A 125,890-nucleotide genomic window follows, 5' to 3' on the forward strand; every position below is an offset into this window, starting at 1 on the left:
CCCCCAGCAGCCCAGCAAGGCCAGCTGCACAGCAGCCCAGCGAGGGCCCAACAAATGATTCACCAACACCAGCTTTCACACCGAGACGATCAACCAGGGCAAGGAAGGCCCAGATCGACTCACATTGTATATAGTTACACTATTGACTTTGGGGCAGGGGGCGGGGGGGGAAGTGTTGTTATGAATGTAAACCTGTAATTATCATGTCTGACCACCAGAGGGCTTATCTCCTGGAGTCCCAAGGGATCCCACAATCCCTTGGGAGCACCTGTACTTAAGGAAGCCTCACAGGCTGGAGAGGCACTCTGGAGACCTGTGATAAAGGACTAAGGTCACACCTCACTTTGAGCTTGCAGTATCTCGTCTGACTCTTGATTCAAGACAGAACACCTTCCACTCTCTCTTTTCCCTGTCCCTCTCTTTCCTGCTCCTGCCCCTGCCTTTACCAGAGCAGGTGGTTCCATAGCTCAGGGGTTCGAGCACTGGTCTAGTACACCAGGGGTCGTGAGTTCAAATCTCACTGGGGCCTACTCAAATTTAGCTCAGTATTTAAATACCTCTCTTTCCTACAGATTCTTCCCTTCCCCATCACAGCTCTTTTTCCCGCTATTTCGCTTTCCCCGTCTCACCCTCCTTTCCCTCACTCGTATCAACTGCTCTCCTTCCCCATTTCTCCCCTGCCACTCTCTCTCTCCCCTTCCCCTCTCTCTCTCTCCCCTTCCACTGTCACTTCTTCCCAGTCTCCTCTTCCCCCTCTCTCTCACTCCTTCCACTCTCTCTTTACCCTTCCCCTCTCTTTCCTGCTCCTTCCGCTGACTTTCCCAGAGCAGATGGTTCCATAGCTCAGGGGTTCGAGCACTGGTTTAGTAAATCAGAGGTCATGGGTTCAAATCTCGCTGAGGCCTACTCAAAATTAGTTTAGTGTTTAAATACCTGACTGATCACCCCCCGACCCTCCCCAACCGAATGAACCACATCCAACTCCCTCCTGAACATATCCAATGAACTGGCATCAATAACTCTCCGCGGCAGGGAACCCCACAGGCCAACAACTCCCCGAATAAAGACATCTCTCCCAAACAGCCCACCCCCATCCCAAGAGCGTGCCCTGCCCCTGGCTCCGGACCCATCCAACACTGGGAACGCTCCTCCCGCACCGAACACGGCCCGTCCTGTCAGAATCCTTCCCAAATGCTGAACACCCCTGGATGTCGAGCACCCAGCCCCCGCGAAGCCAACCACACCACATCCACCAATTGCCATCTGCGCAGTCAACCCGAACACTCCCTGCACCGAGGCACAGAGCCCTCAGGCCCGACCGTCCAACATACTTTGCACCCTGCCCCTCCCACACCTTTGCTGCATGTGGCCCCTCAATCCCATGCCCCATTCTCCATTCATTGCCCAGCACAGGCCCCAACCTTGGGGGTGGTAACCTTCTTGGGCTGGGAATTTTAGCCCACCCCAGCGTGGAAGTCCTGCTCCCGACGCAGAATTGGCCTAACCACCCCTCAATAGAAGCAGAGTGCAATTTCCCACACTCCACTTCCTTTGTGGGCACTACCGGATGTTCATGTGACAGTGGGAACTGGTGCTCTCCACTCTCTGTCCTGTGACAGTGGGAACTGGTGCTCTCCACTCTCCCGTCCTGTGACAGTGGGAACTGGTGTTCTCCACTCTCTGTCCTGTGACAGTGGGAACTGGTGCTCTCCACTCTCTGCCCTGTGACAGTGGGAACTGGTGCTCTCCAGTCTCTGTCCTGTGACAGTGGGAACTGGTGTTCTCCACTCTCTGTCCTGTGACAGTGGGAACTGGTGTTCTCCACTCTCGGTCCTGTGACAGTGGGAACTGGTGCTCTCCACTCTCTGTCCTGTGACAGTGGGAACTGGTGCTCTCCACTCTCTGTCCTGTGACAGTGGGAACTGGTGCTCTCCACTCTCTGTCCTGTGGCAGTGGGAACTGGTGCTCTCCACTCTCCCGTCCTGTGACAGTTGGAACTGGTGCTCTCCACTCTCTGTCCTGTCACAGTGTGAACTGGTGTTCTCCACTCTCCCGTCCTGTGACAGTGGGCACTGGTGCTCTCCACTCTCTGTCCTGTGACAGTGGGAACTGGTGCTCTCCACTCTCTGTCCTGTGACAGTGGGAACTGGTGCTCTCCAATCTCTGTCCTGTGACAGTGGGAACTGGTGCTCTCCACTCTCTGTCCTGTGACAGTGGGAACTGGTGTTCTCCAATCTCTGTCCTGTGACAGTGGGAACTGGTGTTCTCCACTCTCTGTCCTGTGACAGTGGGAACTGGTGTTCTCCAATCTCTGTCCTGTGACAGTGGGAACTGGTGCTCTCCACTCTCCCGTCCTGTGACAGTGGGAACTGGTGTTCTCCAATCTCTGTCCTGTGACAGTGGGAACTGGTGTTCTCCACTCTCTGTCCTGTGACAGTGGGAACTGGTGCTCTCCACTCTCCCGTCCTGTGACAGTGGGAACTGGTGCTCTCCACTCTCTGTCCTGTGACAGTGGGAACTGGTGCTCTCCACTCTCTGTCCTGTGACAGTGGGAACTGGTGTTCTCCACTCTCTGTCCTGTGACAGTGGGAACTGGTCCTCTCCACTCTCTGTCCTGTGACAGTGGGAACTGGTGCTCTCCACTCTCCCGTCCTGTGACAGTGGGAACTGGTCCTCTCCACTCTCTGTCCTGTGACAGTGGGAACTGGTGCTCTCCACTCTCTGTCCTGTGACAGTGGGAACTGGTGCTCTCCACTCTCCCGTCCTGAGACAGGGGGAACTGGTGCCCTGGAACAACAGGCTTATTTTCCTCTTTTCCCTTCCCCTATCTCTGTCACTCCTTCCCCTCTCGCTCCCCTCCCCCTCTATCTCTTCCCCCTCCCCCTCTATCTCTTTTCTTCTCCTTTTCTCTCTCCCTTTCCCCATCCAGAAGCAGAGAATAAGTGAGAGAGACACGGAGAGAGAGTGAGAGGCAGGGAATGAGACAGAGAGACAGAGAGATTGGGACAGAGTGTGACTGAGTTGCCTTGGGATGTTTTACTACGTGAAAGACACGATATATCGATGTTGAGAGGCGAATATTGAAGAGACGGAGGCAGGAGTCTGGGGGATGAGACACAATCTGAGCGTTTCACTGACCCCTCCTCATTCTTCAAACACACAGCACTAACTGGGGAATGACCCACAGCCCAGGGCTGGTGGTTCCATAGCTCAGGGGTTAGAGCACTGGTCTCGTAAACCAGGGGTTGTGGGTTCAAATCTCAAGGAGGCCTGCTCAAAATGAGCTCAGTATTTAAATTAACAAGGAGCTTTATTTGTAAATATGAAACTGACCCTGTCACCACAGGCTCTCCCCTTCCCCCCACTCTCTCACCCTGCCATTCTCTCTGTCCCCTTCCCCCGAGAGAGAGAGAGCTCAGAGCAGGGCCCGACTAAAACTGAGCTCAGTATTTAAATTCACCATCAATTGACAAGGGCGTTAATTATAAATATCAAAAAGCTCTGAGACCGACCCTTGAACTGCAGGCTCTCGATTTATCTCTTCCCTTCCTCCTCTCTCTATCATTTCCCTTTATTTTTCTCTCTCTCTCCCCTCCGCTCACTCTCCTTCCCCTTTCTCTCTCCAACTCCCTCTTCTCCCCTTCTCCTCTCTCTCTCCCTTCCCACCCCCCACTTCCTCTCTCTCACCTTCCCCTTCTCTATTTCCTTCCCTTTCTGGCCATCCTCTCCCTTTTCCCCCACTCCATTTCTTTCTTCCTCTGTCTCCCCTGTGTACCGCTCCCTCTCACCCCTCCACTCACTCTCCTTCACCCTTTCTCTCTCCCTTCCCCCCTTTCCCACTCTCTCTCCCCTTCCTCTCCCTTTCCTTCCCCCTCTATCTCTCTCCATCCCTCTCTCCTTCTCTCTCTCCTTCCCGCTCACTCTCTCCCTTTTCCCTTCTGACTGTAACTTTCTCGCTCCCCTTCCCATCTCTCGCTCCCCTTCCCATCTCTCTCACCCCTTTCCATCTCTCACTCCCCTTCCCATCTCTCTCACCCCTCCCCATCTCTCTCACCCCTCCCCATCTCTCGCTCCCCTTCCCATCCCTCGCTCCCCTCCCCATCTCTCGCTCCCCTTCCCATCTCTCGCTCCCCTCCCCATCTCTCGCTCCCCTTCCCATCTCTCTCACCCCTTCCCATCTCTCGCTCCCCTTCCCATCTCTCGCTCCCCTTCCCCTCTCTCTCTCTCCCCTTACCCTCTCTCTCTCCCCTTCCCATCTCTCGCTCCCCTCCCCATCTCTCTCTCCCTTTCCCCTCTCTCTCTCTCCCCTGCCCCGCTCTCTCTCCCCTTCCCATCTCTCGCTCTCCCCTTCCCCTCTCTCTCTCCCCTTCCCATCTCTCGCTCCCCTCCCCATCTCTCTCTCCCTTTCCCCTCTCTCTCTCTCCCTTTCCCTCTCTCTCCCCATTCCCCTCTCGCTCTCACTTTCCCTTTACCATTTTCACTCTCTCCCTCTGCCTTTCTTCCCCTCTATCTCCCCTCCCTCCTCTCTCTCCCTCTACCCTTCCCACTCACGAGACAGAAAGAAAGTGAAAAAGATACAGAGAGAGAGAGTGACACAGAGAAAGTGAGAATGAGAGAGAGACAGAGAGAGTGAGCGAGAGAGAGAGAGAGACAGAGAGAGTGAGCGAGAGAGAGAGAGAGATAGAGAGAGAGAGAGAGAGAGAGAGAGAGACAGAGAGAGATTGAGCCAGAGTGTGACTGAGTTGCCTTGGGCTATTTTATCTCCCTCCCTTCCCCTTCACTCTCTCTTCCCCCCTCTCCCTTTTCCCATCTCTCTCACTCCTTTCCCTCTCATGGCGCCTTCTCACTCTCCCCTTCCCTCTCTGTCTCCACTCCCATCTCTCTCTCACCTCCCCTCTCTCCACTTCACTCTCTCATTCCTCCTCCTCTCTCTCCCTTCCCTCCTCTCTCTGTCACTCTTATCCCTCTCTCCGCTTTCCCCTCTCTGCCACTCCCATCTCTCTCTCCCTCCCTTCTCTCCACTTCTCTCTCTCCACTCCGCCCTCTCTCTCCCTTCCCCTCCCCCTCTCTCTCTCGTCCCCCTTCACTCTCTCTTCCCCCTCTCTCCCTTTTCCCATCTCTCGCTCACTCCTTTCCATCTCACTACCCCCTCTCACTCTCCCCTTCCCCTCTGCCTTCTCACTCTCCACTTCCCTCTCTGCCTGCCTCCCCTTCCCCTCTCTTCCCTTCACTCTCCCTTTCCCCCACTCCCTTCCCCATCACGACCCGTTCTACATCTTTTTACCCCTCTCTCCCTTTCCCGCTATCTCGCTTTCCCCGTCTCTCACTCATTCCCCTCTCCCCCCTTCCCCCTCCCTCGCTTCTCCCTCTCACCTTCGCCCTCTCTCCCTTTCTCCCTCTCTCCCCTCCCTCTCTCCCCTTCCACCTCAGCCTTTTCACTCTTCCTCTCCCTCCTCTCTTTCCCATCCCCCCGCTCTCCCCTCTCTCTCTCTCTTTTCCCTTCCCCCTCTCTCTCATTTCTTCCCCACTCTCTCCCCTTCCCCCACTCTCTCCCCTTCCCCCTCTCTCTCACTCCTTCCACTCTCTCATTTCCCTTCCCCTCTCTTTCCTGCTCCTTCCCCTGACTTGTCTCGAGAAGCTGGCTCCATAACTCAGGGGTTAGAGCACTGGTCAAGTAAACCAGAGATCATGGGTTCAAATCACACTGGGGTCTCCTCACAATTAGCTCAGTATTTAAGTTCACCATCAATTAACAAGGACTTTAATCATAAATGTTAAACAGCTCTGAGACTGACCCTCAAACTACAGGCTCTCAATCTCTCTCACTGCCTTCTATTGTTCTTCTCTCCCTTTCCCCCACTTCATTTCTTTCCTCCTCTGTCTCTCCTGTGCCTTGCTCTCTCTCCTTCCCCATTTCTCTCTCCCTGTCCTTCCACCTCGATCTCTGTCCATTTGCCTCCTTCACTCCCCCCTCTGTCGTTCTCACTCTCCACTTTCCTCACTGTCTCTCTCCCCTTCCCTCTCCCTTTGCCCCACTCCCTCACCATACCATTATCTCTCGCCTTCTCCCTTTCCTGTTAAAGGTGGCTCCATAGCTCAGGGGTTCGAGCACTGGTCTTGTAAACCAGGGGTCGTGAGTTCAAATCTCACTGGGGCCTACTCAATTTTGGCTTCTGTTCCTGAACTCACTGTCAATCGGCGACAGGCCGACACCATCAACAGGAACCGACTCACTTCACAGTTTAAATACAGCCCACAGCACTTTCACTTTCTGTGACCAGTCTGTAACCGAGTCTTCTTCATATCCAGTCTGAGAGCCACCGATATTTGTTTTAGATTCGGTGCAGGATATGGCCGTCGATAGCAAGGCCGGCATTTATTGCCCATCCCTAATTGCCCCTGGAGAAGGTCGTGGTGAGCAGCCTTCTTGAACACAACTGAGGGCCTCACTTGACCGTTTCACAGGGGCAGTTAAGAGTCAAACCCACATTGCCGTGGGTCTCAATATTCCTCGCTGCCGTGCTCCACTTCACAGTCAACAAGCTCCCCGCTGGAGTGGAACTAAACTACAGAACCAGTGGAAACCTGTTCAACCTTCGTCGTCTCCAGGCCAGGTCCAAGACGACCCTGTTATCATCCCCTGGGAAAGTCGTCGCTAGAGTCCTCCTCAACCGTCTTCTCCCTGTGGCCGAGGAGCTCCTCCCAGAGTCACAGTGCGGGTTTGGTCCCCTACGGGGTACAACGGACATAGAATCAGAGAAACATAGAAACTAGGTGCAGGAGTAGGCCATTCGGCCCTTCGAGCCTGCACCACCATTCAATATGATCATGGCTGATCGTGTAACTTCAGTACCTCATTCCTGCTTTCTCGCTTTCCCCGTCTCTCACTCATTCCCCTCTCCCTCCTTCCCACTCCGTCCCCTCACCCTCTCTCCCCTTCCCCCTCTCTCCCTTTCTCCCTTTCTCCCCTCCCGACCCACTCTCTCCTCCCTCTCTCCCCTTCCACCTCTTCCTTTTCACTCTCCCTCTCCCCCCTCCCTTTCCCATTCCTCCTCTCTCCCCTCCCTCTCTCTCTCTTCGCTTTCCTTTCAGATTCTCCCCTTCTCCCTCTCTCTCCCCTCCATCCTTCTTCTCTGTCCTTCCACTTTCTCTCTCCCAGTCCCCCTTCCTCCCTTCCACACTCTCTCTCCCCTTCCCATTGGGGTGATCGACCAGACAAACGCACCCTTCCGTCAACGTTACCGAGATGGCGCGAGACGAGAAGGCGCGATGAAACAATCCCGCCCTTCCCCTCCCTCTCTCCCCTTGCCCTCTCTCCCACTCCTTCCACTCTCTCTCCCCTCTCTCTCCTTCCCCTCTCTCTCCCCTTCCCCTCTCTCGTTCCCCTCTCTCTCCCCTTCGCTCTCTCTCCCCTTCTCCTCTCTCTCCCCTTCCCCCTCTCTCTCGCCTTCCCCCTCTCTCTCCCCTTCCCCCTCTCTCTCTCCCCTTCCTCCTCTCTCTCCCCTTCGCCCTCTTTCTCCCCTTCCCCTCTCTCTCCCCTTCGCCCTCTCTCTCCACTTCTCCCCTTCTCCCCTCTCTCTCCCCTTCCCCCTCCCTCTCCCCTTCCCACACTCTCTCCCCTTCCCCCTCTCTCTCCCCCCTTCCCCCTGTCTCTCCCCTTCCCCCTCTCTCTCCCCTTCCCCTCTCTCTCTCCCCTTCCCCTCTCTCTCCCCTTCGCCCTCTCTCTCCCCTTCTCCTCTCTCTCTCCCCTTCCCCCTCTCTCTCCCCTTCCCACACTCTCTCCCCTTCCCCTCTCCCCTCTCTCTCTCTCCAATTCCCTCTCTCTCTCCCCCTCCCATTGCTCTCCCCTTCCCCACCCTCTCCCCTTCCCCTCTCTCTCTCCCCTTCCCCCTCTCTCTCCCCACTTCCCCTCTCTCTCCCCTTCCCCCTCTCTCTCCCCCCTTCCCCTCTCTCTCCCCTTCCCCTCTCTCTCCCCTTCCCCCTCTCTCTCCCCTTCCCACACTCTCTCCCGTCCCCCTCTCTCTCCCCTTCCCACACTCTCTCCCTTCCACCTCTCTCTCCCCCATTCCCCCTCTCTCTCCCTTCCCCCTCTCTCTCTTCCCTTCCCCCTCTCTCTCCCCTTCCCCTCTCTCTCTCTCTCTCTCTCTCTCCCCTTCCCCTCTCTCTCCCCTTCCCCCTCTCACTCCCATTCCTTCTTTCTCCCCTTCCCCACTTTCTCCCCTTCCCCTCTCTCTCCCCTTCCCCTCTCTCTCCCCTTCCCCTCCCTCTCTCCCCCCTTCCCCTCTCTCTATCCCCTCCCCCATCGCTCTCACCTTCCTCCCTCTCTCTCCCCTTCCCCTCCCTCTCTCCCTCCCTTCCCCTCTCTCTATCCCCTCCCCCATCGCTCTCACCTTCCTCCCTCTCTCTCCCCTTCCCCCTCGAGAGACAGAGAAAAAGTGAGAGAACGAGAGAAAGAGACACAGAGAGCAAACCCAGCGCAAGTGGCTCCATAGCTCATGGGTTAGAGCACTTGTCCAGTAAACCCGAGGCTGGGTCCTGCTCAAAATTAGCTTAATATTTAAATTCACCGTTAGTTAACAAGGGTTTAATTATAAATATTAACCAGCTCCAAGACCGACTCTGGAACAGCAGGCTTGTCTCTCTGACACACTCTCTCCCACTTCCCCATCACAAACTGTTCTCCATCTGCTTTCCCTGCCTATTGCCTCACCTTCTCCCTTTCTCTTTCCTTTCAGATTCTCACCTTCTCCCTCTCTCTCCCCTGCGTCCTTTCTCTCTCTCTCTCCCCTTCCCATTGGGTGATCAACCAGACAAACGCATCCTTCCGTCAACGTTACCGAGATAATGCAAGACGAGAAGTTGCGATGAAACAATCCCTCTCTCTCTCTCCCCTTCCCTGCTCCTTCCCCGGTCTTTCCCAGCGGAGCTGGCTCAATAGCTCAGGGGTTAGAACACTGCTCTCGTAAATCAGCAGTTATGAGTTCAAATTTGACTGGGGCCTACTCAAAGTTCACTCAGTATTTAAATTCACCATCAATTAACAAGGGGTTAAATTATAAATATTAAACAGCTCCAAGACCAACCCTCAAACTGCAGGCTCTTGATCTCTCTCTCTGCCTTCCCCATCACTGCCTTTTATTTTTCTTCTCTCGCTCTCCTTCCCCCCTCTCCCTGTCCCCCTTTCCCCCCTCTCCCTGTCTCCCTTTCCCCCCGTCCCCTATCTCTCGCCCTCCCTTCCCACTCTCCACTTCCTCTCTCTTCCCTTCCCCCTCTCTATTTCCGTCCCTCTGTACCCATCCTCTCCCGTTCCCCCGCTCCATTTCTTTCCTCCTCTGTCTCTCCTGTGTCCCGCTCTCTCTCTCTCACTCTCTCTCCTCCACTCACTCTCCTTCCCCCTTTCTCACTCCCCCTTTCTCTCCCCCTTCCTCCCCTCCCCTTCCTCTCCCTTTCCTTCCACCTCTATCTCTCTCCAACCCCCTCCTTCTCTCTCCCCTCTCCCTTCCTTACCCTTCACTCTCTCTTCACCCTCTCTCTCTGTCACTCCTTCCCCTCTCACGACCCCCTCTCGCTCTCCCCTTCACCCCTCCCTTCTCACTCTCCACTCCCCTCTCTGTCTATCTCCCCTTTCCGCTCTCAGCACACTACCCCAGTCCCATGTGCAAAGTTAAAGCACATGAGATTGGGGGTAGTGTGCTGACGTGGATTGAGAACTGGTTGTCAGACAGGAAGCAAAGAGTAGGAGTAAATGGGTACTTTTCAGAATGGCAGGCAGTGACTAGTGGGGTACCGCAAGGTTCTGTGCTGGGGCCCCAGCTGTTTACACTGTACATTAATGATTTAAACCAGGGGTTTAAATGTCGTATCTCCAAATTTGCGAATGACACTAAGTTGGGTGGCAGTGTGAGCTGCGAGGAGGATGCTATGAGGCTGCAGAGCGACTTGGATAGGTTAGGTGAGTGAGCAAATGCATGGCAGATGAAGTATAATGTGGATAAATGTGAGGTTATCCACTTTGGTGGTAAAAACAGAGAGACAGACTATTATCTGAATGGTGACAGATTAGGAAAAGGGCAGGTGCAACGAGAACTGGGTGTCATGGTACATCAGTCATTGAAGGTTGGCATGCAGGTACAGCAGGCGGTTAAGAAAGCAAATGGCATGTTGGCCTTCATAGCGAGGGGATTTGAGTACAGGGGCAGGGAGGTGTTACTGCAGTTGTACAGGGCCTTGGTGAGGCCACACCTGGAGTATTGTGTACAGTTTTGGTCTCCTAACCTGAGGAAGGACATTCTTGCTATTGAGGGAGTGCAGCGAAGATTCACCAGACTGATTCCCGGGATGGCGGGACTGACATATCAAGAAATATTGGATCAACTGGGCTTGTATTCACTGGAGTTCAGAAGAATGAGAGGGGACCTCATAGAAACGTTTAAAATTCTGACGGGTTTAGACAGGTTAGATGCAGGAAGAATGTTCCCAATGTTGGGGAAGTCCAGAACCAGGGGTCATAGTCTAAGGATAAGGGGTAAGCCATTTAGGACCGAGATGAGGAGAAACTTCTTCACCCAGAGAATGGTGAACCTGTGGAATTCTCTACCACAGAAAGTAGTTGAGGCCAATTCACTAAATATATTCAAAAAGGAGTTAGATGTAGTCCTTACTACGAGGGGGATCAAGGGGTATGGTGAGAAAGCAGGAATGGGGTACTGAAGTTGCATGATCAGCCATGAACTCATTGAATGGTGGTGCAGGCTCGAAGGGCCGAATGGCCCACTCCTGCTATGTTTCTATGTTTCTATGTTTCTATGTCTATGTTTCTATGTTTCCCTTCCCCCTCTCTTTCCCCCATTCCCTCACCGTACCATTCTCTCTCGCCTTCCCCCTCTATCTCTCCCCTCCCTCTCTCCCTTAACCCCTCTCTTTCTCCCTTTCCTCCTCTCTCCCCTTCCCTCTCGAGAGACAGAGAGAAAGTGAGAGACAGAGAGAACGAGAGAGAGAGACACAGAGAGGCAGGCCAAGGCAGGTGGCTCCATAACTCAGGGGAAAGAGCTATGGTCTTGTTAAACCAGCAGTTGTGGGTTCAAATCTCACTAGGGCCTACTCAAAATTAGCTCAGTATTTAAATTCATGGTCAATTAACAAGGGCTTTAATTATAAATATTAACCAGCTCCAAAACCGACCCTGGAACAACAGGTTCCATTTTTCTCTTTCCCCTTTCCCCTATCTCTCTCACTCCTTCCCCTCTCTCCCCCCTCCCCCTCTATCTCTTCCCCTCTCCTTTTCTCTCTCCCCTTCCCCATCCAGAAGCAGAGAAAAAGTGAGGGAGACACGGCGAGAGAGAGAGAGGCAGAGAATGAGAGAGAGACAGAGAGACACAGAGATTGGGACAGAGTGTGACTGAGTTGCCTTGGGATGTTTTACTACGTGAAAGACCCGATATATCGATGTTGAGAGGCGAATATTGAAGAGACGGAGGCAGGAGTCTGGGGGATGAGACACAATCTGAGCGTTTCACTGACCCCTCATCATTCTTCAAACACACAGCACTAACTGGGGAATGACCCACATCCCAGGGCAGGTGGTTCCATAGCTCAGGGGTTAGAGCACGGGTCTCGTAAACCAGGGGTCGTAGGTTCAAATCTCACTGGGGATGCTCAGTATTTAAATACACTGCCAATTAACAAGGACTTTAATTATAAATATTAAACAGCTCCAAGACAGACCCTGGAACTGCAGGCTCTTGATTCCTCTCTCTCTACCTTCCCCGTCACTACCCTTTATATTTCTCTCTTGTTCCATTCACTCTCCTTCCCCTTTCTCTCTCCCAGTCCCGGTTCATCCCTTGCACTGTCTTTCTCACCCTTCCCACTCTCCACTTCCTCTGTCTTTCCTTCCCCCTCTTTCTCTACCCACCCTCTCTGCCTTTCTCCCTTTCCTCCTCTTTCTCTCTTTCTTTCTCTCCCATTCCCCCTCCCTCTCCCCGTCCCCTCTCGTTCTCACTTTCCCTTTACCCTTTTCACCCTCGGCCTTTCTTCCTCTCTCTCCCCTCCCTCCTCTCTCTCTCTGCCCTTCCCCCTTGAGAGACAGAGAGAGAGTGTGTCGGGGTGTGTGTTGTTCACTGATTGTTAGACCTCGGAACTTCTAGTGGGGAGAGGACAACACATGGAACAAAATTTTAGGCTTAACCCAGGGTCCGTTTTATTACACAACAAAAAACCGACTAAAAACTACAGGACTAGACTGCTGAGAGAAATCGACTGAAGACATACAATCGCCATTCCTGGCTGTAGTTATTGTAGGTTTGTGGTTGTTGGTTCCGTGACCGGTCGGTTCTCCTTCTATCTGTTCTCTGCAGCACCTCTTCCTTCGTCTCCTTCTGTCTCTCTGTTTGTCATTTTGCTTCATCTTTCTACCTCCTGCTTGTGTACCTTCCTGCTCCTTCCTGCTTGACCAGCTCCGCTGGGCAGGGCCACATTGTCCGCATGGTCCCCAGACACGAGACTCCCCAAAGCAAGCGCTCGAATCGGAACTCCCACACGGCAAGCGAGACAAAGGTGGGCAGAGGAAACGTTACAAGGGACACCCCTCAAAGCCTCCCTTGATAAAATGCAACATCCCCACTGACACCTGGGAGTCCCTGGGCCAAAGACCAGTCCGCCCGAAGTGGAGGAAGTGCATCCGGGAGGCCGCTGAGCACCTCGAGTCTCATCGCCGAGAGCGTGCAGAAACCAAGCGCAGGCAGCGGAAGGAGCGTGCGGCAAACCAGTCCCACCCTCCCCTTCCCTCAACAACTATCTGTCCCACCTGTGACAGGGACGGTAATTCCAGTATTAGACTGTTCAACCACCTGAGAACTCACTTTTAGAGTTGAAGCAAGTCTTACTCGATTCCGAGGGACTGCCGATGATGGTGATATTTATATCCACAGTAAGAATAAGTTCCCTGCTGGGCTGGTGTCCGATGAATGCATCTGGATCGATGCAGTGATTTGTTTAACTGGCTGTGCTGAGGAGTTTGACTGGCTACTAATTTGCACACGGAGTCGACAGTGCAAAAGATAACTCCTTATCCTTAATGCCCTGTTATCCAAAAATGTGCCTTTCCTTGGGTCCTTTATAGTCCTGTTTTCTTGCAGACCTGTAGTCTCTGGGGGGAACTGTGTTACCCCCTGTGGCCAATCAACTGTGGGACTCCCCGGATAGACAGTATCAATCTCTTTGTCTGTATGTATAACCAAGTTCAGTCCTTGACCTCAACCATTGCTTTTAATGGGTGATGTGTCACCACTTGCCTTCCCCCTCCCAGGTAGTCCAAACGTTTTTACTTTAAAACAGTTTTACCGTGGTCTCTTCCTGTGCCTTGTTCCAAGAAAAACAGGTGTACCCTTACAGGTGAGAGAGACTCAGAGAGAGAGAGAGAGTGAGAGACAAAGAAACAGACAGAGAATGAGAGAGACAGGGAGATGGAGAGACAGAGAGATTGAGAGAGAAAGAGAGATAGAGAAAGTGAGACAGAGAGATTGAGCCAGAGTGTGACTGAGTTGCCTTGGGATGTTTTACTATGTGAAAGACCCGATATATCGATGTTGAGAGGCGAATATTAGAAGAGACGGAGGCAAGTGTCTGGGGGATGAGACACAATCTGAGCGTTTCATTGACCCCTCCTCATTCTTCAAACACACAGCACTAACTGGCGAATGACCCACAGCCCAGGGTAGGTGGCTCCATAGCTCAGGGGTTAGAGCACTGGTCTAGTAAACCAGGGGTCGTGGGTTCAAATCTCACTGGGGCCTACTCAAAATTAGCTCAGTATCTAAATATCTGTCTCTTTCTCTTTTCCCTTTCCTTTCAGATTCTCCCCCTCTCTCTCTCTTCCCTTCTCCTTGCTCTTACTTTCCGTCCCCTCTCTTTCTCACTCCTTCCCTCTCTCCCCTTAACTTCTCTTTCCCCTTCCTCCCTCTCTCTCCTCTGCCCATCTTTCCTCCTCGCAGTCTCCTCTCTCCTCTCACTCCTTCAGGAGCAGGCCATTGGGAAAAGCATAATTCGGTCAGGCAGAGTCAGCATGGATTTATGAAGGGGAAGTCATGTTTGACTAAGTTGCTGGAATTCTTTGAGGATGTAACCAACAGGGTGGATAAAGGGGAACTCATTTTAAGAGAGAAAGCAAGTCTTCCTCGATTCCGAGGGACTGCCTCTTGCAATGTCTGTCAGCTTGTAATGTTTGTAGCTCCACATTGAGGATGTGGACGTATTGTGTACTGCAAGTGCAGAGTTAATAATAAACAGAATTCGGCGGGTTTCCGGAGACTTCCGAGAGAGCTGCGCGCCATGTTAGGAAGCTGTGTGTGCTGTGCCCTGTGAATATATCACACCTACGCTGATGATGTTAGAGACAAAGAGTGAGAGAGACAGAGAAAGTCAGGTTGAGAGATTGAGTGAGAAGGAAAAAGAGTAAGGGAGAGGCAGAATCCCATTCGGCCCATCGTATCCACGCCGACCGGCCAAGAGCAACCCAGCCTCATCCCACTTTCCAGCTCGAGGTCTGTGGGTTACAGCACTTCAAGTACTTTTTAAATGTGGTCAAGAACAAGCCCATCATTCCACGGTCAGTCTGGGAGCTGTTCAATATTTATAATTAAAGCCTTTGTTAATTGACGGTGAATTTAAATACTGAGCTAATTTTGAGTAGGCCCCAGTGAGATCTGAACCCACAACCCCTGGTTTACTAAACCAGTGCTCTAACCCCTGAGCTATGGATCCACCTGCCCTGGGCTGTGGGTTATTCCCCAGTTAGTGCTGTGTGTTTGAAGAATGAGGAGGGAAATGGTCCACGTTGTCCAGGGCCACGCCGTGGACCTTGTTGACTGGGGGGCAGTGCTGTGCGGCGAGGACAGGTTGGTGGAGGACCTTTGTCTTACGGATGTTTAGTGTAAGGCCAGTGCTTTCGTACGCCTCCGTAAATACATTTACTATATCCTGGAGTTCAGCCTCTGAATGTGCACAGATTCAGGCGTCGTCCGCGTACTGTAGCTCGACGACAGAGGTTGTGGTGATCTTGGTGATCATCGATTCCATTCATACCGCTTCAAAGGGTACGTTTGCAAGGGCTGTGGAACAATGGGACACCTCTAATGTATGTGCAGGCGAGCTGCAAACCCTGCTAATCCTGCAAACCACCTTGTTGCAGAGCAGGACAGATCCACGGTGGAACACGATGAACCAGAGCCTCAGACTGAGGAGGCAGAGGTATATGGGGTGCACACATTTACCACAAAGTGTCCCCCGATAATGCTGAAGGTTGAATTAAATGGGCTCCCGGTGTCCATGGAGCTGGACATGGGCGCGAGCCAGTCCATAATGAGCAAAAAGACTTTCGATAAGTTGTGGTGCAACAAGGCTTCAAGGCCAGTCCTGACTCCCATTCGAACCAAACTTAGAACGTACACAAAGGAACTGATTCCCGTAATCGGCAGTGCTACCGGAAAGGTCTCCTACGATGGAGCGGTGCACGATTTACCACTGTGGGTGGTACCGGGCGATGGTCCCACGCTGTTCGGCAGGAGCTGGCTGGGAAAGATACATCCGTCGACGACACCTCATGTGCCCAGGTCCTAAGCAAGTTCCCCTCGCTGTTCGAACCAGGCGTCGGGAAGTTCCAAGGAGCAAAAGTGCAGATCCATTTAATTCCGGGGGCGCGACCCATCCATCACAATGCGAGAGCGGTACCTTACATGATGAGAGAGAGGGTGGACATTGAGCTGGACAGGCTGCAACGAGAGGACATCATTTCGCCGATCGAATTCAATGAGTGGGCCAGTCCGATCGTTCCAATCCTCAAGGGAGACGGCACCGTCAGAATCTGTGGTGATTACAAAGTAACTATCAATCGTTTCTCCCTGCAGGATCAATACCCGCTACCAAAGGCAGACGACCTATTTGTCACGCTGGTTGGGGGGGAAAACATTCACGAAGCCGGACTTGACCTCGGCCTACATGACGCAGGAGCTGGTGGAATCTTCGAAAGGCCTCACCTGCCTCAACACGCACAAAGGTCTTTTCGTTTACGACAGATGCCCGTTTGGGATTCGATCAGCCACGGCGATATTCCAGAGGAACATGGAAAGCTTGCTGAAGTGGGTCCCGTGCACCGTGGTCTTCCAGGACGACATCTTGGTTACAGGTCGGGACACCGTCGAGCATTTGCAGAACGTGGAGGAGCTCCTTAGTCGGCTTAATCGTGTGGGGCTCGGGCTGAAATGCTCGCAGTGCGTTTTCCCGGTGCCTGAAGTGGAGTTCCCGGGGAGAAGAATCGCGGCGGACGGCATCAGGCCCACCGATTCGAAGACGGGGGCAATCGAGAAGGCACCGAGACCACGGAATGTGACGGAGCTGCGGTCGTTTCTAGGACTCCTGAACTATGTTGGTAACTTCTTACCGGGTCTCGGCACATTGTTAGAACCCCTGCACCCTCCACTGCGTAAGGGAGATGAATGGGTCTGGGGTAAAAGCCAAGAAAATGCCTTTGAGAAAGCTAGGAAGCTGTCATGTTCAAACAAATTGCTTGTGTTGTACGATCCATGTAAACGTTTGGTACGAGCATGTGATGCGTCGTCGTACGGGGTCGGGTGTGTATTGTAACAAGCTAATCAATTTGGGAAATTGCAACCGGCTGCTTATGCAACCAGAAGTCTGTCTAAGGCCGAGAGGACCTACAGTATGATCGAGAGAGAAGCATTAGCGTGTGTTTACGGGGTAAAGAAAATGCATCAATATCTGTTCGGGCTCAAATTCGAAATGGAAATCGACCACAAGCCACTTATATCCCTCCTTTCTGAAAATTAGGGGATAAATACGACTGCATCGGCCCGCATCCAGAGATGGGCGCTCACGTTGTCCACATACAACTACGCCATCCGCCACAGGCCAGGCACAGAAAACTGTGCCGATGCTCTCAGTAGGCTGCCATTGCCCACCACCGGGGTGGAGATGACACAGCCCGCAGATTTAGTTATGGTAATGGAAACATTCGAGAGTGAGCAATCACCTGTCACCGCCCGACAGATTAGAACCTGGATGAGCCAGGGCCCCTTACTGTCCTCAGTAAAAAGCCGTGTGCTCCACGGGAGTTGGTCTAGTGTCCCGTTAGAGATGAACGAAGAAATAAAGCCATACCAGCGACACAAAGATGAAATGTTTAGACAGGCAGATTGCCTCCTGTGGGGCATTTGGGTAGGTATGCCAAAAAAGGGCAGGGGCACTTTCATTCGTGATCTCCACAGTACCCACCCAGGCATTGTAATGATGAAAGCGATAGCCAGATCCCACGGGTGGTGGCCCGGTATCGATGCAGACTTAGAGTCCTGCGTGCACAACTGTAATACATGTTCCCAGTTAAGCAACGCACCCAGGGAGGCGTCCCTAAGTTTATGGTCTTGGCCCTCCAAACCGTGGTCTGGGGTTCATGTCGACTATGCAGGCCCATTCTTGGGGAAAAATGTTTTTAGTGGTTGTAGATACGTACTCCAAATGGATCGAATGTGTGATAATGCCGGCAAGCACGTCCACTGCCACCATCGAAAGCCTACGGGCCGTGTTTGCCACGCACGGCCTGCCTGATGTCCTTGTAAGCGACAATGGGCCGTGCTTTACCGGTGCCGAGTTCAAGGAATTCATGACCCGCAATGGGGTCAAACATGTCACGCCTGCCCCGTTTAAGCCAGCGTCCGACGGTCAGGCAGAACGAGCAGTTCACACAATCAAGCAGAGCTTGAAAAGGGTAACTGAAGGCTCACTGCAGACTCGCTTGTCCCGAGTCCTGCTCAGTTACCGCACAAGACCCCACTCACTTACCGGGGTCCCTTCCACTGAACTGCTGATGAAAAGGGCACTTCAGACAAGGCTCTCGTTAGTCCACCCTGATCTACACGAACAGGTAGAGAGCAGGCGGCTTCAACAGAATACATAACGTGATCGCACAAATGTGTCACGTGAAATTGAAGTAAACGATCCTGTATTTGTGTTGAACTATGGACAAGGTCCCAAGTGGATTGCTGGCACTGTTTTGGTCAAAGAAGGGAGCAAGGTATTTGTGGTCAAACTCGCAAATGGACTCACCTGCAGAAAACACTTGGACCAAATCAAACTGAGATTTACAGACTATCCAGAACAACCCACAACAGACTCTACCGTCCGTCCAACACACAGACGTAGCAACCGACCCAGCGGTTGACCACGAAGCAGAACCCATCACCCAGCAGCCCAGCGAGGGCCCAACAAATGATTCACCAACACCAGCATTTGCACCGAGACGATCAACCAGGGCAAGGAAGGCCCCAGATCGACTCACATTGTATATAGTTACACTATTGACTTTGGGGCAGGGGGCGGGGGGGAAGTGTTGTTACGAATGTAAACCTGTAATTATCATGTCTGGCCACCAGAGGGCTTATCTCCTGGAGTCCCAAGGGATCCCACAATCCCTTGGGAGCACCTGTACTTGAGGAAGCCTCACAGGCTGGAGAGGCACTCTGGAGACCTGTGATAAAGGACTAAGGTCACACATTACTTTGAGCTTGCAGTATCTCGTCTGACTCTTGATTCAAGACAGAACACCCTGTCCCTCTCTTTCCTGCTCCTGCCCCTGCCTTTACCAGAACAGGTGGTTCCATAGCTCAGGGGTTAGAGCACTGATCTAGTAAACCGGGGATCGTGAGTTCAGATCTCACTGGGGCCTACTCAAATTTAGCTCAGTATTTAAATACCTTTCTCTCTCTTCTCCCTTTCCTGCAGATTTTTCCCTTCACCATCACAACTCTTTTTACCACTTTCCCTGTCTCGCCCTCCTTTCCCTCACTCGCATCAACCGCTCCCCTTCCCCTCTCTCTCTCTCCCCTTCAACTGTCTCTTCTTCCCAGTCTCCTCTTCCCCCTCTCTCTCTCTCCTTCCCCTCTCTCACTCCATCCCCTCCCTCTCTCGCCTCTTCCTCCTCTCTCTTTCCCCTTCCCCCTCTCTCTCACTTCCTTCCACTCTCTCTTTACCCTTCCCCTCTCTTTCCTGCTCCTTCCGCTGACTGCCCTAGCGCAGGTGGTTCCATAGCTCAGGGGTTCGAGCACTGGTCCAGTAAATCAGAGGTCATGGGTCCAAATCTTGCTGGGGCCTACTCAAAATTAGTTTAGTGTTTAAATACCTGGCTGATCACCCCCTGACCCTCCCCTGACCGCAAGGACCACATCCAACTCCCTCCTGAATATATCCAATGAACTGGCATCAACAACTCTCTGCGGCAGAGAACCCCACAGACCAACAACTCTCCGAGTGAAGATGTGTCTCCCAAACAGCCCACCCCCATCCCAATAGCGTGCCCCCCGACCCTGCCCCCGGCTCGGGACCCATCCAACTGTGGTACACTCCCCTCCCCCAACACGGCCCATCCCGTCAGAATCCTCCCCAAATGCCGAACACCCCTGGATGTCGAGCACCCAGCCCCCGCGAAGCCAACCACACCACATCCACCAATCGCTATCTGCGCAGTCAACCCGAAAACTCCCTGCACCGAGGCACAGAGCCCCCAGGCCCGACCGTCCAACACACATTGCCCCCCCCACCAGACCTTCGCTGCAATGTGGCCCCTCCTATCCCCTGCCCCTCAATCCCCCAACCCAGTCTCCATTCATCTTCCCTCTGCCTCCCCGCACAGGCCCCCACTTTGGGGGCGGTAACCTTCTGGGGCTGTGAATTTTAGCTCCCGCCGCAGAATTGGCCTGACCACCCCTCAATGGAAGCAGCGTGCAATTTCCCACACTCCACTTCCTTTGCGGGCACGACCGGATGTTCATGTGACAGTGGGAACTGGTGCTCTCCACTCTCTGTCCTGTGACAGTGGGAACTGGTTATCTCCACTCTCTGTCCTGTGACAGTGGGAACTGGTGCTCTCCACTCTCTGTCCTGTGACAGTGGGAGCTGGTGCTCTCCACTCTCTGTCCTGTGACAGTGGGAACTGATGCTCTCCACTCTCTGTCCTATGACAGTGGGAACTGGTGTTCTCCACTCTCTGTCCTGTGACAGTGGGAACTGGTGTTCTCCACTCTCTGTCCTGTGACAGTGGGAACTGGTGCTCTCCACTCTCTGTCCTGTGACAGTGGGAACTGGTGTTCTCCACTCTCTGTCCTGTGACAGTGGGAACTGGTGCTCTCCACTCTCCCGTCCTGTGACAGTGGGAACTGGTGTTCTCCACTCTCTGTCCTGTGAGAGTGGGAACTGGTGCTCTCCACTCTCCCGTCCTGTGACAGTGGGAACTGGTGCTCTCCAGTCTCTGTCCTGTGACAGTGGGAACTGGTGCTCTCCACTCTCCCGTCCTGTGACAGTGGGAACTGGTGTTCTCCACTCTCTGTCCTGTGACAGTGGGAACTGGTGCTCTCCACTCTCTGTCCTGTGACAGTGGGAACTGGTATTCTCCACTCTCTGTCTTGTGACAGTGGGAACTGGTGTTCTCCACTCTCTGTCCTGTGACAGTGGGAACTGGTGCTCTCCACTCTCTGTCCTGTGACAGTGGGAACTGGTGTTCTCCACTCTCTGTCCTGTGACAGTGGGAACTGGTGTTCTCCACTCTCTGTCCTGTGACAGTGGGAACTGGTGCTCTCCACTCTCTGTCCTGTGACAGTGGGAACTGGTGTTCTCCACTCTCTGTCCTGTGACAGTGGGAACTGGTGCTCTCCACTCTCTGTCCTGTGACAGTGGGAACTGGTGCTCTCCACTCTCTGTCCTGTGACAGTTGGAACTGGTGCTCTCCATTCTCTGTCCTGTGACAGTGGGAACTGGTGCTCTCCACTCTCCCGTTCTGTGACAGTGGGAACTGGTGCTCTCCACTCTCTGTCCTGTGACAGTGGGAACTGGTGCTCTCCATTCTCCCGTCCTGTGACAGTGGGAACTGGTGCTCTCCACTCTCTGTCCTGTGACAGTGGGAACTGGTGCTCTCCACTCTCTGTCCTGTGACAGTGGGAACTGGTGCTCTCCACTCTCCCGTCCTGTGACAGTGGGAACTGGTGCTCTCCACTCTCTGTCCTGTGACAGTTGGAACTGGTCGCTCTGGAACAACAAGCTTATTTTCCTCTTTTCCCTTCCCCCTATTCTGTCACTCCTTCCCCTCTCACTCCCCTCCCCCCCTATCTCTTCCCCCTCCCTCTCTATCTCTTTCCTTCTCCTTTTCTCTCTCCCTTATCCAGAAGCAGAGAATAAGTGAGAGAGACACGGAGAGAGCGCGAGAGGCAGGGAATGAGACAGAGAGACAGAAAGACAGAGATACAGAGAGATTGGGACAGAGTGTGACTGAGTTGCCTTGGGATGTTTTACTACGTGAAAGACCCGATATATCGATGTTGAGAGGCGAATATTGAAGAGACGGAGGCAGGAGTCTGGGGGATGAGACAAAATCTGAGTGTTTCACTGACCTCTCCTCATTCTTCAAACACACAGCACTAACTGTGGAATGACCCACATCCCAGGGCAGGTGGTTCCATAGCTCAGGGGTTAGAGCACGGGTCTAGTAAGCCAGGGGTAGTGGGTTCAAATCTCATTGGGTCCTACTCAGCTCAGTGTTTAAATTAACAAGGGCTTTAATTATAAATATGAAACCAACCCTGGCAAAACAGGCTCTCCCCTCTCCCCCAATCTTCCCTTCTCACTCTGACTCTCTGTCCCCTTATCCCTTCTCCCTTCCCTCCTCTTTCTCTCTCTCGTACCCCTTCACTTTTTCTTCTCCCTTTTCCCGTCTCTCTCTCTCTCCCCTTCCCATCTCTCGCTCCCCTTCCCCCCTCTCTCTCTCCCTTTCCCTCCCTCTCCCCATTCCCCTCTCGCTCTCACTTTCCCTTTACCCTTTTCACTCTCTGCCTCTGCCTTTCTTCCCCTCTCTCTCCCCTTCCCTCTCGAGAGACAGAGAAACAATCATGTTCCAATGATTGTACAGGGATGAATCACCAAGAATGATTATATTCGGGCCCCACCTCCTTGTTAACAATAGTAAGAAGCAAACATGAGCTGGTGTTACAGGTGGCTCCATAGCTCAGGGGTTAGAGCACTGGTCTTGTAAACCAGGGGTCGTGGGTTCAAATCTCACTGGGGCCTACTCAATTTTGGCTTCTGTTCCTGAACTCGCTGTCAATCGGCGACAGGCCGACACCATCAACAGGAACCGACTCACTTCGCAGTTTAAATACAGCCCAGAGCACTTTCACTTTCTGTGACCAGTCTGTAACCGAGTCTTCTTCATATCCAGTCTGAGAGCCACCGATATTTGTTTTAGATTCGTTGCGGGATATGGCCGTCGATAGCAAGGCCGGCATTTATTGCCCATCCCTAATTTCCCCTGGAGAAGGTCGTGGTGAGCAGCCTTCTTGAACACAACCGAGGGCCTCACTTGACCGTTTCACAGGGGCAGTTAAGAGTCAAACCCACATTGCCGTGGGTTTCAATATTCCTCGCTGCCGTGCTCCACCTCACAGTCAACAAGCTCCCCGCTGGAGTGGAACTAAACTACAGACCCAGTGGGAACCTGTTCAACCTTCGTCGTCTCCAGGCCAGGTCCAAGACCACCCTGTTATCATCCCCTGGGAAAGTCGTCGCTAGAGTCCTCCTCAACCGTCTTCTCCCTGTGGCCGAGGAGCTCCTCCCGGAGTCACAGTGCGGGTTTGGTCCCCTACGGGGTACAACGGACATAGAATCATAGAAACATAGAAACTAGGTGCAGGAGTAGGCCATTCGGCCCTTCGAGCCTGCACCACCATTCAATATGATCATGGCTGATCATGTAACTTCAGTACCTCATTCCTGCTTTCTCTCCATACCCCCTTGATCCCTTTAGCCGTAAGGGCCACATCTAACTCCCTTTTGAATATATCGAACAAACTGGCCTCAACAACTCTCTGTGGTAGAGAATTCCACAGGTTCACAACCCTCTGAGTGAAGAAATTTCTCCTCATCTCGGTCTTAAATGGCTTACCCCTTATCCTTAGACTGTGACCCCTGGTTCTGGCCTTCCCCAACATCAGCAACATTCTTCCTGCATCTAACCTGTCTAAACCCGTCAGAATTTTATATGTTTCTATGAGATCCCCTCTCATTCTTCTAAATTCCAGTATATATAAGCCTAGTCGATCCAATCTTTCTTCATATCTCGGTCCTGCCATCCTGGGAATCAGTCTGGTGAACCTTCGCTGCACTCCCTCAATAGCAAGAATGTCCTTCCTCAGATTAGGAGACCAAAACAATACACAGTATTCAAGGTGTGGTCTCACCAAGGCCCTGTACAACTGCAGTAAGACCTCCCTGCTCCTCTACTCAAATCCTATCGCTGTGAAGGCCAACATGCCATTTGCCTTCTTCACTGCCTGCTGTACCTGCATGCCAACTTTCAATAACTGATGAACCATGACACCCAGGTCTCGTTGCACCTCCCCTTTTCCTAATCCGTCACCATTCAGATAATATTCTGCCTTCCTGTTTTTGCCACCAAAGTGGATAACCTCACATTTATCCACATTATACTGCATCTGCCATGCCTTTGCCCACTCACCTAACATGTCCAAGTCACCCTGCAGCCTCTTAGCACCCTCCTCACAGCTCACACTGCCACCCAGCTTAGTGTCAGCTGAAAACTTTCCGATATTACATTCAATTCCTTTGTCTAAATCATTGATGTATATAGTACATAGCTGGGGTCCCAGCACTGAACTTTGTGGCACCCCACTAGTCACTGCCTGCCATTCTGAAAAGGACCTGTTTATCCCGACTCTCTGCTTCCTGTCTGCCAACCAGTTCTCTATCCACGTCAGTACATTACCCCCAATACCATGTGAGAAAGAGAGAGAGACGGAGAGACAGAGAGACTGAGGGAGAAAGAGAGATTGAGCCAGAGTGTGACTGAGTTGCCTTGGGATGTTTTACGACGTGAAAGACCCGATATATCGATGTTGAGAGGCGAATATTGAAGAGACGGAGGCAGGAGTTTGGGGGATGAGACACAATCTGAGCGTTTCACTGACCCCTCCTCATTCTTCAAACACACAGCACTAACTGGGGAATGACCCCCAGCCCAGAGCAGGTGGCTCCATAGCTCAGGCGTTAGAGCACTGCTCTAGCAAACCAGGGGTTGTGGGTTCAAATCTCACTGGGGCCGATTCAAAATTAGTTCAGTATTTAAATTCACTGTCAATTAACAAGGGCTTTAATTATAAATATTAAACAGCTCCGAGACAGACCCTGGGACGACAGTCTCCAAATCTTTCTCTGCCCTCCCCATCGACACAACCTGTTGTACATTTTTATCTCTCACTCATTCCCCTTTCTCATCCTCTACCTTCTCCTCTTTCTCCTCCCTCTCTCTCTCCCCTTCCCGCTCTTACACACTCGTTACCCTCTCTCTCGCTCCTTCCCCCCTCTCTCTCACTCCTTCACTTTTCTCTCTCCCTTTCCCCTCTCCTCTTCTCATCTCTCTTACACTCTCTCTGCCCTTCCAAATCTCTCTCTCCCGTTCTACATCATTTCACCCCTCTCTCCCTTTCCCACTATCTTGCTTTCCCCGTCTCTCACTCATTCCCCTCTCCCCACTTCCCCCTTCCTCGCCTCACCCTCTCTCCCCTTCCCTCACTCACACCTTCCCCTCTCGCTCCCCCTTCCACTCTCTCTCTCTCCATATCCCCTTCCTCTATTTCCCCTTTCCCTCTCTCTTCCTCCCCCTCTCCCCTTCTCCACTCTATCCCCTTCTCCTCCCTCTCTTTCCCCTCCCCTCTCTCGCTCCCCTTTCTCTCTCTCTTCCTCCCTCTCTCACTCCTTCCCCACTTTTTCCCCTTCCCCCTCTCTCTCACTCCTTCCCCACTCTCTCCTTTTCCCCACTATCTCCCCTTCCGTCTCTCTCTCACTCCTTCTGTTATGTATGTAAACCTGTAATTACCGTGTCTAACCACCAGAGGGCTTATCCCGTGGAGTCCAGAGGGAGCCCACAATCCCTTGGGAGCAGCTGTTTATAAGGAGGCCTCACAGGCTGGAGAGGCACTCTGAGATCTACAGTCACACTTACTTTGAGCTTGCAGCATCTAGTCTGACTCTTTGTTCAAGACATAACAACAGGCGACGAGGTACAGATGACGAACCCCAATGCACAATGCGGAGAACTGTGGGCATCCTGGAGAAATTTTCGGAGGGAGATGATTGGGAAACCTTCATGGAACGACTTGAGCAATACTTCGTGTCCAACGAGCTGGAAGAAGAAACGAACACTGCCAAACCAAGGGCGATCCTCCTCACCGTTTGTGGGCCATCAACATATGGCCTCATGACAATCCTGCTCGCTACAACAAAACCCACAGACAAGTCGTACAATGAGTTGTGCACACTGGTCCGGGAGCATCTAAATACAAAGGAAAGCGTTCTGATGGCGAGGTACCGGTTCTACACGTACAAGAGGTCTGAAGGCCAGGAAGTGGCAAGTTATGTCACCGATCCAAGGGGCCCGACTCTCTGCTTCCTGTCTGCCAACCAGTTCTCTGTCCACGTCAGTAATTACCCCCAATACCATGTGCTTTGATTTTGCACACCAATCTCTTGTGTGGGACCTTGTTAAAAGCCTTTTGAAAGTCCAAATACACCACATCCACTGGTTCTCCCTTGTCCACTCTACCAGTTACATCCTCAAAAAATTCCAGAAGATTTGTCGAGCATGATTTCCCTTTCATAAATCCATGCTGACTTGGACCGATCCTGTCACTGCTTTCCAAATGTGCTGCTATTACATCTTTAATGATTGATTCCAACATTTTCCCCACTGCCGATGTCAGGCTAACCGGTCTATAATTCCCTGTTTTCTCTCTCCCTCCTTTTTTAAAAAGTGTTATTACATGAGCTACCCTCCAGTCCATAGGAACTGATCCAGAGTCGATAGACTGTTGGAAAATGATCACCAATGCGTGCACTATATCTAGGGCACACTTCCTTAAGTACTCTGGGATGCAGACTATCAGGCCCCGGGGATTTATCGGCCTTCAATCCCATCAATTTCCCTAACACAATTTCGTGACTAATAAGGATTTCCTTCAGTTCCTCCTTCTCACTAGACCCTCGATCCCCTAGTATTTCCGGAAGTTTATTTGTGTCTTCCTTAGTGAAGACAGAACCAAAGTATTTGTTCAATTGGTCTGCCATTTCTTTGTTCCCCATTCTAAATTCTGACTGCAAGGGACCTACATTTGTCTTCACTAATCTTTTTCTCTTCACATATCTGTAGAAGCTTTTGCAGTCAGTTTTTGTTTTCCCTGCAAGCTTCCTCTCATACTCTATTTCCCCCCTCCTAATTAAACCCTTTGTCCTCCTCTGCTGAATTGTAAATTTCTAAACAGGCTCCCCTCACACCCTTCCCCCTCTCCTCTTCTCGTCTCTCTTACACTCTCTCTCCCCTTCCAAATCTCTCTCTCCCTTCCCCATCACAACACGTTCTACATCTCTTTACCCCTCTCTCCCTTTCCTGCTATCTCGCTTTCCCCGTCTCTCACTCATTCCCCCATCTCACCCTGTCCCCTCCCCCTCTCTCCTCTATCAACTTCTTTCTCTCTTCTCCCTTTCTTTTCAGATTCTCCCCTTCCTCATCTCTCCCCTTCCCTCTCTCACTCCTTCCCCCCTCTCTCTTCGCCCTTTTCACTCTCTCTCTCTCCCCTTCCCCTCCCACGTTACCCTTCCCCTTACTCTCTTTCTCCCCTTCCCCTCTCTCCCCTTCCCTCTCTACTTTCATTCTCTCCCCATTCCTTCCCCTCTCTCTCCTTCCTCCTTTGTTTTCCCTATCTCTCCCCACCCCCTCTGGCCCCTCCCCCTCTTTCCCTGACCCACTCTCTTCCCCCTCGCTCTCCTTCCCCCTTTCCCTTTCCCTCTCCACTCCCCTCTCTCCCCTCCTCTCTCTTTTCCTTCCACTTCTATTCAGATTCTCCTCTTTTCCCCCTCTCTCCCCTGCCTCCCCCTCGCTCTCCTTCCCACCTCACTCCCCTTCCCCTCTCTCCCCTTCCCCTCTCTTTCTATTCCCTTACACTCGCTCCCATTCCCCCCCTCTCTCTACCCTTCCCTTTCTCAATCCTTCTCGTCTCGCTCTCCCCTCCCACGCTCCCTCTCCCCTTCCCCTCCCTCTCGCTCCTTCCCCTCCCTCTCTTTCCCCTTCCCCTCCCTCTCTCTCTCCTTCCCCTCCCTCTCTCTCCCCTTCCATGCTCCCTCTCCCCTTCCCCCCTCTCTCTCTCTCTCCTTCCCCTCCCTCTCTTTCCCTTTGCTCCTCTCTCACTCCTTCTCCCTCTCTCTCACTCCTTCCACTCGCTCTTTTCCCATCCCCTCTCTTTTCTGCTCCTTCCCCTGTCTTTCCCAGAGCAGGTGGCTCCATACCTCAAGGGTTAGAGCACTGGTCTTGTAAACTAGGGGTTGTGAGTTCAAATCTCACTGGGGCATGCTCAAAATTAGCTCAGGGTTTCAATACTTTTCCCTTTCCGATACCTTCTCCCCTTCCCCCTCTCTCTCTCACGACCCGTTCTACATCTTTTTACCCCTCTCTCCCTTTCCCACTATCTCGCTTACCCCTCTCTCACTCATTCCCCTCTCCTCCTTCCCCCTCCCTCGCCTCAACCGCTCTCATTCCCCGTCTCTCCCTTTCCCCTCTCTCTCTCCCCTTCCCCTCCAAGTCTTTCCCCTCCCCTTACCCGCTTCCACTCTCTCTTCTTCCCCCACTCTCTCTTTTCCCATCCCTCTCTCTCCTTCCAGCTCCTTCCAGTGTCTTTCCCAGAGCAGGTGGCTCCATAGCTCAGGGGTTCGAGCACTGGTCTTGTCAACCAGGGGTCATAGGTTCAAATCTAATTGGGGCCTACTCTAACTTAGTTTAGTATTTCAATACCTGTCACTCATTCTTGCCCACTCTCTTCTGCTTTTTCTCTCTCTCTCTCTCTCTTCCCCCCCTGCCCCTTCTATTCTTTCTCACTTCTTCCCTCTTTCTTCCTCGCAGTCTCCCCTTCCCCCTCTCTCACACTCCTTCCCCGCTCCCTCTCCCTCACTCCTTCAGGAGCAGGCCATTGGGAAAAGCATAATTCGGTCAGACAGAGTCAGCATGGATTTATGAAGGGGAAGTCATGTTTGACTAATTTGTTGGAATTCTTTAAGGATGCAACGAACAGGGTGGATAAAGGGGAATCATGTTAAGAGTGGAAGCAAGTCTTCCTCGATTCCGAGGGACTGCAGGTTACGGCACTTCAAGTGTTCATCCAAGTACTTTTTAAATATGTTAATCTTTTAATGTGGACAAGAAGGAGCCTGTTGTTCCAGGGTCAGTCTGGGAGCTGTCTAATATTTATAATTAAAGCCCTTGTTAATTGAAAGTAAATTTAAATACTGAGCTAATTTTGAGTAGGGGCCCCAGTGAGATTTGAACCCACTATCCCTGATTTACAAGACCAGTGCTCTATCCCCTGAGCTATGGAGCCACCTTCTATGGGAAAGAGAGGGGAAGGAGCAGGAAAGAGAGGGGAAGGGAAAAGAGAGAGTGGAAGGAGTGAGAGAAAGGGGAAGGAGAGGGAGCGAGAGAGGAAATGGAAAGAGAGGGAGGGGAAGGAGAGAGAGAGAAGGGGGAAGGGGAAGGGGAGAGAGAGTGAGGGGAAGGAGAAAGAGAGGGAGGAGATGGAACTCTCCCCTTGCTCTCTCTCTCCCCTTCCCCTCTCTCCCCTTCCCTCTCTACTTTTATTCTCTCCCCATTCCTTCCCCTCTCTCTCCCTTTCCTGCTATCTCGCTTTCCCCGTCTCTCTCTCATTCCCCCCTCTCACCGTGTACCCTCCCCCTCTCTCCTCTACCACTTCTCTCTCTCTTCTCCCTTTCTTTTCAGATTCTCCCCTTCCTCGTCTCTCCCCTTCCCTCTCTCACTCCTTCCCCCCTCTCTCCTCTCCCTTTTCACTCTCTCTCTCTCTCTCCCCTTCCCCTCCCAGGTTACCCTTCCCCTTGCTCTCTCTCTCCCCTTCCCCTCTCTCCCCTTCCCTCTCTACTTTCATTCTCTCCCCATTCCTTCCCCTCTCTCTCCTTCCTCCTATATCTTCCCCATCTCTCCCCTCCCCCTCTCTCCCCTCCTCCTCTTTCCCTGACCCACTCTCTTCCCCCTCGCTCTCCTTCCCCCTTTCCCTTTACCTCTTCACTCCCCTCTCTCTCCGCCTCTCTCTTTTCCTTCCCCTTCTATTCAGATTCTCCCCTTCTCCCCCTCTCTCCCCTGCCTACTCCCTCGCTCGCCTTCCCATCTCGCTCCCCTTCCCTTCTCTCCCCTTCCCCTCTCTTTCTCTCCCCTTACACTCGCTTCCATCACCCCCCTCTCTCTACCCTTCCCTTTCTGAATCCTTCTCGTCTCGCTCTCCCCTCCCACGCTCCCTCTCCCCTTCCCCTCTCTCTCTCTCCTTTCCCTCCCTCTTGTTCCCTTTCCTCTCTCTCTCACTCCTTCCACGCTCTCTTTTCCCTTCTCCTCTCTTTCCTGCTCCTTCCCCTGTCTGTCCCAGAGCAGGTGGCTCCATACCTCAAGGGTTAGAGCACTGGTCTTGTAAACTAGGGGTTGTGAGTTCAAATCTCACTGGGGCATGCTCAAAATTAGCTCAGGGTTTCAATACTTTTCCCTTTCCTATACCTTCTCCCCTTCCCCCTCTCTCTCTCACGACCCGTTCTACATCTTTTTACCCCTCTCTCCCTTTCCCACTATCTCGCTTACCCCTCTCTCACTCATTCCCCTCTCCTCCTTCCCCCTAACTCGCCTCAACCGCTCTCATTCCCCGTCTCTCCCTTTCCCCTCTCTCTCTCCCCTTCCCCTCCCAGTCTTTCCCCTCCCCTTACCCGCTTCCACTCTCTCTTCTTCCCCCACTCTCTCTTTTCCCATCCCTCTCTCTCCTTCCTGCTCCTTCCAGTGTCTTTCCCAGAGCAGGTGGCTCCATAGCTCAGGGGTTCGAGCACTGGTCTTGTCAACCAGGGGTCGTAGGTTCAAATCTAATTGGGGCCTACTCTAACTTAGTTTAGTATTTAAATACCTGTCACTCATTCTTGCCCACTCTCTTCTGCTTTTTCTCTCTCTCTCTCTCTCTTCCCCCCCTGCCCCTTCCAATCTTTCTCACTTCTTCCCTCTTTCTTCCTCGCAGTCTCCCCTTCCCCCTCTCTCACACTCCTTCCCCTCTCCCTCTCCCTCACTCCTTCAGGAGCAGGCCATTGGGAAAAGCATAATTCGGTCAGACAGAGTCAGCATGGATTTATGAAGGGGAAGTCATGTTTGACTAATTTGTTGGAATTCTTTAAGGATGTAACGAACAGGGTGGATAAAGGGGGAATCATGTTAAGAGTGGAAGCAAGTCTTCCTCGATTCCGAGGGACTGCCGATGATGATGTTCGAAACAGAGAGTGAGAGAGTCGGGAAAGGAAATAATCCCATTCGTCCCATTGTATCCGTGCTGGCTGACCAAGAGCTACCCAGCCGAATCCCACTTTCCAGCTCTCGGTCCGTAGCCCTGCAGGTTACGGCACTTCAAGTGTTCATCCAAGTACTTTTTAAATATGTTAATCTTTTAATGTGGACAAGAAGGCGCCTGTTGTTCCAGGGTCAGTCTGGGAGCTGTCTAATATTTATAATTAAAGCCCTTGTTAATTGAAAGTAAATTTAAATACTGAGCTAATTTTGAGTAGGGGCCCCAGTGAGATTTGAACCCACTATCCCTGATTTACAAGACCAGTGCTCTATCCCCTGAGCTATGGAGCCACCTTCGATGGGAAAGAGAGGGGAAGGAGCAGGAAAGAGAGGGGAAGGGAAAAGAGAGAGTGGAAGGAGTGAGAGAAAGGGGAAGGAGAGGGAGCGAGAGAGGAAATGGAAAGAGAGGGAGGGGAAGGAGAGAGAGAGAAGGGGGAAGGGGAGAGGGAGCATGGAAGGGGAGAGAGAGTGAGGGGAAGGAGAAAGAGAGGGAGGAGATGGAACTCTCCCCTTGCTCTCTCTCTCCCCTTCCCCTCTCTCCCCTTCCCTCTCTACTTTTATTCTCTCCCCATTCCTTCCCCTCTCTCTCCCTTTCCTGCTATCTCGCTTTCCCCGTCTCTCTCTCATTCCCCCCTCTCACCGTGTACCCTCCCCCTCTCTCCTCTACCACTTCTCTCTCTCTTCTCCCTTTCTTTTCAGATTCTCCCCTTATCGTCTCTCCCCTTCCCTCTCTCACTCCTTCCCCCCTCTCTCCTCTCCCTTTTCACTCTCTCTCTCTCCCCTTCCCCTCCCAGGTTACCCTTCCCCTTGCTCTGTCTCTCCCCTTCCCCTCTCTCCCCTTCCCTCTCTACTTTCATTCTCTCCCCATTCCTTCCCCTCTCTCTCCTTCCTCCTTTGTTTTCCCTATCTCTCCCCTCCCCCTCTCTCCCCTCCTCCTCTTTCCCTGACCCACTCTCTTCCCCCTCGCTCTCCTTCCCCCTTTCTCTTTCCCTCTCCACTCCTCTCTCTCCCCTCCTCTCTCTTTTCCTTCCCCTTCTATTCAGATTCTCCTCTTTTCCCCCTCTCTCCCCTGCCTCCCCCTTGCTCTCCTTCCCACCTCGCTCCCCTTCCCCTCTCTCCCCTTCCCCTCTCTTTCTATCCCCTTACACTCGCTCCCATTCCCCCCCTCTCTCTACCCTTCCCTTTCTCAATCCTTCTCGTCTCGCTCTCCCCTCCCACGCTCCCTCTCCCCTTCCCCTCTCTGTCGCTCCTTCCCCTCCCTCTCTTTCCCCTTCCCCTCCCTCTCTCTCTCCTTTCCCTCCCTCTCTCTCCCCTTCCATGCTCCCTCTCCCCTTCCCCCCTCTCTCTCTCTCTCCTTCCCCTCCCTCTCTTTCCCTTTGCTCCTCTCTCTCTCCTTCCCCCTCTCTCTCACTCCTTCCACTCGCTCTTTTCCCATCCCCTCTCTTTTCTGCTCCTTCCCCTGTCTGTCCCAGAGCAGGTGGCTCCATACCTCAAGGGTTAGAGCACTGATCTTGTAAACTAGGGGTTGTGAGTTCAAATCTCACTGGGGCATGCTCAAAATTAGCGCAGGGTTTCAATACTTTTCCCTTTCCTATACCTTCTCCCCTTCCCACTCTCTCTCTCACGACCCGTTCTACATCTTTTTACCCCTCTCTCCCTTTCCCACAATCTCGCTTACCCCTCTCTCACTCATTCCCCTCTCCTCCTTCCCCCTCCCTCGCCTCAACCGCTCTCATTCCCCGTCTCTCCCTTTCCCCTCTCTCTCTCCCCTTCCCCTCCAAGTCTTTCCCCTCCCCTTACCCGCTTCCACTCTCTCTTCTTCCCCCACTCTCTCTTTTCCCATCCCTCTCTCTCCTTCCAGCTCCTTCCAGTGTCTTTTCCAGAGCAGGTGGCTCCATAGCTCAGGGGTTCGAGCACTGGTCTTGTCAACCAGGGGTCGTAGGTTCAAATCTAATTGGGGCCTACTCTAACTTAGTTTAGTATTTAAATACCTGTCACTCATTCTTGCCCACTCTCTTCTGCTTTTTCTCTCTCTCTCTCTCTCTTCCCCCCCTGCCCCTTCCAATCTTTCTCACTTCTTCCCTCTTTCTTCCTCGCAGTCTCCCCTTCCCCCTCTCTCACACTCCTTCCCCGCTCCCTCTCCCTCACTCCTTCAGGAGCAGGCCATTGGGAAAAGCATAATTCGGTCAGACAGAGTCAGCATGGATTTATGAAGGGGAAGTCATGTTTGACTAATTTGTTGGAATTCTTTAAGGATGTAACGAACAGGGTGGATAAAGGGGGAATCATGTTAAGAGTGGAAGCAAGTCTTCCTCGATTCCGAGGGACTGCCTATGATGATGTTAGAAACAGAGAGTGAGAGAGTCGGGAAAGGAAATAATCCCATTCGGCCCATTGTATCCGTGCCGGCTGACCAAGAGCTCCCCAGCCTAATCCCACTTTCCAGCTCTCGGTCCATAGCCCTGTAGGTTACGGCACTTCAAGTGTTCATCCAAGTACTTTTTAAATATGTTAATCTTTTAATGTGGACAAGAAGGAGCCTGTTGTTCCAGGGTCAGTCTGGGAGCTGTTTAATATTTATAATTAAAGCCCTTGTTAATTGAAAGTAAATTTAAATACTGAGCTAATTTTGAGTAGGCCCCAGTGAGATTTGAACCCACTATCTCTGATTTACAAGAACAGTGCTCTATCCCCTGAGCAATGGAGCCACCTGCTCTGGGAAAGAGAGGGATAGGAGCAGGAAAGAGAGGGGAAGGGAAAAGAGAGACTGGAAGGAGTGAGAGACAGGGGAAGGAGAGAGAGAGAGAGGAAAGGGAAAGAGAGGGAGGGGAAGGAGAGAGAGAGAAGGGGGAAGGGGAGAGGGAGCATGGAAGGGGAGAGAGAGTGAGGGGAAGGGGAAAGAGAGGGAGAAGATGGAACTCTCCCCTTGCTCTCTCTCTCCCCTTCCCCTCTCTCCCCTTCCCTCTCTACTTTTATTCTCTCCCCATTCCTTCCCCTCTCTCTCCCTTTCCTGCTATCTCGCTTTCCCCGTCTCTCACTCATTCCCCCCTCTCACCGTGTCCCCTCCCCCTCTCTCCTCTACCACTTCTCTCTCTCTTCTCCCTTTCTTTTCAGATTCTCCCCTTCCTCGTCTCTCCCCTTCCCTCTCTCACTCCTTCCCCCCTCTCTCCTCTCCCTTTTCACTCTCTCTCTCTCCCCTTCCCCTCCCAGGTTACCCTTCCCCTTGCTCTCTCTCTCCCCTTCCCCTCTCTCCCCTTCCCTCTCTACTTTCATTCTCTCCCCATTCCTTCCCCTCTCTCTCCTTCCTCCTATATCTTCCCCATCTCCCCCCTCCCCCTCTCTCCCCTCCTCCTCTTCTTTCCCTGACCCACTCTCTTCCCCTTCGCTCTCCTTCCCCCTTTCCCTTTACCTCTCCACTCCTCTCTCTCCCCTCCTCTCTCTTTTCCTTCCTCTTCTATTCAGATTCTCCCCTTCTCCCCATCTCTACCTTGCCTCCTCCCTCGCTCGCCTTCCCATCTCGCTCCCCTTCCCTTCTCTCCCCTTCCCCTCTCTTTCTCTCCCCTTACACTCGCTCCCATTCCCCCCCTCTCTCTACCCTTCCCTTTCTCAATCCTTCTCATCTCGCTCTCCCCTTCCACGCTCCCTCTCCCCTTCCCCTCTCACTCTCTCCTTTACCTCCCTCTTGTTCCCTTTCCTCTCTCTCTCACTCCTTCCATGCTCTCTTTTCTCTTCCCCTCTCTTTCCTGCTCCTTCCCCTGTCTGTCCCAGAACAGGTGGCTCCATAGCTCAGGGGTTAGAGCGCTGGTCTTGTCAAACCAGGGGTCGTGAGTTCAAATCTCACTAGGGCCTACTCAATTTTGGCTTCTGTTACTGAATTGACCATCAATCAGCGACAGGCCGACACCATTAACAGGAACCGCTCACTCCGCACTTGACAATCTGCCCACAGTACTTTCACTTCCCACTCCCAGTCTGTATCCCACCTTTTCCACATCCAGTCTCAGAGACACCGATATATCACCGACTCATAGAAACTTACAGCAGGGAAGGAGGCTATTTTGGCCCATCGTGTCCACGCCGGCCGACCAAGAGCTATCTGCTGGGCAGGGCCACATAGTCCGCATGCCCCAGACACGAGACTCCCAAAGCAAGCGCTCTACTCGGAACGCCAACACGGCAAATGAGCCGAAGGTGGGCAGAGGGAACGTTACAGGGACTGTAGACGTCCAGGGCTCCCAGTGCGGTGTGTTACACAAACTCCACCTGTGGATTGTAGCCGGCGACGGTCCCACGCTGCTGGGCAGGAATTGGATGAACCGGGTCCACATCAGGCGAAGTGGTGCTGTGGAGGAAAAGAGCACCGCCTCCTGCCTTCAGCAAGACCACAAAATGGCTGCAGCACCACAAGCATGTGGAAGAAAAGAGCACCACAAAATGGCTGCAGCACCAGAAGCATGTGGAAGACAAGAGCACCACAAAATGGCTGCAGCACCACAAGCACGTGGAAGACAAGAGCACCACAAAATGGCTGCAGCACCAGAAGCATGTGGAAGACAAGAGCACCACAAAATGGCTGCAGCACCACAAGCACGTGGAAGAAAAGAGCACCACAAAATGGCTACAGCACCACAAGCATGTGGAAGAAAAGAGCACCACAAAATGGCTGCAGCATCACAAGCAACAGGCAGCAGACCTCCTCCATGCTACGAGTCAACATGGAGAAGCAGCACATGACATCGAGCGGCCAATCGGATTTGAAAGCTCCCTTAAAGGAGACCGGTAACCAAAAAAATTTCAAGGGGAAGTTCCAACTATTTGAGTACACGGACTTTAAAGCTAAAGATGCAATTCAAGGGTGCAAGAATGGAAATGTGTGCAATGTAACCATGAATTGTGATGCTGGTTTAACTAATGTGACTAATGAGATGAATGCAGGTTAAGAACAAGTTTATTATGCTTAACAGTAATGATAGAGATTGTGAAATGGCTAATTTAACCATGTCTGTTGAAACCAGGACACCCAAAAGTGATGCAAATGCTAGAATATATAATGCAAGCTCGACTATGCGTGATCAGAGCCAAGGTGTCATGTATACCGGTAAAGGACATTGAGTCCTACAGGGACCATGCTGATGCCAATGGAATGCCCCTGTGGGAGACCCCCAGGTCCAGCAGGCTACCTGACCATGTAGCTTGGACCTTTGGAACGAATGTGATGCTCCTTACAGGACACACACACAGGCAGTGGGAGCAGACCCACTACAGGGACAAGTGGTCAATGGGCAGCCCAGCCACCACCAATGGCAACCTGCACCAGACCAGCCCTACAGCCCCATGGCCACCAGGGCCAACACCAGGAGCATGAGGCCAATAGCCTCCAGCTTCCCTGGGATGACAGGCCAGGAAGTGGCGAGCTATGTCGCCGAGCTAAGGGGCCTTGCAGGACATTGCAAATTTGAAGGGCATTTGGAGCGCATGCTCAGGGATTTCTTTGTACTTGGCATTGACCATGAAATAAAACTTCGCAAACTTTTGACGATAGAGACCCCAACCTTGAGTAAGGCCATAGCGATAGCCCAGGCGTTTATTGCCACCAGTGACAATACTAAGCAAATCTCTCAGCACACAAGTGCTGCTACAAGTACTGTGAACAAAGTGATGTTGTTTTATTAACCTTTTATGATGGGGGGAGAGAGAGCAGGGGGGGAGGGTGGGGGGAGGGAGGGAGGGCAAGGAGAGGGAAACAGTCCTGCTCAGTTACCGTACAAGATCCCACTCAGTTACCGGGGTCCCTTCCACTGAACTGCTGATGAAAAGGGCACTTCAGACAAGGCTCTCGTTAGTCCACCCTGATCTACACGAACAGGTAGAGAGCAGGCGGCTTCAACAGAATACATAACGTGATCGCACAAATGTGTCACGTGAAATTGAAGTAAACGATCCTGTATTTGTGTTGAACTATGGACAAGGTCCCAAGTGGATTGCTGGCACTGTTTTGGCCAAAGAGGGGAGCAAGGTGTTTGTGGTCAAACTCGCAATTGGACTCACCAACAGAAAACACTTGGACCAAATCAAACTGAGATTTACAGACTATCCAGAACAACCCACAACAGACTCTACCGTCCGTCCAACACACAGACGTAGCAACCGACTCAGCGGTTGACCACGAAGCAGAACCCATCACCCCCCAGCAGCCCAGCAAGGCCAGCTGCACAGCAGCCCAGCAAGGGCCCAGCAAATGATTTACTAACACCAGCTTTCACACCGAGACGATCAACCAGGGCAAGGAAGGCCCCAGATCGACTCACATTGTATATAGTTACACTATTGACTTTGGGGAGGTCGGGGCGGGAAGTGTTGTTATGAATGTAAACCTGTAATTATCATGCCTGACCACCAGAGGGCTTATCTCCTGGAGTCCCAAGGGATCCCACAATCCCTTGGGAGCACCTGTACTTAAGGAAGCCTCACAGGCTGGTGAGGCACTCTGGAGACCTGTGATAAAGGACTAAGGTCACACCTTACTTTGAGCTTGCAGTATCTCGTCTGACTCTTGATTCAAGACAGAACATCTTCCACTCTCTCTTTTCCCTGTCCCTCTCTTTCCTGCTCCTGCCCCTGCCTTTAGCAGAGCAGGTGGTTCCATAGCTCAGGGGTTAGAGCACTGGTCTAATAAACCAGCGGTCATGGGTTCAAATCTCGCTGAGGCCGACTCAAAATTAGTTTAGTGTTTAAATACCTGACTGATCACCCCCCGACCCTCCCCAACCGAAAGAACCACATCCAACTCCCTCCTGCACATATCCAATGAACTGGCATCAATAACTCTCCGCGGCAGGGAACCCCACAGGCCAACAACTCCCCGAATGACGACGTGTCTCCCAAACAGCCCACCCCCATCCCAAGAGTGTGCCCCCGTCCCCGGCTCTGGACCCATCCAACACTGGGAATGCTCCCCCTGCACCCAACATGGCCCGTCCTGTCAGAATCCTTCCCAAAAGCCAAACACACTCGGATGTCAAGCACCCAGCCCCCGCGAAGCCAACCACACCACATCCACCAATCGCCATCTGTGCAGAGTCCCGAACACTCCCTGCACCGAGGCACAGAGCCCTCAGGCCTGACCGTCCAACACACTTTGCCCCCCCCCCCCCACCCCCTCCCCAGACCTTCTCTGCAATGTGGCCCCTCAATCCCATTCTCCATTCATCGCCCAGCACAGGCCCCCACCTTGGGGGTGGTAACCTTCTTGGGCTGGGAATTTTAGCCCCCCAGCGTGGAAGTCCTGCTCCCGACGCAGAATTGGCCTTACCACCCTTCAATAGAAGCAGAGTGCAATTTCCCACACTCCACTTCCTTTGTGGGCACTACCGGATGTTCATGTGACAGTGGGAACTGGTGCTCTCCACTCTCTGTCCTGTGACAGTGGGAACCGGTGTTCTCCACTCTCTGTCCTGTGACAGTGGCAACTGGTGCTCTCCACTCTCTGTCCTGTGACAGTGGGAACTGGTGCTCTCCACTCTCTGTCCTGTGACAGTGGGAACTGGTGCTCTCCACTCTCTGTCCTGTGACAGTGGGAACTGGTGCTCTCCACTCTCTGTCCTGTGACATTGGGAACTGGTGTTCTCCACTCTCCCGTCCTGTGACAGTGGGAACTGGTGTTCTCCACTCTCTGTCCTGTGACAGTGGGAACTGGTGCTCTCCACTCTCCCGTCCTGTGACAGTGGGAACTGGTGTTCTCCACTCTCTGTCCTGTGACAGTGGGAACTGGTGCTCTCCACTCTCCCGTCCTGTGACAGTTGGAACTGGTGTTCTCCACTCTCTGTCCTGTGACAGTGGGAACTGGTGCTCTCCACTCTCTGTCCTGTGACAGTGGGAACTGGTGTTCTCCACTCTCTGTCCTGTGACAGTGGGAACTGGTGCTCTCCACTCTCTGTCCTGTGACAGTGGGAACTGGTGCTCTCCACTCTCTGTCCTGTGACAGTGGGAACTGGTGCTCTCCACTCTCTGTCCTGTGACAGTGGGAACTGGTGCTCTCCACTCTCTGTCCTGTGACAGTGGGAACTGGTGGTCTCCACTCTCTGTCCTGTGACAGTGGGAACTGGCGCTCTCCACTCTCTGTCCTGTGACAGTGGGAACTGGTGCCCTGGAACAACAGGCTTATTTTCCTCTTTTCCCTTCCCCCTATCTCTGTCACTCCTTCCCCTCTCGCTCCCCTCCCCCTCTATCTCTTCCTCCTCCCCCTCTATCTCTTTTCTTCTCCTTTTCTCTCTCCCTTTCCCCATCCAGAAGCAGAGAATAAGTGAGAGAGACACGGAGATAGAGTGAGAGGCAGGGAATGAGACAGAGAGACAGAGAGATTGAGGCAGAGTGTGACTGAGTTGCCTTGGGATGTTTTACTACGTGAAAGACCCGATATATCGATGTTGAGAGGCGAATATTGAAGAGACGGAGGCAGGAGTCTGGGGGATGAGACACAATCTGAGCGTTTCACTGACCCCTCCTCATTCTTCAAACACACAGCACTAACTGGGGAATGACCCACAGCCCAGGGCAGGTGGTTCCATAGCTCAGGGGTTAGAGCACTGCTCTAGTAAACCAGGGGTCGTGGGTTCAAATCTCACTGAGGCCTGCTCAAAATGAGCTCAGTATTTAAATTAACAAGGAGCTTTATTTGTAAATATGAAACTGACCCTGTCACCACAGGCTCTCCCCTTTCTCCCTTCTCTCTCACCCTGCCATTCTCTCTGTCCCCTTCCCCCGAGAGAGAGAGAGCTCAGAGCAGGGAGCTGGGCCCGACTAAAACTGAGCTCAGTATTTAAATTCACCATCAATTGACAAGGGCTTTCATTATAAATATTAAAAAGCTCTGAGACCGACCCTTGAACTGCAGGCTCTCGCTTTCTCTCTTCCCTTTCTCCTCTCTCTATCATTTCCCTTTATTTTTCTCTCTCTCTCCCCTCCGCTCACTCTCCTTCCCCTTTCTCTCTCCAACTCCCTCTTCTCCCCTTCCCCTCTCTCTCTCCCTTCCCACCCCCCACTTCCTCTCTCTCACCTTCCCCTTCTCTATTTCCTTCCCTCTCTGGCCATCCTCTCCCTTTTCCCCCACTCCATTTCTTTCTTCCTCTGTCTCCCCTGTGTACCGCTCCCTCTCACCCCTCCACTCACTCTCCTTCACCCTTTCTCTCTCCCTTCCCCCCTTTCCCACTCTCTCTCCCCTTCCTCTCCCTTTCCTTCCCCCTCTATCTCTCTCCATCCCTCTCTCCTTCTCTCTCTCCTTCCCGCTCACTCTCTCCCTTTTCCCTTCTGACTGTAACTTTCTCGCTCCCCTTCCCATCTCTCGCTCCCCTTCCCATCTCTCTCACCCCTCCCCATCTCTCGCTCCCCTTCCCATCTCTCTCACCCCTCCCCATCTCTCACTCCCCTCCCCATCTCTCTCACCCCTCCCCATCTCTCGCTCCCCTTCCCATCTCTCTCACCCCTCCCCATCTCTCGCTCCCCTTCCCATCTCTCTCACCCCTCCCCATCTCTCACTCCCCTCCCCATCTCTCGCTCCCCTTCCCATCTCTCTCACCCCTCCCCATCTCTCGCTCCCCTTCCCATCTCTCGCTCCCCTCCCCATCTCTCGCTCCCCTTCCCATCTCTCTCACCCCTTCCCATCTCTCGCTCCCCTTCCCATCTCTCGCTCCCCTTCCCCTCTCTCTCTCTCCCCTTCCCCTCTCTCTCTCCCCTTCCCATCTCTCGCTCCCCTCCCTATCTCTCTCTCCCTTTCCCCTCTCTCTCTCTCCCTTTCCCTCTCTCTCCCCATTCCCCTCTCGCTCTCACTTTCCCTTTACCATTTTCACTCTCTCCCTCTGCCTTTCTTCCCCTCTATCTCCCCTCCCTCCTCTCTCTCTCTCTACCCTTCCCACTCACGAGACAGAAAGAAAGTGAAAAAGATACAGAGAGAGAGAGTGACACAGAGAAAGTGAGAATGAGAGAGAGACAGAGAGTGAGCGAGAGAGAGAGAGACCGAGAGAGACAGAGAGATAGAGAGAGATTGAGCCAGAGTGTGACTGAGTTGCCTTGGGCTATTTTATCTCCCTCCCTTCCCCTTCACTCTCTCTTCCCCCCTCTCCCTTTTCCCATCTCTCTCACTCCTTTCCCTCTCATGACGCCTTCTCACTCTCCCCTTCCCTCTCTGTCTCCACTCCCATCTCTCTCTCACCTCCCCTCTCTCCACTTCGCTCTCTCATTCCTCCTCCTCTCTCTCCCTTCCCTCCTCTCTCTCTCACTCTTATCCCTCTCTCCGCTTTCCCCTCTCTGCCACTCCCATCTCTCTCTCCCTCCCTTCTCTCCACTTCTCTCTCTCCACTCCCCCCTCTCTCTCCCTTCCCCTCCCCCTCTCTCTCTCGTCCCCCTTCACTCTCTCTTCCCCCTCTCTCCCTTTTCCCATCTCTCGCTCACTCCTTTCCATCTCACTACCCCCTCTCACTCTCCCCTTCCCCTCTGCCTTCTCACTCTCCACTTCCCTCTCTGCCTGCCTCCCCTTCCCTTCTCTTCCCTTCACTCTCCCTTTCCCCCACCCCCTTCCCCATCACGACCCGTTCTACATCTTTTTACCCCTCTCTCCCTTTCCCGCTATCTCGCTTTCCCCGTCTCTCACTCATTCCCCTCTCCCCCCTTCCCCCTCCCTCGCTTCTCCCTCTCACCTTCGCCCTCTCTCCCTTCCCGACCCACTCTCTCCTCCCTCTCTCCCCTTCCACCTCAGCCTTTTCACTCTTCCTCTCCCTCCTCTCTTTCCCATTCCCCGCTCTCCCCTCCCTATCTCTCTTTTCCCTTCCCCCTCTCTGTCACTCCTTCCCCATTTTCTCCCCTTCCCCCTCTCTCTCACTCCTTCCACTCTCTCATTTCCCTTCCCCTCTCTTTCCTGCTCCTTCCCCTGACTTCTCCAGAGGAGCTGGCTCCATAGCTCAGGGGTTAAAGCACTGGTCTAATAAACCAGAGATCATGGGTTCAAATCACACTGGGGTCTCCTCACAATTAGCTCAGTATTTAAATTCGCCATCAATTAACAAGGACTTTAATCATAAATATTAAACAGCTCTGAGACTGACCCTCAAACTACAGGCTCTCAATCTCTCTCACTGCCTTCTATTATTCTTCTCTCCCTTTCCCCCACTCCATTTCTTTGCTCCTCTGTCTCTCCTGTGCCTTGCTCTCTCTCCTTCCCCATTTCTCTCTCCCTGTCCTTCCACCTCGATCTCTGTCCATTTGCCTCCTTCACTCCCCCCTCTGTCGTTCTCACTCTCCACTTTCCTCTCTGTCGATCTCCCACTCCCTCACCATACCATTCTCTCTCGCCCTCCCCCTTCCCTCTCGAGAGACAGAGAAACAATCATGTTCCAATGATTGTACAGGGATGAATCACCAAGAATGATTATATTCAGGCCCCACCTCCTTGTTAACAATAGTAAGAAGCAAACATGAGCTGGCGTTACAGGTGGCTCCATAGCTCAGGGGTTAGAGCACTGGTCTTGTAAACCAGGGGTCGTGAGTTCAAATCTCACTGGGGCCTACTCAATTTTGGCTTCTGTTCCTGAACTCGCTGTCAATCGGCGACAGGCCGACACCATCAACAGGAACCGACTCACTTCACAGTTTAAATACAGCCCACAGCACTTTCACTTTCTGTGACCAGTCTGTAACCGAGTCTTCTTCATATCCAGTCTGAGAGCCACCGATATTTGTTTTAGATTCGTTGCGGGATATGGCCGTCGATAGCAAGGCCGGCATTTATTGCCCATCCCTAATTGCCCCTGGAGAAGGTCGTGGTGAGCAGCCTTCTTGAACACAACTGAGGGCCTCACTTGACCGTTTCACAGGGGCAGTTAAGAGTCAAACCCACATTGCCGTGGGTCTCAATATTCCTCGCTGCCGTGCTCCACCTCACAGTCAACAAGCTCCCCGCTGGAGTGGAACTAAACTACAGAACCAGTGGGAACCTGTTCAACCTTCGTCGTCTCCAGGCCAGGTCCAAGACCACCCTGTTATCATCCCCTGGGAAAGTCGTCGCTAGAGTCCTCCTCAACCGTCTTCTCCCTGTGGCCGAGGATCTCCTCCCGGAGTCACAGTGCGGGTTTGGTCCCCTACGGGGTACAACGGACACAGAATCATAGAAACAGAGAAACTAGGTGCAGGAGTAGGCCATTCGGCCCTTCGAGCCTGCACCACCATTCAATATGATCATGGCTGATTGTGTAACTTCAGTACCTCATTCCTGCTTTCTCGCTTTCCCCATCTCTCACTCATTCCCCTCTCCCTCCTTCCCACTCCGTCTCCTCACCCTCTCTCCCCTTCCCCCTCTCTCCCTTTCTCCCTTTCTCCCCTCCCGACCCACTCTCTCCTCCCTCTCTCCCCTTCCACCTCTTCCTTTTCACTCTCCCTCTCCCCCCTCCCATTCCCATTCCTCCTCTCTCCCCTCCCTCTCTCTCTCTTCGCTTTCCTTTCAGATTCTCCCCTTCTCCCTCTCTCTCCCCTGCGTCCTTCCTCTCTGTCCTTCCACTTTCTCTCTCCCAGTCCCCATTCCTCCCTTCCACACTCTCACTCCCCTTCCCATTGGGGTGATCGACCAGACAAACGCACCCTTCCGTCAACGTTACCGAGATGGCGCGAGACGAGAAGGCGCGATGAAACAATCCCGCCCTTCCCCTCCCTCTCTCCCCTTGCCCTCTCTCCCACTTCTTCCACTCTCTCTCCCCTCTCTCTCCTTCCCCTCTCTCTCCCCTTCCCCTCTCTCGTTCCCCTCTCTCTCCCCTTCGCTCTCTCTCCCCTTCTCCTCTCTCTCCCCTTCCTCCTCTCTCTCCCCTTCCCCCTCTCTCTCTCCCCTTCCCCTCTCTCTCTCCTTCGCCCTCTCTCTCCACTTCTCCCCTTCTCCCCTCTCTCTCCCCTTCCCCCTCCCTCTCCCCTTCCCACACTCTCTCCCCTTCCCCCTCTCTCTCCCCTCTTCCCCCTGTCTCTCCCCTTCCCCCTCTCTCTCCCCTTCCCCTCTCTCTCTCCCCTTCCCCTCTCTCTCCCCTTCGCCCTCTCTCTCCCCTTCTCCCCTCTCTCTCCCCTTCCCCCTCTCTCTCCCCTTCCCACACTCTCTCCCCTTCCCCTCTCCCCTCTCTCTCTCTCCAATTCCCTCTCTCTCTCCCCCTCCCATTGCTCTCCCCTTCCCCACCTTCTCCCCTTCCCCTCTCTCTCTCCCCTTCCCCCTCTCTCTCCCCACTTCCCCTCTCTCTCCCCTTCCCCCTCTCTCTCCCCCCTTCCCCTCTCTCTCCCCTTCCCCTCTCTCTCCCCTTCCCCCTCTCTCTCCCCTTCCCACACTCTCTCCCTTCCCCCTCTCTCTCCCCTTCCCACACTCTCTCCCTTCCACCTCTCTCTCCCCCCTTCCCCCTCTCTCTCCCTTCCCCCTCTCTCTCTTCCCTTCCCCCTCTCTCTCCCCTTCCCCTCTCTCTCTCTCTCTCTCTCTCTCCCCTTCCCCTCTCTCTCCCCTTCCCCCTCTCACTCCCATTCCTTCTTTCTCCCCTTCCCCACTTTCTCCCCTTCCCCTCTCTCTCCCCTTCCCCTCTCTCTCCCCTTCCCCTCCCTCTCTCCCCCCTTCCCCTCTCTCTATCCCCTCCCCCATCGCTCTCACCTTCCTCCCTCTCTCTCCCCTTCCCCTCCCTCTCTCCCTCCCTTCCCCTCTCTCTATCCCCTCCCCCATCGCTCTCACCTTCCTCCCTCTCTCTCCCCTTCCCCCTCGAGAGACAGAGAAAAAGTGAGAGAACGAGAGAAAGAGACACAGAGAGCAAACCCAGCGCAGGTGGCTCCATAGCTCATGGGTTAGAGCACTTGTCCAGTAAACCCGAGGCTGGGTCCTGCTGAAAATTAGCTTAATATTTAAATTCACCATTAGTTAACAAGGGTTTAATTATAAATATTAACCAGCTCCAAGACCGACTCTGGAACAGCAGGCTTGTCTCTCTGACACACTCTCTCCCACTTCCCCATCACAAACTGTTCTCCATCTGCTTTCCCTGCCTATTGCCTCACCTTCTCCCTTTCTCTTTCCTTTCAGATTCTCACCTTCTCCCTCTCTCTCCCCTGCGTCCTTTCTCTCTCTCTCCTCTTCCCACTGGGGTGATCAACCAGACAAACGCATCCTTCCGTCAACGTTACCGAGATAATGCAAGACGAGAAGTTGCGATGAAACAATCCCTCTCTCTCTCTCCCCTTTCCCTCTCTTTCCTGCTCCTTCCCCGGTCTTTCCCAGCGGAGCTGGCTCCATAGCTCAGGGGTTAGAGCACTGCTCTAGTAAATCAGCAGTTATGAGTTCAAATCTGACTGGGGCCTACTCAAAGTTCACTCAGTATTTAAATTCACCATCAATTAACAAGGGGTTAAATTATAAATATTAAACAGCTCCCAGAACAACCCTCAAACTGCAGGCTCTTGATCTCTCTCTCTGCCTTCCCCATCACTGCCTTTTATTTTTCTTCTCTCGCTCTCCTTCCCCCCTCTCCCTGTCCCCCTTTCCCCCCTCTCCCTGTCCCCCTTTCCCCCCTCTCCCTGTCTCCCTTTCCCCCCGTCCCCTGTCTCTCGCCCTCCCTTCCCACTCTCCATTTCCTCTCTCTTCCCTTCCCCCTCTCTATTTCCGTCCCTCTGTACCCATCCTCTCCCGTTCCCCCGCTCCATTTCTTTCCTCCTCTGTCTCTCTTGTGTCCCGCTCTCTCTCTCTCTCTCTCTCTCCTCCACTCACTCTCCTTCCCCCTTTCTCACTCTCCCTTTCTCTCCCCCTTCCTCCCCTCCCCTTCCTCTCCCTTTCCTTCCACCTCTATCTCTCTCCAACCCCCTCCTTCTCTCTCCCCTCTCCCTTCCTTACCCTTCACTCTCTCTTCACCCTCTCTCTCTGTCACTCCTTCCCCTCTCACGACCCCCTCTCGCTCTCCCCTTCGCCCCTCCCTTCTCACTCTCCACTCCCCTCTCTGTCTATCACCCCTTTCCCCTCTCAGCACACTACCCCAATCCCATGTGCAAAGTTAAAGCACATGGGATTGGGGGTAGTGTGCTGACGTGGATTGAGAACTGGTTGTCAGACAGGAAGCAAAGAGTCGGAGTAAATGGGGACTTTTCAGAATGGCAGGCAGTGACTAGTGGGGTACCGCAAGGTTCTGTGCTGGGGCCCCAGCTGTTTACATTGTACATTAATGATTTAAACCAGGGGTTTAAATGTCGTATCTCCAAATTTGCGAATGACACTAAGTTGGGTGGCAGTGTGAGCTGTGAGGAGGATGCTATGAGGCTGCAGAGCGACTTGGATAGGTTAGGTGAGTGAGCAAATGCATGGCAGATGAAGTATAATGTGGATAAATGTGAGGTTATCCACTTTGGTGGTTAAAAACAGAGAGACAGACTATTATCTGAATGGTGACAGATTAGGAAAAGGGGAGGTGCAACGAGACCTGGGTGTCATGGTACATCAGTCATTGAAGGTTGGCATGCAGGTACAGCAGGTGGTGAAGAAAGCAAATGGCATGTTGGCCTTCATAGCGAGGGGATTTGAGTACAGGGGCAGGGAGGTGTTACTGCAGTTGTACAGGGCCTTGGTGAGGCCACACCTGGAGTATTGTGTACAGTTTTGGTCTCCTAACCTGAGGAAGGACATTCTTGCTATTGAGGGAGTGCAGCGAAGGTTCACCAGACTGATTCCCGGGATGGCGGGACTGACATATCAAGAAAGACTGGATCAACTGGGCTTGTATTCACTGGAGTTCAGAAGAATTAGAGGGGACCTCATAGAAACGTTTAAAATTCTGACGGGTTTAGACAGGTTAGATGCAGGAAGAATGTTCCTAATGTTGGGGAAGTCCAGAACCAGGGGTCACACAGTCTAAGGATAAGGGGTAAGCCATTAAGGACCGAGATGAGGAGAAACTTCTTCACCCAGAGAGTGGTGAACATGTGGAATTCTCTACCACAGAAAGTAGTTGAGGCCAATTCACTAAATATATTCAAAAATGAGCTAGATGTAGTCCTTACTACGAGGGGGATCAAGGGGTATGGCGAGAAAGCAGGAATGGGGTACTGAAGTTGCATGATCAGCCATGAACTCATTGAATGGTGGTGCAGACTCGAAGGGCCGAATGGCCTACTTCTGCTATGTTTCTATGTTTCTATGTTTCTATGTCTATGTTTCTATGTTTCCCTTCCCCCTCCCTTTCCCCCATTCCCTCACCGTACCATTCTCTCTCGCCTTCCCCCTCTATCTCTCCCCTCCCTCTCTCCCTTAACCCCTCTCTTTCTCCCTTTCCTCCTCTCTCCCCTTCCCTCTCGAGAGACAGAGAGAAAGTTAGAGACAGAGAGAACGAGAGAGAGAGACACAGAGAGCCAGGCCAAGGCAGGTGGCTCCATAACTCAGGGTTCAGAGCACTGGTCTTGTAAACTAGGGGTTGTGAGTTCAAATCTCACTGGGGCATGCTCAAAATTAGCTCAGGGTTTCAATACTTTTCCCTTTCCTATACCTTCTCCCCTTCCCCCTCTCTCTCTCATGACCCGTTCTACATCTTTTTACCCCTCTCTCCCTTTCCCACTATCTCGCTTACCCCTCTCTCACTCATTCCCCTCTCCTCCTTCCCCCTCCCTCGCCTCAACCGCTCTCATTCCCCGTCTCTCCCTTTCCCCTCTCTCTCTCCCCTTCCCCTCCAAGTCTTTCCCCTCCCCTTACCCGCTTCCACTCTCTCTTCTTCCCCCACTCTCTCTTTTCCCATCCCTCTCTCTCCTTCCTGCTCCTTCCAGTGTCTTTCCCAGAGCAGGTGGCTCCATAGCTCAGGGGTTCGAGCACTGGTCTTGTCAACCAGGGGTCGTAGGTTCAAATCTAATTGGGGCCTACTCTAACTTAGTTTAGTATTTAAATACCTGTCACTCATTCTTGCCCACTCTCTTCTGCTTTTTCTCTCTCTCTCTCTCTCTCTTCCCCCCCTGCCCCTTCCAATCTTTCTCACTTCTTCCCTCTTTCTTCCTCGCAGTCTCCCCTTCCCCCTCTCTCACACTCCTTCCCCGTTCCCTCTCCCTCACTCCTTCAGGAGCAGGCCATTGGGAACAGCATAATTCGGTCAGACAGAGTCAGCATGGATTTATGAAGGGGAAGTCATGTTTGACTAATTTGTTGTAATTCTTTAAGGATGTAACGAACAGGGTGGATAAAGGGGGAATCATGTTAAGAGTGGAAGCAAGTCTTCCTCGATTCCGAGGGACTGCCTATGATGATGTTAGAAACAGAGAGTGAGAGAGTCGGGAAAGGAAATAATCCCATTCGGCCCATTGTATCCGTGCCGGCCGACCAAGAGCTCCCCAGCCTAATCCCACTTTCCAGCTCTCGGTCCACAGCCCTGCAGGTTACGGCACTTCAAGTGTTCATCCAAGTACTTTTTAAATATGTTAATCTTTTAATGTGGACAAGAAGGAGCCTGTTGTTCCAGGGTCAGTCTGGGAGCTGTTTAATCTTTATAATTAAAGCCCTTGTTAATTGAAAGTAAATTTAAATACTGAACTAATTTTGAGTAGGCCCCAGTGAGATTTGAACCCACTATCCCTGATTTACGAGACCAGTGCTCTATCCCCTGAGCTATGGAGCCACCCACTCTGGGAAAGAGAGGGGAAGGAGCAGGAAAGAGAGGGGAAGGGAAAAGAGAGAGTGGAAGGAGTGAGAGAGAGGGGAAGGAGAGAGAGAGAGAGGAAATGGAAAGAGAGGGAGGGGAAGGAGAGAGAGAGAAGGGGGAAGGGGAGAGGGAGCATGGAAGGGGAGAGAGAGTGAGGGGAAGGTGAAAGAGAGGGAGGAGATGGAACTCTCCCCTTGCTCTCTCTCTCCACTTCCCCTCTCTCCCCTTCCCTCTCTACTTTTATTCTCTCCCCATTCCTTCCCCTCTCTCTCCCTTTCCTGCTATCTCGCTTTCCCCGTCTCTCACTCATTCCCCCCTCTCACCGTGTCCCCTCCCCCTCTCTCCTCTACCACTTCTCTCTCTCTACTCCCTTTCTTTTCAGATTCTCCCCTTCCTCGTCACTCCCCTTCCCTCTCTCACTCCTTTCCCCCTCTCTCCTCTCCCTTTTCACTCTCTCTCTCTCCCCTTCCCCTCCCAGGTTACCCTTCCCCTTGCTCTCTCTCTCCCCTTCCCTCTCTACTTTCATTCTCGCCCCATTCCTTCCCCTCTCTCTCCTTCCTCCTATATTTTCCCCATCTCTCCCCCCCCCTCTCTCCCCTCCTCCTCTTTCCCTGACCCACTCTCTTCCCCTTCGCTCTCCTTCCCCCTTTCCCTTTACCTCTCCACTCCTCTCTCTCCCCTCCTCTCTCTTTTCCTTCCCCTTCTATTCAGATTCTCCCCTTCTCCCCATCTCTCCCCTGCCTCCTCCCTCGCTCGCCTTCCCATCTCGCTCCCCTTCCCTTCTCTCCTCTTCCCCTCTCTTTCTCTCCCCTTACACTCGCTCCCATCCCCCCCCTCTCTCTACCCTTCCCTTTCTCAATCCTTCTCGTCTCGCTCTCCCCTTCCACGCTCCCTCTCCCCTTCCCCTCTCTCTCTCTCCTTTCCCTCCCTCTTGTTCCCTTTCCTCTCTCTCTCACTCCTTCCACGCTCTCTTTTCCCTTCCCCTCTCTTTCCTGCTCCTTCCCCTGTCTGTCCTAGAGCAGGTGGCTCCATAGCTCAGGGGTTAGAGCACTGGTCTTGTAAACCAGGGGTCGTGAGTTCAAATCTCACTAGGGCCTACTCAATTTTGGCTTCTGTTACTGAATTGACCGTCAATCAGCGACAGGCCGACACCATTAACAGGAACCGCTCACTCCGCACTTTACAATCTGCCCACAGTACTTTCACTTCCCACTCCCAGTCTGTATCCCACCTTTTCCACATCCAGTCTCAGAGACACCGATATATCACCGACTCATAGAAACTTACAGCAGGGAAGGAGGCCATTTTGGCCCATCGTGTCCGCGCCGGCCGACCAAGAGCTATCTGCTGGGCAGGCCACATAGTCTGCATGCCCCAGACACGAGACTCCCAAAGCAAGCGCTCTACTCGGAACTCCAACACGGCAAATGACCCGAAGGTGGGCAGAGGGAACGTTACAGGGACTGTAGATGTCCAGGTCTCCCAGGGCGGTGTGTTACACAAACTCCACCTGTGGATTGTAGCCGGCGACGGTCCCACGCTGCTGGGCAGGAATTGGATGAACCGGGTCCACATCAGGCGAAGTGGTGCTGTGGAGGAAAAGAGCACCGCCTCCTGCCTGCAGCAAGACCACAAAATGGCTGCAGCACCACAAGCATGTGGGAGAAAAGAGCACCACAAAATGGCTGCAGCACCACAAGCATGTGGAAGAAAAGAGCACCACAAAATGGCTGCAGCACCACAAGCACGTGGAAGACAAGAGCACCACAAAATGGCTGCAGCACCACAAGCACGTGGGAGAAAAGAGCACCACAAAATGGCTGCAGCACCACAAGCACGTGGAAGACAAGAGCACCACAAAATGGCTGCAGCACCACAAGCATGTGGAAGAAAAGAGCACCACAAAATGGCTGCAGCACCACAAGCATGTGGAAGACAAGAGCACCACAAAATGGCAGCAGCACCACAAGCACGTGGGAGAAAAGAGCACCACAAAATGGCTGCAGCACCACAAGCATGTGGAAGACAAGAGCACCACAAAATGGCTGCAGCACCACAAGCATGTGGAAGAAAAGAGCACCACAAAATGGCTGCAGCACCACAAGCATGTGGAAGAAAAGAGCACCACAAAATGGCTGCAGCATCACAAGCAACAGGCAGCAGACCTCCTCCATGTTACGAGTCAACATGGAGAAGCAGCACATGACATCGAGCGGCCAATCGGATTTGAAAGCTCCCTTAAAGGAGACCGGTAACCAAAAAAATTTCAAGGGGCAGTTCCAACTATTTGAGTACACGGACTTTAAAGCTAAAGATGCAATTCAAGGGTGCAAGAATGGAAATGTGTGCAATGTAACCATGAATTGTGATGCTGGTATAACTAATGTGACTAATGAGATGAATGCAGGTTAAGAACAAGTTTGTTATGCTTAACAGTAATGATAGAGATTGTGAAATGCCTAATGTAACCATGTCTGTTGAAACCAGGACACCCAAAAGTGATGCAAATGCTAGAATGCATAATGCAAGCTCGACTATGCGTGATCAGAGCCAAGGTGTCATGTATACCGGTAAAGGACATTGAGTCCTACAGGGACCATGCTGATGCCAATGGAATGCCCCTGTGGGAGACCCCCAGGTCCAGCAGGCTACCTGACCATGTAGCCTGGACCTTTGGAACTAATGTGATGCACCTTGCAGGACACACACACAGGCAGTGGGAGCAGTCCCACGACAGGGACAAGTGGTCAATGGGCAGCCCAGCCACCACCAATGGTAACCTGCACCAGACCAGCCCTACAGCCCCATGGCCCCCAGGGCCAACACCAGGAGCATGAGGCCAATAGCCTCCAGCTTCCCTGGGATGACAGGCCAGGAAGTGGCGAGCTATGTCGCCGAGCTAAGGGGCCTTGCAGGACATTGCGAATTTGAAGGACATTTGGAGCGCATGCTCAGGGATTTCTTTGTACTTGGCATTGACCATGAAATAAAACTTCGCAAACTTTTGACGATAGAGACCCCAACCTTGAGTAAGGCCATAGCGATAGCCCAGGCGTTTATTGCCACCAGTGACAATACTAAGCAAATCTCTCAGCACACAAGTGCTGCTACAAGTACTGTGAACAAAGTGATGTTGTTTTATTAACCTTTTATGATGGGGGGAGAGAGAGCAGGGGGAAGGGTGGGGGGAGGGAGGGAGGGCAAGGAGAGGGAAACAGTCCTGCTCAGTTACCGCACAAGACTCCACTCACTTACCGGGGTCCCTTCCACTGAACTGCTGATGAAAAGAGCACTTCAGACAAGGCTCTCGTTAGACCACCCTGATCTACACGAACAGGTAGAGAGCAGGCGGCTTCAACAGAATACATAACGTGATCGCACAAATGTGTCACGTGAAATTGAAGTAAACGATCCTGTATTTGTGTTGAACTATGGACAAGGTCCCAAGTGGATTGCTGGCACTGTTTTGGCCAAAGAGGGGAGCAGGGTGTTTGTGGTCAAACTCGCAAATGTACTCACCAACAGAAAACACTTGGACCAAATCAAACTGAGATTTACAGACTATCCAGAACAACCCACAACAGACTCTACCGTCCGTCCAACACACAGATGTAGCAACCGACCCAGCGGTTGACCACGAAGCAGAACCCATCACCCCCCAGCAGTCCAGCAAGGCCAGCTGCACAGCAGCCCAGCGAGGGCCCAGCAAATGATTCACCAACACCAGCATTTGCACCGAGACGATCAACCAGGGCAAGGAAGGTCCCAGATCGACTCACATTGTATATAGTTACACTATTGACTTTGGGGCAGGGGGCGGGGGGGGAAGTGTTGTTATGAATGTAAACCTGTAATTATCATGTCTGACCACCAGAGGGCTTATCTCCTGGAGTCCCAAGGGATCCCACAATCCCTTGGGAGCACCTATACTTAAGGAAGCCTCACAGGCTGGTGAGGCACTCTGGAGACCTGTGATAAAGGACTAAGGTCACACCTTACTTTGAGCTTGCAGTATCTCATCTGACTCTTGATTCAAGACAGAACACCTTCCACTCTCTCTTTTCCCTGTCCCTCTCTTTCCTGCTCCTGCCCCTGAATTTACCAGAGCAGGTGGTTCCATAGCTCAGGGGTTAGAGCACTGGTCCAGTAAACCAGGGGTCGTGAGTTTAAATCTCACTGGGGCCTACTCAAAATTAGCTCAGTATTTAAATACCTCTCTTTCCTACAGATTCTTCCCTTCCCCATCACAGCTCTTTTTCCCGCGATTTCGCTTTCCCCGTCTCGCCCTCCTTTCCCTCACTCGTATCAACCGCTCTCCTTCCCCATTTCTCCCCTGCCACTCTCTCTCTCCCCTTCCCCTCTCTCTCTCTCTCCCCTTCCACTGTCACTTCTTCCCAGTCTCCTCTTCCCCCTCTCTCTCACTCCTTCCACTCTCTCTTTACCCTTCCCCTCTCTTTCCTGCTCCTTCCGCTGACTTTCCCAGAGCAGGTGGTTCCACAGCTCAGGGGTTCGAGCACTGGTTTAGTAAATCAGAGGTCATGGGTTCAAATCTCGCTGAGGCCTACTCAAAATTAGTTTAGTGTTTAAATACCTGGCTGATCACCCCCCGGACCCTCCCCAACCGAAAAAACCACATCCAACTCCCTCCTGAACATATCCAATGAACTGGCATCAATAACTCTCCGCGGCAGGGAACCCCACAGGCCAACAACTCCCCGAATGCCGACGTCTCTCCCAAACAGCCCACCCCCATCCCAAGAGCGTGTCCCCCAGGCTCCGGACCCATCCAACACTGGGAACGCTCCCCCCCGCACCCAACACGGCCTGTCCTGTCAGAATCCTTCCCAAATGCTGAACACCCCTGGATGTTGAGCACCCAGCCCCCGCGAAGCCAACCACACCACATCCACCAATCGCCATCTGTGCAGAGTCCCGAACACTCCCTGCACCGAGGCACAGAGCCCTCAGGCATGACCGTCCAACACACATTGCCCCCTGCCCCTCCCACACCTTTGCTGCAATGTGGCCCCTCAATCTCATGCCCCATTCTCCATTCATTGCTCAGCACAGGCCCCAACCTTGGGGGTGGTAACCTTCTTGGGCTGGGAATTTTAGCACCCCCCCCCCCCACAGCGTGGAAGTCCTGCTCCCGACGCAGAATTGGCCTCACCACCCCTCAATAGAAGCAGAGTGCAATTTCCCACACTCCACTTCCTTTGCGGGCACTACCGGATGTTCATGTGACAGTGGGAACTGGTGTTCTCCAATCTCTGTCCTGTGACAGTGGGAACTGGTGCTCTCCACTCTCAGTCCTGTGACAGTGGGAACTGGTGCTCTCCACTCTCTGTCCTGTGACAGTGGGAACTGGTGCTCTCCACTCTCCCGTCCTGTGACAGTGGGAACTGGTGCTCTCCACTCTCCCGTCCTGTGACAATGGGAACTGGTGCTCTCCACTCTCCGTCCTGTGACAGTGGGAACTGGTGCTCTCCACTCTCTGTCATGTGACAGTGGGAACTGGTGCTCTCCACTCTCTGTCCTGTGACAGTGTGAACTGGTGCTCTCCACTCTCTTTCCTGTGACAGTGGGAACTGGTGTTCTCCACTCTCCCGTCCTGTGACAGTGGGAACTGGTGCTCTCCACTCTCCTGTCCTGTGACAGTGGGAACTGGTGCTCTGCACTCTCTGTCCTGTGACAGTGGGAACTGGTGCTCTCCACTCTCCCATCCTGTGACAGTGGGAACTGGTGTTTTCCACTCTCCGGTCCTGTGACAGTGGGAACTGGTGCTCTCCACTCTCTGTCCTGTGACAGTGGGAACTGGTGCTCTCCACTCTCTGTCCTGTGACAGTGGGAACTGGTGTTCTCCACTCTCTGTCCTGTGACAGTGGGAACTGGTGATCTCCACTCTCTGTCCTGTGACAGTGGGAACTGGTGTTCTCCACTCTCTGTCCTGTGACAGTGGGAACTGGTGCTCTCCAATCTGTCCTGTGACAGTGGGAACTGGTGCTCTCCATTCTCCCGTCCTGTGACAGTGGGCACTGGTGCTCTCCACTCTCTGTCCTGTGACAGTGGGAACTGGTGCTCTCCATTCTCTGTCCTGTGACAGTGGGAACTGGTGTTCTCCACTCTCCGGTCCTGTGACAGTGGGAACTGGTGCTCTCCACTCTCTGTCCTGTGACAGTGGGAACTGGTGTTCTCCACTCTCTGTCCTGTGACAGTGGGAACTGGTGCTCTCCACTCTCTGACCTGTGACAGTGGGAACTGGTGTTCTCCACTCTCTGTCCTGTGACAGTGAGAACTGGTGCTCTCCACTCTCCCGTCCTGTGACAGTGGGAACTGGTGCTCTCCACTCTCTGTCCTGTGACAGTGGGAACTGGTGTTCTCCACTCTCTGTCCTGTGACAGTGGGAACTGGTGTTCTCCACTCTCCGGTCCTGTGACAGTGGGAACTGGTGCTCTCCACTCTCTGTCCTGTGACAGTGGGAACTGGTGCTCTCCACTCTCTGTCCTGTGACAGTGGGAACTGGTGTTCTCCACTCTCTGTCCTGTGACAGTGGGAACTGGTGCTCTCCACTCTCTTTCCTGTGACAGTGGGAACTGGTGTTCTCCACTCTCCCGGCCTGTGACAGTGGGAACTGGTGCTCTCCACTCTCTGTCCTGTGACAGTGGGAACTGGTGTTCTCCACTCTCCCGACCTGTGACAGTGGGAACTGGTGCTCTCCACTCTCCTGTCCTGTGACAGTGGGAACTGGTGCTCTGCACTCTCTGTCCTGTGACAGTGGGAACTGGTGCTCTCCACTCTCCCATCCTGTGACAGTGGGAACTGGTGTTCTCCACTCTCCGGTCCTGTGACAGTGGGAACTGGTGCTCTCCACTCTCTGTCCTGTGACAGTGGGAACTGGTGCTCTCCACTCTCTGTCCTGTGACAGTGGGAACTGGTGATCTCCACTCTCTGTCCTGTGACAGTGGGAACTGGTGCTCTCCATTCTCTGTCCTGTGACAGTGGGAACTGGTGTTCTCCACTCTCCGGTCCTGTGACAGTGGGAACTGGTGTTCTCCACTCTCTGTCCTGTGACAGTGGGAACTGGTGCTCTCCACTCTCTGTCCTGTGAGAGTGGGAACTGGTGCTCTCCACTCTCTGTCCTGTGACAGTGGGAACTGGTGCTCTCCACTCTCTGTCCTGTGACAGTGGGAACTGGTGTTCTCCACTCTCTGTCCTGTGACAGTGAGAACTGGTGCTCTCCACTCTCCCGTCCTGTGACAGTGGGAACTGATGCTCTCCACTCTCTGTCCTGTGACAGTGGGAACTGGTGTTCTCCACTCTCTGTCCTGTGACAGTGGGAACTGGTGCTCTCCACTCTCCCGTCCTGTGACAGTGGGAACTGGTGCACTCCACTCTCTGTCCTGTGACAGTGGGAACTGGTGCTCTCCACTCTCTGTCCTGTGACAGTGGGAACTGGTGTTCTCCACTCTCTGTCCTGTGACAGTGGGAACTGGTGTTCTCCACTCTCTGTCCTGTGACAGTGGGAACTGGTGTTCTCCACTCTCTGTCCTGTGACAGTGGGAACTGGTGCTCTGCACTCTCTGTCCTGTGACAGTGGGAACTGGTGCTCTCCACTCTCTGTCCTGTGCCAATGGGAACTGGTGCTCTCCACTCTCCCATCCTGTGACAGTGGGAACTGGTGCTCTCCACTCTCTGTCCTGTGACAGTGGGAACTGGTGCTCTCCACTCTCTGTCCTGTGACAGTGGGAAATGGTGCTCTCCACTCTCTGTCCTGTGACAGTGGGAATTGGTGCTCTCCACTCTCCCGTCCTGTGACAGTGGGAACTGGTGCTCTCCACTCTCTGTCCTGTGACAGTGGGAACTGGTGCTCTCCACTCTCTGTCCTGTGACAGTGGGAACTGGTGTTCTCCACTCTCCCGTCCTGTGACAGTGGGAACTGGTGCTCTCCACTCTCCTGTCCTGTGACAGTGGGAACTGGTGCTCTGCACTCTCTGTCCTATGACAGTGGGAACTGGTGCTCTCCACTCTCCCATCCTGTGACAGTGGGAACTGGTGCTCTCCACTCTCCCGTCCTGTGACAGTGGGAACTGGTGCTCTCCACTCTCTGTCCTGTGACAGTGGGAACTGGTGCTCTCCACTCTCTGTCCTGTGACAGTGGGAACTGGTGCTCTCCACTCTCTTTCCTGTGACAGTGGGAACTGGTGTTCTCCACTCTCCCGTCCTGTGAAAGTGGGAACTGGTGCTCTCCACTCTCTGTCCTGTGACAGTGGGAACTGGTGTTCTCCACTCTCCCATCCTGTGACAGTGGGAACTGGTGCTCTCCACTCTCCGGTCCTGTGACAGTGGGAACTGGTGCTCTCCACTCTCTCTCCTGTGACAGTGGGAACTGGTGCTCTCCACTCTCTGTCCTGTGACAGTGGGAACTGGTGTTCTCCACTCTCTGTCCTGTGATAGTGGGAACTGGTGCTCTCCACTCTCTGTCCTGTGACAGTGGGAACTGGTGTTCTCCACTCTCTGTCCTGTGACAGTGGGAACTGGTGCTCTCCACTCTCTGTCCTGTGACAGTGGGAACTGGTGCTCTCCACTCTCCCGTCCTGTGACAGTGGGAACTGGTGCTCTCCACTCTCTGTCCTGTGACAGTGGGAACTGGTGCTCTCCATTCTCTGTCCTGTGACAGTGGGAACTGGTGTTCTCCACTCTCCGGTCCTGTGACAGTGGGAACTGGTGTTCTCCACTCTCTGTCCTGTAACAGTGGGAACTGGTGCTCTCCACTCTCTGTCCTGTGACAGTGGGAACTGGTGCTCTCCACTCTCTGTCCTGTGACAGTGGGAACTGGTGTTCTCCACTCTCTGTCCTGTGACAGTGGGAACTGGTGCTCTCCACTCTCTGTCCTGTGACAGTGGGAACTGGTGCTCTCCACTCCCCCGTCCTGTGACAGTGGGAACTGGTGCTCTCCACTCTCTGTCCTGTGACAGTGGGAACTGGTGCTCTCCATTCTCTGTCCTGTGACAGTGGGAACTGGTGTTCTCCACTCTCCGGTCCTGTGACAGTGGGAACTGGTGTTCTCCACTCTCTGTCCTGTAACAGTGGGAACTGGTGCTCTCCACTCTCTGTCCTGTGACAGTGGGAACTGGTGTTCTCCACTCTCTGTCCTGTGACAGTTTGAACTGGTGTTCTCCACTCTCTGTCCTGTGACAGTGAGAACTGGTGCTCTCCACTCTCCCGTCCTGTGACAGTGGGAACTGGTGCTCTCCACTCTCTGTCCTGTGACAGTGGGAACTGGTGTTCTCCACTCTCTATCCTGTGACAGTTTGAACTGTTGTTCTCCACTCTCTGTCCTGTGACAGTGAGAACTGGTGCTCTCCACTCTCCCGTCCTGTGACAGTTGGAACTGGTGTTCTCCACTCTCTGTCCTGAGACAGTGGGAACTGGTGCTCTCCACTCTCTGTCCTGTGACAGTGGGAACTGGTGCTCTCCACTCTCTGTCCTGTGACAGTGGGAACTGGTGCTCTCCACTCTCCCGTCCTGTGACAGTGGGAACTGGTGCTCTCCACTCTCTGTCCTGTGACAGTGGGAACTGGTGCTCTCCACTCTCCCGTCCTGTGACAGTGGGAACTGGTGCTCTCCACTCTCTGTCCTGTGACAGTGAGAACTGGTGCTCTCCACTCCCCGGCCTGTGACAGTGGGAACTGGTGCTCTCCACTCTCTGTCCTGTGACAGTGGGAACTGGTGTTCTCCACTCTCTGTCCTGTGACAGTGGGAACTGGTGCTCTCCACTCTCTGTCCTGTGACAGTGGGAACTGGTGCTCTCCACTCTCTGTCCTGTGACAGTGGGAACTGGTGCTCTCCACTCTCTGTCCTGTGACAGTGGGAACTGGTGTTCTCCGCTCTCTGTCCTGTGACAGTGGGAACTGGTGCTCTCCACTCTCTGTCCTGTGACAGTGGGAACTGGTGTTCTCCACTCTCTGTCCTGTGACAGTGGGAACTGGTGCTCTCCACTCTCTGTCCTGTGACAGTGGGAACTGGTGCTCTCCACTCTCCCGTCCTGTGACAGTGGGAACTGGTGCACTCCACTCTCTGTCCTGTGACAGTGGGAACTGGTGCTCTCCATTCTCTGTCATGTGACAGTGGGAACTGGTGTTCTCCACTCTCCGGTCCTGTGACAGTGGGAACTGGTGTTCTCCACTCTCTGTCCTGTGACAGTGGGAACTGGTGCTCTCCACTCTCTGTCCTGTGACAGTGGGAACTGGTGTTCTCCACTCTCTGTCCTGTGACAGTGAGAACTGGTGCTCTCCACTCTCCCGTCCTGTGACAGTGGGAACTGGTGCTCTCCACTCTCTGTCCTGTGACAGTGGGAACTGGTGCTCTCCACTCTCTGTCCTGTGACAGTGGGAACTGGTGTTCTCCACTCTCTGTCCTGTGACAGTGGGAACTGGTGTTCTCCACTCTCTGTCCTGTGACAGTGGGAACTGGTGCTCTCCACTCTCTGTCCTGTGACAGTGGGAACTGGTGCTCTCCACTCTCTGTCCTGTGACAGTGGGAACTGGTGCTCTCCACTCTCTGTACTGTGACAGTGGGAACTGGTGCTCTCCACTCTCTGTCCTGTGACAGTGGGAACTGGTGCTCTCCACTCTCTGTCCTGTGACAGTGGGAACTGGTGCTCTCCACTCTCTGTCCTGTGACAGTGGGAACTGGTGTTCTCCACTCTCTGTCCTGTGACAGTGGGAACTGGTGCTCTCCACTTTCTGTCCTGTGACAGTGGGAACTGGTGTTCTCCACTCTCTGTCCTGTGACAGTGGGAACTGGTGCTCTGCACTCTCTGTCCTGTGACAGTGGGAACTGGTGCTCTCCACTCTCTGTCCTGTGACAGTGGGAACTGGTGCTCTCCACTCTCTGTCCTGTGACAGTGGGAACTGGTGTTCTCCACTCTGTCCTGCGACAGTGGGAACTGGTGCTCTCCACTCTCTGTCCTGTGACAGTGGGAACTGGTGTTCTCCACTCTCTGTCCTGTGACAGTGGGAGCTGGTGCTCTCCACTCTCTGTCCTGTGACAGTGGGAACTAGTGCTCTCCACTCTCCCGTCCTGTGACAGTGGGAACTGGTGCTCTCCACTCTCTGTCCTGTGACAGTTGGAACTGGTGTTCTCCACTCTCTGTCCTGTGACAGTGGGAACTGGTGATCTCCACTCTCCCGTCCTGTGACAGTGGGAACTGGTGCTCTCCACTCTCCCGTCCTGTGACAGTGGGAACTGGTGCTCTCCACTCGCTGTCCTGTGACAGTGGGAACTGGTGCTCTCCACTCTCCCGTCCTGTGACAGTGGGAACTGGTGCTCTCCACTCTCTCTCCGTTCCGTTCACTCTCCTTCCCCTTTCTCTCTCCCAGTCCCCTTTCCTCCCTTACACTGTCTTTCTCACCCTTCCCACTCTCCACTTCCTCTGTCTTTCCTTTCCCCCTCTATCTCTACCCATCTCTCTTTCTCACTTTCCCTTTACCCTTTTCACCCTCTGCCTTTCTTCCTCTCTCTCCCCTCCCTCCTCTCTCTTTCTACCCTTCCCCCTTGAGAGACAGAGAGAGAGTGTGTCGGGGTGTGTGTTGTTCACTGATTGTTAGACATCGGAACTTCTAGTGGGGAGAGGACAACACATGGAACAAAATTTTAGGCTTAACCCAGGGTCCGTTTTATTACACAACAAAAAACCGACTAAAAACTACAGGACGAGACTGCTGAGAGAAATCGACTGAAGACATACAATCGCCATTCCTGGCTGTAGTTATTGTAGATTTGTGGTTGTTGGTTCCGTGACCGGTCGGTTCTCCTTCTATCCGTTCTCTGCAGCACCTCTTCCTTTCGTCTCCTTCTGTCTCACTGTTTGTCCTTTTGCTTCATCTTTCTACCTCCTGCTTGTGTACCTTCCTGCTCCTTCCTGCTTGACCAGCTCCGCTGGGCAGGGCCACATTGTCCGCATGGTCCCCAGACACGAGACTCCCCAAAGCAAGCGCTCGAATCGGAACTCCCACACGGCAAGCGAGACAAAGATGGGCAGAGGAAACGTTACAGGGACAGACCCTCAAAGCCTCCCTTGATAAAATGCAACATCCCCACCGACACCTGGGAGTCCCTGGCCCAAAGACCAGTCCCGCCCGAAGTGGAGGAAGTGCATCCGGGAGAGCGCTGAGCACCTCGAGTCTCGTCGCCGAGAGCGTGCAGACACCAAGCGCAGGCAGCGGAAGGAGCGTGCGGCAAACATAATCACATAATAAATAGGAGCGAGAGAAAGTTAGAGAGTGAGATTGAGAGCGACAGAGAGCCAGAGAGAGAGTGACGGAGAGACAGAAAGACAGAGAGAGAGTGAGAGAGACAGAGAGATTGAGGCAGAGTGTGACTGAGTTGCCTTGGGATGTTTTACTACATGAAAGACCCGATATATCGATGTTGAGGAGTCTGGGGGATGAGACACAATCTGAGCGTTTCACTGACCCCTCCTCATTCTTCAAACACACAGCACTAACTGGGGAATGACCCACAGCCCAGGGCAGGTGGTTCCATAGCTCAGGGGTTAGAGCAATGGTCTAGTAAACCAGGGGTCGTGGGTTCAAATCTCACTGTGGACCTATTCAAAATTGCCTCAGTATTTAAATTCACCATTAATTAACAAGGGGTTTAATTATAAATATTAAACAGCTCCGAGATGGACTCTGGAATAACAGGCTCCAAATCAATCTCTGCCCTCCACATCTGCACAATCTGTTCTACATTTTTATCTCGCTTTCCCCATCTCTCACTCATTCCCCTCTCTCACCCTCTGCTTTCTCCTCTTTCTCCTCCCTCTCTCTATCCCCTTCCCGCTCTTACACACTCGTTACCCTCTCTCTCGCTCCTTCCCCCCTCTCTCTCACTCCTTCACTTTTCTCTCTCCCTTTCCCCTCTCCTCTTCTCGTCTCTCTTATACTCTCTCTTCCCTTCCAAATCTCTCTCTCCCTTCCCCATCACGACCCGCTCTATATCTTTTTACCCCTCTCTCCCTTTCCTGCGATCTCGCTTTCCCCGTCTCTCACTCATTCCCCTCTCCCCCTTCCCCCTCCCTCGCCTCACCCTCTTTTCTTTGCCACTCTCTCCCCTTCCCTCACTCACACCTTCCCCTCTCGCTCCCCCTTCCACTCTCTCTCCCCATCCCCTCCCTCTATTTCCCCTTTCCCTCTCTCTTCCTCCCCCTCTCTCCCCTTCCCCACTCTCTCCCCTTCTCCTCCCTCTCTTTCGCCTCCCCTCTCTCGCTCCCCATTCCCTCTCTCTTCCTCCCTCTCTCGATCCTTCCCCACTCTTTCCCCTTCCCCCTCTCTCTCACTCCTTCCCCACTCTCTCCTCTTCCCCACTCTCTCCCCTTCCGCCTCTCTCTCACTCCTTCTGTTATGTATGTAAACCTGTAATTACCATGTCTAACCACCAGAGGGCTTATCCCCTGGAGTCCAAAGTGATCCCACAATCCCTTGGGAGCACCTGTATATAAGGAGGCCACACAGGCTGGAGAGGCACTCTGAGATCTGCAATACAGGACTACGGTCACACTTACTTTGAGCTCGCAGCATCTAGTCTGACTCTTTGTTCAAGACATAACAACAGGCGACGAGGTACAGATGACGGACCCCAATGCAACAATGTGGAGAACTGTGAGCATCCTGGAGAAATTTTCGGAGGGTGAAGATTGGAAAACCTTCGTGGAATGACTTGACCAATACTTCGTGGCCAATGAGCTGGAAGAAGAAGCGAACACTGCCAAATGAAGGGTGATCCTCCTCACTCTACAAGGGAGTGTAAATCACCAGAGAGACTTAACCTGTGATCCCAATAAGATTTTGGGGGGGAGGTGATGTCATGTATTCAACTATCATTGTAACCCATGAAAAAGCTGACCTAAGTTGTACACCTTGAGAACATTGACCACAAGGGGGTGAGCTTGTGGGAGACACTCCTAACCTGGACTTTCAGGTATAAAAGGGGAAGTTCCACCCACCTTCATCACTTGAGGTGTTGGTAATAAAGGTAACTGGTCACAGAGTGACCTTCTCTTAAGTATGGGCCTCTAGTGCATTTATACTGTATAATAAGGATATATTACAAGTCTTCTTCATATCCAGTCTGAGAGCACAAATATTTGTTTTAGATTCGATCCTGGAATGTGGCCGTCGCTCTCTGCACCCACTCTCCCTTCCACCTTCCCCCCAGCTCTTTCCCCGACCCTTCCTCCTCTCCTCCCTCTCTCCCCTTCTGCCTTTTCACTCTCCCCTCTCATCTCTCCCCTCCACCCCCTCTTTCTGTTCCCGTTCCTTTTAGACTCTGCTCTTCTCCCTCTCTTCCCCTTCTCCCTCTCTCTCCCCTTCCTCACTCTCTCCCCTTCCCCTCTCTCTCCCCTTCCCCCTCTCTCTTTTCCCTTCCTTTCTTCCTCTCTGTCCCCTCTCTCTTGCTACCCTTCCCTCGAGAGACAGAGAGAGTGTGTATGTCAGGGTGTGTGTTGTTCACTGATTGTTAGACCTCGGAACTTAGAGTCGGGAGAGGACAACACATGGATCTCAACTTTAGGCTTAATCTCACTGGGGTCTGCTCAAAATTAGCTTAATATTTAAATTCACCATTAACGAACAAGCGTTTAATTATAAATATTAACCAGCTCCGAGACCGACCCTGGAACAGCAGGCTTGTCTCTCTGAGACACTCTCTCCCACTTCTACATCTTTTTTCCCACGATCTCGCTTTCCCCGTCTCTCACTCATTCCCCGCCTATCGCCTCACCCTCTCTCCTTCCCCCTCTCTTCCTTTCTCCCTCTCTCCACCCTCTCTCCCCTTCCACCTCTGCCTTTTCACTCTCCCTCTCCCTCCTCCCTTTCCCATTCCCCCTCTCTCCTCTCCCTCTCCTCTTTCCTTTCAGATTCTCCCCTTCTCCCTCTCTCTCCCCTGCGTCCTTCCTCTCTCTCCTTCCCCCCCTCTCTCCCCTTCCCCTCTCTCCCCTTCCCTCTCTCACGCCTTCCTCTCTCTCCCTCCCTTCCACACTCTCTCTCCCCTTCTCATTGGGGTGATCGACCAGACAAACGCACCCTTCTGTCAACGTTACCGAGATGGTGCGAGACGAGAAGGCGCGACGAAACAATCCCGCCCTTCCCCTCCCTCTTTCCCCTTCCCCCTCTCTCTCTCCTCTCTTTCTCCCCTTCCCCTCTCTCTTCTTATCTCTCTCTCTCCCCTTTCCCCCTCTCTCTCTCACCCCTTCCCCTGCCTCTCTTTCCTTTCCCTCTCTCTCCCCTCTCTCTCTCCCCTTCCCCCTCTCTCTCCCCTTCCCCTCTCTCTCTCCCATTCCCCCCTCTCTCTCTCCCCTTCCCCTCTCTCTCATTCCTTCCCCTCTCTCTCATTCCTTCCCCTCTCTCTCATTCCTTCCCCTCTCTCTCATTCCTTCCCCTCTCTCTCATTCCTTCCCCTCTCTCTCATTCCTTCCCCTCTCTCTCATTCCTTCCCCTCTCTCTCATTCCTTCCCCTCTCTCTCATTCCTTCCCCTCTCTCTCATTCCTTCCCCTCTCTCTCATTCCTTCCCCTCTCTCTTTTCCCTTCCACTCTCTCTTTTCCCTTCCACTCTCTTTCCTGCTCCTTCCCCGGTCTTTTCCAGCAGAGCTGGCTCCGTAGCTCAGGGGTTAGAGCACTGGTCTACTAAACCAGGGGTCATGAGTTCAAATCTGACTGGGGCCTACTCAAAGTTCACTCATTATTTAAATTCACCATCAATTAACAAGGGGATAAATTATAAATATTAAACAGCTCCAAGACCAACCCTCAAACTGCAGGCTCTTGATCTCTCTCTCTGACTTCCCCATCACTGCCTTTTATTTTTCTTCTCTCGCTCTCCTTCCCCGCCTCTCCCTGTCCCCATTTCCCCCCTCTCCCTGTCTCCCTTTCCCCCCTTCCCCTGTCTCTCTCCCTCCCTTCCCACTCTCCACTTCCTCTCTCTCCCCTTCCCCCTCTCTATTTTCGTCCCTCTGTACCCATCCTCTCCCGTTCCCCCGCTCCATTTCTTTCCTCCACTGTCTCTCCTGTGTCCCGCTCTCTCTCTCTCTCCTCCACTCACTCTCCTTCCCCCTTTCTCACTCCCCCTTTCTCTCCCCCTTCCTCCCCTCCCCTTCCTCTCATAGAAACATAGAAACATAGAAAATAGGTGCAGGAGTAGGCCATTCGGCCCTTCTAGCCTGCACCGCAATTCAATGAGTTCATGGCTGAACATGCAACTTCAGTACCCCATTCCTGCTTTCTCACCATACCCCTTGATTCCCCTAGTAGTAAGGACTTCATCTAACTCCTTTTTGAATATATTTAGTGAATTGGCCTCAACAACTTTCTGTGGTAGAGAATTCCACAGGTTCACCACTCTCTGGGTGAAGAAATTCCTCCTCATCTCGGTCCTAAATGGCTTCCCCCTTATCCTTAGACTGTGTCCCCTGGTTCTGGACTTCCCCAACATTGGGAACATTCTTCCTGCATCAAACCTGTCTAACCCCGTCAGAATTTAACCGTTTCGATGAGGTCCCCTCTCATTCTTCTGAACTCCAGTGAATACAAGCCCAGTTGATCCAGTCTTTCTTGATAGGTCAGTCTCGCCATCCCGGGAATCAGTCTGGTGAACCTTCGCTGCACTCCCTCAATAGCAAGAATGTCCTTCCTCAGGTTAGGAGACCAAAACTGTACACAATACTCCAGGTGTGGCCTCACCAAGGCCCTGTACAATTGTAGCAACACCTCCCTGCCCTTGTACACAGATCCCTTCGCTATGAAGGCCAACATGCCATTTGCTTTCTTAACCGCCTGCTGTACCTGCATGCCAACCTTCAATGACTGATGTACCATGACACCCAGATCTCTTTGCACCTCCCCTTTTCCTTCCACCTCTATCTCTCTCCAACCCCCTCCTTCTCTCTCCCCTCTCCCTTCCTTACCCTTCACTCTCTCTTCACCCTCTCTCTCTGTCACTCCTTCCCCTCTCACGACCACCTCTTGCTCTCCCCTTCGCCCCTCCCTTCTCATTCTCCACTCCCCTCTCTGTCTATCATCCCTTTCCCCTCTCAGCACACTACCCCAATCCCATGTGCAAAGTTAAAGCACATGGGATTGGGGGTAGTGTGCTGACGTGGATTGAGAACTGGTTGTCAGACAGGAAGCAAAGAGTAGGAGTAAATGGGTACTTTTCAGAATGGCAGGCAGTGACTAGTGGGGTACTGCAAGGTTCTGTGCTGGGGCCCCAGCTGTTTACATTGTACATTAATGATTTAGACGAGGGGATTAAATGTAGTCTCTCCAAATTTGCGGATGACACTCAGTTGGGTGGCGGTGTGAGCTGCGAGGAGGATGCTATGAGGCTGCAGAGTGACTTGGATAGGTTAGGTGAGTGAGCAAATGCATGGCAGATGAAGTATAATGTGGATAAATGTGAGGTTATCCACTTTGGTGGTTAAAAACAGAGAGACAGACTATTATCTGAATGGTGACAGATTAGGAAAAGGGGAGGTGCAACGAGACCTGGGTGTCATGGTACATCAGTCATTGAAGGTTGGCATGCAGGTGCAGCAGGCGGTTAAGAAAGCAAATGGCATGTTGGCCTTCATAGCGAGGGGATTTGAGTACAGGGGCAGGGAGGTGTTACTACAGTTGTACAGGGCATTGGTGAGGCCACACCTGGAATATTATGGACAGTTTTGGTCTCCTAACTTGAGGAAGGACATTCTTGCTATTGAGGGAATGCAGAGAAGGTTCACCAGACTGATTCCCGGGATGGCGGGACTGACATATCAAGAAAGACTGGATCAACTGGGCTTGTATTCAGTGGAGTTCAGAAGAATGAGAGGGGATCTCATAGAAACGTTTAAAATTCTGACGGGTTTAGACAGGTTAGATGCAGGAAGAATGTTCCCAATGTTGGGGAAGTCCAGAACCAGGGGTCACAGTCTGAGGATAAGGGGTAAGCCATTTAGGACCGAGATGAGGAGAAACCTCTTCACCCAGAGAATGGTGAACCTGTGGAATTCTCTACCACAGAAAGTAGTTGAGGCCAATTCACTAAATATATTCAAAAAGGAGTTAGATGTAGTCCTTACTACTAGGGGGATCAAGGGGTATGGCGAGAAAGCAGGAATGGGGTACTGAAGTTGCATGATCAGCCATGAACTCATTGAATGGTGGTGCAGGCTCGAAGGGCCGTATGGCCTGCTCCTGCACCTATTTTCCATGTTTCTATGTTTCTATGTCTATGTTTCTATGTTTCCCTTCCCCCTCTCTTTCCCCCACTCCCTCACCATACCATTCTCTCTCGCCTTCCCCCTCTATCTCTCCCCTCCCTCTCTCCCTTAACCCCTCTCTTTCTCCCTTTCCTCCTCTCTCCCCTTCCCTCTCGAGAGACAGAGAGAAAGTGAGAGACAGAGAGAACGAGAGAGAGAGACACAGAGAGCCAGGCCAAGGCAGGTGGCTCCATAACTCAGGGGTTAGAGCTGTGGTCTTGTTAAACCAGTAGTCGTGGGTTCAAATCTTACTTGGGCTTACTCAAAATTAGCTCAGTATTTAAATTCATGGTCAATTAACAAGGGCTTTAATTATAAATATTAACCAGCTCCAAAACCGACCCTGGAACAACAGGTTCCTTTTTTCTCTTTCCCCTTCCCCCTATCTCTCTCACTCCTTCCCCTCTATCTCTTTCCCTCTCCTTTTCTCTCTCCCCTTCCCCATCCAGAAGCAGAGAAAAAGTGAGGGAGACACGGAGAGAGAGAGAGAGGCAGAGAATGAGAGAGAGACAGAGAGACAGAGAGATTGGGACAGAGTGTGACTGAGTTGCCTTGGGATGTTTTACTACGTGAAAGACCCGATATATCGATGTTGAGAGGCGAATATTGAAGAGACGGAGGCAGGAGTCTGGGGGATGAAACACAATCTGAGCGTTTCACTGACCCCTCCTCATTCTTCAAACACACAGCACTAACTGGGGAATGACCCACAGCCCAAAGCAGGTGGCTCCATAGCTCAGGGGTTAGAGCACTGGTCTAGTAAACCAGGGGTTGTAGGTTCAAATCTCACTGGGGATGCTCAGTATTTAAATTCACTGCCAATTAACAAGGACTTTAATTATAAATATTAAACAGCTCCAAGACAGACCCTGGAACTGCAGGCTCTCGATTCCTCTCTCTCTGCCTTCCCCGTCACTACCCTTTATATTTCTCTCTCGTTCCGTTCACTCTCCTTCCCCTTTCTCTCTCCCAGTCCTGCTTCCTCCCTTACACTGTCTTTCTCACCCTTCCCACTCTCCTCTTTCTCTGTCTTTCCTTCCCCCTCTTTCTCTACCCATCCTCTCTGCCTTTCTCCCTTTCCCCCTCTTTCTCTCTTTCTTTCTCTCCCATTCCCCCTCCCTCTCCCCGTCCCCTCTCTTTCTCACTTTCCCTTTACCCTTTTCACCCTCTGCCATTCTTCCTCTCTCTCCCCTCCCTCCTCTCTCTCTCTACCCTTCCCCCTTGAGAGACAGAGAGAGAGTGTGTCGGGGTGTGTGTTGTTCACTGATTGTTAGACTTCGGAACTTCTAGTGGGGAGAGGACAACACATGGAACAAAATTTTAGGCTTAAGACAGGGTCCGTTTTATTACACAACAAAAAACCGACTAAAAACTACAGGACGAGACTGCTGAGAGAAATCGACTGAAGACATACAATCGCCATTCCTGGCTGTAGTTATTGTAGGTTTGTGGTTGTTGGTTCCGTGACCGGTCGGTTCTCCTTCTGTCCGTTCTCTGCAGCGCCTCTTCCTTTCGTCTCCTTCTGTCTCTCTGTTTGTCATTTTGCTTCATCTTTCCACCTCCTGCTTGTGTACCTTCCTGCTCCTTCCTGCTTGACCAGCTCCGCTGGACAGGGCCACATTGTCCGCATGGTCCCCAGACACGAGACTCCCCAAAGCAAGTGCTCGAATCGGAACTCCCACACGGCAAGCGAGACAAAGGTGGGCAGAGGAAACGTTACAGGGACCACCCTCAAACCCTCCCTGATAAAGTGCAACATCCCCACCGACACCTGGGAGTCCCTGGCCCAAAGACCAGTCCCGCCCTAAGTGGAGGAAGTGCATCCGGGAGGGTGCTGAGCACCTCGAGTCTCGTCGCCGAGAGCATGCAGAAACCAAGCGCAGGCAGCGGAAGGAGCGTGCGGCAAACCAGTCCCACCCTCCCCTTCCCTCAACAACTATCTGTCCCACCTGTGACAGGGACGGTAATTCCAGTATTAGACTGTTCAACCAGCTGAGAACTCACTTTTAGAGTTGAAGCAAGTCTTACTCGATTCCGAGGGACTGCCGATGATGGTGATATTTATATCCACAGTAAGAATAAGTTCCCTGCTGGGCTGGTGTCCAATGAATGCATCTGGATCGATGCAGTGATTTGTTTAACTGGCTGTGCTGAGGAGTTTGACTGGCTACTAATTTGCACACGGAGTCGACAGTGCAAAAGATAACTCCTTATCCTTAATGCCCTGTTATCCAAAAATGTGCCTTTCCTTGGGTCCTTTATAGTCCTGTTTTCTTGCAGACCTGTAGTCTCTGGGGGGAACTGTGTTACCCCCTGTGGCCAATCAACTGTGGGACTCCCCGGATAGACAGTATCAATCTCTTTGTTTGTTTGTATAACCAAGTTCAGTCCTTGACCTCAACCATTGCTTTTAATGGGTGATGTGTCACCACTTGCCTTCCCCCTCCCAGGTAGTCCAAACGTTTTTACTTTAAAACAGTTTGTTCGTGGTCTCTTCCTGTGCCTTGTTCCAAGAAAAATAGGTGTACCCTTACAGGTGAGAGAGACACAGAGAGAGAGAGAGAGTGAGAGACAAAGTAACAGACAGAGAATGAGAGAGACAGGGAGATGGAGAGACAGAGAGATTGAGAGAGAAAGAGAGAGAGAGACAGAGAGACAGAGAGATTGGGGCAGAGTGTGACTGAGTTGCCTTGGGATGTTTTACTATGTGAAAGACCCGATATATCGATGTTGAGAGGCGAATATTAGAAGAGACGGAGGCAAGTGTCTGGGGGATGAGACACAATCTGAGCGTTTCATTGACCCCTCCTCATTCTTCAAACACACAGCACTAACTGGGGAATGACCCATAACCCAGAGCAGGTGGCTCCATAGCTCAGGGGTTAGAGCACTGGTCTAGTAAACCAGGGGTCGTGGGTTCAAATCTCACTGGGGCCTACCTAAAATTAGCTCGATATTTAAATGCAACTCTCTCTTTTCCCTTTCCGACAGATTCCTCCCCTCTCTCTCTCCCTTTCCCATCATGACATGTTTTCTTTCTTTTTCTCACTCCTTCCACTCTCTCTTTTCCCTTCCCCTCTCTTTCCTGCTCCTTCCCCTGTCTTGCACACCGCAGGTGGCTCCATAGCTCAGGGGTTAGAGCACTGGTCTAGTAAACCAACGGTCAGTGGTTCAAATCTCACTGGGGCCTACTCAAAATTAGCTCATTATCTAAATATCTGTCTCTCTCTCTCTTTTCCCTTTCCTTTCAGATTCTCCCCCTCTCTCTCTTTTCCCTTCTCCTTGCTCTTACTTTCCGTCCCCTCTCTTTCTCACTCCTTCCCTCTCTCCCCTTAACCTCTCTTTCCCCTTCCTCCCTCTCTCTCCTCTGCCAATCTTTCCTCCTCGCAGTCTCCCCTCCCCCCTCTCTCCTCCAGGAGCAGGCCATTGGGAAAAGCATAATTCGGTCAGGCGGAGTCAGCATGGATTTATGAAGGGGAAGTCATGTTTGACTAATTTGCTGGAATTCTTTGAGGATGTAACCAACAGGGTGGATAAAGGGGAACTCATTTTAAGAGTGGAAGCAAATCTTCCTCGATTCCGAGGGACTGCCTCTTGCAATGTCTGTCAGCTTGTAATGTTTGTAGCTCCACATTGACGATGTGGACGTATTGTGTACTGCAAGTGCAGAGTTAATAATAAACAGAATTCGGCGGGTTTCCGGAGACTTCCGAGAGAGCTGCGCCATGTTAGGAAGCTGTGTGTGCTGTGCCCTGTGAATATATCACACCGACGCTGATGATGTTAGAGACAAAGAGTGAGAGAGACAGAGAAAGTCAGGTTGAGAGATTGAGTGAGAAGGAAAAGGCAGAATCCCATTCAGCCCATCGTATGCACACCGACCGGCCAAGAGCAACTCAGCCTCATCCCACTTTCTAGCTCGAGGTCTGTTAGTTGCAGCACTTTAAGTACTTTTGAAATGTGGTCAAGAGCGAGCCCATCGTTCCACGGTCAGTCTGGGAGCTGTTCAATATTTATAATTAAAGCCCTTGTTAATTGACAGTGAATTTAAAGACTAAGCTAATTTTGAGTAGGCCCCAGTGAGATTTGAACCCACAACCCCTGGTTTACTAGACCATTGCTCTAACCCCTGAGCTATGGAGCCACCTGCCCTGGGGCTGTGGGTCATTCCCCAGTTAGTGCTGTGTGTTTGAAGAATGAGGAGGGAAATGGTCCCCGGTGTCCAGGGCCACGCCGTGGACCTTGTTGACTGGGGGACAGTGCTGTGCGGCGAGGACAGGTTGGTGGAGGACCTTTGTCTTACGGATGTTTAGTGTAAGGCCCGTGCTTTCGTACGCCTCAGTAAATACATTGACTATATCCTGGAGTTCAGCCTCTGAATGTGCACAGATTCAGGCGTCGTCCGCGTACTGTAGCTCGACGACAGAGGTTGGGGTGATCTTGGTGATCATCGATTCCATTCATGCCGCTTCAAAGGGTACGTTTGCAAGGGCTGTGGAACAATGGGACACCTCCAACGTATGTGCAGGCGAGCTGCAAACCCTGCTAATCCTGCAAACCACCTTGTTGCAGAGCAGGACAGATCCACGGCGGAACACGATGAACCAGAGCCTCAGACCGAGGAGGCAGAGGTATATGGGGTGCACACATTTACCACAAAGTGTCCCCCGATAATGCTGAAGGTTGAATTAAATGGGCTCCCGGTGTTCATGGAGCTGGACACGGGCGCGAGCCAGTCCATAATGAGCAAAAAGACCTTCGATAAGTTGTGGTGCAACAAGGCTTCAAGGCCAGTCCTGACTCCCATTCGAACCAAACTTAGAACGTACACAAAGCAACTGATTCCCGTAATCTGCAGTGCTACCGGAAAGGTCTCCTACGATGGAGCGGTGCACGATTTACCACTGTGGGTGGTACCGGGCGATGGCCCCACGCTGTTCGGCAGGAGCTGGCTGGGAAAGATACGCCCGTCGACGACACCTCATGTGCCCAGGTCCTAAGCAAGTTCCCCTCGCTGTTCGAACCAGGCGTCGGGAAGTTCCAAGGAGCAAAAGTGCAGATCCATTTAATTCCGGGGGCGCGACCCCTCCATCACAAGGTGAGAGCGGTACCTTACATGGTGAGAGAGAGTGTGGACATTGAGCTGGACAGGCTGCAACGAGAGGACATCATTTCGCCGATCGAATTCACTGTGTGGGCCAGTCTGATCGTTCCAATCCTCAAGGGGGGCGGCACCGTCAGAATCTGTGGTGATTACAAAGTAACTATCAATCGTTTCTCCCTGCAGGATCAATACCCGCTACCAAAGGCAGACGACCTATTTGTTACGCTGGTGGCGGTGGGGGAAAACATTCACGAAGTTGGACTTGACCTCGGCCTACATGACGCAGGAGCCGGTGGAATCTTCGAAAGGCCTCACCTGCCTCAACACGCACAAAGGTCTTTTCGTTTACGACAGATGCCCGTTTGGGATTCGATCAGCCACGGCGATATTCCAGAGGAACACGGAAAGCTTGCTGAAGTGGGTCCCGTGCACCGTGGTCTTCCAGGATACATCTTGGTTACAGGTCGGGACACCGTCGAGCATTTGCAGAACGTGGAGGAGCTCCTTAGTCGGCTTAATCGTGTGGGGCTCGGGCTGAAATGCTCGCAGTGCGTTTTCCCGGTGCCTGAAGTGGAGTTCCCGGGGAGAAGAATCGAGATTTACAGACTATCCAGAACAACCCACAATAGACTCTACCGTCCGTCCAACACACAGACGTAGCAACCGACCCAGTGGTTGACCACAAAGCAGAACCCATCACCCCCAGCAGTCCAGCAAGGCCAGCTGCACAGCAGCCCAGCGAAGGCCCAGCAAATGATTCAACAACAGCAGCATTTGCACCGAGACGATCAACCAGGGCAAGGAAGGCCCCAGATCGACTCACATTGTATATAGTTACACTATTGACTTTGGGGCAGGGGGCGGGGGGCAAGTGTTGTTACGAATGTAAACCTGTAATTATCATGCCTGACCACCAGAGGGCTTATCTCCTGGAGTCCCAAGGGATCCCACAATCCCTTGGGAGCACCTATACTTAAGGAAGCCTCACAGGCTGGTGAGGCACTCTGGAGACCTGTGATAAAGGACTAAGGTCACACCTTACTTTGAGCTTGCAGTATCTCGTCTGACTCTTGATTCAAGACAGAACACCTTCCACTCTCTCTTTTCCCTGTCCCTCTCTTTCCTGCTCCTGCCCCTGCCTTTACCAGAGCAGGTGGTTCCATAGCTCAGGGGTTAGAGCACTGGTCTAGTAAACCAGGGGTCGTGAGTTCAAATCTCACTGGGGCCTACTCAAATTTAGCTCAGTATTTAAATACCTCTCTCTCTTCTCCCTTTCCTGCAGATTCTTCCCTTCACCATCACAACTCTTTTTACCGCTTTCCCTGTCTCGCCCTCCTTTCCCTCACTCGCATCAACCGCTCCCCTTCCCCTCTCTCTCTCTCCCCTTCAACTGTCTCTTCTTCCCAGTCTCCTCTTCCCCCTCTCTCTCTCTCCTTCCCCTCTCTCACTCCATCCCCTCCATCTCTCGCCTCTTCCTCCTCTCTCTTTCCCCTTCCCCCTCTCTCTCACTTCCTTCCACTCTCTCTTTACCCTTCCCCTCTCTTTCCTGCTCCTTCCGCTGACTTTCCCAGTGCAGGTGGTTCCATAGCTCAGGGGTTCGAGCACTGGTCTAGTAAATCAGAGGTCATGGGTTCAAATCTTGCTGGGTCCTCCTCAAAATTAGTTTAGTGTTTCAATACCTGACTGATCACCCCCTGACCCTCTCCTTACCGCAAGGACCACATCCAACTCCCTCCTGAACATATCCAATGAACTGGCATCAACAACTCTCCGCGGCAGGGAACCCCACAGGCCAACAACTCCCTGAGTGAAGATGTCTCTCCCAAACAGCCCACCCCCATCCCAATAGCGTGCCCCCGCCCTCCACCCCTGGCTCAGGACCCATCCAACAGCGGGAACACTCCCCCAGCACCCAGTGCGGCCCGTCCCGTCAGAATCCTTCCCAAATGCCAAACACCCCCTGGATGTCAAGCACCCAGCCCCCGCGAAGCCAACCACACCACATCCACCAATCGCCATCTGCGCAGTCAACCCGAACACTCCCTGCACCGAGGCACAGAACCCCCAGGCCTGACCGTCCAACACACTTTGCCCCCCCCCCCCCACCCCCAGACCTTCGCTGCAATGTGGCACCTCAATCCCCCACCCCCGTCTCCATTCATTCTTCCCTCTGCCTCCCCGCACAGGCTCCCACCTTGGGGGCGGTAACCTTCTGGGGCTGGGAATTTTAGCTCCCGTCACAGAATTGTCCTGACCACCCCTCAATGGAAGCATCGTGCAATTTCCCACACTCCACTTCCTTTGCGGGCACGACCGGATGTTCATGTGACAGTGGGAACTGGAGCTCTCCACTCTCTGTCCTGTGACAGTGGGAACTGGTGCTCTCCACTCTGTGTCGTGTGACAGTGGGAACTGGTGCTCTCCACTCTCTGTCCTGTGACAGTGGGAACTGGTGTTCTCCACTCTCTGTCCTGTGACAGTGGGAACTGGTGTTCTCCACTCTCTGTCCTGTGACAGTGGGAATTGGTGCTCTCCACTCTCTGTCCTGTGACAGTGGGAACTGGTGTTCTCCACTCTCTGTCCTGTGACAGTGGGAACTGGTGCTCTCCACTCTCTGTCCTGTGACAGTGGGAACTGGAGCTCTCCACTCTCTGTCCTGTGACAGTGGGAATTGGTGCTCTCCACTCTCTGTCCTGTGACAGTGGGAACTGGTGCTCTCCACTCTCTGTCCTGTGACAGTGGGAACTGGTGCTCTCCACTTTCCCGTCCTGTGACAGTGGGAACTGGTGCTCTCCACTCTCCCGTCCTGTGACAGTGGGAGCTGGTGCTCTCCACTCTCTGTCCTGTGACAGTGGGAACTGGTGCTCTCCACTCTCTGTCCTGTGACAGTGGGAACTGGTGCTCTCCACTCTCTGTCCTGTGACAGTGGGAACTGGTGTTCTCCACTCTCTGTCCTGTGACAGTGGGAACTGGTGCTCTCCACTCTCTGTCCTGTGACTGTGGGAACTGGTGTTCTCCACTCTCCCGTCCTGTGACAGTGGGAACTGGTGCTCTCCACTCTCTGTCCTGTGACAGTGGGAACTGGTGATCTCCACTCTCCCGTCCTGTGACAGTGGGAGCTGGTGCTCTCCACCCTCTGTCCTGTGACAGTGGGAACTGGTGTTCTCCACTCTCCCGTCCTGTGACAGTTGGAAATGGTGCTCTCCACTCTCTGTCCTGTGACAGTGGGAACTGGTGCTCTCCACTCTCTGTCCTGTGACAGTGGGAACTGGTGCTCTCCACTCTCTGTCCTGTGACAGTGGGAGCTGGTGCTCTCCACTCTCTGTCCTGTGACAGTTGGAACTGGTGCTCTCCACTCTCTGTCCTGTGACAGTGGGAACTGGTGCTCTCCACTCTCTGTCCTGTGACAGTGGGAACTGGTGCTCTCCACTCTCTGTCCTGTGACAGTGGGAACTGGTGCTCTCCACTCTCTGTCCTGTGACAGTGGGAACTGGTGCTCTCCACTCTCCCGTCCTGTGACAGTGGGAACTGGTGATCTCCACTCTCTGTCCTGTGACAGTGGGAACTGGTGTTCTCCACTCTCTGTCCTGTGACAGTAGGAACTGGTGTTCTCCACTCTCTGTCCTGTGACAGTGGGAACTGGTGTTCTCCACGCTCTGTCCTGTGACAGTGGGAACTGGTGTTCTCCACTCTGTCCTGTGACAGTGGGAACTGGTGCTCTCCACTCTCCCATCCTGTGACAGTGGGAACTGGTGCTCTCCACTCTCCCATCCTGTGACAGTGGGAACTGGTGTTCTCCACTCTCTGTCCTGTGACAGTGGGAACTGGTGCTCTCCACTCTCTGTCCTGTGACTGTGGGAACTGGTGTTCTCCACTCTCCCATCCTGTGACAGTGGGAACTGGTGTTCTCCACTCTCTGTCCTGTGACAGTGGGAACTGGTGCTCTCCACTCTCCCGACCTGTGACAGTGGGAACTGGTGCTCTCCACTCTCTGTCCTGTGACAGTGGGAACTGGTGTTCTCCACTCTCTGTCCTGTGACAGTGGGAACTGGTGTTCTCCACTCTCTGTCCTGTGACAGTGGGAACTGTTGTTCTCCACTCTCTGTCCTGTGACAGTGGGAACTGGTGTTCTCCACTCTCTGTCCTGTGACAGTGGGAACTGGTGCTCTCCACTCTCCCATCCTGTGACAGTGGGAACTGGTGCTCTCCACTCTCCCATCCTGTGACAGTGGGAACTGGTGTTCTCCACTCTCTGTCCTGTGACAGTGGGAACTGGTGTTCTCCACTCTGTCCTGTGACAGTGGGAACTGGTGTTCTCCACTCTCCATCCTGTGACAGTGGGAGCTGGTGCTCTCCACTCTCTGTCCTGTGACAGTTGGAACTGGTGCTCTCCACTCTCTGTCCTGTGACAGTGGGAACTGGTGCTCTCCACTCTCTGTCCTGTGACAGTGGGAACTGGTGCTCTCCACTCTCTGTCCTGTGACAGTGGGAACTGGTGCTCTCCACTCTCTGTCCTGTGACAGTGGGAACTGGTGCTCTCCACTCTCTGTCCTGTGACAGTGGGAACTGGTGCTCTCCACTCTCTGTCCTGTGACAGTGGGAACTGGTGCTCTCCACTCTGCCGTCCTGTGACAGTGGGAACTGGTGTTCTCCACTCTCTGTCCTGTGACAGTGGGAACTGGTGCTCTCCACTCTCTGTCCTGTGACAGTGGGAACTGGTGTTCTCCATTCTCTGTCCTGTGACAGTGGGAACTGGTGCTCTCCACTCTCTGTCCTGTGACAGTGGGAACTGGTGATCTCCACTCTCCCGTCCTGTGACAGTGGGAGCTGGTGCTTTCCACTCTCTGTCCTGTGACAGTGGGAACTGGTGCTCTCCACTCTCTGTCCTGTGACAGTGGGAACTGGTGCTCTCCACTCTCTGTCCTGTGACAGTGGGAACTGGTGCTCTCCACTCTCTGTCCTGTGACAGTGGGAACTGGTGCTCTCCACTCTCTGTCCTGTGACAGTGGGAACTGGTGCTCTCCACTCTCTGTCCTGTGACAGTGGGAACTGGTGCTCTCCACTCTCCCGTCCTGTGACAGTGGGAACTGGTGCTCCCCACTCTCTGTCCTGTGACAGTGGGAACTGGTGCTCTCCACTCTCCCGTCCTGTGACAGTAGGAACTGGTGCTCTCCACTCTCTGTCCTGTGACAGTGGGAACTGGTGCTCTCCACTCTCTGTCCTGTGACAGTGGGAACTGGTGCTCTCCACTCTCTGTCCTGTGACAGTGGGAATTGGTGCTCTCCACTCTCTGTCCTGTGACAGTGGGAACTGGTGCTCTCCACTCTCTGTCCTGTGACAGTGGGAACTGGTGCTCTCCACTTTCCCGTCCTGTGACAGTGGGAACTGGTGCTCTCCACTCTCCCGTCCTGTGACAGTGGGAACTGGTGCTCTCCACTCTCTGTCCTGTGACAGTGGGAACTGGTGCTCTCCACTCTCTGTCCTGTGACAGTGGGAACTGGTGTTCTCCACTCTCTGTCCTGTGACAGTGGGAACTGGTGTTCTCCACTCTCTGTCCTGTGACAGTGGGAACTGGTGCTCTCCACTCTCTGTCCTGTGACAGTGGGAACTGGTGTTCTCCACTCTCTGTCCTGTGACAGTGGGAACTGGTGTTCTCCACTCTCTGTCCTGTGACAGTGGGAACTGGTGCTCTCCACTCTCTGTCCTGTGACAGTGGGAACTGGTGTTCTCCATTCTCTGTCCTGTGACAGTGGGAACTGGTGCTCTCCACTCTCTGTCCTGTGACAGTGGGAACTGGTGATCTCCACTCTCTGTCCTGTGACAGTGGGAACTGGTGCTCTCCACTCTCTGTCCTGTGACAGTGGGAACTGGTGCTCTCCACTCTCCCGTCCTGTGACAGTGGGAACTGGTGCTCCCCACTCTCTGTCCTGTGACAGTGGGAACTGGTGCTCTCCACTCTCCCGTCCTGTGACAGTAGGAACTGGTGCTCTCCACTCTCTGTCCTGTGACAGTGGGAACTGGTTCTCTCCACTCTCTGTCCTGTGACAGTGGGAACTGGTGCTCTCCACTCTCTGTCCTGTGACAGTGGGAATTGGTGCTCTCCACTCTCTGTCCTGTGACAGTGGGAACTGGTGCTCTCCACTCTCTGTCCTGTGACAGTGGGAACTGGTGCTCTCCACTTTCCCGTCCTGTGACAGTGGGAACTGGTGCTCTCCACTCTCCCGTCCTGTGACAGTGGGAACTGGTGCTCTCCACTCTCTGTCCTGTGACAGTGGGAACTGGTGCTCTCCACTCTCTGTCCTGTGACAGTGGGAACTGGTGTTCTCCACTCTCTGTCCTGTGACAGTGGGAACTGGTGTTCTCCACTCTCTGTCCTGTGACAGTGGGAAATGGTGCTCTCCACTCTCTGTCCTGTGACAGTGGGAACTGGTGTTCTCCATTCTCTGTCCTGTGACAGTGGGAACTGGTGCTCTCCACTCTCTGTCCTGTGACAGTGGGAACTGGTGATCTCCACTCTCCCGTCCTGTGACAGTGGGAGCTGGTGCTTTCCACTCTCTGTCCTGTGACAGTGGGAACTGGTGCTCTCCACTCTCTGTCCTGTGACAGTGGGAACTGGTGCTCTCCACTCTCTGTCCTGTGACAGTGGGAACTGGTGCTCTCCACTCTCTGTCCTGTGACAGTGGGAACTGGTGCTCTCCACTCTCTGTCCTGTGACAGTGGGAACTGGTGCTCTCCACTCTCTGTCCTGTGACAGTGGGAACTGGTGCTCTCCACTCTCCCGTCCTGTGACAGTGGGAACTGGTGCTCCCCACTCTCTGTCCTGTGACAGTGGGAACTGGTGCTCTCCACTCTCCCGTCCTGTGACAGTAGGAACTGGTGCTCTCCACTCTCTGTCCTGTGACAGTGGGAACTGGTGCTCTCCACTCTCTGTCCTGTGACAGTGGGAACTGGTGCTCTCCACTCTCTGTCCTGTGACAGTGGGAATTGGTGCTCTCCACTCTCTGTCCTGTGACAGTGGGAACTGGTGCTCTCCACTCTCTGTCCTGTGACAGTGGGAACTGGTGCTCTCCACTTTCCCGTCCTGTGACAGTGGGAACTGGTGCTCTCCACTCTCCCGTCCTGTGACAGTGGGAACTGGTGCTCTCCACTCTCTGTCCTGTGACAGTGGGAACTGGTGCTCTCCACTCTCTGTCCTGTGACAGTGGGAACTGGTGTTCTCCACTCTCTGTCCTGTGACAGTGGGAACTGGTGTTCTCCACTCTCTGTCCTGTGACAGTGGGAACTGGTGCTCTCCACTCTCTGTCCTGTGACAGTGGGAACTGGTGTTCTCCACTCTCTGTCCTGTGACAGTGGGAACTGGTGTTCTCCACTCTCTGTCCTGTGACAGTGGGAACTGGTGCTCTCCACTCTCTGTCCTGTGACAGTGGGAACTGGTGTTCTCCATTCTCTGTCCTGTGACAGTGGGAACTGGTGCTCTCCACTCTCTGTCCTGTGACAGTGGGAACTGGTGATCTCCACTCTCTGTCCTGTGACAGTGGGAACTGGTGCTCTCCACTCTCTGTCCTGTGACAGTGGGAACTGGTGCTCCCCACTCTCTGTCCTGTGACAGTGGGAACTGGTGCTCTCCACTCTCCCGTCCTGTGACAGTAGGAACTGGTGCTCTCCACTCTCTGTCCTGTGACAGTGGGAACTGGTTCTCTCCACTCTCTGTCCTGTGACAGTGGGAACTGGTGCTCTCCACTCTCTGTCCTGTGACAGTGGGAATTGGTGCTCTCCACTCTCTGTCCTGTGACAGTGGGAACTGGTGCTCTCCACTCTCTGTCCTGTGACAGTGGGAACTGGTGCTCTCCACTTTCCCGTCCTGTGACAGTGGGAACTGGTGCTCTCCACTCTCCCGTCCTGTGACAGTGGGAACTGGTGCTCTCCACTCTCTGTCCTGTGACAGTGGGAACTGGTGCTCTCCACTCTCTGTCCTGTGACAGTGGGAACTGGTGTTCTCCACTCTCTGTCCTGTGACAGTGGGAACTGGTGTTCTCCACTCTCTGTCCTGTGACAGTGGGAACTGGTGCTCTCCACTCTCTGTCCTGTGACAGTGGGAACTGGTGTTCTCCACTCTCTGTCCTGTGACAGTGGGAACTGGTGTTCTCCACTCTCTGTCCTGTGACAGTGGGAACTGGTGCTCTCCACTCTCTGTCCTGTGACAGTGGGAACTGGTGTTCTCCATTCTCTGTCCTGTGACAGTGGGAACTGGTGCTCTCCACTCTCTGTCCTGTGACAGTGGGAACTGGTGATCTCCACTCTCCCGTCCTGTGACAGTGGGAGCTGGTGCTCTCCACTCTCTGTCCTGTGACAGTGGGAACTGGTGCTCTCCACTCTCTGTCCTGTGACAGTGGGAACTGGTGCTCTCCACTCTCTGTCCTGTGACAGTGGGAACTGGTGCTCTCCACTCTCTGTCCTGTGACAGTGGGAACTGGTGCTCTCCACTCTCTGTCCTGTGACAGTGGGAACTGGTGCTCTCCACTCTCTGTCCTGTGACAGTGGGAACTGGTGCTCTCCACTCTCCCGTCCTGTGACAGTGGGAACTGGTGCTCCCCACTCTCTGTCCTGTGACAGTGGGAACTGGTGCTCTCCACTCTCCCGTCCTGTGACAGTAGGAACTGGTGCTCTCCACTCTCTGTCCTGTGACAGTGGGAACTGGTGCTCTCCACTCTCTGTCCTGTGACAGTGGGAACTGGTGCTCTCCACTCTCTGTCCTGTGACAGTGGGAACTGGTGTTCTCCACTCTCTGTCCTGTGACAGTGGGAACTGGTGTTCTCCACTCTCTGTCCTGTGACAGTGGGAACTAGTGCTCTCCACTCTCTGTCCTGTGACAGTGGGAACTGTTGTTCTCCACTCTCTGTCCTGTGACAGTGGGAACTGGTGTTCTCCACTCTCTGTCCTGTGACAGTGGGAACTGGTGCTCTCCACTCTCCCGTCCTGTGACAGTGGGAACTGGTGTTCTCCACTCTCTGTCCTGTGACAGTGGGAACTGGTGTTCTCCACTCTCTGTCCTGTGACAGTGGGAACTGGTGTTCTCCACTCTCCATCCTGTGACAGTGGGAACTGGTGCTCTCCACTCTCTGTCCTGTGACAGTGGGAACTGGTGCTCTCCAATCTCTGTCCTGTGACAGTGGGAACTCTTGCTCTCCACTCTCTGTCCTGTGTCAGTGGGAACTGGTGCTCTCCACTCTCTGTCCTGTGACAGTGGGAACTGGTGCTCTCCACTCTCTCTCCTGTGACAGTGGGAACTGGTGATCTCCACTCTCCCGTCCTTTGACAGTGGGAGCTGGTGCTCTCCAATCTCTGTCCTGTGACAGTGGGAACTGGTGCTCTCCACTCTCCCGTCCTGTGACAGTTGGAACTGGTGCTCTCCACTCTCTGTCCTGTGACAGTGGGAACTGGTGCTCTCCACTCTCTGTCCTGTGACAGTGGGAACTGGTGCTCTCCACTCTCTGTCCTGTGACAGTGGGAGCTGGTGCTCTCCACTCTCTGTCCTGTGACAGTGGGAACTGGTGCTCTCCACTCTCTGTCCTGTGACAGTGGGAACTGGTGCTCTCCACTCTCTGTCCTGTGACAGTGGGAACTGGTGCTCTCCACTCTCTGTCCTGTGACAGTGGGAACTGGTGCTCTCCACTCTCTGTCCTGTGACAGTGGGAACTGGTGCTCTCCACTCTCTGTCCTGTGACAGTGGGAACTGGTGCTCTCCACTCTCTGTCCTGTGACAGTGGGAACTGGTGTTCTCCACTCTCCCGTCCTGTGACAGTGGGAACTGGTGCTCTCCACTCTCTGTCCTGTGACAGTGGGAACTGGTGCTCTCCACTCTCCCGTCCTGTGACAGTGGGAACTGGTGCTCTCCACTCTCTGTCCTGTGACAGTGGGAACTGGTGCTCTCCACTCTCTGTCCTGTGACAGTGGGAACTGGTGCTCTCCACTCTCTGTCCTGTGACAGTGGGAACTTGTGCTCTCCACTCTCTGTCCTGTGACAGTGGGAACTGGTGCTCTCCACTCTCTGTCCTGTGACAGTGGGAACTGGTGCTCTCCACTCTCTGTCCTGTGACAGTGGGAACTGGTGTTCTCCACTCTCTGTCCTGTGACAGTGGGAACTGGTGCTCTCCACTCTCTGTCCTGTGACTGTGGGAACTGGTGTTCTCCACTCTCCCGTCCTGTGACAGTGGGAACTGGTGCTCTCCACTCTCTGTCCTGTGACAGTGGGAACTGGTGATCTCCACTCTCCCGTCCTGTGACAGTGGGAGCTGGTGCTCTCCACTCTCTGTCCTGTGACAGTGGGAACTGGTGTTCTCCACTCTCCCGTCCTGTGACAGTTGGAAATGGTGCTCTCCACTCTCTGTCCTGTGACAGTGGGAACTGGTGCTCTCCACTCTCTGTCCTGTGACAGTGGGAACTGGTGCTCTCCACTCTCTGTCCTGTGACAGTGGGAGCTGGTGCTCTCCACTCTCTGTCCTGTGACAGTTGGAACTGGTGCTCTCCACTCTCTGTCCTGTGACAGTGGGAAATGGTGCTCTCCACTCTCCCGTCCTGTGACAGTGGGAACTGGTGCTCTCCACTCTCTGTCCTGTGACAGTGGGAACTGGTGCTCTCCACTCTCTGTCCTGTGACAGTGGGAACTGGTGCTCTCCACTCTCTGTCCTGTGACAGTGGGAACTGGTGCTCTCCACTCTCTGTCCTGTGACAGTGGGAACTGGTGCTCTCCACTCTCCCGTCCTGTGACAGTGGGAACTGGTGATCTCCACTCTCTGTCCTGTGACAGTGGGAACTGGTGTTCTCCACTCTCTGTCCTGTGACAGTGGGAACTGGTGTTCTCCACTCTCTGTCCTGTGACAGTGGGAACTGGTGTTCTCCACTCTCTGTCCTGTGACAGTGGGAACTGGTGTTCTCCACTCTCTGTCCTGTGACAGTGGGAACTGGTGCTCTCCACTCTCCCATCCTGTGACAGTGGGAACTGGTGCTCTCCACTCTCCCATCCTGTGACAGTGGGAACTGGTGTTCTCCACTCTCTGTCCTGTGACAGTGGGAACTGGTGCTCTCCACTCTCTGTCCTGTGATTGTGGGAACTGGTGTTCTCCACTCTCCCATCCTGTGACAGTGGGAACTGGTGTTCTCCACTCTCTGTCCTGTGACAGTGGGAACTGGTGCTCTCTACTCTCTGTCCTGTGACTGTGGGAACTGGTGCTCTCCACTCTCCCATCCTGTGACAGTGGGAACTGGTGTTCTCCACTCTCTGTCCTGTGACAGTGGGAACTGGTGCTCTCCACTCTCCCGTCCTGTGACAGTGGGAACTGGCGCTCTCCACTCTCTGTCCTGTGACAGTGGGAACTGGTGTTCTCCACTCTCTGTCCTGTGACAGTGGGAACTGGTGTTCTCCACTCTCTGTCCTGTGACAGTGGGAACTGTTGTTCTCCACTCTCTGTCCTGTGACAGTGGGAACTGGTGTACTCCACTCTCTGTCCTGTGACAGTGGGAACTGGTGCTCTCCACTCTCCCATCCTGTGACAGTGGGAACTGGTGCTCTCCACTCTCCCATCCTGTGACAGTGGGAACTGGTGTTCTCCACTCTCTGTCCTGTGACAGTGGGAACTGGTGTTCTCCACTCTCTGTCCTGTGACAGTGGGAACTGGTGTTCTCCACTCTCCATCCTGTGACAGTGGGAACTGGTGTTCTCCATTCTCTGTCCTGTGACAGTGGGAACTGGTGTTCTCCACTCTCCCATCCTGTGACAGTGGGATCTGGTGTTCTCCACTCTCTGTCCTGTGACAGTGGGAACTGGTGTTCTCCACTCTCCCGTCCTGTGACAGTGGGAACTGGCGCTCTCCACTCTCTGTCCTGTGACAGTGGGAACTGCTGTTCTCCACTCTCTGTCCTGTGACAGTGGGAACTGGTGCTCTCCACTCTCTGTCCTGTGACTGTGGGAACTGGTGTTCTCCACTCTCCCGTCCTGTGACAGTGGGAACTGGTGTTCTCCACTCTCTGTCCTGTGACAGTGGGAACTGGTGTTCTCCACTCTCTGTCCTGTGACAGTGGGAACTGGTGTTCTCCACTCTCTGTCCTGTGACAGTGGGAACTGGTGTTCTCCACTCTCCCATCCTGTGACAGTGGGAACTGGTGCTCTCCACTCTCCCATCCTGTGACAGTGGGAACTGGTGCTCTCCACTCTCCCATCCTGTGACAGTGGGAACTGGTGCTCTCCACTCTCTGTCCTGTGACAGTGGGAACTGGTGCTCTCCACTCTCTGTCCTGTGACTGTGGGAACTGGTGTTCTCCACTCTCCCATCCTGTGACAGTGGGAACTGGTGTTCTCCACTCTCTGTCCTGTGACAGTGGGAACTGGTGCTCTCCACTCTCCCGTCCTGTGACAGTGGGAACTGGCGCTCTCCACTCTCTGTCCTGTGACAGTGGGAACTGGTGTTCTCCACTCTCTGTCCTGTGACAGTGGGAACTAGTGTTCTCCACTCTCTGTCCTGTGACAGTGGGAACTGTTGTTCTCCACTCTCTGTCCTGTGACAGTGGGAACTGGTGTTCTCCACTCTCTGTCCTGTGACAGTGGGAACTGGTGCTCTCCACTCTCCCATCCTGTGACAGTGGGAACTGGTGCTCTCCACTCTCCCATCCTGTGACAGTGGGAACTGGTGTTCTCCACTCTCTGTCCTGTGACAGTGGGAACTGGTGTTCTCCACTCTCTGTCCTGTGACAGTGGGAACTGGTGTTCTCCACTCTCCATCCTGTGACAGTGGGAACTGGTGTTCTCCATTCTCTGTCCTGTGACAGTGGGAACTGGTGTTCTCCACTCTCCCATCCTGTGACAGTGGGAACTGGTGTTCTCCACTCTCTGTCCTGTGACAGTGGGAACTGGTGCTCTCCACTCTCCCGTCCTGTGACAGTGGGAACTGGTGCTCTCCACTCTCTGTCCTGTGACAGTGGGAACTGGTGTTCTCCACTCTCTGTCCTGTGACAGTGTGAACTGGTGCTCTCCACTCTCTGTCCTGTGACTGTGGGAACTGGTGTTCTCCACTCTCCCGTCCTGTGACAGTGGGAACTGGTGCTCTCCACTCTCTGTCCTGTGACAGTGGGAACTGGTGATCTCCACTCTCCCGTCCTGTGACAGTGGGAGCTGGTGCTCTTCTCTCTCTGTCCTGTGACAGTGGGAACTGGTGTTCTCCACTCTCTGTCCTGTGACAGTGGGAACTGGTGTTCTCCACTCTCTGTCCTGTGACAGTGGGAACTGGTGTTCTCCACTCTCTGTCCTGTGACAGTGGGAACTGGTGTTCTCCACTCTCTGTCCTGTGACAGTGGGAACTGGTGCTCTCCACTCTCCCATCCTGTGACAGTGGGAACTGGTGCTCTCCACTCTCCCATCCTGTGACAGTGGGAACTGGTGCTCTCCACTCTCTGTCCTGTGACAGTGGGAACTGGTGCTCTCCACTCTCTGTCCTGTGACTGTGGGAACTGGTGTTCTCCACTCTCCCATCCTGTGACAGTGGGAACTGGTGTTCTCCACTCTCTGTCCTGTGACAGTGGGAACTGGTGCTCTCCACTCTCCCGTCCTGTGACAGTGGGAACTGGCGCTCTCCACTCTCTGTCCTGTGACAGTGGGAACTGGTGTTCTCCACTCTCTGTCCTGTGACAGTGGGAACTGGTGTTCTCCACTCTCTGTCCTGTGACAGTGGGAACTGTTGTTCTCCACTCTCTGTCCTGTGACAGTGGGAACTGGTGCTCTCCACTCTCTGTCCTATGACAGTGGGAACTGGTGCTCTCCACTCTCCCATCCTGTGACAGTGGGAACTGGTGCTCTCCACTCTCCCATCCTGTGACAGTGGGAACTGGTGTTCTCCACTCTCTGTCCTGTGACAGTGGGAACTGGTGTTCTCCACTCTCTGTCCTGTGACAGTGGGAACTGGTGTTCTCCACTCTCCATCCTGTGACAGTGGGAACTGGTGTTCTCCATTCTCTGTCCTGTGACAGTGGGAACTGGTGTTCTCCACTCTCCCATCCTGTGACAGTGGGAACTGGTGTTCTCCACTCTCTGTCCTGTGACAGTGGGAACTGGTGCTCTCCACTCTCCCGTCCTGTGACAGTGGGAACTGGCGCTCTCCACTCTCTGTCCTGTGACAGTGGGAACTGGTGTTCTCCACTCTCTGTCCTGTGACAGTGGGAACTGGTGCTCTCCACTCTCTGTCCTGTGACTGTGGAAACTGGTGTTCTCCACTCTCCCGTCCTGTGACAGTGGGAACTGGTGCTCTCCACTCTCTGTCCTGTGACAGTGGGAACTGGTGATCTCCACTCTCCCGTCCTGTGACAGTGGGAGCTGGTGCTCTCCACTCTCTGTCCTGTGACAGTGGGAACTGGTGTTCTCCACTCTCCCGTCCTGTGACAGTTGGAAATGGTGCTCTCCACTCTCTGTCCTGTGACAGTGGGAACTGGTGCTCTCCACTCTCTGTCCTGTGACAGTGGGAACTGGTGCTCTCCACTCTCTGTCCTGTGACAGTGGGAGCTGGTGCTCTCCACTCTCTGTCCTGTGACAGTTGGAACTGGTGCTCTCCACTCTCTGTCCTGTGACAGTGGGAACTGGTGCTCTCCACTCTCTGTCCTGTGACAGTGGGAACTGGTGCTCTCCACTCTCTGTCCTGTGACAGTGGGAAATGGTGCTCTCCACTCTCTGTCCTGTGACAGTGGGAACTGGGGCTCTACACTCTCCCGTCCTGTGACAGTGGGAACTGGTGATCTCCACTCTCTGTCCTGTGACAGTGGGAACTGGTGTTCTCCACTCTCTGTCCTGTGACAGTGGGAACTGGTGTTCTCCACTCTCTGTCCTGTGACAGTGGGAACTGGTGTTCTCCACTCTCTGTCCTGTGACAGTGGGAACTGGTGTTCTCCACTCTCTGTCCTGTGACAGTGGGAACTGGTGCTCTCCACTCTCCCATCCTGTGACAGTGGGAACTGGTGCTCTCCACTCTCCCATCCTGTGACAGTGGGAACTGGTGTTCTCCACTCTCTGTCCTGTGACAGTGGGAACTGGTGCTCTCCACTCTCTGTCCTGTGACTGTGGGAACTGGTGTTCTCCACTCTCCCATCCTGTGACAGTGGGAACTGGTGTTCTCCACTCTCTGTCCTGTGACAGTGGGAACTGGTGCTCTCCACTCTCCCGTCCTGTGACAGTGGGAACTGGTGCTCTCCACTCTCTATCCTGTGACAGTGGGAACTGGTGTTCTCCACTCTCTGTCCTGTGACAGTGGGAACTGGTGTTCTCCACTCTCTGTCCTGTGACAGTGGGAACTGTTGTTCTCCACTCTCTGTCCTGTGACAGTGGGAACTGGTGTTCTCCACTCTCTGTCCTGTGACAGTGGGAACTGGTGCTATCCACTCTCCCATCCTGTGACAGTGGGAACTGGTGCTCTCCACTCTCCCATCCTGTGACAGTGGGAACTGGTGTTCTCCACTCTCTGTCCTGTGACAGTGGGAACTGGTGTTCTCCACTCTCTGTCCTGTGACAGTGGGAACTGGTGTTCTCCACTCTCCATCCTGTGACAGTGGGAGCTGGTGCTCTCCACTCTCTGTCCTGTGACAGTTGGAACTGGTGCTCTCCACTCTCTGTCCTGTGACAGTGGGAACTGGTGCTCTCCACTCTCTGTCCTGTGACAGTGGGAACTGGTGCTCTCCACTCTCTGTCCTGTGACAGTGGGAACTGGTGCTCTCCACTCTCTGTCCTGTGACAGTGGGAACTGGTGCTCTCCACTCTGCCGTCCTGTGACAGTGGGAACTGGTGCTCTCCACTCTCTGTCCTGTGACAGTGGGAACTGGTGTTCTCCACTCTCTGTCCTGTGACAGTGGGAACTGGTGTTCTCCACTCTCTGTCCTGTGACAGTGGGAACTGGTGTTCTCCACTCTCTGTCCTGTGACAGTGGGAACTGGTGTTCTCCACTGTCTGTCCTGTGACAGTGGGAACTGGTGCTCTCCACTCTCCCATCCTGTGACAGTGGGAACTGGTGCTCTCCACTCTCCCATCCTGTGACAGTGGGAACTGGTGCTCTCCACTCTCTGTCCTGTGACAGTGGGAACTGGTGCTCTCCACTCTCTGTCCTGTGACTGTGGGAACTGGTGTTCTCCACTCTCCCATCCTGTGACAGTGGGAACTGGTGTTCTCCACTCTCTGTCCTGTGACAGTGGGAACTGGTGCTCTCCACTCTCCCGTCCTGTGACAGTGGGAACTGGCGCTCTCCACTCTCTGTCCTGTGACAGTGGGAACTGGTGTTCTCCACTCTCTGTCCTGTGACAGTGGGAACTGGTGTTCTCCACTCTCTGTCCTGTGACAGTGGGAACTGTTGTTCTCCACTCTCTGTCCTGTGACAGTGGGAACTGGTGTTCTCCACTCTCTGTCCTGTGACAGTGGGAACTGGTGCTCTCCACTCTCTGTCCTGTGACAGTGGGAACTGGTGCTCTCCACTCTCCCATCCTGTGACAGTGGGAACTGGTGTTCTCCACTCTCTGTCCTGTGACAGTGGGAACTGGTGTTCTCCACTCTCTGTCCTGTGACAGTGGGAACTGGTGTTCTCCACTCTCCATCCTGTGACAGTGGGAACTGGTGCTCTCCACTCTCTGTCCTGTGACAGTGGGAACTGGTGCTCTCCACTCTCTGTCCTGTGACAGTGGGAACTGGTGTTCTCCATTCTCTGTCCTGTGACAGTGCGAACTGGTGCTCTCCACTCTCCCATCCTGTGACAGTGGGAACTGGTACTCTCCACTCTCCCATCCTGTGACAGTGGGAACTGGTGTTCTCCACTCTCCCATCCTGTGACAGTGGGAACTGGTGTCCTCCACTCTCTGTCCTGTGACAGTGGGAACTGGTGCTCTCCACTCTCTGTCCTGTGACAGTGGGAACTGGTGTTCTCCACTCTCTGTCCTGTGACAGTGGGAACTGGTGTTCTCCACTCTCCATCCTGTGACAGTGGGAACTGGTGCTCTCCACTCTCTGTCCTGTGACAGTGGGAACTGGTGCTCTCCACTCTCTGTTCTGTGACAGTGGGAACTGGTGCTCTCCACTCTCTGTCCTGTGACAGTGGGAACTGGTGCTCTCCACTCTCTGTCCTGTGACAGTGGGAACTGGTGCTCTCCACTCTCTGTCCTGTGACAGTGGGAACTGGTGTTCTCCACTCTCCCGTCCTGTGACAGTTGCAACTGGTGCTCTCCACTCTCTGTCCTGTGACAGTGGGAACTGGTGCTCTCCACTCTCTGTCCTGTGACAGTGGGAACTGGTGCTCTCCACTCTCTGTCCTGTGACAGTGGGAGCTGGTGCTCTCCACTCTCTGTCCTGTGACAGTGGGAACTGGTGCTCTCCACTCTCTGTCCTGTGACAGTGGGAACTGGTGCTCTCCACTCTCTGTCCTGTGACAGTGGGAACTGGTGCTCTCCACTCTCTGTCCTGTGACAGTGGGAACTGGTGCTCTCCACTCTCTGTCCTGTGACAGTGGGAACTGGTGCTCTCCACTCTCTGTCCTGTGACAGTGGGAACTGGTGCTCTCCACTCTCTGTCCTGTGACAGTGGGAACTGGTGCTCTCCACTCTCTGTCCTGTGACAGTGGGAACTGGTGCTCTCCACTCTCTGTCCTGTGACAGTGGGAACTGGTGCTCTCCACTCTCTGTCCTGTGACAGTGGGAACTGGTGCTCTCCACTCTCTGTCCTGTGACAGTGGGAACTGGTGCTCTCCAATCTCCCGTCCTGTGACAGTTGGAACTGGTGCTCTCCACTCTCTGTCCTGTGACATTTGGAACTGGTCGCCCTGGAACAACAAGCTTATTTTCCTCTTTTCCCTTCCCCCTATCTCTGTCACTCCTTCCCCTCTCACTCCCCTCCCCCCCTATCTCTTCCCCCTCCCTCTCTATCTCTTTCCTTCTCCTTTTCTCTCTCCCTTATCCAGAAGCAGAGAATAAGTGAGAGAGACACGGAGAGAGCGCGAGAGGCAGGGAATGAGACAGAGAGTCAGAAAGACAGAGAGACAGAGAGATTGGGACAGAGTGTGACTGAGTTGCCTTGGGATGTTTTACTACGTGAAAGACCCGATATATCGATGTTGAGAGGCGAATATTGAGAGACGGAGCCAGGAGTCTGGGGGATGAGACACAATCTGAGCGTTTCACTGACCCCTCCACATTCTTCAAACACACAGCACTAACTGGGGAATGACCCACAGCCCAGGGCAGGTGGTTCCATAGCTCAGGGGTTAGAGCACTAGTCGAGTCGACCAGGGGTAGTAGGTTCAAATCTCATTGGGTCCTAATCAGCTCAGTTTTTAAATTAGCAAGGGCTTTAATTATAAATATGAAACCAACCCTGGCACAACAGGCTCTCCCCTCTCCCCCAATCTTCCCTTCTCACTCTTACTCTCTGTCCCCTTCCCCCTCTCTCAATCCCTTTTCACCTTCTATCTTTCTCTCTCTTTCACTCCTGCCCCTCTCTCTCGTACCCCTTCACTTTCTCTTCTCCCTTTTCCCGTCTCTCTCTCTCACTCCTTTCTCTCTCACTCCCCCCTCTCGCTCCCCCCTTCTCACTCTCCACTTCCCTCTCTGTCTATCTCCCTTTCCCCTCTCTTCCCTTCCCCCAGACACCACAGGCTCTCCCCTTTCCCCCACTCTCTCACCCTGCCATTCTCTCTCCCCTTCTCCCTCTATCTCTCCCTTTCCTCTCTCCCTTAACCCTCCTCTCTCTCTCTCTCTCCCTTTCCCTCTCTATCCCCTTCCCCCTCAAGAGAGAGAGAGAGAGAGAGAGAGAGCTCAGAGCAGCTAGCTGGGCCCTACTAAAACTGAGCTCAGTATTTAAATTCACCATCAATTGATAAGGGCTTTAATTATAAATATTAAAAAGCTCTGAGACCGACCCTGGAACTACAGGCTCTCGATTTATCTCTTCCCTTCCTCCTCTCTCTATCATTTCCCTTTATTTTTCTCTCTCTCTCCCCTCTGCTCACTCTCCTTCATCCTTTCTCTCTCCCTTCCCCCCTTTCCCACTCTCTCTCCCCTTCCTCTCCCTTTCCTTCCCCCTCTATCTCTCTCCATCCCCCTCTCCTTCTCTCCCTCCTTCCCCCTCACTCTCTCCCTTTTCCCTTCTGACTCGAACTTTCTCTCTCCTCTTCCCATCTCTCGCTCCCCTCCCCAACTCTCGCTCCCCTCCCCATCTCTCACTCCCCCCCCATCTCTCACTCCCCTCCCCATCTCTCGCTCCCCTTCCCCTCTCTCGCTCCCCTTCCCCTCTCTCTCTCCCCCCCCATCTCTCGCTCCCCTTCTCCTCTCTCTCTCCCCCCCCATCTCTCGCTCCCCTCCCCATCTCTCGCTCCCCTTCCCCTCTCTCTCCCCTTCCCCTCTCTCTCACTCCCCTTCCCATCTCTCGCTCCCCTTCCCCTCTCTCTCTCCCCCCCATCTCTCGCTCCCCTCCCCATCTCTCTCTCCCCCCCATCTCTCACTCCCCTCCCCATCTCTCGCTCCCCTTCCCCTCTCTCTCCCCTTCCCCTCTCTCTCCCCTTCCCCTCTCTCTCACTCCCCTTCCCATCTCTCGCTCCCCTTCCCCTCTCTCTCTCCCCCCCATCTCTCGCTCCCCTCCCCATCTCTCTCTCCCCCCCATCTCTCACTCCCCTCCCCATCTCTCGCTCCCCTTCCCCTCTCTCTCTCCCCCCCATCTCTCGCTCCCCTCCCCATCTCTCGCTCCCCTTCCCCTCTCTCTCCCCTTCCCCTCTCTCTCGCTCCCCTCCCCATCTCTCTCTCCCCCCCATCTCTCACTCCCCTCCCCATCTCTCACTCCCCTTCCCATCTCTCGCTCCCCTTCCCCTCTCTCTCTCTCCCTTTCCCTCTCTCTCCCCTTTCCCCTCTCGTTCTCACTTTCCCTTTACCCTTTTCACTCTCTCCCTCTGCCTTTCTTCCCCTCTCTCTCCCCTCCCTCCTCTCTCTCTCTCTCTACCCTTCCCACTCACGAGACAGAGAGAAAGTGAAAAAGATACAGAGAGAGAGAGTGACACTGAAAAAATGAGAATGAGAGAAAGACAGAGAGAGTGAGCGAAAGAGACAGAGAGAGAGAAAGATAGATAGAGAGAGAGAGAGAGAGAGAGACAGAGAGAGATTGAGCCAGAGTGTGACTGAGTTGCCTTAGGCTATTTTATCTCCCTCCCTTCCCCTTCACTCTCTCTTCCCGCTCTCTCCCTTTTCCCGTCACTCTCACTCCTTTCCCTCTCATGACGCCGTCTCACTCTCCCCTCCCATCTCTCTCTCACCTCCCCTCTCTCCACTTCGCTCTCTCATTCCAACCCCTCTCACTCCCATTCCTTCTTTCTCCCCTTCCCCACTTTCTCCCCTTCCCCTCTCTCTCCCCTCCCCCTCTCTCTCCCCTTCCCTTCCCTCTCTCCCCCCCTTCCCCTCTCTCTAACCCCTCCCCCATCGCTCTCACCTTCCTCCCTCTCTCTCCCCTTCCCCCTCGAGAGACAGAGAAAAAGTGAGAGAACGAGAGAAAGAGACACAGAGAGCAAACCCAGCGCAGGTGGCTCCATAGCTCATGGGTTAGAGCACTTGTCCAGTAAACCCGAGGCTGGGTCCTGCTCAAAATTAGCTTAATATTTAAATTCACCATTAGTTAACAAGGGTTTAATTATAAATATTAACCAGCTCCAAGACCGACTCTGGAACAGCAGGCTTGTCTCTCTGACATGCTCTCTCCCACTTCCCCATCACAAACTGTTCTCCATCTGCTTTCCCTGCCTGTCGCCTCCCATTCTCCTCTTCTCTTTCCTTTCAGCTTCTCCCTCTCTCTCTCTCTCTCTCTCTCGCTCTCTCCCCTTCCCATTGGGGTGATTGACCAGACAAACACACCCTTCCGTCAATGTTACCGAGATGGTGCAAGAGGAGAAGTCATGATGAAACATTCCCTCTCTCTCCCCTTCCCCTTCCACTCTCTCTTTTCCCTTCCCCTCTCTTTCCTGCTCCTTCCCCGGTTTTTCCCAGCAGAGCTGGCTCCAGAGATCAGGGGTTAGAGCACTGGTCTACTAAACCAGGGATCATGAGTTCAAATCTTACTGGGGCCTACTCAAAGTTCACTCAGTATTTAAATTCACCATCAATTAACAAGGAGTTAAATTATAAATATTAAACAACTCCAAGACCAACCCTCAAACTGCAGGCTCTTGATCTCTCTCTCTGCCTTCCCCATCACTGCTTTTTATTTTTCTTCTCTCGCTCTCCTTCCCCCCTCTCCCTGTCCCCCTTTCCCCCCTCTCCCTGTCCCCCTTTCCCCCCTCTCCCTGTCTCCCTTTCCCCCCTTCCCCTGTCTCTCGCCCTCCCTTCCCACTCTCCACTTCCTCTCTCTCCCCTTCCCCCTCTCTATTTCCGTCCCTCTGTACCCATCCTCTCCCGTTCCCCCGCTCCATTTCTTTCCTCCTCTGTCTCTCCTGTGTCCCGCTCTCTCTCTCTCTCCTCCACTTACTCTCCTTCCCCCTTTCTCACTCCCCCTTTCTCTCCCCCTTCCTCCCCTCCCCTTCCTCTCCCTTTCCTTCCACCTCTATCTCTCTCCAACCCCCTCCTTCTCTCTCCCCTCTCCCTTCCTTACCCTTCACTCTCTCTTCACCCTCTCTCTCTGTCACTCCTTCCCCTCTCACGACCCCCTCTCGCTCTCCCCTTCGCCCCTCCCTTCTCACTCTCCACTCCCCTCTCTGTCTATCTCCCCTTTCCCCTCTCAGCACACTACCCCAGTCCCATGTGCAAAGTTAAAGCACATGAGATTGGGGGTAGTGTGCTGACGTGGATTGAGAACTGGTTGTCAGACAGGAAGCAAAGAGTAGGAGTAAATGGGTACTTTTCAGAATGGCAGGCAGTGACTAGTGGGGTACCGCAAGGTTCTGTGCTGGGGCCCCAGCTGTTTACATTGTACATTAATGATTTAAACCAGGGGATTAAATGTAGTATCTCCAAATTTGCGGATGACACTAAGTTGGGTGGCAGTGTGAGCTGCAAGGAGGATGCTATGAGGCTGCAGAGCGACTTGGATAGGTTAGGTGAGTGAGCAAATGCATGGCAGATGAAGTATAATGTGGATAAATGTGAGGTTATCTACTTTGGTGGTAAAAACAGAGAGACAGACTATTATCTGAATGGTGACAGATTAGGAAAAGGGAAGGTGCAACGAGACCTGGGTGTCATGGTACATCAGTCATTGAAGGTTGGCATGCAGGTACAGCAGGCGGTTAAGAAAGCAAATGGCATGTTGGCCTTCATAGTGAGGGGATTTGAGTATAGGAGCAGGGAGGTGTTGCTACAGTTGTACAGGGCCTTGGTGAGGCCACACCTGGAGTATTGTGTACAGTTTTGGTCTCCTAACCTGAGGAAGGACATTCTTGCTATTGAGGGAGTGCAGCGAAGGTTCACCAGACTGATTCCCGGGATGGCGGGACTGACCTATCAAGAAATACTGGATCAACTGGGCTTGTATTCACTGGAGTTCAGAAGAATGAGAGGGGACCTCATAGAAACGTTTAAAATTCTGACGGGTTTAGACATGTTAGATGCAGGAAGAATGTTCCCAATGTTGGGGAAGTCCAGAACCAGGGGTCACAGTCTAAGGATAAGGGGTAAGCCATTTAGGACCGAGATGAGGAGAAACTTCTTCACCCAGAGAATGGTGAACCTGTGGAATTCTCTACCACAGAAAGTAGTTGAGGCCAATGCACTCAATCTATTCAAAAGGGAGTTAGATGTAGTCCTTACTACTGGGGGGATCAAGGGGTATGGTGAGAAAGCAGGAATGGGGTACTGAAGTTGCATGTTCAGCCATGAACTCATTGAATGGTGGTGCAGGCTCGAAGGGCCGAATGGCCTACTCCTGCACCTATTTTCTATGTTTCGATGTTTCTATGTCTATGTTTCTATGTTTCCCTTCCCCCTCTCTTTCCCCCATTCCCTCACCGTACCATTCTCTCTCGCCTTCCCCCTCTATCTCTCCCCTCCCTCTCTCCCTTAACCCCTCTCTTTCTCCCTTTCCTCCTCTCTCCCCTTCCCTCTCGAGAGACAGAGAGAAAGTGAGAGACAGAGAGAACGAGAGAGAGAGACACAGAGAGCCAGGCCAAGGCAGGTGGCTCCATAACTCAGGGTTTAGAGCTATGGTCTTGTTAAACTAGTAGTCGTGGGTTCAAATATCCCTAGGGCCTACTCAAAATTAGCTCAGTATTTAAATTCATGGTCAACTAGCAAGGGCTTTAATTATAAATATTAACCAGCTCCAAAACCGACCCTGGAACAACAGGTTCCTTTTTTCTCTTTCCCCTTCCCCCTATCTCTCTCACTCCTTCCCCCCTCTCCCCACTCCCCCTCTATCTCTTCCCCTCTCCTTTTCTCTCTCCCCTTCCCCATCCAGAAGCAGAGAAAAAGTGAGGGAGACACGGAGAGAGAGAGAGAGAGGCAGAGAATGAGAGAGAGACAGAGAGAGACAGAGAGATTGAGGCAGAGTGTGACTGAGTTGCCTTGGGATGTTTTACTACGTGAAAGACCCGATATATCGATGTTGAGAGGCGAATATTGAAGAGACGGAGGCAGGAGTCTGGGGGATGAGACACAATCTGAGCGCTTCACTGACCCCTCCTCATTCTTCAAACACACAGCACTAACTGGGGAATGACCCACAGCCCAGAGCAGGTGGTTCCATAGCTCAGGGGTTAGAGCACTGGTCTAATAAACCAGGAGTCGTGGGTTCAAATCTCACTGGGCCCTGCTCAGTATTTAAATACACTGCCAATTAACAAGGACTTTAATTATAAATATTAAACAGCTCCAAGACAGACCCTGGAACTGCAGGCTCTCGATTCCTCTCTCTCTGCCTTCCCCATCACTGCCCTTTATATTTCTCTCTCGTTCCGTTCACTCTCCTTCCCCTTTCTCTCTCCCAGTCCCGTTTCATCCCTGACACTGTCTTTCTCACCCTTCCCACTCTCCACTTCCTCTGTCTTTCCTTCCCCCTCTTTCTCTACCCATCCTCTCTGCCTTTCTCCCTTTCCTCCTCTTTCTCTCTCCCTTTGCCCCTCTTTCTTTCTCTCCCATTCCCCCTCCCTCTCCCCGTCCCCTCTCTTTTTCACTTTCCCTTTACCCTTTTCACCCTCGGCCTTTCTTCCTCTCTCTCCCCTCCCTCCTCTCTCTCTCTGCCCTTCCCCCTTGAGAGACAGAGAGAGAGTGTGTCGGGGTGTGTGTTGTTCACTGATTGTTAGACCTCGGAACTTCTAGTGGGGAGAGGACAACACACGGAACAACATTTTAGGCTTAACCCAGGGTCCGTTTTATTACACAACAAAAAACTGACTAAAAACTACAGGACGAGACTGCTGAGAGAAATCGACTGAAGACATACAATCGCCATTCCTGGCTGTAGTTATTGTAGGTTTGTGGTCGTTGGTTCCGTGACCGGTCGGTTCTCCTTCTATCCGTTCTCTGCAGCGCCTCTTCCTTTCGTCTCCTTCTGTCTCTCTGTTTGTCCTTTTGCTTCATCTTTCTACCTCCTGCTTGTGTACCTTCCTGCTCCTTCCTGCTTGACCAGCTCCGCTGGGCAGGGCCACATTGTCCGCATGGTCCCCCGACACGAGACTCCCCAAAGCAAGCGCTCGAATCGGAACTCCCACACGGCAAGCGAGACAAAGGTGGGCAGAGGAAACGTTACAAGGGACACCCTCAAAGCCTCCCTTAATAAAATGCAACATCCCCACCGACACCTGGGAGTCCCTGGGCCAAAGACCAGTCCGCCCGGAGTGGAGGAAGTACATCCGGGAGGGTGCTGAGCACCACAAGTCTCATCGCCGAGAGCGTGCAGAGACCAAGCGCAGGCAACGGAAGGAGCGTGCGGCAAACCACTCCCACCCTCCCCTTCCCTCAACAACTATCTGTCCCACCTGTGACAGGGACGGTAATTCCAGTATTAGGCTGTTCAACCACCTGAGAACTCACTTTTAGAGTTGAAGCAAGTCTTACTCGATTCCGAGGGACTGCCGATGATGGTGATATTTATATCCACAGTAAGAATAAGTTCCCTGCTGGGCTTGTGTCCGATGAATGCATCTGGATCGATGCAGTGATTTGTTTAACTGGCTGTGCTGAGGAGTATGACTGGCTACTAATTTGCACACGGAATCGACAGTGCAAAAGATAACTCCTTATCCTTAATGCCCTGTTATCCAAAAATGTGCATTTCCTTGGGTCCTTTATAGTCCTGTTTTCTTGCAGACCTGTAGTCTCTGGGGGGAACTGTGTTACCCCCTGTGGCCAATCAACTGTGGGACTCCCCGGATAGACAGTATCAATCTCTTTGTCTGTATGTATAACCAAGTTCAGTCCTTGACCTCAGCCATTGCTTTTAATGGGTCATGTGTCACCACTTGCCTTCCCCCTCCCAGGGAGTCCAAACATTTTTACTTTAAAACAGTTTGTTCGTGGTCTCTTCCTGTGCCTTGTTCCAAGAAAAATAGGTTTACCCTTACAGGTGAGAGAGACACAGAGAGAGAGAGAGAGTGAGAGACAAAGAAACAGACAGAGAATGAGAGAGACAGGGAGATGGAGAGACAGAGAGATTGAGAGAGAAAGAGAGAGAGAGACAGAGAGACAGAGAGATTGGGGTAGAGTGTGACTGAGTTGCCTTGGGATGTTTTACTATGTGAAAGACCCGATATATCGATGTTGAGAGGTGAATATTAGAAGAGACGGAGGCAGGAGTCTGGGGGATGAGACACAATCTGAGCGTTTCATTGACCCCTCCTCATTCTTCAAACACACAGCACTAACTGGGGAATGACGCACAGCTTAGAGCAGGTGGCTCCATAGCTCAGGGGTTAGAGCATTGGTAGAATAAACCAGGGGTTGTGGGTTCAAATCTCACTGGAGCCTACCTAAAATTAGCTTGGTATTTAAATACCTCTCTCTCTTTTCCCTTTCCGACCGATTCTCCCCCTCTCTCTCTCACTCCTCCCCTCTCTCTCTCTCCCTTCCCCATCACGACCCGTTCGATATCTTTTTCTCACTCCTTCCACTCTCTCTTTTCCCTTCCCCTCTCTTTCCTGCTCCTTCCCCTGTCTTGCACAGAGCAGGTGGCTCCATAGCTCAGCGGTTAGAGCACTGGTCTAGTAAACCAGGGGTCGTGCGTTCAAATCTCACTGGGGCCTACTCAAAATTAGCTCAGTATCTAAATATCTGTCTTTCTCTCTTCTCCCTTTAATTTCAGATTCTCCCCCTCTCGCTCTTACTTTCTGTCCCCTCTCTTCATCACTCCTTCCCTCTCTCCCCATAACTTCTCTTTCCCCTTCCTCCCTCTCTCTTCTCTGCCACTCTTTCCTCCTCGCAGTCTCCCCTCCCCCCTCTCTCCTCTCACTCCTTCAGGAGCAGGCCATTGGGAAAAGCATAATTGGGTCAGGCAGAGTCAGCATGGATTTATGAAGGGGAAGTTATGTTTGATTAATTTGCTGGAATTCTTTGAGGATGTAACCAACAGGGTGGATAAAGGGGAACTCATTTTAAGAGTGGAAGCAAGTCTTCCTCGATTCCGAGGGACTGCCTCTTGCAATGTCTGTCAGCTTGTAATGTTTGTAGCTCCACATTGAGGATGTGGACGTATTGTGTACTGCAAGTGCAGAGTTAATAATAAACAGAATTCGGCGGGTTTCCGGAGACTTCCGAGAGAGCTGTGCGCCATGTTAGGAAGCTGTGTGTGCTGTGCCCTGTGAATATATCACACCGATGCTGATGATGTTAGAGACAAATAGTGAGAGAGAAAGAGAAAGTCAGGTTGAGAGATTGAGTGAGAAGGAAAAAGAGTAAGGGAGAGGCATAATCCCATTGGGCGCATCGTATCCACGCCGGCCGGCCAAGAGCAAACCCAGCCTCATCCCACTTTCCAGCTCGAGGTCTGTCAGTTGCAGCACTTTTTAAATGTGGTCAAGAACAAGCCCATCATTCCAGGAGCTGTTCAATATTTATAATTAAAGCCCTTGTTAATTGACAGTGAATTTAAAGACTGAGCTAATTTTGAGTAGGCCCCAGTGAGATTTGAACCCACAACCCCTGGTTTACTAGACCAGTGCTCTAACCCCAGAGCTATGGATCCACCTGCCTTGGGGCTGTGAGTCATTCCCCAGTTAGTGCTGTGTGTTTGAAGAATGAGGAGGGAAATGGTCCACGGTGTCCAGGGCCATGCCGTGGATCTTGATGACTGGGGGACAGTGCTGTGCGGCGAGGACAGGTTGGTGGAGGACCTTTGTCTTACGGATGTTTAGTGTAAGGCCAGTGCTTTCGTACGCCTCAGTAAATACATTGACTATATCCTGGAGTTCAGCCTCTGAATGTGCGCAGATTCAGGCGTCGTCCGTGTACTGTAGCTCGACGACAGAGGTTGTGGTGATCTTGGTGATCATCGATTCCATTCATGCCGCTTCAAAGGGTACGTTTGCAAGGGCTGTGTAACAATGGGACACCTCCAACGTATGTGCAGGCGAGCTGCAAACCCTGCTAATCCTGCAAACCACCTTGTTGCAGAGGAGGACAGATCCACTGCGGATCATGACGAACCAGCGCCTCAGACCGAGGATGCAGAGGTATATGGGGTGCACACATTTACCACAAAGTGTCCCCCGATAATGCTGAAGGTTGAATTAAATGGGCTCCCGGTGTCCATGGAGCTGGACACGGGCGCGAGCCAGTCCATAATGAGCAAAAAGACTTTCGATAAGTTGTGGTGCAACAAGGCTTCAAGGCCAGTCCTGACTCCCATTCGAACCAAACTTAGAACGTACACAAAGGAACTGATTCCCGTAATCTGCAGTGCTACCGGAAAGATCTCCTACGATGGAGCGGTGCACGATTTACCACTGTGGGTGGTACCGGGCGATGGCCCCACGCTGTTCGGCAGGAGCTGGCTGGGAAAGATACATCCGTCGACGACACCTCATGTGCCCAGGTCCTAAGCAAGTTCCCCTCGCTGTTCGAACCAGGCGTCGGGAAGTTCCAAGGAGCAAAAGTGCAGATCCATTTAATTCCGGGGGAGCGACCCATCCATCACAAGGTGAGAGCGGTACCTTACATGATGAGAGAGAGGGTGGACATTGAGCTGGACAGGCTTCAACGAGAGGACATCATTTCGCCGATCGAATTCAGTGAGTGGGCCAGTCCGATCGTTCCAATCCTCAAGGGAGACGGCACCGTCAGAATCTGTGGTGATTACAAAGTAACTATCAATCGTTTCTCGCTGCAGGATCAATACCCGCTACCAAAGGCTGATGACCTATTTGTCACGCTGGTTGGGGGGGAAAACATTCACGAAGCCGGACTTGACCTTGGCCTACATGACGCAGGAGCTGGTGGAATCATCGAAAGGCCTCACCTGCCTCAACACGCACAAAGGTCTTTTCGTTTACGACAGATGCCCGTTTGGGATTCGATCGGCCACGGCGATATTCCAGAGGAACACGGAGAGCTTGCTGAAGTCGGTCCCGTGCACCGTGGTCTTCCAGGACGACATCTTGGTTACAGGTCGGGACACCGTCGAGCATTTGCAGAACGTGGATGAGGTCCTTAGTCGGCTTAATCGTGTGGGGCTCGGGCTGAAATGCTCGCAGTGCGTTTTCCCGGTGCCTGAAGTGGAGTTCCCGGGGAGAAGAATCGCGGCGGACGGCATCAGGCCCACCGATTCGAAGACGGGGGCAATCGAGAAGGCACCGAGACCACGGAACGTGACGGAGCTGCGGTCGTTTCTAGGACTCCTGAACTATGTTGGTAACTTCTTACCGGGTCTCGGCACATTGTTAGAACCCCTGCACCCTCCACTGCGTAAGGGAGATGAATGGGTCTGGGGTAAAAGCCAAGAAAATGCCTTTGAGAAAGCTAGGACGCTGTCATGTTCAAACAAATTGCTTGTGTTGTACGATCCATGTAAACGTTTGGTACGAGCATGTGATGCGTCGTCGTACGGGGTCGGGTGTGTGTTGTAACAAGCGAATCAATTTGGGAAATTGCAACCGGTTGCTTATGCAACCAGAAGTCTGTCCAAGGCCGAGAGGACCTGCAGTATGATCGAGAGAGAAGCGTTAGTGTGTGTTTACGGGGTAAAGAAAATGCATCAATATCTGTTCGGGCTCAAATTCGAATTGGAAATCGACCACAGGCCACTTATATCCCTCCTTTCTGAAAATTAGGGGATAAATACGAACGCATCGGCCCGCATCCAGAGATGGGCGCTCACGTTGTCCACATACAACTACACCATCCGCCACAGGCCAGGCACAGAAAACTGTGCCGATGCTCTCAGTAGGCTGCCATTGCCCACCACCGGGGTGGAGATGGCACAGCCCGCAGATTTAGTTATGGTAATGGTAGCATTCGAGAGTGAGCAATCACCTGTCACCGCCCGACAGATTAGAACCTGGATGAGCCAGGGCCCCTTACTGTCCTCAGTAAAAAGCCGTGTGCTCCACGGGAGTTGGTCTAGTGTCCCGTTAGAGATGAACGAAGAAATAAAGCCATACCAGCGACACAAAGATGAAATGTTTAGACAGGCAGATTGCGTCCTGTGGGGCATTTGGGTAGGTATGCCAAAAAAGGGCAGGGGCACTTTCATTAGTGATCTCCACAGTACCCACCCAGGCATTGTAATGATGAAAGCGATAGCCAGATCCCACGGGTGGTGGACCGGTATCGATGCAGACTTAGAGTCCTGTGTGCACAACTGTAATACATGTTCCCAGTTAAGCAATGCACCCGGGGAGGCGCCCCTAAGTTTATGGTCTTGGCCCTCCAAACCGTGGTCTGGGGTTCATGTCGACTATGCAGGCCCATTCTTGGGGAAAAATGTTTTTAGTGGTTGTAGATACGTACTCCAAATGGATCGAATGTGTGATAATGCCGGCAAGCACGTCCGCTGCCACCATCGAAAGCCTACGGGCCGTGTTTGCCACGCACGGCCTGCCTGATGTCCTTGTAAGCGACAATGGGCCGTGCTTTACCGGTGCCGAGTTCAAGGAATTCATGACCCGCAATGGGGTCAAACATGTCACGCCTGCCCCGTTTAAGCCAGCGTCCAACGGTCAGGCAGAACGAGCAGTTCACACAATCAAGCAGAGCTTGAAAAGGGTAACTGAAGGCTCACTGCAGACTCGCTTGTCCCGAGTCCTGCTCAGTTACCGCACAAGACTCCACTCACTTACCGGGGTCCCTTCCACTGAACTGCTGAAGAAAAGGGCACTTCAGACAAGGCTCTCGTTAGTCCACCCTGATCTACACGAACAGGTAGAGAGCAGGCGGCTTCAACAGAATACATAACGTGATCGCACAAATGTGTCACGTGAAATTGAAGTAAACGATCCTGTATTTGTGTTGAACTATGGACAAGGTCCCAAGTGGATTGCTGCCACTGTTTTGGCCAAAGAAGGGAGCAAGGTGTTTGTGGTCAAACTCGCAAATGGACTCACCTGCAGAAAACACTTGGACTAAATCAAACTGAGATTTACAGACTATCCAGAACAACCCACAACACACTCTACCGTCCGTCCAACACACAGACGTAGCAACCGACCCAGCGGATGACCACGAAGCAGAACCCATCACCCCCCCAGCAGCCCAGCAAGGCCAGCTGCACAGCAGCCCAGCGAGGGCCCAACAAATGATTCACCAACACCAGCATTTGTACCGAGACAATCAACCAGGGCAAGGAAGGCCCCAGATCGACTCACATTGTATATAGTTACACTATTGACTTTGGGGCAGGGGGCGGGGGGGGAAGTGTTGTTACGAATGTAAACCTGTAATTATCATGTCTGACCACCAGAGGGCTTATCTCCTGGAGTCCCAAGGGATCCCACAATCCCTTGGGAGCACCTGTACTTAAGGAAGCCTCACAGGCTGGAGAGGCACTCTGGAGACCTGTGATAAAGGACTAAGGTCACACCTTACTTTGAGCTTGCAGTATCTCATCTGACTCTTGATTCAAGACAGAACACCTTCCACTCTCTCTTTTCCCTGTCCCTCTCTTTCCTGCTCCTGCCCCTGCCTTTACCAGAGCAGGTGGTTCCATAGCTCAGGGGTTAGAGCACTGGTCTAGTAAACCAGGGGTCATAGTTCAAATCTCACTGGGGCATACTCAAAATTAGCTCAGTATTTAAATACCTCTCCCTTTCCTACAGATTCTTCCCTTCCTCATCACAGCTCTTTTTCCCGCTATTTCGCTTTCCCCGTCTCGCCCTCCTTTCCCTCACTCGTATCAACTGCTCTCCTTCCCCATTTCTCTCCTGCCACTCTCTCTCTCCCCTTCCACTGTCACTTCTTCCCAGTCTCCTCTTCCCCCTCTCTCTCACTCCTTCCACTCCCTCTTTACCCTTCCCCTCTCTTTCCTGCTCCTTCCGCTGACTTTCCCAGCGCAGATGGTTCCATAGCTCAGGGGTTCGAGCACTGGTTTAGTACATCAGAGGTCATGGGTTCAAATCTCGCTGAGGCCTACTCAAAATTAGTTTAGTGTTTAAATACCTGGCTGATCACCCCCCGGACCCTCCCCAACCAAAAGCACCACATCCAACACCCTCCTGAACATATCCAATGAACTGGCATCAATAACTCTCCGCGGCAGGGAACCCCACAGACCAACAACTCTCCGAATGAAGATGTCTCTCCCAAACAGTCCACCCCCATTCCAAGAGCGTGCCCCGCCCCCCCCCGGCTCCGGACCCATCCAACACCGGGAACACTCCCCCCGCACCCAACACGGCCTGTCCCGTCAGAATCCTTCCCAAATGCCAAACACACTCGGATGTCGAGCCCCCAGCCCACACGACATTCAGCAATTGCCATCTGCGCAGTCAACCCGAACACTCCCAGCACCGAGGCACAGAGCCCCCAGGCCCGACTGTCCAACACACTTTGCACCCCGCCCCCCCCCCAAGACGTTCGCTGCAATGTGGCCCCTCAATCCCATGCCCCATTCTCCATTCATCGCCCAGCACAGGCCCCCCACCTTGGGGGTGGTAACCTTCTTGGGCGGGGAATTTTAGCCCCCCAGCGTGGAAGTCCTGCTCCCGACGCAGAATTGGCCTTACCACCCCTCAATGGAAGCAGAGTGCAATTTCCCACACTCCACTTCCTTCGTGGGCACTACCGGATGTTCATGTGACAGTGGGAACTGGTGTTCTCCACTCTCTGTCCTGTGACAGTGGGAACTGGTGTTCTCCACTCTCTGTCCTGTGACAGTGGGAACTGGTGTTCTCCACTCTCTGTCCTGTGACAGTGTGAACTGGTGCTCTCCACTCTCTGTCCTGTGACAGTGGGAACTGGTGTTCTCCACTCTCTGTCCTGTGACAGTGGGAACTGGTGTTCTCCACTCTCTGTCCTGTGACAGTGGGAACTGGTGTTCTCCACTCTCTGTCCTGTGACAGTGGGAACTGGTGCTCTCCACTCTCTGTCCTGTGACAGTGGGAACTGGTGTTCTCCACTCTCTGTCTTGTGACAGTGGGAACTGGTGTTCTCCACTCTCTGTCCTGTGACAGTGGGAACTGGTGTTCTCCACTCTCTGTCCTGTGACAGTGGGAACTGGTGCTCTCCACTCTCTGTCCTGTGACAGTGGGAACTGGTGTTCTCCACTCTCTGTCCTGTGACAGTGGGAACTGGTGTTCTCCACTCTCTGTCCTGTGACAGTGGGAACTGGTGTTCTCCACTCTCTGTCCTGTGACAGTGTGAACTGGTGTTCTCCACTCTCTGTCCTGTGACAGTGGGAACTGGTGTTCTCCACTCTCTGTCCTGTGACAGTGAGAACTGGTGTTCTCCACTCTCTGTCCTGTGACAGTGGGAACTGGTGTTCTCCACTCTCTGTCCTGTGACAGTTTGAACTGGTGTTCTCCACTCTCTGTCCTGTGACAGTGGGAACTGGTGTTCTCCACTCTCTGTCCTGTGACAGTGGGAACTGGTGCCCTGGAACAACAGGCTTATTTTCCTCTTTTCCCTTCCCCCTATCTCTGTCACTCCTTCCCCTCTCGCTCCCCTCCCCCTCTATCTCTTCCCCCTCCCCCTCTATCTCTTTTCTTCTCCTTTTCTCTCTCCCTTTCCCCATCCAGAAGCAGAGAATAAGTGAGAGAGACACGGAGATAGAGTGAGAGGCAGGGAATGAGACAGAGAGACAGAGATTGAGGCAGAGTGTGACTGAGTTGCCTTGGGATGTTTTACTACGTGAAAGACCCGATATATCGATGTTGAGAGGCGAATATTGAAGAGACGGAGGCAGGAGTCTGGGGGATGAGACACAATCTGAGCGTTTCACTGACCCCTCCTCATTCTTCAAACACACAGCACTAACTGGGGAATGACCCACAGCCCAGAGCAGGTGGCTCCATAGCTCAGGGGTTAGAGCACTGGTCTAATAAATCAGGGGTCGTGGGTTCAAATTCTCACTGAGGCCTGCTCTAAATGAGCTCAGTATTTAAATTAACAAGGAGCTTTATTTGTAAATATGAAACTGACCCTGTCACCACAATCTCTCCCCTGCCCCCCACTCTCTCACCCTGCCATTCTCTCTGTCCCCTTCCCCCGAGAGAGAGAGCTCAGAGCAGGGAGCTGGCCCCGACTAAAACTGAGCTCAGTATTTAAATTCACCATCAATTGACAAGGGCTTTAATTATAAATATTAAAAAGCTCTGAGACCGACCCTGGAACGACAGGCTCTCGATTTATCTCTTCCCTTCCTCCTCTCTCTATCATTTCCCTTTATTTTTCTCTCTCTCTCCCCTCCGCTCACTCTCCTTCCCCTTTCTCTCTCCAACTCCCTCTTCTCCCCTTCCCCTCTCTCTCTCCCTTCCCACCCCCCACTTCCTCTCTCTCACCTTCCCCTTCTCTATTTCCTTCCCTCTCTGGCCATCCTCTCCCTTTTCCCCCACTCCATTTCTTTCTTCCTCTGTCTCCCCTGTGTACCGCTCCCTCTCACCCCTCCACTCACTCTCCTTCACCCTTTCTCTCTCCCTTCCCCCCTTTCCCACTCTCTCTCCCCTTCCTCTCCCTTTCCTTCCCCCTCTATCTCTCTCCATCCCTCTCTCCTTCTCTCTCTCCTTCCCGCTCACTCTCTCCCTTTTCCCTTCTGACTGTAACTTTCTCGCTCCCCTTCCCATCTCTCGCTCCCCTTCCCATCGCTCGCTCCCCTTCCCATCTCTCTCACCCCTCCCCATCTCTCGCTCCCCTTCCCATCTCTCTCACCCCTTCCCATCTCTCGCTCCCCTTCCCATCTCTCTCACCCCTCCCCATCTCTCACTCCCCTCCCCATCTCTCGCTCCCCTTCCCATCTCTCTCACCCCTTCCCATCTCTCGCTCCCCTTCCCATCTCTCGCTCCCCTTCCCCTCTCTCTCTCTCCCCTTCCCCTCGCTCTCTCCCCTTCCCACCTCTCGCTCCCCTCCCTATCTCTCTCTCCCTTTCCCCTCTCTCTCTCTCCCTTTCCCTCTCTCTCCCCATTCCCCTCTCGCTCTCACTTTCCCTTTACCATTTTCACTCTCTCCCTCTGCCTTTCTTCCCCTCTATCTCCCCTCCCTCCTCTCTCTCTCTCTACCCTTCCCACTCACGAGACAGAAAGAAAGTGAAAAAGATACAGAGAGAGAGTGACACAGAGAAAGTGAGAATGAGAGAGAGACAGAGAGAGTGAGCGAGAGAGAGAGAGAGACAGAGAGAGTGAGCGAGAGAGAGAGACAGAGAGAGATTGAGCCAGAGTGTGACTGAGTTGCCTTGGGCTATTTTATCTCCCTCCCTTCCCCTTCACTCTCTCTTCCCCCCTCTCCCTTTTCCCATCTCTCTCACTCCTTTCCCTCTCATGACGCCTTCTCACTCTCCCCTTCCCTCTCTGTCTCCACTCCCATCTCTCTCTCACCTCCCCTCTCTCCACTTCACTCTCTCATTCCTCCTCCTCTCTCTCCTTTCCCTCCTCTCTCTCTCACTCTTATCCCTCTCTCCGCTTTCCCCTCTCTGCCACTCCCATCTCTCTCTCCCTCCCTTCTCTCCACTTCTCTCTCTCCACTCCCCCCTCTCTCTCCCTTCCCCTCCCCCTCTCTCTCTCGTCCCCCTTCACTCTCTCTTCCCCCTCTATCCCTTTTCCCATCTCTCGCTCACTCCTTTCCATCTCACTACCCCCTCTCACTCTCCCCTTCCCCTCTGCCTTCTCACTCTCCACTTCCCTCTCTGCCTGCCTCCCCTTCCCTTCTCTTCCCTTCACTCTCCCTTTCCCCCACTCCCTTCCCCATCACGACCCGTTCTACATCTTTTTACCCCTCTCTCCCTTTCCCGCTATCTCGCTTTCCCCGTCTCTCACTCATTCCCCTCTCCCCCCTTCCCCCTCCCTCGCTTCTCCCTCTCACCTTCGCCCTCTCTCCCTTTCTCCCTCTCTCCCCTCCCTCTCTCCCCTTCCACCTCAGCCTTTTCACTCTTCCTCTCCCTCCTCTCTTTCCCATTCCCCCGCTCTCCCCTCTCTCTCTCTCTTTTCCCTTCCCCCTCTCTCTCATTTCTTCCCCACTCTCTCCCCTTCCCCCACTCTCTCCCCTTCCCCCTCTCTCTCACTCCTTCCACTCTCTTATTTCCCTTCCCCTCTCTTTCCTGCTCCTTCCCCTGACTTGTCTCGAGAAGCTGGCTCCATAACTCAGGGGTTAGAGCACTGGTCGAGTAAACCAGAGATCATGGGTTCAAATCACACTGGGGTCTCCTCACAATTAGCTCAGTATTTAAATTCACCATCAATTAACAAGGACTTTAATCATAAATGTTAAACAGCTCTGAGACAGACCCTCAAACTACAGGCTCTCAATCTCTCTCACTGCCTTCTATTGTTCTTCTCTCCCTTTCCCCCACTTCATTTCTTTCCTCCTCTGTCTCTCCTGTGCCTTGCTCTCTCTCCTTCCCCATTTCTCTCTCCCTGTCCTTCCACCTCTATCTCCGTCCATTTGCCTCCTTCACTCCCACCTCTGTTGTTCTCACTCTCCACTTTCCTCTCTGTCTATCTCCCTTTGCCCCACTCCCTCACCATACCATTCTCTCTCGCCTTCTTCCTTTCCTCCTCTCTCCCCTTCCCTCTCGAGAGACAGAGAAACAATCATGTTCCAATGATTGTTCAGGGATGAATCACCAAGAATGATTATATTCGGGCCCCACCTCCTTGTTAACAATAGTAAGAAGCAAACATGAGCTGGTGTTACAGGTGGCTCCATAGCTCAGGGGTTAGAGCACTGGTCTTGTAAACCAGGGGTCGTGAGTTCAAATCTCACTGGGGCCTACTCAATTTTGGCTTCTGTTCCTGAACTCGCTGTCAATCGGTGACAGGCCGACACCATCAACAGGAACCGACTCACTTCACAGTTTGAATACAGCCCACAGCACTTTCACTTTCTGTGACCAGTCTGTAACCGAGTCTTCTTCATATCCAGTCTGAGAGCCACCGATATTTGTTTTAGATTCGTTGCGGGATATGGCCGTCGATAGCAAGGCCGGCATTTATTGCCCATCCCTAATTGCCCCTGGAGAAGGTCGTGGTGAGCAGCCTTCTTGAACACAACTGAGGGCCTCACTTGACCGTTTCACAGGGGCAGTTAAGAGTCAAACCCACATTGCCGTGGGTCTCAATATTCCTCGCTGCCGTGCTCCACCTCACAGTCAACAAGCTCCCCGCTGGAGTGGAACTAAACTACAGACCCAGTGGGAACCTGTTCAACCTTCGTCATCTCCAGGCCAGGTCCAAGACCACCCTGTTATCATCCCCTGGGAAAGTCGTCGCTAGAGTCCTCCTCAACCGTCTTCTCCCTGTGGCCGAGGAGCTCCTCCCGGAGTCACAGTGCGGGTTTGGTCCCCTACGGGGTACAACGGACATAGAATCATAGAAACATAGAAACTAGGTGCAGGAGTAGGCCATTCGGCCCTTCGAGCCTGCACCACCATTCAATATGATCACGGCTGATCGTGTAACTTCAGTACCTCATTCCTGCTTTCTCGCTTTCCCCGTCTCTCACTCATTCCCCTCTCCCTCCTTCCCACTCCGTCCCCTCACCCTCTCTCCCCTTCCCCCTCTCTCTCCCCTTCCCCCCTCTCTCCCCTTCCCCCTTGCTCTCCCTTTCCCCTCTCCCATCTCTCTCTCTCCAATTCCCTCTCTCTCTCCCCCTCCCATTGCTCTCCCCTTCCCCACTCTCTCCCCTTCCCCTCTCTCTCTCCCCTTCCCCTCTCTCTCTCCCCTTCCCCCTCTCTTTCCCTTCCCCTCTCTCTCTCCCTCCCCTCTCTCTCTCCCCTTCCCCCTCTCTCTCCCTTCCCCCCTTCCCCTCTCTCTCCCTTCCCCTCTCTCTCCCCTTCCCCCTCTCTCTCCCCCCTTCCCCTCTCTCTCCCTTCCCCCTCTCTCTCCCCCCTTCCACTCTCCCTCTCCCCTTCCCCTCTCTCTCCCCTTCTCCCCTCTCTCTCCCCTTCCCCCTCTCTCTCCCCTTCCCACACTCTCTCCCTTCCCCCTCTCTCTCCCCCCTTCCCCCTCTCTCTCCCTTCCCCCTCTCTCTCTTCCCTTCCCCCTCTCTCTCCCCTTCCCCTCTCTCTCTCTCTCTCTCTCCTTCCCCTCTCTCTCCCCTTCCCCCTCTCACTCCCATTCCTTCTTTCTCCCCTTCCCCACTTTCTCCCCTTCCCCTCTCTCTCCCCTCCCCCTCTGTCTCCCCTTCCCCTCCATCTCTCCCCCCCTTCCCTCTCCCCTTCCCCTCTCTCTATCCCCTCCCCCATCGCTCTCACCTTCCTCCCTCTCTCTCCCCTTCCCTCTCGAGAGACAGAGAAAAAGTGAGAGAACGAGAGAAAGAGACACAGAGAGCAAACCCAGCGCAAGTAGCTCCATAGCTCACGGGTTAGAGCACAAGTCCAATAAACCAGGGGGTGTGGGTTCAAGCATCACTGGGTCCTGCTCAAAATTAGCTTAATATTTAAATTCACCATTAGTTAACAAGGGTTTAATTATAAATATTAACCAGCTCCAAGACTGACTCTGGAACAGCAGGCTTGTCTCTCTGACACACTCTCTCCCACTTCCCCATCACAAACTGTTCTCCATCTGCTTTCCCTGCCTGTCGCCTCACCCTCTCCCTTTCCCATTCTCTCTCTTCTCTTTCCTTTCAGATTCTCCTCTCTCTCTTTCCTGTTCCTTTCCCGGTCTTTCCCAGCTGAGCTGGCTCCAGAGCTCAGGGGTTAGAACACTGCTCTCGTAAACCAGCAGTTATGAGTTCAAATCTGACTGGGGCCTACTCAAAGTTCACTCAGTATTTAAATTCACCATCAATTAACAAGGGGTTAAATTATAAATATTAAACAGCTCCAAGACCAACCCTCAAACTGCAGGCTCTTGATCTCTCTCTCTGCCTTCCCCATCACTGCCTTTTATTTTTCTTCTCTCGCTCTCCTTCCCCCCTCTCCCTGTCCCCCTTTCCCCCCTTCCCCTGTCTCTCTCCCTCCCTTCCCACTCTCCACTTCCTCTCTCTCCCCTTCCCCCTCTCTATTTCCGTCCCTCTGTACCCATCCTCTCCCGTTCCCCCGCTCCATTTCTTTCCTCCTCTGTCTCTCCTGTGTCCCGCTCTCTCTCTCTCTCCTCCACTCACTCTCCTTCCCCCTTTCTCACTCCCCCTTTCTCTCCCCCTTCCTCCCCTCCCCTTCCTCTCCCTTTCCTTCCACCTCTATCTCTCTCCAACCCCCTCCTTCTCTCTCCCCTCTCCCTTCCTTACCCTTCACTCTCTCTTCACCCTCTCTCTCTGTCACTCCTTCCCCTCTCACGACCCCCTCTCGCTCTCCCCTTCGCCCCTCCCTTCTCACTCTCCACTCCCCTCTCTGTCTATCACCCCTTTCCCCTCTCAGCACACTACCCCAATCCCATGTGCAAAGTTAAAGCACATGAGATTGGGGGTAGTGTGCTGACGTGGATTGAGAACTGGTTGTCAGACAGGAAGCAAAGAGTAGGAGTAAATGGGGACTTTTCAGAATGGCAGGCAGTGACTAGTGGGGTACCGCAAGGTTCTGTGCTGGGGCCCCAGCTGTTTACATTGTACATTAATGATTTAGACCAGGGGATTAAATGTAGTATCTCCAAATTTGCGGATGACACTAAGTTGGGTGGCAGTGTGAGCTGCGAGGAGGATGCTATGAGGCTGCAGAGCGACTTGGATAGGTTAGGTGAGTGAGCAAATGCATGGCAGATGAAGTATAATGTGGATAAATGTGAGGTTATCTACTTTGGTGATAAAAACAGAGAGACAGACTATTATCTGAATGGTGACACATTAGGAAAAGGGAAGGTGCAACGAGACCTGGGTGTCATGGTACATCAGTCATTGAAGGTTGGCATGCAGGTACAGCAGGCGGTTAAGAAAGCAAATGGCATGTTGGCCTTCATAGCGAGGGGATTTGAGTACAGGGGCAGGGAGGTGTTACTGCAGTTGTACAGGGCCTTGGTGAGGCCACACCTGGAGTATTGTGTACAGTTTTGGTCTCCTAACTTGAGGAAGGACATTCTTGCTATTGAGGGAGTGCAGCGAAGGTTCACTGGACTGATTCCCGGGATGGCGGGACTGACATATCAAGAAAGACTGGATCAACTGGGCTTGTATTCACTGGAGTTCAGAAGAATGAGAGGGGATCTCATAGAAACGTTTAAAATTCTGACGGGTTTAGACAGGTTCGATGCAGGAAGAATGTTCCCGATGTTGGGGAAGTCCAGAACCAGGCGTCACAGTCTAAGGATAAGGCGTAAGCCATTTAGGACCGAGATGAGGAGAAACTTCTTCACCCAGAGAGTGGTGAACCTGTGGAATTCTCTACCACAGAAAGTAGTTGAGGCCAATTCACTAAATATATTCAAAAGGGAGTTAGATGAAGTCCTTACTACTAGGGGGATCAAGGGGTATGGTGAGAAAGCAGGAATGGGGTACTGAAGTTGCATGTTCAGCCATGAACTCATTGAATGGTGGTGCAGGCTCGAAGGGCCGAATGGCCTACTCCTGCACCTATTTTCTATGTTTCTATGTTTCTATGTCTATGCTTCTATGTTTCCCTTCCCCCTCCCTTTCCCCCACTCCCTCACCGTACCATTCTCTCTCGCCTTCCCCCTCTATCTCTCCCCTCCCTCTCTCCCTTAACCCCTCTCTTTCTCCCTCTCCTCCTCTCTCCCCTTCCCTCTGGAGAGACAGAGAGAAAGTGAGAGACAGAGAGAACGAGAGAGAGAGACACAGAGAGCCAGGCCAAGGCAGGTGGCTCCATAACTCGGGGGTTAGAGCTATGGTCTTGTTAAACCAGTAGTCGTGGGTTCAAATATCCCTAGGGCCTACTCAAAATTAGCTCAGTATTTAAATTCATGGTCAACTAGCAAGGGCTTTAATTATAAATATTAACCAGCTCCAAAACCGACCCTGGAACAACAGGTTCCTTTTTTCTCTTTCCCCTTCCCCCTATCTCTCTCACTCCTTTCTCTCTCTCCCCCCTCCCCCTCTATCTCTTCCCCTCTCCTTTTCTCTCTCCCCTTCCCCATCCAGAAGCAGAGAAAAAGTGAGGGAGACACGGAGAGAGAGAGAGAGAGGCAGAGAATGAGAGAGAGACAGAGAGAGACAGAGAGATTGGGACAGAGTGTGACTGAGTTGCCTTGGGATGTTTTACGACGTGAAAGACCCGATATATCGATGTTGAGAGGCGAATATTGAAGAGACGGAGGCAGGAGTCTGGGGGATGAGACACAATCTGAGCGTTTCACTGACCCCTCCGCATTCTTCAAACACACAGCACTAACTGGGGAATGACCCACAGCCCAGAGCAGGTGGTTCCATAGCTCAGGGGTTAGAGCAATGGTCTAGTAAACCAGGGGTCGTGGGTTCAAATTTCACTGGGGCCTACTCAAAATTCGCTAGGTATTTAAATACCTTTCCGACAGATTCTCCTCCCTTCCCGATCACGACCCGTTCTATATCTTTTTACCCCTCTCTCCCTTTCCCACTATCTCGCTTTCCCCGTCTCTCACTCATTCCCCTCTCCCTCCTTTCCCCTCCATCGCATCAACCACTCCCCTTCCACTCTCTCTCTCTCCCCTTCCCCTCTCACTCTTTCCTCTCCCCTTCCCCTCTCTCTCACTCCTTCCACTCTCTCTTTTCCCTTCCCCTCTCTTTCCTGCTCCTTCCCCTGTCTTTTCCAGAGCAGGGGTTAGAGCGCTGGTCTAGTAAACCAGGGATCATGGGTTCATATCTCACTGGGGCCTACTCAAAATTAGCTCAGTATTTAAATATCTGTCTGTCTCTCTCTCTTTTCCCTTTCCTTTCAGATTTTTCCTTCTCCTCGCTCTCACTATCCTTCCGTCTCTCCCCTTAACTTCTCTTTCCCCTTCCTCCCTCTCTCTCCTCTGCCCCTCTTTCCTCCTCGCAGTCTCCCCTCCTCCCTCTCTCCTCTCACTCCTTCAGGAGCAGGCCATTGGGAAAAGCATAATTGGGTCAGGCAGAGTCAGCATGGATTTATGAAGGGGAAGTCATGTTTGACTAATTTGCTGGAATTCTTTGAGGATGGAACCAACAGGGTGGATAAAGGGGAACTCATTTTAAGAGTGGAAGCAAGTCTTCCTCGATTCCGAGGGACTGCCTCTTGCAATGTCTGTCAGCTTGTAATGTTTGTCGCTCCACATTGAGGATGTGGACGTATTGTGTACTGCAAGTGCAGAGTTAATAATAAACAGAATTCGGCGGGTTTCCGGAGACTTCCGAGAGAGCTGCGCGCCATGTTAGGAAGCTGTGTGTGCTGTGCCCTGTGAATATATCACACCTGTGCTGATGATGTTAGAGACAAAGAGAAAGTCAGGTTGAGAGAGAAGGAGAGGCAGAATCCCATTCAGCCCATCGTATCCACGCCGACTGGCCAAGAGCAACCCAGCCTCATCCCACTTTCAAGCTCGAGGTCGATCAGTTGCAGCACTTTAAGTACGGTCAAGAACGAGCCCATAGTTCCACAGTCAGTCTGGGAGCTGTTCAATATTTATAATTAAAGCCCTTGTTAATTGACAGTGAATTTAAACACTGAGCTAATTTTGAGTAGGCCTCAGTGAGATTTGAACCCACGACCCCTGGTTTACGAGACCAGTGCTCTAACCCCGGAGCTATGGAGCCACCTGCATTGGGCTGTGGGTCATTCCTCCATTAGTGGTGTGTGTTTGAAGAATGAGGAGGGAAATGGTCCACGTTGTCCAGGGCCACGCCGTGGACCTTGTTGACTGGGGGGCAGTGCTATGCGGCGAGGACAGGTTGATGGAGGACCTTTGTCTTACGGATGTTTAGTGTAAGGCCAGTGCTTTCGTACGCCTCCGTAAATACTTTGACTATATCCTGGAGTTCAGCCTCTGAATGTGCGCAGATTCAGGTGTCGTCCGCGTACTGTAGCTCGACGACAGAGGTTGGGGTGATCTTGGTGATCATCGATTCTATTCATGCCGCTTCAAAGGGTACGTTTGCAAGGGCTGTGGAACAATGGGACACCTCCAACGTATGTGCAGGCGAGCTGCAAACCCTGCTAATCCTGCAAACCACCTTGTTGCAGAGGAGGACAGATCCACGGCGGAACACGATGAACCAGAGCCTCAGACTGAGGAGGCAGAGGTATATGGGGTGCACACATTTACCTCAAAGTGTCCCCCGATAATGCTGAAGGTTTAATTAAATGGGCTCCCGGTGTCCAGGGAGCTGGACACGGGCGCGAGCCAGTCCATAATGAGCAAAAAGACTTTCGATAAGTTGTGGTGCAACAAGGCTTCAAGGCCAGTCCTGACTCCCATTCGAACCAAACTTAGAACGTACACAAAGGAACTGATTCCCGTAATCGGCAGTGCTACCGGAAAGATCTCCTACGATGGAGCGGTGCACGATTTACCACTGTGGGTGGTACCGGGCGATGGCCCCACGCTGTTCGGCAGGAGCTGGCTGGGAAAGATACATCCGTCGACGACACCTCATGTGCCCAGGTCCTGAGCAAGTTCCCTTCGCTGTTCGAACCAGGCGTCGGGAAGTTCCAAGGAGCAAAAGTGCAGATCCATTTAATTCCGGGGGCGTGACCCATCCATCACAAGGTGAGAGCGGTACCTTACATGGTGAGAGAGAGGGTGGACATTGAGCTGGACAGGCTGCAACGAGAGGACATCATTTCGCCGATCGAATTCAATGAGTGGGCCAGTCCGATCGTTCCAATCCTCAAGGGAGACGGCACCGTCAGAATCTGTGGTGATTACAAAGTAACTATCAATCGTTTCTCCCTGCAGGATCAATACCCGCTACCAAAGGCTGATGACCTATTTGTCACGCTGGTTGGGGGGGAAAACATTCACGAAGCTGGACTTGACCTCGGCCTACATGACGCAGGAGCTGGTGGAATCTTCGAAAGGCCTCACCTGCCTCAACACGCACAAAGGTCTTTTCGTTTACAACAGATGCCCATTTGGGATTCGATCAGCCACGGCGATATTCCAGAGGAACACGGAAAGCTTGCTGAAGTGGGTCCCGTGCACCGTGGTCTTCCAGGACGACATCTTGGTTACAGGCCAGGACACCGTCGAGCATTTGCAGAACGTGGAGGAGGTCCTTAGTCGGCTTAATCGTGTGGGGCTCGGGCTGAAATGCTCGCAGTGCGTTTTCCCGGTGCCTGAAGTGGAGTTCCTGGGGAGAAGAATCGCGGCGGACGGCATCAGGCCCACCGATTCGAAGACGGGGGCAATCGAGAAGGCACCGAGACCACGGAACGTGACGGAGCTGTGGTCGTTTCTAGGACTCCTGAACTATGTTGGTAACTTCTTACCGGGTCTCGGCACATTGTTAGAACCCCTGCACCCTCCACTGCGTAAGGGAGATGAATGGGTCTGGGGTAAAAGCCAAGAAAATGCCTTTGAGAAAGCTAGGACGCTGTCATGTTCAAACAAATTGCTTGTGTTGTACGATCCATGTAAACGTTTGGTACGAGCATGTGATGCATCGTCGTACGGGGTCGGGTGTGTGTTGTAACAAGCTAATGAATTTGGGAAATTGCAACCGGCTGCTTATGCAACCAGAAGTCTGTCAAAGGCCGAGAGGACCGGCAGTATGATCGAGAGAGAAGCGTTAGTGTGTGTTTACGGGGTAAAGAAAATGCATCAATATCTGTTCGGGCTCAAATTCGAATTGGAAATCTACCACAAGCCACTTATATCCCTCCTTTCTGAAAATTAGGGGATAAATACGAACGCACCGGCCCGCATCCAGAGATGGGCGCTCACGTTGTCCACATACAACTACGCCATCCGCCACAGGCCAGGCACAGAAAACTGTGCCGATGCTCTCAGCAGGCTGCCATTGCCCACCACCGGGGTGGAGATGACACAGCCCGCAGATTTAGTTATGGTAATGGAAGCATTCGAGAGTGAGCAATCACCTGTCACCGCCCGACAGATTAGAACCAGGATGAACCAGGGCCCCTTACTGTCCTCAGTAAAAAGCCGTGTGCTCCACGGGAGTTGGTCTCGTGTCCCGTTAGAGATGAACGAAGAAATAAAGCCATACCAGCGACACAAAGATGAAATGTTTAGACAGGCAGATTGCCTCCTGTGGGGCATTTGGGTAGGTATGCCAAAAAAGGGCAGGGGCACTTTCATTAGTGATCTCCACAGTACCCACCCAGGCATTGTAATGATGAAAGCGATAGCCAGATCCCACAGGTGGTGGCCCGGTATCGATGCAGACTTAGAGTCCTGTGTGCACAACTGTAATACATGTTCCCAGTTGAGCAACGCACCCAGGGAGGCGCCCCTAAGTTTATGGTCTTGGCCCTCCAAACCGTGGTCTGGGGTTCATGTCGACTATGCAGGCCCATTCTTGGGGAAAAATGTTTTTAGTGGTTGTAGATACGTACTCCAAATGGATCGAATGTGTGATAATGCCGGCAAGCACGTCCACTGCCACCATCGAAAGCCTACGGGCCGTGTTTGCCACGCACGGCCTGCCTGATGTCCTTGTAAGCGACAATGGGCCGTGCTTTACCGGTGCCGAGTTCAAGGAATTCATGACCCGCAATGGGGTCAAACATGTCACGCCTGCCCCGTTTAAGCCAGCGTCCAACGGTCAGGCAGAACGAACAGTTCACACAATCAAGCAGAGCTTGAAAAGGGTAACTGAAGGCTCACTGCAGACTCGCTTGTCCCGAGTCCTGCTCAGTTACCGCACAAGACCCCACTCACTTACCAGGGTCCCTTCCACTGAACTGCTGATGAAAAGAGCACTTCAGACAAGGCTCTCGTTAGTCCACCCTGATCTACACGAACAGGTAGAGAGCAGGCGGCTTGAACAGAATACATAACGTGATCACACAAATGTGTCACGTGAAATTGAAGTAAACGATCCTGTATTTGTGTTGAACTATGGACAAGGTCCCAAGTGGATTGCTGCCACTGTTTTGGCCAAAGAGGGGAGCAAGGTGTTTGTGGTCAAACTCGCAAATGGACTTACCTGCAGAAAACACTTGGACCAAATCAAACTGAGATTTACAGACTATCCAGAACAACCCACAATAGACTCTACCGTCCGTCCAACACACAGACGTAGCAACCGACCCAGCGGTTGACCACGAAGCAGAACCCATCACCCCCGAGCAGCCCAGCAAGGCCAGCTGCACAGCAGCCCAGCGAGGGCCCAACAAATGATTCACCAACACCAGCATTTGCACCGAGACGATCAACCAGGGCAAGGAAGGCCCCAGATCGACTCACATTGTATATAGTTACACTATTGACTTTGGGGCAGGGGGCGGGGGGGAAGTGTTGTTACGAATGTAAACCTGTAATTATCATGTCTGACCACCAGAGGGCTTATCTCCTGGAGTCCCAAGGGATCCCACAATCCCTTGGGAGCACCTGTACTTAAGGAAGCCTCACAGGCTGGTGAGGCACTCTGGAGACCTGTGATAAAGGACTAAGGTCACACCTTACTTTGAGCTTGCAGTATCTCATCTGACTCTTGATTCAAGACAGAACACCTTCCACTCTCTCTTTTCCCTGTCCCTCTCTTTCCTGCTCCTGCCCCTGAATTTACCAAAGCAGGTGGTTCCATAGCTCAGGGGTTAGAGCACTGGTCTCGTAAACCAGGGGTCGTGAGTTCAAATCTCACTGGGGCCTACTTAACATTAACTCAGTATTTAAATACTTCTCTCTCTCTCTTCTCCCATTCCGACTGATTCTTCGCTTTCCCTGTCTCGCATTCCTTTCCTTTAACTGCTCTCCTTTCCCTTCTGCTCTCTCTCTTCTTCCCAGTTTCCTCTTCCTCCTCTCTCATTTCTCTTCCCCCTTCCACTCTCTCTTTACCCTTCCCCTCTCTTTCCTGCTCCTTCCGCTAACTTTCCCAGAGCTGGTGATTCCATAGCTCACGGGTTAGAGCACTGGTCTAGTAAACCAGGGGTCGTGAGTTCAAATGTCACTGGGGCCTACTCAGTATTTAAATGCCTCTCTCTCTTCTCCCATTCCGACAGATTCTTCCCTTCCCCATCACAGCTCTTTTTACCCCTCTCTCCCTTTCCCGCTATTTCGCTTTCCCCGTCTCGCCCTCCTTTCCCTCACTCGCATCAACCGCTCTCCTTCCCCATTTCTCCCCTTCCACTCTCTCTCTCCCCTTCCCCTCTCTCTCTCTCCCCTTCCACTGTCCCTTCTTCCCAGTCTCCTCTTCCCCCTCTCTCTCTCTCCTTCCACTCTCTCTTTACCCTTCCACTCTCTTTCCTGCTCCTTCCGCTGACTTCCCTAGCGCAGGTGGTTCCATAGCTCAGGGGTTCGAGCACTGGTCTAGTAAATCAGAGGTCAGGGGTTCAAATCTTGCTGGGGCCTATTCAAAATTAGTTTAGTGTTTAAATACCTGACTGATCACCCCCTGACCCTCCCCTTACCGCAAGGACCACATCCAACTCCCTCCTGAACATATCCAATGAACTGGTATCAACAACTCTCCGCGGCAGGGAACCCCACAGACCAACAACTCTCCGAGTGAAGACGTCTCTCCCAAACAGCCCACCCCCATCCCAATAGCGTGCCCCACCCCAGCTCAGAACCCATCCAACACCGGGTATACTGCCCCAACACCCAACACGGCCCGTCCCGTCAGAATCCTCCCCAAATGCCGAACACCCCTGGATGTTGAGCACCCAGCCCCTGCGAAGCCAACCACACCACATCCACCAATCGCCATCTGCGCAGTCAACCCGAAAACTCCCTGCACCGAGGCACAGAGCCCACAGGCCTGACCGTCCAACACACTTTGCCCCCCCACCAGACCTTCGCTGCAATGTGGCCCCTCCTATCCCCTGCCCCTCAATCCCCCACCCCTGTCTCCATTCATCTTCCCTCTAACTCCCCGCACAGGCCCCCACCTTGGGGACGGTAACTTTCTGGGGTTGGGAATTTTAGCTCCCGCCGCAGAATTGGCCTGACCACCCCTCAATGGAAGCAGCGTGCAATTTCCCACACTCCACTTCCTTTGCGGGCACGACCGGATGTTCATGTGACAGTGGGAACTGGTGTTCTCCACTCTCTGTCCTGTGACAGTGGGAACTGTTGTTCTCCACTCTCTGTCCTGTGACAGTGGGAACTGGTGCTCTCCACTCTCTGTCCTTTGACAGTGGGAACTGGTGCTCTCCACTCTCTGTCCTGTGACAGTGGGAACTGGTGCTCTCCACTCTCTGTCCTGTGACAGTTGGAACTGGTGTTCTCCACTCTCTGTCCTGTGACAGTGGGAACTAGTGCTCTCCACTCTCTGTCCTGTGACAGTGGGAACTGGTGTTCTCCACTCTCTGTCCTGTGACAGTGGGAACTAGTGCTCTCCACTCTCTGTCCTGTGACAGTGTGAACTGGTGCTCTCCACTCTCTGTCCTGTGACAGTGGGAACTAGTGCTCTCCACTCTCTCTCCTGTGACAGTGGGAACTGGTGCTCTCCACTCTCTCTCCTGTGACAGTGGGAACTGGTGCTCTCCATTCTCCCGTCCTGTGACAGTTGGAACTGGTGCTCTCCACTCTCCCATCCTGTGACAGTGGGAACTGGTGCTCTCCACTCTCTGTCCTGTGACAGTGGGAACTGGTGCTCTCCACTCTCCCGTCCTGTGACAGTGGGAACTAGTGCTCTCCACTCTCTGTCCTGTGACAGTGGGAACTGGTGCTCTCCATTCTCCCGTCCTGTGACAGTGGGAACTGGTGCTCTCCACTCTCTGTCCTGCGACAGTGGGAACTGGTGCTCTCCCCTCTCTGTCCTGTGACAGTGGGAACTGGTGTTCTCCACTCTCTGTCCTGTGACAGTGGGAACTGGTGCTCTCCACTCTCTGTCCTGTGACAGTGGGAACTGGTGTTCTCCACTCTCTGTCCTGTGACAGTGGGAACTGGTGCTCTGCACTCTCTGTCCTGTGACAGTGGGAACTGGTGCTCTCCACTCTCTGTCCTGTGACAGTGGGAACTGGTGCTCTGCACTCTCTGTCCTGTGACAGTGGGAACTGGTGCTCTCCACTCTCTGTCCTGTGACAGTGGGAACTGGTGCTCTCCACTCTCTATCCTGTGACAGTGGGAACTGGTGCTCTCCACTCTCTGTCCTGTGACAGTGGGAACTGGTGCTCTCCACTCTCTGTCCTGTGACAGTGGGAACTGGTGCTCTCCACTCTCTGTCCTGTGACAGTGGGAACTGGTGCTCTCCTCTCACTGTCCTGTGACAGTGGGAACTGGTGCTCTCCATTCTCCCGTCCTGTGACAGTTGGAACTGGTGCTCTCCACTCTCTCTCCTGTGATAGTGGGAACTGGTGCTCTCCATTCTCCCGTCCTGTGACAGTTGGAATTGGTGCTCTCCACTCTCTGTCCTGTGACAGTGGGAACTGGTGCTCTCCACTCTCTGTCCTGTGATAGTGGGAACTGGTGTTCTCCACTCTCTGTCCTGTGACAGTGGGAACTGGTGCTCTCCACTCTCTGTCCTGTGACAGTGGGAACTGGTGTTCTCCACTCTCTGTCCTGTGACAGTGGGAACTGGTGCTCTCCACTCTCTGTCCTGTGACAGTGGGAACTAGTGCTCTCCACTCTCTGTCCTGTGACAGTGGGAACTGGTGTTCTCCATTCTCTGTCCTGTGACAGTGGGAACTAGTGCTCTCCACTCTCTGTCCTGTGACAGTGTGAACTGGTGCTCTCCACTCTCTGTCCTGTGACAGTGGGAACTGGTGCTCTCCACTCTCTGTCCTGTGACAGTGGGAACTGGTGCTCTCCACTCTCTCTCCTGTGACAGTGGGAACTGGTGCTCTCCATTCTCCCGTCCTGTGACAGTTGGAACTGGTGCTCTCCACTCTCCCATCCTGTGACAGTGGGAACTGGTGCTCTCCACTCTCTGTCCTGTGACAGTGGGAACTGGTGCTCTCCACTCTCCCGTCCTGTGACAGTGGGAACTGGTGCTCTCCACTCTCTGTCCTGTGACAGTGGGAACTGGTGCTCTCCATTCTCCCGTCCTGTGACAGTGGGAACTGGTGCTCTCCACTCTCTGTCCTGCGACAGTGGGAACTGGTGCTCTCCCCTCTCTGTCCTGTGACAGTGGGAACTGGTGCTCTCCCCTCTCTGTCCTGTGACAGTGGGAACTGGTGTTCTCCACTCTCTGCCCTGTGACAGTGGGAACTGGTGTTCTCCACTCTCTGTCCTGTGACAGTTGGAACTGGTGCTCTCCACTCTCTGTCCTGTGACAGTGGGAACTAGTGTTCTCCACTCTCTGTCCTGTGACAATTGGAACTGATGCTCTCCCCTCTCTGTCCTGTGACAGTGGGAACTGGTGCTCTCCACTCTCTGTCCTGTGACAGTTGGAACTGGTGCTCTCCCCTCTCTGTCCTGTGACAGTGGGAACTGGTGCTCTCCACTCTCTGTCCTGTGACAGTGGGAACTGGTGCTCTCCATTCTCCCGTCCTGTGACAGTGGGAACTGGTGCTCTCCACTCTCTGTCCTGTGACAGTGGGAACTGGTGTTCTCCACTCTCTGTCCTGTGACAGTTGGAACTGGTGCTCTCCACTCTCTGTCCTGTGACAGTGGGAACTGGTGCTCTCCACTCTCTGTCCTGTGACAGTGGGAACTGGTGCTCTCCACTCTCTGTCCTGTGACAGTGGGAACTGGTGCTCTCCACTCTCCCGTCCTGTGACAGTGGGAACTGGTGCTCTCCACTCTCTGTCCTGTGACAGTGGGAACTGGTGCTCTCCACTCTCTGTCCTGTGACAGTGGGAACTGGTGTTCTCCACTCTCTGTCCTGTGACAGTGGGAACTGGTGTTCTCCACTCTCTGTCCTGTGACAGTGGGAACTGGTGCTCTCCATTCTCCCGTCCTGTGACAGTGGGAACTGGTGCTCTCCACTCTCTGTCCTGTGACAGTGGGAACTGGTGTTCTCCACTCTCTGTCCTGTGACAGTTGGAACTGGTGCTCTCCACTCTCTGTCCTGTGACAGTGGGAACTGGTGCTCTCCACTCTCTGTCCTGTGACAGTGGGAACTGGTGCTCTCCACTCTCTGTCCTGTGACAGTGGGAACTGGTGCTCTCCACTCTCCCGTCCTGTGACAGTGGGAACTGGTGCTCTCCACTCTCTGTCCTGTGACAGTGGGAACTGGTGCACTCCACTCTCCCGTCCTGTGACAGTGGGAACTGGTGCTCTCCACTCTCTGTCCTGTGACAGTGGGAACTGGTGCTCTCCACTCTCTGTCATGTAACAGTGGGAACTGGTGCTCTCCACTCTCTGTCCTGTGACAGTGGGAACTGGTGCTCTCCACTCTCTGTCCTGTGACAGTGGGAACTGGTGCTCTCCACTCTCTGTCCTGTGACAGTTGGAACTGGTGCCCTGGAACAACAGGCTTATTTTCCTCTTTTCCCTTCCCCCTATCTCTGTCACTCCTTCCCCTCTCGCTCCCCTCCCCCTCTATCTCTTCCCCCTCCCCCTCTATCTCTTTCCTTCTCCTTTTCTCTCTCCCTTTCCCCATCCAGAAGCAGAGAATAAGTGAGAGAGACACGGAGAGAGAGAGAGGCAGAGAATGTGACAGAGAGACAGAGAGATTGAGGCAGAGTGTGACTGAGTTGCCTTGGGATGTTTTACTACGTGAAAGACCCGATATATCGATGTTGAGAGGCGAATATTGAAGAGACGGAGGCAGGAGTCTGGGGGATGAGACACAATCTGAGCGTTTCACTGACCCCTCCTCATTCTTCAAACACACAGCACTAACTGGGGAATGACCCACAACCCAGCGCAGGTGGTTCCATAGCTCAGGGGTTAGAGCACTGCTCTAGGAAACCAGGGGTTGTGGGTTCAAATCTCACTGAAATGAGCTCAGTATTTAAATTAACAAGGAGCTTTATTTGTAAATATGAAACTGACCCTGTCACCACAGGATCTCCCCTTCCCCCCCACTCTCTCACCCTGCCATTCTCTCTGTCCCCTTCCTGAGAGAGAGAGAGAGCTCAGAGCAGGTAGCTGGGCCCTACTAAAACTGAGCTCAGTATTTAAATTCACCATCAATTGACAAGGGCTTTAATTATAAATATTAAAAAGCTCTGAGACCGACCCTGGAACTACAGGCTCTCGCTTTCTCTCTTCCCTTTCTCCTCTCTCTATCATTTCCCTTTATTTTCCTCTCTCTCTCCCCTCCGCTCATTCTCCTTCCCCTTTCTCTCTCCAACTCCCTCTTCTCCCCTTCCCCTCTCTCTCTCCCTTCCCACCCCCCACTTCCTCTCTCTCACCTTCCCCTTCTCTATTTCCTTCCCTCTCTGGCCATCCTCTCCCTTTTCCCCCACTCCATTTCTTTCTTCCTCTGTCTCCCCTGTGTACCGCTCCCTCTCACCCCTCCACTCACTCTCCTTCACCCTTTCTCTCTCCCTTCCCCCCTTTCCCACTCTCTCTCCCCTTCCTCTCCCTTTCCTTCCCCCTCTATCTCTCTCCATCCCTCTCTCCTTCTCTCTCTCCTTCCCGCTCACTCTCTCCCTTTTCCCTTCTGACTGTAACTTTCTCGCTCCCCTTCCCATCTCTCGCTCCCCTTCCCATCTCTCTCACCCCTCCCCATCTCTCGCTCCCCTTCCCATCTCTCTCATTCCTCCCCATCTCTCGCTCCCCTTCCCATCTCTCGCTCCCCTCCCCATCTCTCGCTCCCCTTCCCATCTCTCTCACCCCTCCCCATCTCTCACTCCCCTCCCCATCTCTCACTCCCCTTCCCATCTCTCTCACCCCTCCCCATCTCTCACTCCCCTCCCCATCTCTCTCACCCCTTCCCATCTCTCGCTCCCCTTCCCATCTCTCGCTCCCCTTCCCCTCTCTCTCTCTCCCCTTCCCCTCTCTCTCTCCCCTTCCCATCTCTCGCTCCCCTCCCTATCTCTCTCTCCCTTTCCCCTCTCTCTCTCCCTTTCCCTCTCTCTCCCCATTCCCCTCTCGCTCTCACTTTCCCTTTACCATTTTCACTCTCTCCCTCTGCCTTTCTTCACCTCTATCTCCCCTCCCTCCTCTCTCTCTCTCTACCCTTCCCACTCACGAGACAGAAAGAAAGTGAAAAAGATAGAGAGAGAGAGTGACACAGAGAAAGTGAGAATGAGAGAGAGACAGAGAGAGTGAGCGAGAGAGAGAGAGAGACAGAGAGAGATTGAGCCAGAGTGTGACTGAGTTGCCTTGGGCTATTTTATCTCCCTCCCTTCCCCTTCACTCTCTCTTCCCCCCTCTCCCTTTTCCCATCTCTCTCACTCCTTTCCCTCTCATGACGCCTTCTCACTCTCCCCTTCCCTCTCTGTCTCCACTCCCATCTCTCTCTCACCTCCCCTCTCTCCACTTCGCTCTCTCATTCCTCCTCCTCTCTCTCCTTTCCCTCCTCTCTCTCTCACTCTTATCCCTCTCTCCGCTTTCCCCTCTCTGCCACTCCCATCTCTCCACTTCTCTCTCTCCACTCCCCTCTCTCTCTCCCTTCCTCTCCCCCTCTCTCTCTCGTCCCCCTTCACTCTCTCTTCCCCCTCTCTCCCATCTCACTACCCCCTCTCACTCTCCCCTTCCCCTCTGCCTTCTCACTCTCCACTTCCCTCTCTTCCCTTCTCTTCCCTTCACTCTCCCTTTCCCCCACTCCCTTCCCCATCACGACCCGTTCTACATCTTTTTACCCCTCTCTCCCTTTCCCGCTATCTCGCTTTCCCCGTCTCTCACTCATTCCCCTCTTCCCCCTTCCCCCTCCCTCGCTTCTCCCTCTCACCTTCGCCCTCTCTCCCTTTCTCCCTCTCTCCCCTTCCACCTCAGCCTTTTCACTCTTCCTCTCCCTCCTCTCTTTCCCATTCCCCCGCTCTCCCCTCTCTCTCTCTTTTCCCTTCCCCCTCTCTCTCATTTCTTCCCCACTCTCTCCCCTTCCCCCACTCTCTCCCCTTCCCCCTCTCTCTCACTCCTTCCACTCTCTCATTTCCCTTCCCCTCTCTTTCCTGCTCCTTCCCCTGACTTGTCTCGAGAAGCTGGCTCCATAACTCAGGGGTTAGAGCACTGGTCGAGTAAACCAGAGATCATGGGTTCAAATCACACTGGGGTCTCCTCACAATTAGCTCAGTATTTAAATTCACCATCAATTAACAAGGACTTTAATCATAAATGTTAAACAGCTCTGAGACTGACCCTCAAACTACAGGCTCTCAATCTCTCTCACTGCCTTCTATTGTTCTTCTTTCCCTTTCCCCCACTCCATTTCTTTCCTCCTCTGTCTCTCCTGTGCCTTGCTCTCTCTCCTTCCCCATTTCTCTCTCCCTGTCCTTCCACCTCGATCTCTGTCCATTTGCCTCCTTCACTCCCCCCTCTGTCGTTCTCACTCTCCACTTTCCTCACTGTCTCTCTCCCCTTCCCTCTCCCTTTGCCCCACTCCCTCACCATACCATTCTCTCTCGCCTTCTCCCTTTCCTGTTACAGGTGGCTCCATAGCTCAGGGGTTCGAGCACTGGTCTTGTAAACCGCGGGTCGTGGGTTCAAATCTCACTGGGGCCTACTCAATTTTGGCTTCTGTTCCTGAACTCGCTGTCAATCGGCGACAGGCCGACACCATCAACAGGAACCGACTCACTTCGCAGTTTAAATACAGCCCACAGCACTTTCACTTTCTGTGACCAGTCTGTAACCGAGTCTTCTTCATATCCAGTCTGAGAGCCACCGATATTTGTTTTAGATTCGTTGCGGGATATGGCCGTCGACAGCAAGGCCGGCATTTATTGCCCATCCCTAATTGCCCCTGGAGAAGGTCGTGGTGAGCAGCCTTCTTGAACACAACTGAGGGCCTC

The 125,890-nt window shown here is 53.1% G+C and overlaps 21 non-coding genes across 21 annotated transcripts; 18 read left to right on the top strand and 3 right to left on the bottom strand.

The window, feature by feature from the left end:
* Window positions 1-456: 456 nt before the first annotated feature.
* Window positions 457-529, top strand: trnat-agu (transfer RNA threonine (anticodon AGU)). Its single transcript has one exon. It is a non-coding gene; the product is annotated as a tRNA-Thr (tRNA).
* Window positions 530-6,085: 5,556 nt separating this feature from the next.
* Window positions 6,086-6,158, top strand: trnat-ugu (transfer RNA threonine (anticodon UGU)). The gene has a single exon. It is a non-coding gene; the product is annotated as a tRNA-Thr (tRNA).
* Window positions 6,159-13,720: 7,562 nt separating this feature from the next.
* Window positions 13,721-13,793, top strand: trnat-agu (transfer RNA threonine (anticodon AGU)). Its single transcript has one exon. It is a non-coding gene; the product is annotated as a tRNA-Thr (tRNA).
* An 8,253-nt stretch (window positions 13,794-22,046) lies between these two features.
* Window positions 22,047-22,119, top strand: trnat-ugu (transfer RNA threonine (anticodon UGU)). Its single transcript has one exon. It is a non-coding gene; the product is annotated as a tRNA-Thr (tRNA).
* A 19,309-nt stretch (window positions 22,120-41,428) lies between these two features.
* trnai-aau (transfer RNA isoleucine (anticodon AAU)) lies at window positions 41,429-41,501 on the top strand. The gene has a single exon. It is a non-coding gene; the product is annotated as a tRNA-Ile (tRNA).
* Window positions 41,502-41,971: 470 nt separating this feature from the next.
* trnat-ugu (transfer RNA threonine (anticodon UGU)) lies at window positions 41,972-42,044 on the top strand. Its single transcript has one exon. It is a non-coding gene; the product is annotated as a tRNA-Thr (tRNA).
* Window positions 42,045-48,050: 6,006 nt separating this feature from the next.
* Window positions 48,051-48,123, bottom strand: trnat-cgu (transfer RNA threonine (anticodon CGU)). Its single transcript has one exon. It is a non-coding gene; the product is annotated as a tRNA-Thr (tRNA).
* A 1,048-nt stretch (window positions 48,124-49,171) lies between these two features.
* On the top strand, window positions 49,172-49,244 carry trnat-ugu (transfer RNA threonine (anticodon UGU)). Its single transcript has one exon. It is a non-coding gene; the product is annotated as a tRNA-Thr (tRNA).
* Window positions 49,245-52,259: 3,015 nt separating this feature from the next.
* trnat-agu (transfer RNA threonine (anticodon AGU)) lies at window positions 52,260-52,332 on the top strand. Its single transcript has one exon. It is a non-coding gene; the product is annotated as a tRNA-Thr (tRNA).
* An 8,353-nt stretch (window positions 52,333-60,685) lies between these two features.
* trnat-agu (transfer RNA threonine (anticodon AGU)) lies at window positions 60,686-60,759 on the top strand. Its single transcript has one exon. It is a non-coding gene; the product is annotated as a tRNA-Thr (tRNA).
* A 3,041-nt stretch (window positions 60,760-63,800) lies between these two features.
* trnas-acu (transfer RNA serine (anticodon ACU)) lies at window positions 63,801-63,873 on the top strand. Its single transcript has one exon. It is a non-coding gene; the product is annotated as a tRNA-Ser (tRNA).
* Window positions 63,874-69,310: 5,437 nt separating this feature from the next.
* trnat-agu (transfer RNA threonine (anticodon AGU)) lies at window positions 69,311-69,383 on the top strand. Its single transcript has one exon. It is a non-coding gene; the product is annotated as a tRNA-Thr (tRNA).
* Window positions 69,384-70,517: 1,134 nt separating this feature from the next.
* On the bottom strand, window positions 70,518-70,590 carry trnat-agu (transfer RNA threonine (anticodon AGU)). The gene has a single exon. It is a non-coding gene; the product is annotated as a tRNA-Thr (tRNA).
* Window positions 70,591-72,705: 2,115 nt separating this feature from the next.
* Window positions 72,706-72,778, top strand: trnat-agu (transfer RNA threonine (anticodon AGU)). The gene has a single exon. It is a non-coding gene; the product is annotated as a tRNA-Thr (tRNA).
* A 22,483-nt stretch (window positions 72,779-95,261) lies between these two features.
* trnai-aau (transfer RNA isoleucine (anticodon AAU)) lies at window positions 95,262-95,334 on the top strand. Its single transcript has one exon. It is a non-coding gene; the product is annotated as a tRNA-Ile (tRNA).
* Window positions 95,335-97,690: 2,356 nt separating this feature from the next.
* On the top strand, window positions 97,691-97,763 carry trnat-agu (transfer RNA threonine (anticodon AGU)). The gene has a single exon. It is a non-coding gene; the product is annotated as a tRNA-Thr (tRNA).
* A 7,189-nt stretch (window positions 97,764-104,952) lies between these two features.
* Window positions 104,953-105,026, top strand: trnai-aau (transfer RNA isoleucine (anticodon AAU)). The gene has a single exon. It is a non-coding gene; the product is annotated as a tRNA-Ile (tRNA).
* Window positions 105,027-107,794: 2,768 nt separating this feature from the next.
* Window positions 107,795-107,867, top strand: trnat-ugu (transfer RNA threonine (anticodon UGU)). Its single transcript has one exon. It is a non-coding gene; the product is annotated as a tRNA-Thr (tRNA).
* Window positions 107,868-112,405: 4,538 nt separating this feature from the next.
* Window positions 112,406-112,478, top strand: trnat-agu (transfer RNA threonine (anticodon AGU)). The gene has a single exon. It is a non-coding gene; the product is annotated as a tRNA-Thr (tRNA).
* Window positions 112,479-113,660: 1,182 nt separating this feature from the next.
* Window positions 113,661-113,733, bottom strand: trnat-cgu (transfer RNA threonine (anticodon CGU)). Its single transcript has one exon. It is a non-coding gene; the product is annotated as a tRNA-Thr (tRNA).
* Window positions 113,734-117,679: 3,946 nt separating this feature from the next.
* On the top strand, window positions 117,680-117,752 carry trnat-cgu (transfer RNA threonine (anticodon CGU)). The gene has a single exon. It is a non-coding gene; the product is annotated as a tRNA-Thr (tRNA).
* The last annotated feature ends 8,138 nt before the right edge of the window (window positions 117,753-125,890 follow it).

Source organism: Pristiophorus japonicus, unplaced genomic scaffold (genome assembly GCF_044704955.1).
Source record: "Pristiophorus japonicus isolate sPriJap1 unplaced genomic scaffold, sPriJap1.hap1 HAP1_SCAFFOLD_1027, whole genome shotgun sequence".
Taxonomy (NCBI): Eukaryota; Metazoa; Chordata; class Chondrichthyes; family Pristiophoridae; genus Pristiophorus; species Pristiophorus japonicus.